Genomic DNA, 144,179 nt, shown 5'->3' on the forward strand with positions numbered 1-144,179 from the left:
GAGTTTGAGGGGTAGAGGAAGATAGAGGTTTTTTGGTAGAGGGGGTTCAGTTGCTTCTTCTAGTAGGTAACTTCTTTCTCATGATGGAAGATGAAGTAGATATAGAGAAGGTGAGGAGTGGTCGAAGAAGATGGAAGGTGGAGAAAGGTTTAATCACATTAAATACTTAGTGGAGAGAATGTCATTTAAAGAGAAGAGCATTTAATGAAAACCGTTTTCAAGGAAAGTTTAAAAATTAAAATAAGTAACTGAAAGATCTTTTCCTTGAGACGTGGGAGAGAATAAGGGAAAAGATTTTGATTTGACATGAACTCCCCCCAAAAAGATATGATGTGATAACCTTCCAAAAAAAATATTTAAAAAATAATTTTAATGAAAACAAAAAATGAAAGTGGGCCATAATCATAGAATGGATCAAAGTAGTTGGGTTGGGCTTAAGTTAGAGGGCACCAAGGTTCAGTCTCCCCCTGTTTCATAGCTTGATCATCACCTGCCCAGATTTGTCTCCCTGCTACCTACGAGACAAAAACCAATAGAAACATAAAAATCACAATTTTTCAACACAGTTTAAATCCATTATTCCCAAACTGCTCCTTAAATCACAAACCTATCTTCACATAGAGGTTTAGTGAATATGTCAGCCAGTTGCTCTTTGGAATTTACAAATTGAATATCAATAGTACCTTTTTGCACATGTTCTCTAATAAAATGATATCTAACTTCTATGTGCTTAGTTCTAAAGTGCAGAACAGAATTTTTAGAAATGTTTATTGCACTCATATTATCACAAAATAAAGGTATACTATTGATTTTCAATTTATAATCCTCCAATTGAGTTTTTAACCAAATTTATTGAGAACAACAAGCTGCGGTAGATATGTATTCAGCTTCAGCCGTGGATAGTGCAACAGTGACTTGCTTCTTGCTTGACCACATGTTGAGTGAGCTGCCAAGGAAGCAACACATTCCGGATGTGCTTCTTCTATCCACTCAATCACCCGCATAATCTACATCACAAAAAACCTACTGCACAAAACTCATCAGATTTAGGATACCATAAGCCAAAATCATAAGTTCCCTTAATGTATCTAATGATACATAAGTGAGCCAATCATTCCTCTATACCGTGTTTCATCCACATTTTTCTCACTTTCATCCTTATCAAGTTTAGTGTTTGGATGCATAGGTGTTCCTATAGGTTTGGAATTTTCAAGGCCAAATTTCTTGATTAATTCTTTTGAATATTTTACCTTGGTGAATGAAAATACCACTAGGAGTTTGTTTGATTTGAAGACCAACAAAAAAGGTTAATTCACCCATCAAACTCATTTCAAACTCACTAGTCATAAGTTTTCCAAACTCTTCACACAAGGTTTCATTGGCCGAACCAAACACTATATCATCCACATAAACTTGAACAAGTAAAATATCATCATTAGATGCTTTTATAAATAAAGTTGTATCGGTGGTTCCCCTTTAAAAATGATTTTCCAACAAGAAGGCACTAAGCCTTTCATACCAAGCTCTTTGAGCTTGCCTAAGGCCATAAAGAGCCTTTGATAGTTTAAAAACATGATTTGGAAATTCTTTACTTTCAAAATCGGGGGGTTGAGCCACAAATACTTCTCTATCTATAAAGCCATTAAGGAAAGCACATTTAACATCCATTTGGAACATCTTAAAACTCTTATGGGCAGCATAGGCAAGAAGCAATCTAATTGCTTCTATTCTTGCTACCAGAGCAAATGACTCATCAAAGTCAATCTCTTCTTCTTGATCGTAACCTTGGGCCACTAATCTAGCCTTGTTACGAACAACACTACCATCCTCACCCAATTTATTTTTGAAAATCTACTTTGTACCGGTTACCTTCTTACCATTGGGATTTGGTACAAGTTTCCAAACCTCATTCTTTTCAAATTGAGCAAGCTCCTCTTCCATGGCTTTAACCCATGAGGGGTCTTCAAGGGCTTGCTTTACATTGAGAGGCTCCAATTGGGACAAGAAAGCAACATTGCTTTGTTCGACTTGCTTCTTGCTTGATGATCTAGTGGTCACGCCTTGGGAAGGATCACCAATGATAAAATCATGGGGGTAACCCTTCAAAAACTTCCATTCTTGTGGCCTTTGAGGGATGGTTCTGCCTTGATGAGTTTCAGTTGACTGCTCTGTTCTGGGTTCTCTGGCTTGGTCAAGAGACAAAACAGAAATGTCTCCTTCATTCTAACGAGATGTTTCTGGATAATCAGGTTCAGCAGATGGGACAGACTTGGGATCAACTTGACTTACATCTTTGTTTACCTCAGTATTACAACCTGCATCATCTTCTATCACAGCACTAGGAATAGAGTTAGAATCACAAAAGGATACATGTATGGATTCCTCTATTGTTCTATGTTCCTTGAGGTAAATCTGAAATACTTTGCTAGTGGTGGAGTATCCAACAAACAGTCCTTCATATGACTTTGGATTAAATTTACCAAGATTTTCTTTATTGTTAAGCACAAAATATTTACACCCAAAAACATGGAAATACTTAAGATTAGGTGGGGTCCCTTTCCATAGCTCATATGGAGTTTTCTTCAAGCCTTTTTGAATGATGGTTCTATTCAAAATATAACATGCTGTATTTACAGCTTCAGCCCACAAAAATTTTGGTACATCATTTTCACAAAGCATTGCCCTAGTCATTTCTTGAAGGCTTCTATTCCTTCTTTTAACTACCCCATTTTTTTAGGAGTTCTAGGACATGAGAAGTTATGTGCAATACCAAAATCATCACAGAATTTTTCAAAATCTTGATTTTCAAATTCTTTTCCATGATCACTTCTCAAATGGGATATTTTCAAATCCTTTTCATTTTGAATCTTTTTGCAAAGAGTGAAAAGAGCATGAAATGCATCATTCTTATGAGCTAGGAAGAGAACCCAACCGAATCTAGAGTAGTCATCTACCACCACCAAACCATAATGTTTACCTCCTAAACTTTGAGTCCTTGTTGGACTAAAAAGATCAACATGCAACATTTCTAATGGCCTCTTAGTGGAAATTCTATCTTTTGGTTTAAAAGAAGATTTTACTTGTTTGCCTAGTTGACAAGCATCACAAGTAATATCTTTATCAAATTTAATGTTGGGAATTCCTCTAACCAATTTTTTATTTACAAGCTTAGAAATTTGGTACATGCTTGCATGACCCAATTTCTTATGCCAAAGCCATTTTTCAGATTCAAGAGAAGTGAAACATGTTACTTTTTGATCTTTTAGATCCTCAAGAGTCAATCCATACACATTATTACATCTTTTTGCTTCAAACAATATATCACCGAATTTTTCACAAATAACTAAGCAATCCAATTTCTAAAAATAACCTCATAACCAAGATCACATAATTGGCTAACAGGGGTGTTCGCGGTGCGGTTTGGTTCGGTTTTAAGGGAAAAAGTCATCCGATCCGAACGCTTAATTTATGTGCGGTGCGGTTTGGATTGGATGAACTTTTTTTGAAAATCCGATCCGATTACAAGCGGTTTGGATCGGTTTGGATTTGCGGTTTTTTAAATAAAAAAATTAAATACATATAACATGTCTTAACATCAAATTTTAAATAATCAACAATGACATAACAAGTCTTAACATATCTTAAAAAGCTAACGATAACATAACAATAGGAATAAAATTATAGGTTAGTTAAAATAAATAAATAAATAATATTTTAAACATAAAATATTTATTAAATAATAATAATACATGAATAATAGAAAAATGTATAACAAATTGAACATGTTATAAATATAATTGTAAATATAATAATAAAATAATAATATTATAGCACATTGTGCGGTTTGGATTGGATTGGATCAGTTATGAAAAGTAGATCCGAAATCCGATCCAATCCAGCGGTTTGCAAAAAATAGAATCCAATTAAATCCGAATTAGTGCGGTTTTAATCGGTTTTCGGTTTAGATTAGATTGGATGAGTGGTTTAATTTGGATCGGTTTGGATTTGAACACCCCTATTGGCTAATGCTTAGTAAGTTGTGTTTCAAACCATCAACAAGTAAAACATCATTTATGAAAGAAGAAAAGCTCTTACCCACTTTATCTATGGCCACTATTTTTCCTTTTCCATTATCACCGACAGTGACAAACCCTCCATCATACTCATCAAGCTTGATGAAGAATGTTGCCTTTCCGGTAATATGCCTAGAGCACCCACTATCCATATACCACATGTTGTCTTTTCTCTTGGATGCTAGGCAAACCTACAAAATAAGCTCAAGTGACCTTAGGTATCCAAATTTTTTTGGATCCTTTGATGTCAAACCATCTTCTTTGTCCCAAGCCATTATAATCACACACAATTTTATAAACCTTGTTTCCAATCATTCTTTCACCAAAAAAACACTAAATAGGAAAATGACCATTCCGATTGCAAAATCTATAAAATCTTTGAGTTGCTATTTTTCTAAAGCTTATTGGGTTTTGAAACCTTATGTTATTAGAAGATGATGCCATGTTGGTACAAGAAAGTTTTTCAACAAATTTTGCAGTTTTACGAAAACCCAAACCAGCTTTATCATAAAGAGGTTTTTGACTAGCCAAGAGTTGGTTTAAATTTTCTGAACTTTGAGCAAAGTTGGCTAAGTCTTCTTTAAGTCTTTTTATCTCTTTATGCAGCCACTCATTTTCTTCAAAATAGTTCACATTTGCAGTCACAGAATGATGGTGTTCACAGCTCTTAAGTTCAGCTTTTAACTGCTTGTTTTCCTCAACAAGATCAACAACAGTTTCTGCCTCCCTTAATTTATCTTTGAGAAAACCATTTTCAGCTTTTAATATAGCAATTTGAGACTCAAGATCTTGGTTTTCACTTAGGAAACATTTGATTTTTTCAGAGAGATGATCAATCATGAGATGAATGTCTTCAGTGTCAGGGTTATGAAATACTACCTGCTCTACGTGATCGGCCATGAAGCAGGTTTGAGACTTGGTTTCAGATTCTTCATCTTCATCAGAGTCATTTTCCAAGTCTTCCCAATAATCCATGAGACCTTTCATCTTTCCCTTTTTCGACTTGTCCTCCTTCTTCAGTTTAGGACAATTAGATTTGAAGTGTCCAGCCTCTTTACAGTTGTAGCAGATTACTTTGTTGAGATCCTTCTTCCTTAAGCTGCTTCCTCTGTTTTTCTCCTTCAGCTTCACCATTTTTCTGAATTTCTTAGCAAATAAAACAAAATTATTTTCAGATGAGTTATCACTGGATTCATCATCCAGAGTTTCAAAAACAGATTTGAGAGCAATTCCTTTCTTTTTTGTATCTTTTTTCAAATAATTGTTTTCAAAAGCAAGCAAATTTCCTCTCAAATCATCATATGTAATATTATCAATATTGCTACTTCAGCTATCACTATTGCTTTTGTTTCCCACTTTTTCGTGAGACATCCCAAAATTTTCCTCACAAGCATAGATTCAGGATATGTGACTCCCATAGCATACAAGCCAGTAACGATGACATTGAATCTTTCGAATAAATCATCTATTGTTTCTCCTTCCTTCATTTAGAACATTTCATACTCTCTGTTTAGAATGTCTATTTTGGTCTTCTTCACAAGGGTTGTGCCTTCATGAGTGATTTGTAGTTTGTCCCAGATTTCCTTTGCTGTTGTGCATCTTGATACCTGTCGGTATTCCTCGAAGCTGACCGCACAGTTGAGCAAGTTGACAACTTTGGCATTGAGCTCTACTTTCTTTCTATCTTCCTCATTCCATTCGGCTTCGCCTTTGAGTGAAACCACACCCTCTGCACTTGTAATTGTTGAAAACTGTGGTCCTTCCAGGATTATCTTCCAGAGTCTGTAGTCTACGGACTGAACAAATATCTTCATCCTCACTTTCTAGTAACTGTAGTTCTTTCCATTGAAGAATGGTGGTCTGTTGCTTGACTACCCTTCTGTCAGAGTGTAGGCAACCAAATTTGAGCCACTGTTATCCGCCATCAGGATCTTTTATCCAAGCTGTAAAGCTTGATCTCTTTGAGACCAAGCTTTGATATCAATTGATAGTAATCAGTGGCTAAGAGAAGGGGGGTTGAATCTTAGCCCCTTTTTCTGAGTATCATTTTCTGCCTTTCAAAATAGCTTCAGGAGATTTTTCTACGTTTTGTCTCATAACCAGACACGAGACATTTTCTTTTTGTCTCGTAACCAGTCAGGAGATATTTTTCAATTTTGTCTCCTTCGTAACAGAAACAAAAATGGAGTAGAAGAGAAAGATAGAGTCACACCAAGAAGTATCCTGTTCAGCCGCTAAGTGCAATGCAGCCTACGTCCAGTCTCCATCACAACAATGATGAAATTTCACTATAATCAACTGATTACAGACACCAATTCTTCGCTAGGAACTACCCTTTCCTATCCGGGACAAGCCCAGAATCTATACCCAAAATTGAACTTGACTTGGTCACCTACCAAGCTTTCAACTGCTAAGTGCTAACCCAACTTGTAAGGAGATTCCCACAGAATCATGATACACAACACATAGATGTACAAAGGACCTCTAAGACACATATGGCTTTTTTTTTAATTTTGTACCCTTTGCCTTTTACCTCTCACTGGATTTTTCTTACAAACCTCACTCTGTTTGCCTTTTTTACCATGAGACTCAGACAGACAAAACTAAAGAAAGGAATACAAAATGGAACACATTGAAGGAGAAGAACTTCCGTTAGATTGGGTAGCTATGAGAACTCTGTGCTTATTCTCCTTGTCTCAACCCTTGGCCGTTCATCCTTATTATAGAAGGAGAAGTTTCCAAGGTTAAAATCAGTTGAACCAAGCCACCTTCTTCTTCTTCAATTGTGAAAACAGGTTCGGATAAAGAGAAGAGAGAGAGAAACCGAAAGCAAAACCAACATGCAATTACCTCTCTCTCATTCCTTCTCATCAAGCTTCATCAATCTGAGCCTTCCATCTTGTCTTGGTCCCCAAGAAGGATTCCTGACCCTTGATAAACTTTTGATCCTTGACAGCTCATTCTATTCCATATTTGCTCCTTCCTCAACGTAGCTCCAGTAGCTACCTTCTGTGATAGATGAACAAAAGTGGAAATGAGCTTCACCTCAGAGATCCTCTACTCTAACCGAAATGGATTGCTACTACTTTAGGCATGGAGATCTTGAAGCTTCTTCATCACATCTTGCCTTAAGTGGAAAAGATCTCAGCCACGCCATGCCTTGGATCTTAAGTGGGTAGAATGTAAAACCCGGCTAATTAACGGATAATTAACCCATAAATGAGAATTTATTCTAGAAAGTCAAAAATGTGATTTTTATAGCTAAATATGATAGAGGAGATTGAGACAAGAATGTCGATACCAATTTTGTAGAAATCGGACCAAAATTGGACCGAACGGGCCAAACTGGGCCAACCGGACCCATAGTGGGCCCTTAGCCCAACATAACTAAACCCTAAAACCCTCATTTCAGCAATCTCTCCCCTCTCTAAGACACTAAACACGCTGAAATGGAGGCACAAGAGGGAAGAACACTCTCTCAAGTTCTTTCTCTCATTTGATCTTCAAACCACCACAACTTTTGATCTAGAGCTCCGATTGCCGCACCGTTTGTGGCCACGCGTTCACTGCGAAGAGCTCTATAAAACCCACTACTTTATTTTTGAGTTAAGCCACGAAATCATTTCAGTTCTTCATCTCTAAATTTTGAGTTTCATGGAGATACGTGTTGAGATTTTGGGCTCTTTGATGTTATAGGACCCAACTCTCTTGAAGAAGAAGGTTAATATTGTCTCCTTGAACATTGGGTGTGGTAAGATTCTCAACTCTAGTATAATTTGTTGTTCTATGATGTTTGGGTATTGAGATATTGTGTATGGATATGATGATTGTGGCTTAGGTTGTGTGTATGTGTATTGGAGCTTGATTAAGACTTTGAAAAGCTTAAAAAAGGATTTTGGTGATAAAAATCTATTCTTGGAGGTGTTGAGAACTTGAGAGTTTGTGGACAAGTGATTTGGAAGTGCTCCGGTTGAGCTTGGGAAATCGGCTAAGGTGTGGTCTCGGTTTCTTGTATCTAAAATGTAATGTGGTGTGAAAACTTAGGTTAGAGGCCCTAAGATAGGTATTGAATTGTTGATATTGTTGAATAGTTGAGATATATGATGTGGTCATATATGTGATTATGAATATTGATGCCTTGATGGTGTGATATATGAGAAAAATGCATGTTGTGATATATGCTTGATGAATGATTTAGGTTGAATCAAAGGTGAAACCATGTTGATGGTGAGTATGATATGGGTTATGTATAATGATGGTTGATTGGGAATGGTGTTATTGGAAATTGGAATGAGGAATGATGTATGCCATGTTAATGTGTTGGTAATTTAGCCATTTGATTGAAGTGGGTAAAATGGTTGGATGGTAGTTTTGTGAATTGTGGTAAAGTGTTAATGTGTGAGTTGAGGAGGCTTAATGTTGAATTTTAGTACATTTTGATTGATTTCAAAAGGGGTTAAAATTGGCATGTTTTGGTTGTTTTAACAAGGGATGAAATTGGTTTGTTTGAAAATGGCACTTTGTGGTTTTGTATGAAAATGTGGTTTTTAGGCATACTTTGATGGGACATAACTTGAATTCCGGATCCCCGTTTTGCACCAAATTTGTTTAAAAATGAAATTGGATCTGGGGCAGTTATGCCGTTTGAAGAATGGGCGAAAAATGTTTTAAAACGATGAAGTTGTGTCCGTTGGGAGATTGGGGGTTTAATCTGTGAATTCTGCAGCTTTTAACTTAGAAAAATTTTCAGCAGAATATTCCCCACGTAAGCGTGCTTGACGCGTGTGCGTCGTTTGTCAAAAACGCGCCATCCACGCGTGCGCGTGGCCCATGCGTGCGTGTGGCCCACGCGTACGCGTCGATGTGTTGAAATGGTTGCCCAGCCAAAATTCTCGAGAGTTGTGCCTGTTTTGTGCCAGATTTGTGCCTGGGGCACAAAAACGCACCCACGCGTTCGCGTGGCTGACGCATAGGCGTCACTTGGCTGTTTTTCCACCCACGCGTGGGCAACGCATACGTGTCAATTAACTTTTTGGCCATCCACGCATGCGCGTGGAGGACGCGTACGCGTGGCCCTGTTTTCATCCCAAAGTTGATTTTTGAGTTTTTAAAGCCAAATTTCACACTTTTAAGCCTCCGATCTCACCCCTTATATCTTAAATCATTATGATATGCCTAGCAATGAGAAATGGGCTAGGGAATGTGGTAACTTGTGAATGAAGAAAGGGGAAACTTATGATCAATGATGATCAAAGATGACTATAAGAGATGTGGAGGATGGAGGTGGAAGTGCTTTATGTGCCATGAGCCGAAGGGCTGTATTTGTTGATAAATTGGCTGGTTCTGGATTGAACCGTGAGCCGGATGGCTGAGTTGATTGCCGGATTTCGGCGAAGCCATTATTGATTATGGCCGAGTATAAATGCATATATGCTATTGAATGAAAATATGAATGTTGCACTTCCACTATCTGAGATACGAGTTTCCTTGGGTGAAAGCAGTGATTAGCCACCACGTGCTCCAGGTAGAGACTCGATACTCTGCTGACCCTATGTCGTAAGTGTGGCCGGACACTGTGAAAGTTCTGGATGAGCTCGCCCCCATGAATATACACTAGTGAGGGTGTTGGATATGGATATGGATTATGATTATGATCATGATTATGTTGAGTATAACTCGAGTTGGGGATGCACGACAGAGGGACAGTCCAATGGTTAGCTACCAGGACTTGTCGGGTTGGCTATATAACTGATAGATGATATCATCAGCCATTAGGGACAGGCATTCATCATATGAATTTTATGTGAATTGTTTGAGATTGCCTATGTGACTGCATATTACTCGCTAATTGTCTAAATGCCTTATCTGTTCCTAATTGTATATCTCTTGTCTGATATAATTGTGTCTGCTATATTATACTCCTGCTGGTGGTTGGGAGGTTTGAAGGATTTGGAAAGGGAAGTATTAGTTAGACTGAAGAATCTTTAGTCAGTTGCCATTTATGGTTCAGCCTGTTTATAAGCTTTGATTTATCTGGAGGAAGTTCTAGGATTGCCTTTGGATTTTCTAGGATATTACATGTTAGATATGTAGGTACTGTTACCATACTGCGGTTCTCACCCATGCGGATTTTGTGGTTTTCAGATGCAGGACGTGAGGCTTCTCGCTGAAGCATGCTGGAGACTTCTGGATTAGCGAAGATCCTTGTTCTCGGGACTCTATTTTGGTTTATATGTTTTGCTTAGCTACTTTTATCTCCACTGAATAATACAAACTGTGATGACTCTTCTTAGAGGGGATTTTGGAGAATAGGTTTTTTGTATTTATGTCCCTTTGGATTTCTTTTGGGGTTTTCTATTTTATTTACTTGTATATATTGCTATGCTCGGACCGGTTATCTTCGCAACCGGATTATGAGTTTTGATATTCATGTTTTTGACACTCCTTTATATATATATATAATCTCGCGTTTATCCTTTGTTCGTTATGTTATCGATCGGAGTGTTGCGCTTTCGAGTTACGAATTTGTTTTACCCCTTTTTTTTCAAAGGCTCCTAGTTAAAAATATTCTTCACACTACTATACATACTAAATTTTAATAGTTAGAGGTCGTAATACCTTACCATCTCTGAATTATGACTTAAGCATAAGACTCTGTATGGTAGGGTGTTACAAGTTTCCTGGCCCAATAAGCATTAGCTTATGCAGTAAACTTAACTCAGCCATTTTGCTTGAAATTTATTTTACAAAGGCTGACCCTTGTCATCATATTGGGCTTAAATTTTCTTTTTGCCCAATAACAAAATCTGCACAATTCAACAAATTTGTTAAATAACCAATTGGTAATTAAGTTAATAATAACCAAAAATTAAATTAACAATTTTGTAAATAATATTTTTAACAATATTTGATCATCACAATAATTTGAAGTTTTCCAAACTCAACATGGGTGTTTGACACTATTTCTCAAAAGGGAAAAATGAAAAATTATTATTCTACGTTCTAAAATGAAATTTATTTTTATTTTAAAATTTTAATACGTTAATAGTTTAATATATCTAAATGTATAAGCCTCATATTTCTTAGAAATTTTCTCAAAAATAATGTTAATAGAATGTTTATACATACGGAAATCTAGAAAATAATTGATACATAGAAAAAAATATTGTTTAAATGTAAACAATAGCTTAGATTTTTTTTTGTCAAATCTATACTATATTACAAGAAACAATATGATTTTTATTATTGTAACAGTCTAACATTTGAGTCCAAACCTAAAAAAGCAAACAAATTAAACAATACAAGTTTGGCCTAAATAAATTTAAAATATAAAAAATAATAATAAACAATGACTTTTGTAACACCCTACCACACAGAGCTTTACACCTAGGATATAAAATAGAGGTGGCGAGGCACTAGGACCTCTAAAATAAAATATCTACATTTTAATAATATTGGAAGGAAATAATAGACGAGGAGCCTTGAGAGATAGGTGAAACAAATCGCAAAACCAAGAAAAAGCGCAACTCTCGAGAAAGAGATTACTTGCGTGCGAAGAAAGCTAGAGTTCATAGGTATAGATAAATAGAAAGTAGGAATAGAGGATCAAGGATACAAGATGGCAAGCTCCTAACTTAGCCTGCGAAGCCAAGGCTGTCCGGAGAATTTTTACATACATATATACATATCCCAAAACCTAAAATACAAGGATAAATCCTGATTCTGCATAAACCTCTAAGAGGTACAAAATAAAGTAGTTGTTTGGAGAGTTAAGTACATAAATAAACATAAACTATACATAAAAAATAAAACCCAGAAACCGCTCCGCTACAGAAGTCCAGACGCCTACCGATGAGCCTCTCGACCTGCATATGAAAAATAACAACACAGTATGGGGTGAGAACCGGAGGTTCTCAGCATGGTAAAGGTGCCACGCACATAAGATATAAGGTCCTGGGAATGCCAGAGGCAATCCTAGAACGCCGACACTCAGATTATGAAGCTTAAAGTACTAAACAGCAACCATAAAAAGGCGGTCTTCTAAAGGTATCTAAGCCAAGCCTAAAACTTATCTTTAACACTAAGCTTTACCACCTTTCCTCCATTTCTCCATCTCCGGTGAAATATGAAAGACATACAAACAGACAAAAGCAAGCACGGGTAGTAAACATGTAAATCAAGTAGTAATTATGACAGTTAACATAATATATTCAATTAGGCACTCCCAAATAAGGCATAGCAAACAAAACAAACATTATGCACATGATGTATACCTATCCTATGGCTGATGATATCATCTATCAATTATATAGCCAACCTGACATGTCCTGGTAGCTAACCATGGACTGAAACACCCATGCAGAGCAAGTGGGTTTGAGCTACAACCCCCTTGCTACTACCCGCTTAACCTAGAGCCAGTGGAATAACCACTACTGCGGCTACTACCCAGGCGGGTGTTTAAAAGCTCAAACTGGAGCAAGCGGGATGAACCACCATCCTTGCTACTACCCAGGTGTCACAAACATACTTTTGTTCAATTTAAATCAAGCATGATCATTATCAATTCTCAAACATTAACCTAGAGCAAGCGGGATGAACCACCATCCTTGCTACTACCCAGGCGCCACAATTACTGACCTGGAGCAAGCGGGACGAACCACCATCCTTGCTACTACCCAAGTATCTCAAACATACATTTATTCATTTCATCTCATTTCAATCATCAAACATCATATCATTCACAGTCATTTATAATCATTTCACAACCATTCATCATTGCTATGTCATCATCAACTTCTCATACCTTCACATCATTCTCATATGATTCATCATATTTACTCTTTACTTCACCCCCAAGCTACCTCAAATTCCTAGCTTCAGCTAATTACTAGGTTTATTATTACATTATATGATTAAAATAATGAAATTAGGGGTTTAAAAGTTTGAAATTCAGTTTAAAACTCAAAATCCAGTTTTGCAGAAAACAGGGGCCACACGTATGGATATGCAAATTTAGCCCATTACGCGTACGCATAGGCTCATTCGCGTATGCATACATGGGAGGCAGTAGCCACCATATGCGAATGAGGGTTCTGCGTACGCAAAAGTCTCATGTCACGCGTACGCGTGGGTGTACGTTTTTCCAAAAATTTTTACTAAGCCTGAAATCTGCAGTTTTGCCATTTTAAACCCCAAACTTACGATGCACATAACTTTTTCGTGTTAAACTTTACGAACCCAATGTTCGTACAAAACAAGTTTGAAATCATTTGGGGGTCTGGAAGCCGAGTTATGGCTCTCCGAAGTTCGGCCAAAAATCAATTTTCATAAAAACCTTCCAACCTCTATTTCATTTATTCATCATTTAAATATCAACCATTCCACACCTAAAATCAGTCCTAAAATATGAATTATCACAGCAACATAATTCTACACCCTGCTGTCATCCATCATACATCAACAATACACAGTTTCACACCTAAATTCTTACTTTAGATAATAAGACTATGAGCAATCCACCAATTATGCACAAACAAACTTACCAACAAACCAATCATTATTCAAATACTACTTTAGCATTCTAATTCCAGCATAACCATAATCATCAACACAAACCTAATCGATGTCACCAACCATTATCACAAATACTAACAATCAACATGCTTAACCGTTCCAACCTATCCTATGGTCCTCTAGCCTAAGGTTTCACAGAATATTATATATTAAATACGCGAAACCTAAACCATACCTTGGCCGATTTTCACGTATAACCCGAGACACCTCCACAAAGCAAGCTTTCAAGCCTTCCTAACCACAATTCAGCTTCTCAAGCTTCCAATCAAGCCTTTAGTATATTCAATTCTTACTCCATCTCACATATATTCATACACCTAACACTAAATTTAAGAATTAACTAGCGTTAATGATCATTACCGTACCCAAGTGCCAAATAAGAAAGAGTGAGCATTTTTCTCAAGCTAATCGGGTCCTATAACACAAAAGGACCAAAATCTCAACACCCACATACATAATTTTCGAAAATCAAGGGAGGTTGAGAAACTGGATTGAGAGAAAAGCTTACTAATGAAATTTATCTGATAGAATCGTAGAGCTCGACGCGGTGAACGCGTAGCCGCAAACGGTGCAGCGATCGGAGCTCGGAACGGAAAGTTATGGAGGTTAGTTTATGCTGTTAGGGTTTGGAAACCTTCTCTTCTCCCCCTTGGCTTGTTTTAGCGTTTCAGCTGAATGGAGGAAAAAGGAGGAGTGTTTTATTAAGTGTGTGTGGCTGAATGGGTTGGGCCCGGTTCGATCCATTCTGTCCAATCTTGGACCAAATTCTTTGAAATTAGTGTCAAAATTCTTATTTTAATTACCTTTATCCAATCAAATTATAAAATTTGCATTTCTAATTTCTTTTATTAAAAATTAATTTACTGATTAATTATTCACTAATTTTTTGGGACTTACATCCTACCCACCTAATTAAGAATTTTGCCCTCGAAATTCAGATTTAGTTATCTGAAAAGAGGTGTGGGTAGTCCTTTCGTATACTCAGTTTCTTGAAGCTGACTTCATTACTCGAAACATCAATTTCCTTTCATTTAAACTAACTTAGGTTATAAGACATGAATTTGTTTTAGAAACGTGTTTCAGAAGTTACGTATTGTGGAGTACGTCGAATAGGTTCGAAAGGTACGGCAAAAAAAACTATTTGGTATGCCATTGACCATCAGCACTTTTCAATAATTGAAATCGACCAACTTAGCAGGGTTTGACTTAGGTTTTTTTTATTGCTCATCCAATTCTAGTTTGTTGAAGTAATCTTCAGAAATATGTATCTTTCTTCTTCAAACTTAAGAAGTCTTATCTTTAAGTTTGCAGAACTCTTTTGTTGGCTTTCTGTAGTGAGAATCTTAACTCGGCTCTTTCGTTGTCTCGGCTATCAAATTTTGGAAGTAGGATATTTGATATTCTAGTTTTAGATCAATACAGAGGCGTCTAGCGCATCGTGAAACCTCACCTTCCTCCTAATGTACAGTCTCGTCGACATCTCTGGTAAATAGTTTGCTCTGATGGATGGATAGATTTGGGTTAATTGACCCACAATTACCTAACAGTATTACCTCCTACCCTAGTCCTCAATAACTCCTTTTCATAACCATTAGCAACCCCTTTGTACTTTCATTATGAATCCTTCCATGGTTACCACATCTCGAATGACTCTTGGTACTCATTCCTTATCTTCAAACGGGTCAGATATTCAGTCACACGCGTCACCACATTATCCATCGCTTCGGGACCCTCAACCCTATCTTATCAAAATTTGGATACATTTTAGCAATCCTCGGTTGAATCGAAGTCCGTTCTTGATGGCTTTGAACAATAGTTTATGTTCCCACTTTCTGCATTAGGCATACTAATTCCTTCTTGTACTTCCGAATTCGTTTCTTCATTTCTCCCGGTCTCATTCTTTGTTTTCTTCGATCTCTTTTTTATTTTCCTTCGGTTTACTTGACTTCGAAATTCTTAGTAGCTCTCTATCGTCTTCTTATGCTTCCTGTGTCTCGTCTTTGCCACATTTTAAGATTGTATTAGATTTAGTTTGACTCCTTCAGCTACACTCTCAATATCCAACTTAGAGCTCTAACTTACCTTGCATTCCTTCCTCCAAAATTCATATCCAAGCATTTCCAGTAATGTCGCAGGCTCATTTTCACGTCCAAAAGTCTTACTCTAAGGAATCAACACCTTGATGGTTATAGCTATGATTCATATGCGATACTAATATAGGCTCGAGTTGATTTTCAGAGAGACATTAAGCTCGAAAGACGAATGAATAATACGAACAATATTCGTGAGGAATCAGAAAGAGTTTTATATACGGTCAATCAGAGTTGTATTGAAATAATAGAATGCACAAGAAGAGAAATTTAGGTGTACCTTAAGAAAGAAAACCAGACCAAAAACATTTGATAGCAAGGATAAGACATATTGAATCAAGTAGTTTCAGCTGACCTTGAGAGATACAAAGTTGTAACGAGAGCACCTAACTTTCAGCAATTTTCCAAGGCTCAAGAATCATTTGTTTATACCAAAACAAGCTCAGGCTCACCTCTTGATGGACAAATTCAAATATAGATATATGCACGTAAAGGTTTAGAAGTTTAGTGGATAAATCATTCATTGTTTGAGGAAAAAAGGAATCCGAAATAGAATTCTATTACAGATACAAAAGGAAAGCTAGACCGAATCGTGAAGATTCGTCGGTACCCTCCCTCTCTCATACAGTCTACTACTATAGTCTTCCTTTTCTACTGACAATATGGGTGTTCTCCATAGGGTAACACTCGGTCGAACATATTTTTCTTTCATTATTTTCTTCAACCAAAACTGAAGCTTAACACTAAGCTTGACGCTTTCAGTCTTACATCCTCATCCCTGACGTAAGCTGTAAATGAACGCGGGGTTTCAAGGTCACATACTATGATTTAAGTTTTTGGATATCAATTTTGCAATTATCTCAATCTTGCGGATTCGATCGTCCTCCATCTTGAGTCTTTTCCTGGGGACAATTCCTGGATACGTGTCCCGGTAGACCACACTTGTAACATACGACCAAGCCAAAGCGGCACGGCCTGTCTGGATGGTAATGACCACACTTCTGACATGTCAACTCCTCCGAAGTATCCCTTGTTTGTTTCCCTCTTTGCTTGAATTTCTGGCCCATTGGTGCCAAATTCTGATTGTGGTCTCTTCAGTGGCATTCACGGCTATCATTCCTCTCCATAGCAGCCTTCTTCAAACAATCTTCCGTGACCCTACTCTTGTTTACCAAGTCTGAGAAAATTCTGATCTCCATCGGACCCACTAAACTCAGTATATCACTCCGAAATCCCCCTTCGTATTTGATGTATTTCCATTCCTCAAAGTCTCCTGGAGCACCCTAAAAAATCTTGGAGAATCGACATAATTTCTTAAACTTGTTTGTGTATTCGGTTACAGACATTTGACCCTACTTCAGTTGCAACAATTCAAGTTCCTTAGCCATCCTGACTGAATTGGGGAAGTACTTTTTGTAGAATTCCAACTAAAAGACATTCCAAGGTATTGCAACATCGTCTTGCTACAGCAGGTGTCGTGTACTCTGCCACCAATACTGGGCTTCACCCATTAACTGATAGGTTGCAAACTCAACACGTTGACTTTCAGGAACTTGTTGTGCTTGTAACGCCTGTTCCATTGCCTGAAACCAGTTATCTACCTCTGTGGGGTTCGTTGTCCCTCTAAACATGGGCGGGTTTATCTTCAAGAAGGTTGCTAAGGTCATTAGCCCATCTCCCCTGTCATCACCATTCCCATTATCGGCTTGATTCCCCAATGCCGCAGTCGTAGCCTGCATAGCAGCAGCCATGTTCTCCAGGGCAATCATAAAGTTCGTAGGATTATTCTTAGTTGTCTCAGATTCCAAGTTACTAGTCCTATCTCTCCCTCGACCGCGACCACGTTCACGAGTCGTCATCTGATCCCTGTTCACACCAAAAAAGTGATATCATGGTGATAAGTCTCAATATCGCAAGTTTAGTGCTTCAAAGTTCCAAATGCATGCTCATGAACATTCATGCCACATATATCGGTTAAATATCCTAATCAGCATGTATAGACACTCAGAGTATGCGCAAAAGCATAGTCAGTCCGTCCCTGAGGCTCTACAGGAACGAACTGCTCTGATACCATAATGTAACACCCTACCACACAGAGCTTTATACCTAGGATGTAAAATAGAGGTGGCGAGGCGCTACGACCTCTAAAATAAAATATCTACATTTTAATAATATTGGAAGTAAATAATAGACGAGGAGCCTTGAGAGATAGGTGAAACAAATCGCAAAACCAAGAAAAAGCACAATGCTCAAGAAAGAGATTACTTGTGTGCAAAGAAAGTTAGAGTTCATAGGTATAGATAAATAGAAAGTAGGAATAGAGGGTCAATGATACAAGATGGCAAGCTCCTAACTCAGCCTGCGAAGCCAAGGCTAGCCGGAGAATTTTCACATACATATATACATATCCCAAAATCCAAAATACAAGGATAAATCTTGATTCTCCATAAACCTCTAAGAGGTACAAAATAAAGTAGTTTTTTGGAGAGTTAAGTACATAAATAAACATAAACTATACATAAAAAATAAAACACAAAAACCGCTCTGCTACAGAAGTCCAGACGCCTATTGAGGAGCCTCCTGACCTGCATCTGAAAAATAACAACACAGTATGGGGTGAGAACCAGAGGTTCTCAGCATGGTAAAGGTGCCACGCACATAAGATATAAGGTCTTGGGAATGCCAGAGGCAATCCTAGAACGCCGACACTCAGATTATGAAGCTTAAAGTACTAAACAGCAACCATAAAAAGGTGGTCTTCTAAAGGTATCTAAGCCTAGCCTAAAACTTATCCTTAACACTAAGCTTTACCACCTTTCCTCCATTCCTCCATCTCTGGTGAAATATCAAAGATAGACAAACATACAAAAGCAAGCACGGGTAGGAAACAAGTAAATCAAGTAGCAATTACGATAGTTAACATAATATATTCAATTAGGCACTCCCAAATAAGGCATAGCAAACAAAACAAATGTTATGCACATGATGTATGCCTGACCTATGGCTGATGATATCATCTGCTGGTTATATAGCCAATCTGACATCTCCTGGTAGCTAACCATGGACTGAAACACCCATGCAGAGCAAGTGAGTTTGAGCTACAACCCCCTTGCTACTACCCGTTTAACCCAGAGCCAGTGGAATAACCATTACTGCGGCTACTACCCAGGTGGGTGTTTAAAAGCTCAACCTGGAGCAAGCGGAAAAAACCACTATCATTGCTACTACCCAGGCGTCACAAACATACTTTTGTTCAATTTAAATCAAGCATGATGATTATCAATTCTCAAACATTAACCTGGAGCAAGCGGGATGAACCACCATCCTTGCTACTACCTAGGCGCCACAATTACTGACCTGGAGCAAGCAGGACGAACCACCATCCTTGTTACTACCCAGGTATCTCAAACATACATTTATTCATTCCATCTCATTTCAATCATCAAACATCATATCATTCACAGTCATTTATAATCATTTCACAACCATTCATCATTGCTATGTCATCATCAACTTCTCATACCTTCACATCATTCTCATATGATTCATCATATTTACTCTTTACTTCACCCCCAAGCTATTTCAAATTCCTAGCTTTAGCTAATTACTAGGTTTATTATTACATTATATGACTAAAAGAATGAAATTAGGGATTTAAAAGTTTGAAATTCGGTTTAAAACTCAAAATCCAGTTTTGCAGAAAACAGGGGCCACGCATATGGATATGCAAATTTATCCCATTACGCGTACGCATAGGCTCATTCGCGTATGCATACATGGGAGGCAGTAGCCGCCATATGCGAATGAGGGTTCCGCGTACGCAAAAGTCTCATGTCACGCGTACGCGTGGGCGTACGTTTTAATAAAAAATTTTACTATGTCAGAAATCTGCAGTTTTTCCATTTTAAACCCCAAACTTACGATGTGCATAACTTTCTCGTCTTAAAACATTTTTCATCCATTTTTCAAATGACATAAACTTCACGAATCCAATTTTCATACAAATTAAGTTTGAAATCATTTGGGAGTTCGGAAGCCGAGTTATAGCTCTCCGAAGTTCGGCCAAAAATCAATTTTCATAAAAACCTTCCAACCTCTATTTCATTGATTCATCATTCAAATATCAACCATTCCACACCTAAAATCAGTCCTAAAATATGCATTATCATAGCAACATAATTCTACACCCTGCTATCATCCATCATACATCAATATTACACAGTTTCACACCTAAATTCTTACTTTAAATAATAAGACTATGAGCAATCCCCCAATTATGCACAAACTAACTTACCAACAAACCAATCATTATTCAAATACAGCATTCTAATTCCAGCATAACCATAACCATAACCATAACCACCAACACAAACCCAATCTATGTCACCAACCATTATCACAAATACTAACAATCAGCATGCTTAACCGTTCCAACTTATCCTATGGTCCTCTAGCCTAAGGTTTCACAGAACATTATATATTAAATACGCCAAACCTAAACCATACCTTGACCAATTTTCACGTATAACCGAGACACCTCCACAAAGCAAGCTTTTAAGCCTTCCTAACCACAATTCAGCTTCTCAAGCTTCTAATCAAGCCTTTGGTATATTCAATTCTTACTCCATCTCACATATATTCATCCACCTAACACAATTGTCATATACCCAATTTAATTCCCAACTCACTAAATCAAAGAATTAACTAGGATTAATGATCATTACCGTACCCAAGTGCCAAATAAGAAAGAGTGAGCATTTTTCTCAAGCTAATCGGGTCCTATAACACGAAAGGACCAAAATCTCAACACCCACATACATAATTTTCAAAAATCAAGGGGGGTAGAAAAACTGGATTGAGAGAGAAGCTTACCAATGAAATTGATCTGATAGAATCGTAGAGCTCGACGCGGAGAACACATAGCCGCAAACAGTGCAGCGATCGGAACTCGGAGCGGAAAGTTATGGAGGCTAGATTATGATATTAGGGTTTGGAAACCTTCTCTTCTCCCCATTGCTTGTTTCAGCGTTTCAGCTGAATGGAGGAAGAAGGAGGAGTGTTTTATTAAGTGTGGTTGAATGGGTTGGGCCTTGGGCTCATTTTGGGTCCGATTTGACTGGTTTAGCTCGTTCGGCCCAATTTTGGGCCAAATTCTTTAAAATTAGTGTCAAAATTCTTATTTTAATTAATTCTAATCAATTAAATTATAAAATTTGTATTTCTAATTTTTTATTAAAAATTAATTTACTAATTAATTATTCGCTAATTTTACAGAATTTACAATTTTTCCTAAAATTTTCATTTGGAGTTTTAGTGCTCCAAAACATATTAGGAACATTGAATAAGGCGCCGTTTAGCAACAATACAAGAAACATAAATTTTGATGAAACATAAACACTTTTTTGATATGTCATGACATAATAGCCACGTATTTATCAATATTTGTTTGATACACAATTTTTTTGTATTTAATTATATTTTAATAAAAAATTTTTAAATATATTTAAATATTATTATATATTAATATATCTAATCTTATTTTTAACATATATTTTTAAAATAAATTTAAAAATAATATATATTATTAATTATTAAAACAAAAAAAACTAAATATTTTATATATTAAAATAGATATTAAAAATAAGAGAAAATATCACTCTTTTTTTCTGTAAAATGCTAAAATAACATTTTCTCCCCTTCTATTTATAAAATGTATATTCCCCTCTCTTATAACTTTTAAAAAACCTTATTTTAATCCATTTTAAATTTTTGTATGTTAACTAATGTTAACTTTATCTATTTTCAAACAAAAATAAATTATTTTTTACAAAAATACTCTTTAGCCAAAATTTTATTTTTTTGTCATTAAATTTTGCTTAACAAAATACTCTTTAATAAATTATTTTTTTATTAATTAAATTATATTTTTACCAAAATATTTTTTTTAAAAATTAATAATTAAATTATTTTTTTCTAAGATATCTTTCAATAATTTTTTAATTATTAAATTATAATTTTACCAAAATTTTTGTTAACAATTATTTTTATATTTTACTATTAATTTTTCGATATCAATATATATTATTTTAACATTAAATAAAGCTAGACTCCCATAAGGTGAAGCTAGGACTTGTGACTCAAGTTGATTACTTTCATTTGACCTTCCTCTATACCTAGGGGATAACTAAATGGAGCAAGGCCTAATTGTTGTCAACATTGAATGGACTATAAGGATAGAATTTCTAATGCCAACCCTAAGCCAAGTCTTTTGATAATTGATTGTTTGTTTTTCATTGCTTTGCTAAAACCTTCAAAGAATTCCAACAAAGCTTACTAAATCAATAAGATGCACACTTTGGTAATTCCAAGGGAGAACGACTCGGGAGACTAGTACTCTCGGATATAGATTGTAGATTTGTTTGATGAAGGATTTTGCGTCGGTTTAGACTATACTACGATTGATCATTTGATAATTTCTATACCGGCAGAAAAATCTATTTGTCAAAATGGCGCCGTTGCTGGGGATCTTGCTTAGTGTGCCATGTTATTGTTTTGGAGCAAGCATGTATATATGTACATAGTTGCACTTCATTGTAAATTGCTCAATTGATTAACTTCTCATCGTTACAATGAATTCCATTTCCCCTTCATTGCATGACGCGTTCACAACCGAATCCGAACTTAGCCCCTTTTGATCCGGAAATAGAACGAACTTTGTTTCATATTAGACAAGCTCAGAGGCGGCTAAGATTTGGAAAAGGTGAAGAGGTTTTCACCACCTCAACCACCTTACTAGAAGTGAACATTGAACCGTCACTCAAAGAAGGCATTAATCATACTTCCATCAATCTCACTAACAACTCATCTTTTGTTTTAGGTACTAATACCATGGATGCTCCAAGGAGAGTTACCATCAAGGAAGCGGATGCACCGGATTATGTCCTTCAACCCCTTCATGTAACTCACCCCAATTTGAATGCAAATTTTGAATTGAAGACCGCTTTGATTAACCTCCTACCCAAGTTTCACGGGCTTCCCGCACAAGACCCTATTCGACATCTCAAGGACTTCCACCGCATATGCTCAACTACTAGACGGGAAGGGTCCGATGAAGTTGCTATATGGTTGTTTGCTTTCCCTTTCTCTCTTGAGGACAAGGCCAAAGAATGGTTCTACACTCTCTCTAGTGAAGTTACCTCCGATTGGGACCTACTTAGAAGGGGATTCTTGGATAAATTCTTGCCCCCGGAAAAGATGGATAGGCTAAGGAAAGAAATGTCTTGTATTGTGCAAGGTGAGACGGAACCACTATATGAGTATTGGGAACGGTTTCGCAAACTACTAGATGCATGCCCTAATCACATGCTCGACACTCAAGTATTGCTCGGATACATATGTCAAGGGATGCGAGAGCAAGATAGAACCCTCTTGGACACTTCTAGCAATGGTTCTTTGTCCAAATATAAAACCGCGGAGGAGGCATGGCAACTCATTATTGACTTAGCCGAATCCAATCAACATATGAGGCGAAGAGTCAACCGTCCAAGGACCGTGAACGAGGTATCAACTAGTAGTGAAGCCACCGCTCTAACTCAATCCTTGAATGAGATGACATCCGTTTTGAGGCAACTCCAATTGAATCAACAACAACCACAACAACCTCAATCATATCAACAACAACCTCCACCATCTCAACAACACAACCAACAACAATTGGTCCCTCAAAGAGTATGTGGTATTTGCTCTTGCTACTCTCACTACACGGATGGGTACCCAAACCTTCAAGAAGACAACACTTTGGCGGCCACCCATAATTTCTATGACCGCCCTAATCAAGGATACTACCAAGGAGGTAATCCTAACCAAGGACACCCTTATCAAGGAGGAGGCTACAACCAAGGTAGTGGACACAATAATCAAAATTGGAAAGACAATCATCAACAAGGGAATAGGGATAACAACAACAATGGAGGAGGTCAAAGATGGAACAACAACTCGCAAAATTTCTCACAAAACCGACCATACAACTTCCAAAATCAACCATACAACCAACAAAACTCACAAAGAAACTACCAAACATACCAACCACCACATCAAAGACCACCACCCAACCAATCACAAACTCCTCAACTCACATATGCAACCACCCCCTCCAACCAAGATGAAACACTCCGGACCATCATCCAAGGCCAAAAGGAACTACAAAACACACTTGCTTCCGGCCTCACCGGCCTCACCTCTACACTACAAGCTCTTCTTGCACGTATGGACACACCATCGACCTCTACTCCTCAACCCCCAATCCAAAGTGTCATTCCCTCTCAACCTCAACCAAATCCAAAAGGGGGCATCAATGCCATTACCCTTAGATCCAGTACACAACTAAAAGAAAAGGAAGCAAAGGACCCAAGTCCTATCACAACCGCCCAAGAGGAAGAGAGAATAGATATAGAAGAGGTAGTGGGAAAGGAGGTAGTGGAAGAGGAGACACCACAAGCCATAGTTGAGGATGAAGCCCAACCAACAAGGGAGACACCCAAGACCAAAAGAACCTTGGAAGAAGGAATTGCTCAACCACTTCCATTTCCAACACTTGCAAAGAAAGCTAAAAAGCGCATAGAACTCGACCCCAAAATGGTAGAAATGTTTAAGAAAGTTGAGGTAACCATTCCCCTCTTTGATGCCATCCATCAAATTCCTAGATATGCTAAATTCCTCAAAGATTTATGCATAAACAAGGATAGAATTCTTGAATTGGAAACCATCCCATTGGGGAGTTCTATTTCCGCTTTGATGGGAACATTACCGGAGAAGTGTGATGACCCGGGCCCTTGTATGGTCACTTGCACCGTCAATGGAGTTCAATTTAGAGATTGTATGTGTGACCTCGGAGCATGTGTTAGCATCATGCCGCTCTCCGTTTATCGGGTATTGAACTTGCCCCCACTAAAAAGGTCGACGGCAAGATTTGTCCTAGCGGATAAAAGCATAATAACCGTAGCGGGTGTTGCGGAAGATGTACTGGTGAATATAAAGGGGTTGGTGTTTCCGATTGACTTCTATGTCCTTGAAATGCCATCAAGCGAAACCGAGAGAGCATCCTCTATCCTACTTGGAAGGCCCTTCTTGAGAACTTCTAGATTTAAACTTGATGCTTACTCGGGGAACTACTCATTTGAAATTGATGGAAGAATTGTAAGCTTTAACCTAGAGGAAGCAATGAAGCATCCACCGGAGAATCATTCTCTATTTCGGTGTGACCCAATCGATAACATAGTAGCCAAAGTGCATCTTGCAAGACTAGATGAGAAGTGCATGGTCGAAGAAGCAATTGAAGAGTCAAGCGAACTAAATACCACACATCATACAAGCCATCCGGAGACTCAAACCTCAAGGAATGACAAGAAGATGGAATTGAAGCCACTACCACCTCACTTAAGGTATTCATACCTTGATGAAGCCCAAAAGCTACCCGTGATAATTGCACAAGAGTTAACTCCTCAACAAGAAGAAAAATTGCTGAATGTATTGAGGAAAAACAAAAGGGCAATTGGGTGGAGTCTGGCGGATCTAGTGGGAATAAGCCCCCAAGTATGCGAGCACCGCATATTTCTTGAAGAAGGAACAAGACCGGTCCGACAACCTCAAAGGAGATTTAACCCAACCATTCTTGAGGTGGTAAAGAAAGAAGTCACTAAGCTACTTGAAGCGGACATCATCTATCCTATCTCGGATAGTGAATGGGTAAGCCCGGTCCAAGTAGTGCCAAAGAAATCCGGAGTGACGACAATCAAAAATGAAAGTGGTGAACTTATAGCAACAAGAGTGCAGAATTCTTGGAGAGTATGCATAGACTACCGAAGATTGAATGCGGCCACAAGAAAAGACCATTTTCCACTACCATTTATCGATCAAATGCTTGATCGGTTAGCCGGTAAATCATACTATTGTTTTCTTGATGGCTACTCCGGATACTTCCAAATTCATATTGCTCTAGAAGACCAAGAAAAAACTACATTTACCTGCCCCTTTGGAACGTATGCTTACAAGCGTATGCCATTTGGCCTATGCAATGCACCGGCAACGTTTCAAAGATGCATGATGAGCCTATTTGCGGACTTTCTAGAGCAATCAATGGAAGTTTTCATGGATGATTTTAGCGTGTATGGTGAGTCATTTGAGCATTGCTTAGGTAACCTTGAAAAAGTCTTAGAAAGATGCACCAAAACAAACCTTGTCTTAAATTTTGAAAAATGTCATTTCATGGTCAAACAAGGCATTGTTTTGGGACACATAGTATCAAAGGAAGGCATCTCCGTAGATCCGGCAAAGATAAATGTCATATCTAGTTTACCTTACCCCTCCTCCGAGAGGGAAGTCCGTTCTTTTCTTGGACATGCAGGATTCTACCGGAGATTCATCAAGGACTTTAGCAAGGTGGCCCTACCTCTTTCTCGATTACTACAAAAAGACACCGAATTTGAGATGAACAAGGAATGTATGGAAGCATATGACAAACTCAAGGTAGCATTGACACAAGCCCCTATTGTACGAGGACCCAATTGGACTCAACCCTTTGAAATCATGTGTGATGCTTCGAATTATGCGATAGGAGCCGCGTTAGCACAACGCGAAGGTAAGATTCCCTATGTCATAGCTTATGCTTCCAAAACATTAGACGGAGCCCAATCCAACTACACCACTACCGAAAAGGAACTTCTAGCTATTGTTTTTGCTTTGGACAAGTTCCGAGCCTATCTTCTTGGTTCCAAGGTAGTAGTGTATTCGGATCACGCGGCACTAAAATACTTGTTGGCAAAAAAGGAATCAAAACCGAGATTAATTCGTTGGGTGCTCTTATTACAAGAATTTGACTTGGAAATCAAAGATAGGAGCGGTTCCCAAAACCTAGTGGCGGACCATTTAAGTCGCCTCGAACACACAAACGGCGACACCACTCCTATCAATGATTCCTTTCCTTTAGATGCCTTGCATGCAATCTCGGAAGTGGTTCCTTGGTATGCCCCAATAGCAAACTATTTGGTTTCACGCACTTTCCCTCCCAATCTCAACAAACACCAAAAGGATAAGCTGAAAAGCGAATCCAAATACTACATTTGGGATGATCCCTATTTGTGGAGGTGTGGAGCAGACCAAATAGTGCGACGATGCATACCTCAAACCGAATTCCAAGCAATCTTGGACGCTTGCCATGCTTCCGAAGGAGGTGGTCACTATGGGCCCCAAAGAACGGCAAGAAAAATCCTTGATTGCGGATTTTGGTGGCCAACTCTTCTCAAAGATGCCTCTCCTCTCTCTATTGCAAATCTTGTCCCCAATGTATTAGGTTTGGAGATATTTCCAAGAAGGACGAAATCCCCCAACAAAATATGCTTTTTTGCGAAATCTTTGACGTATGGGGAATCGACTTCATGGGACCATTTCCAAACTCCAATGGTTTTCTCTACATCTTGTTAGCCGTCGATTATGTGTCAAAATGGGTTGAGGCAATCCCCACCCGAACGGATGACGCTAATGTTGTGTATTCTTTTGTGAGGAACAATATCATTTGTCGCTTTGGCGCCCCAAGAGCAATCATAAGTGACCAAGGATCCCACTTTTGCAACAAAAGAATAGATGGCCTCATGAAAAAATATGGCATCATCCACAAAGTCGCCACGGCTTACCACCCTCAGACAAACGGCCAAGCCGAAGTCTCTAACCGGGAAATCAAGCATGTGTTGGAAAGGATTGTAAAGCCGAATAGGAAAGATTGGAGCACTAAACTCTCTGATGCACTGTGGGCCTATCGAACGGCTTACAAGACACCCATTGGCATAAGCCCCTTCCGGCTTGTATATGGCAAAGCATGTCACCTACCGGTAGAGATTGAACATAAAGCTTATTGGGCCGTAAAGGAGTGTAATATGAGCTTGGGTGGGGCCGGAGTAGAGAGAAAGCTTCAATTGGCTGAATTAGAATGTATGAGATTGGAAGCTTATGACAACTCTCGACTCTATAAGGAAAAGTTGAAAGCCATCCATGACAAGAACATTAGGAGAAGAGAATTCCAACCCGGTGACCTAGTCCTTCTCTACAATTCAAGGTTGAGATTACTACCCGGAAAGCTTAGATCAAGGTGGGATGGGCCCTACCAAGTGGAGAAAGCAGAACCTTATGGGGTCTACCACTTGCGCCACCCATCAAGCCCGGACATCTTCAAGGTAAACGGGCACCGTCTCAAATTGTACCATGGTGAGCAAAGAAAGAACGCCAAGGAATTTGAAGTGTTCCTCTTGAGGGATGCAACTCTTGAATAAACACTATAAGCTGCTGAAAGTCCAACTTAAGGACATTAAACAAAAGTGCTAGGTGGGAGACACCCCACCATGGTAAGATCTTCCTTTGAGACTTGTACATAGACACTTGACTTCATGTTTGTTAGCTAGATTTTAATGCCAACTCCCCTTCATTTGTTGACTTCATTTGCTATAGTGCTTAAGTGGCTGTATGGAAAGGGGGGTTTGAAATGTTGAAAATGGTGTAACCACTTGCAAATTTAGAAAAAACCCACCCCTCTGCGCGTGCGCGCACATGGCGCGTCCGCGCACATGAGCGAAATCTACCAATCGACGCGCAAGCGCATGGCGCGCGTCCGCGCCGATTGCTTTGCTGCCCCCCTAGTACATTCTACAGAGAGTTAAGCCTCTCTCAAGCCTACACTAAGCCACCAGCCCAACACCTTTGCCGCGTGCGCGCACCTGGCGCGCACGCGTCCATCCAGAGCAAGCACGGAATGCGCGTGCGCGCCACAGCCGCGCACGCGCCCTTTCACTCTGCACTCCTCTCTGGGCCATTTCACAGAGAGTTGAGCCCCCTCCAGGCCCCTCTCATGCCTGGGGAACAACCACGAGGACGCGCGCGCACACTGTGCGCACGCGCGCCAAAACGCGCTGAAGCCATCTCTGGTACTTCTTCCAGAGAGTTAGGCCACCCCTATGCCTCTCCTGTGCCCCCAGCCCAAGCGCATGGGCGCGCACGCGACCTGCGCGCGCGCGCGCCCCTAGCCCACCTCGCTCCCTGCGCGAGCACGCAGCGCGCGCGCACGCGCCGGTGATCGACGCCTTAAAAATAAAAGGGACACACTTACCCCTTCATTCTCATTCCACTTCTCTTCTTCTTCCACATCCTTCTCCATCTCACAAGGTATTATACTAAGCTCCCTCTTAGTCCATTAATCTCTTGTAGTTCTCACTCACTTAGTTGCACCACCTTTTAGGTAGACTTCCTTCTTCTTTTCTTCCTCTCTTCCTCCCCTCTCTAGTTACTTCCTTCTTTCTTCTTTGTTCTTCATGGGCATTTAGGTCTCAAACTCACTTACATGAATAGCTGAATGGTGTTTGGTGCATGAAATTATGATCTCCAGGCTTGAACAAATCCTGGTAATGGCTCCAAAGCTTGGTGCTCTGATCTTAATACATAATTGTCACAACTTCGATACAACTAACCAGCAAGTGCACTGGGTCGTCCAAGTAATACCTTACGTGAGTAAGGGTCGAATCCCACGGAGATTGTTGGTATGAAGCAAGCTATGGTCACCTTGTAAATCTCAGTCAGGTAGATATAAAGTGATAATGGTGTTTTCGAATATTATATAGTAAAATAGGGGTAGAGGTACTTATGTAATTCATTAGTGAGAATTTCAGATAAGGGAATGGAGATGCTTTTCGTTCCTCTGAACCTCTGCTTTCCTGCTATCTTCATCCAATCAGTCTTACTCCTTTCCATGGCTGGCTGTATGCAAGGGCATCACCGTTGTCAGTGGCTACATCCCCTCCTCTCAGTGAATAATATGCTCACGCACCCTGTCACGGCACGGCTATTCATCTGTCGGTTCTCGATCATGCTGGAATAGGATTCACCCTCCTTTTGCGTCTGTCACTAACGCCCAGCACTCGCGAGTTTGAAGCTCGTCACAGTCATTCAATCATTGAATCCTACTCGGAATACCACAGACAAGGTTTAGACTTTCCGGATTCTCTTGAATGCCGCCATCATTCTAGCTTACGCCACGAAGATTCTGGTTAGGAGATCTAAGAGATACTCATTCTAGCTTATTTCATGTAGAACAGAAGTGTTTGTCAGGCACGCGTTCATAAGGGAGAAGGATGATGAGCGTCACACATAATCATCACCTTCATCACGTTCTTGGGCGCGAATGGATATCTTAGAAGAGAAATAAGAAGAATTGAATAGAAAACAGTAGTACTTTGCATTAATCTTTGAGGAACAGCAGAGCTCCACACCTTAATCTATGGAGTGTAGAAACTCTACCGTATGAAAATACATAAGTGAAGGTCCAGGCATGGCCGAGATGGCCAGCCCCCTAAAACGTGATCAAAGGATCATAAGGTAATCCAAAGATGTCAAATACAATAGTAAGAGGTCCTATTTATAATAAACTAGCTACTAGGGTTTACATGAGTAAGTATTTGATGTATAAATCCACTTCCGGGGACCACTTGGTGTGTGTTTGGGCTGAGCTTGAGTGTTGCACGTGCAGAGGCCATTTGTGGAGTTGAACGCCAGTTTCTGTGCCAGTTTGGGCGTTCAACTCTGGTTTTGGATCCTTTTCTGGCGCTGGACGCCAGATTTGGGCAGAAGGCTGGCGTTGAACGCCAGTTTACGTCGTCAATTCTTGGCCAAAGTATGGACTATTATATATTGCTGGAAAGCCCTAGATGTCTACTTTCCAACGCAATTGGAAGCGCGCCATTTCGAGTTCTGTAGCTCCAGAAAATCCACTTTGAGTGCAGGGGGGTCAGAATCCAACAGCATCAGCAGTCCTTCTTCAACCTCTGAATCTGATTTTTGCTCAAGTCCCTCAATTTCAGCCAGAAAATACCTGAAATCACAGAAAAACACACAAACTCATAGTAAAGTCCAGAAATGTGAATTTAACACAAAATCTATTAAAAACATCCCTAAAAGTAACTAGATCCTACTAAAAACATACTAAAAACAATGCCAAAAAGCGTATAAATTATCCGCTCATCACAACACCAAACTTAAATTGTTGCTTGTCCCCAAGCAACTGAAAATAAAATAAGATAAAAAGAAGAGAATATACTATAAATTCCAAACTATCAATGAAACAGAGCTTCAATCATATGAGCGGGACTTATAGCTTTTTGCCTCTTGAATAGTTTTGGCATCTCACTTTATCCATTGAAGTTTAGAATGATTGGCATCTATAGGAACTTCAGATTTCGAATAGTGTTATTGACTCTCCTAGTTCAGTATGATGATTCTTGAACACAGCTTCTTTATGAGTCTTGGCCGTGGCCCTAAGCACTTTGTTTTCCAGTATTACCACCGGATACATAAATGCCACAGACACATAATTGGGTGAACCTTTTCAGATTGTGACTCAGCTTTGCTAAAGTCCCCAATTAGAGGTGTCCAGGGTTCTTAAGCACACTCTTTTTTTTTTTTTGCTTTGGACCTTGACTTTAACCGCTCAGTCTCAAGTTTTCACTTGACACCTACACGCCACAAGCACATGGTTAGGGACAGCTTGGTTTAGCCGCTTAGACCAGGATTTTATTCCTTTAGGCCCTCCTATCCACTGATGCTCAAAGCCTTGGGATCCTTTTTATTTGCCCTTGCCTTTTGGTTTTAAGGGTTATTGGCTTTTTCTGCTTGCTTTTTCTTTTTCTTTTTTTTTTCTACATTTTTTTTTCGCCTATTTTTTTTTTTCTGCAAGCTTTGTTTTTTTTTGCTGCTTTTTCTTGCTTCAAGAATCATTTTTATGATTTTTCAGATTATCAAATAACATGTCTCCTAGTCATCATTCTTTCAAGAGCCAACATATTTAACATTCTTAAACAACAACTTCAAAAGGCATATGCACTGTTCAAGCATACATTCAGAAAACAAGAAGCATTGTCACCGCATCAATATAATTAAGCTAAGTTCAAGGATAAATTCGAAACTCATGTACTTCTTGTTCTTTTGAATTAAAACATTTTTCATTTAAGAGAGGTGATGGATTCATAGGACATTTATAACTTTAAGACAAAGTTACTAACTACTAATGATCATGTAATGAAGACACAAACATATATAAGCACATAACATAGAAAACGAAAGACAGAGAAAGTAAGAACAAGGAATGAGTCCACCTTAGTGATGTCCTTGAGCTCTTCTATGTCTCTTCCTTGTCTTTGCTGCTCCTCCTTCATTGCTTTTAGATCTTCTCTGATTTCATGAAGGATGATGGAGTGCTCTTGATGTTCCACCCTTAGTTGCTTCCAATAATTGTGTGGAAGAAAATGTATCCCCTGAGGTATCTCAGGGATCTCTTGATTTGCAGTCAAATGTTCTACCACTGAGCTATAGACCCTTGATGGAAGCTTTTGTCTTCCCTTTCCTCTTTCTAGAGGCTTCTCTGGCCTTAGGTGCCATCAATGGTTATGGAAAAAACAAAAAAAGCTATGCTTCTACCACACCAAACTTAGAATGTTGCTCGCCCTCGAGCAAAAGAAGAAAGAATAGAAGAATAAGAAGAAGATATGGAGGAGATGGATGGGAGTGTGTATTCGGCCATATGGGTGGGATTGGGTGGGAGAGAGATGTTGATGAATTTTGAAGGTAGTGGGTGTATGGATGTGAGTGGTAAATGGAAAACAGAAGGGATGATCATGAATAGAAAGGGAGATGATGAGGTAGGTGGGGATCCTGTGGGGTCCACAGATCCTGAGATGATCCTGTGGGGTCCGCAGATCCTGAGGTGTCAAGGCATTTACATCCCTGCACCAATTTAGGCATGTAAAATGCCCTTGCACACAACTCTGGGCGTTCAGCGCCAGGTTGGTGCCTATTTTGGGCGTTCAACGCCCCTTTGCTGCCATTTCTGGCGTTGAACGCCAGAACCATGCTTGTTCTGGGCGTTCAGCGCCAGGATGCTCCCATTCTGGGCGTTCAGCGCCAGAACTATGCTCTGTTCTGGCGTTTGAACGCCAGACAGATGCTCCTCCAGGGTGTGATTTTTCTTCTGCTGTTTTTGATTCCGTTTTCAATTTTTCTATTTATTTTGTGACTCCACATGATCATGAACCTAAGAAAACATGAAAAATAAGAATTAGATAAACATTGGGTTGCCTCCCAACAAGCGCTTCTTTAATGTCAATAGCTTGACAGTGGGCTCTCATGGAGCCTCACAGATGTGCAGAGCTTTGTTGAGACTCTCCAACACCAAACTTAGAGTTTGGATATGGGAGTTCAACACCAAACTTAGAGTTTGGTTGTGGCCTCCCAACACCAAACTTAGAGTTTGACTGTGGGGGCTCTGATTGACTCTGCTTGGAGAGAAGCTTTTCCTGCTTCCTCCTCATGGTTGCAGAGGGAGATCCTTGAGTTTTGAATACAAGGGAGTTCTCATTCCATTGAAGGACTATTTCACGTCTGTCAACATCAATCACAGCTCTTGCTGTGGCCAGGAAAGGTCTTCCTAGGATGATGGATTCATCCTCTTCCTTTCCAGTATCCAGGACTATGAAATCAGTAGGTATGTAAAGGCCCTCAACCTTTACTAATACATCTTCTACTTGTCCATAAGCCTGTTTTCTTGAGCTGTCTGCCATCTCTAGTGAGATTTTAGCAGCTTGCACCCCATAGATTCCCAGTTTCTCTATTACAGAGAGGGGCATGAGGTTTATTCCTGAACCAAGGTCACACAGAGCCTTAAAGATCATGGTGCCTATGGTACAGGGTATTATGAACTTTCCAGGATCCTGTCTCTTCTGAGGCAATGTCAGTTGATCCAGATCACTTAGTTCATTGATGAACAAGGGAGGTTCAACTTCCCAAGCATCAATGCCAAACAATTTGGCATTCAGCTTCATGATTGCACCAAGAAACTTGGCAGTTTGCTCCTCAGTGAAATCCTCATTCTCTTCAGAAGAGGAATACTCATCAGAGCTCATGAAGGGCATAAGGAGGTTCAATGGAAGCTCTATGGTCTCTAGATGAGCCTCAGAGTCCTTTGATTCCCCAGAGGGAAGCTCCTTATTGATCACTGGACGTCCCAGGAGATCTTCCTCCTTGGGATTCACGTCCTCTCCTTTCCTCACAGGTTCGGCCATGGCGCTTATGTCAATGGCCTTGCACTCTCCTTTTGGATTCTCTTCTGTATTGCTTGGGAGAGTACTAGGAGGGATTTCAGTGATCCTTTTACTCAGCTGGCCCACTTGTGCTTCCAGATTTCTAATGGAAGACCTTGTTTCATTCATGAAACTTACAGTGGCCTTAGATAGATCAGAGACTAGATTTGCTAATTTAGAAGCATTTTGTTCAGAGTTCTCTGTCTGTTGCTGAGTTGATGATGGAAAAGGTTTGCTATTGCTAAACCTGTTTCTTCCACCATTGTTAAAGCCTTGTTGAGGCTTCTGATCCTTCCATGAGAAATTTGGATGATTTCTCCATGTTGAGTTATAGGTGTTTCCATAAGGTTCACCTAAATAATTTACCTCTGCTATTGCAGGGTTCTCAGGATCATAGGCTTCCTCTTCAGAAGATGCCTCTTGAGTACTGTTGGATGCAGCTTGCATTCCATGCAGACTCTGAGAGATCATATTGACTTGCTGAGTCAATATTTTGTTCTGAGCCAATATGGCATTCAGAGTATCAACCTCAAGAACTCCCTTCTTCATAGGCGTCCCATTGATTACAGGATTCCTTTCAGAAGTGTACATGAACTGGTTATTAGCAACCATGTCAATGAGTTCTTGAGCTTCTGCAGGTGTTTTCTTTAGGTGAATGGATCCACCTGCAGAAGTGTCCAGTGACATCTTTGATAGCTCAGATAAACCATCATAGAATATATCTAGGATGGTCCATTCTGAAAGCATGTCAGAAGGACACTTTTTGGTCAACTGTTTGTATCTTTCCCAAGCTTCATAGAGGGATTCACCTTCTTTCTGTCTGAAGGTTTGAACATCAGCTCTAAGCTTGCTCAGCTTTTGAGGAGGAAAGTACTTGGCTAAGAAAGCCGTGACCAGCTTATCCCAAGAGTTCAGGCTGTCTTTAGGTTGAGAATCCAACCATAATCTAGCTCTGTCTCTTACAGCAAAAGGGAAAAGCATGAGCCTGTAGACTTCAGGATTTACGCCATTAGTCTTAACAGTATCACATATCTGCAAGAATTCAGTTAAGAACTGAAAAGGATCTTCAGATGGAAGTCCATGAAACTTGCAGTTCTGCTGCATCAGAGAAACTAACTGAGGTTTCAGCTCAAAGTTGTTTGCTCCAATGGCAGGAATGGAGATGCTTCTTCCATGTAAATTGGAATTAGGTGCAGTAAAGTCACCAAGCATCCTCCTTTCATTATTATTATTTTCGCCTGCCATCTCCTCTGCCTGTTCGAAAATTTCTGAAAGGTTATCTCTGGATTGTTGTATTTTAGCTTCTCTTAATTTTCTCTTCAGAGTCCTTTCAGGTTCTGGATCTGCTTCCACAAGAATGTTCTTATCCTTGCTCCTGCTCATATGACAAGGAAGAATGGCCAGAAAAATGATAATAATAATAGAGATCCTTTATACCACAGTATAGGGATCCCTTTGTAAGTAGAAGAAGAGGGGGAGATAAAGGAAGTGATGTAAAGGAAGAAACACAACTGTGAGGATTGGAATGTGAGATGATATGTTAGGATATGAATGAATAAATAGAATGAGATGGGAGAGAAGGAGGGAATTTTCGAAATTTATTTTTGAAAAGGAGTTAGTGATTTTTGAAAATAGTTTTTGAAAAAGTTTAGTATTTTTTCGAATTTTTTTTTTTAAAATTAAAATAATTAATAAATTAAAAAGAAATTTTGAAAAAGGGGAGAGATATTTTCGAAAAAATGAGAGAGAGAGAGTTAGTTAGGTGGTTTTGAAAAAGATAAGAAACAAACAAAAAGTTAGTTAGTTAGTTGAAACAAATTTTGAAAAGATAAGAAGTTAGGAGGTTAGAGAAGATATTTTGAAAAGATATTTTTGAAAAAGATAAGATAAGAAGATATTTTTGAAAAGATATGATTGGAGTTAGTTTTGAAAAAGATTTGATTGATTTTTTTAAAATCTCAATTAATGACTTGATTCACAAGAAATCACAAGATATGATTCTAGAACTTAAAGTTTGAATCTTTCTTAACAAGCAAGTAACAAACTTCAAATTTTTGAATCAAAACATTAATTGATTAGTTATTTTTCGAAAATTTTATATAAAAATAAGAAAAAGATTTTTGGAATTTTCGAAAATAACTAAGAAATTTGAAAAAGATTTGATTTTTGAAAAAGATAAGATTTTCAATTTGAAAATTTGATTTGACTCATGAGAAACAATTTGATTTTAAAAATTTTTGAAAAAGTCAATCCAAATTTTCGAATTTGATGAGAGAAAAAGGGAAAGATATTTTTTTGATTTTTTGAAATTTTTATGAAAAACATGAAAATTATGCAATGCATGAAATTTTTAGATCAAAACAATGAATGCATGCAAGAATGCTATGAATGTCAAGATGAACACCAAGAACACTATGAAGATCATGATGAACATCAAGAACATATTTTTGAAAAATTTTTAATGCAAAGAAAACATGCAAGACACCAAACTTAGAATTCTTTAATGCTTAAACACTAAGAATTCAAGAATGCATATGATAAACATGAAAAAACACAAAACAAAAAATCATCAAGATCAAACAAGAAGACTTACCAAGAACAACTTGAAGATCATGAAGAACACTATGAATGCATGAAATTTTCGAAAAATGCAAGATGCATATGCAAGTGACACCAAACTTATGATGTGACTCAAGACTCAAACAAGAAACAGAAAATATTTTTGATTTTTATGATTTTCTAATTTTTTTGGATTTTTATTTTATATTTTTCGAAAATTAAAAGGAAAAATAAGGATTCCAAAATTTTTAATATGAATTCCAGGAATCTTGCCATGTTAGTCTAAAGCTTCAGTCCAGGAATTAGACATGGCTCACTAGCCAGCCAAGCTTTCAAAGAAAGCTCCAGTCCAAAACACTAGACATGGCCAATGGCCAGCCAAGCTTCAGCAGGTGATCGTGGATCAACAGCGGGTAGATCAGGAACAGTAGCAGGTGGATTAGCTCCAACTAGCTTGCTCTTGATAACCAATTGCAAGCCTCAGTCCAAATGAATTTAGACATGGCTTTACAGCCAGCCAGGCTGCAACATATAATTACATGGGCTGGAGTGATTAGTTGAATACCAATCCCAAAGTAGTTTGGGTATGGCTTTACAGCCAGATATGATTCAACATATTTCATGAAACACTAGAATTCATTCTTAAAAATTTTGAATAAAATTTTTGAAAATATTTTTATTATTATTTTTTTCGAAAACAAAAGAGAAATTTTTGAAAATATTTTTGAAAAGAAAACGAAAAGAAAATTACCTAATCTGAGCAACAAGATGAACCGTCAGTTGTCCAAACTCAAACAATCCCCGGCAACGGCGCCAAAAACTTGGTGCATGAAATTGTGATCTCCAGGCTCGAACAAATCCTGGTAATGGCTCCAAAGCTTGGTGCTCTGATCTTAATACATAATTGTCACAACTTCGATACAACTAACCAGCAAGTGCACTGGGTCGTCCAAGTAATACCTTACGTGAGTAAGGGTCGAATCCCACGGAGATTGTTGGTATGAAGCAAGCTATGGTCACCTTGTAAATCTCAGTCAGGCAGATATAAAGTGATAATGGTGTTTTCGAATATTATATAGTAAAATAGGGGTAGAGGTACTTATGTAATTCATTAGTGAGAATTTCAGATAAGGGAATGGAGATGCTTTTCGTTCCTCTGAACCTCTGCTTTCCTGCTATCTTCATCCAATCAGTCTTACTCCTTTCCATGGCTGGCTGTATGCAAGGGCATCACTGTTGTCAGTGGCTACATCCCCTCCTCTCAGTGAATAATATGCTCACGCACCCTGTCACGGCACGGCTATTCATCTGTCGGTTCTCGATCATGCTGGAATATGATTCACCCTCCTTTTGCGTCTGTCACTAACGCCCAGCACTCGCGAGTTTGAAGCTCGTCACAGTCATTCAATCATTGAATCCTACTCGAAATACCACAGACAAGGTTTAGACTTTCCGGATTCTCTTGAATGCCGCCATCATTCTAGCTTACGCCACGAAGATTCTGGTTAGGAGATCTAAGAGATACTCATTCTAGCTTATTTCATGTAGAACAGAAGTGTTTGTCAGGCACGCGTTCATAAGGGAGAAGGATGATGAGCGTCACACATAATCATCACCTTCATCACGTTCTTGGGCGCGAATGGATATCTTAGAAGAGAAATAAGAAGAATTGAATAGAAAACAGTAGTACTTTGCATTAATCTTTGAGGAACAGCAGAGCTCCACACCTTAATCTATGGAGTGTAGAAACTCTACCGTATGAAAATACATAAGTGAAGGTCCAGGCATGGCCGAGATGGCCAGCCCCCTAAAACGTGATCAAAGGATCATAAGGTAATCCAAAGATGTCAAATACAATAGTAAGAGGTCCTATTTATAATAAACTAGCTACTAGGGTTTACATGAGTAAGTATTTGATGTATAAATCCACTTCCGGGGACCACTTGGTGTGTGTTTGGGCTGAGCTTGAGTGTTGCACGTGCAGAGGCCATTTGTGGAGTTGAACGCCAGTTTCTGTGCCAGTTTGGGCGTTCAACTCTGGTTTTGGATCCTTTTCTGGCGCTGGACGCCAGATTTGGGCAGAAGGCTGGCGTTGAACGCCAGTTTACGTCGTCAATTCTTGGCCAAAGTATGGACTATTATATATTGCTGGAAAGCCCTAGATGTCTACTTTCCAACGCAATTGGAAGCGCGCCATTTCGAGTTCTGTAGCTCCAGAAAATCCACTTTGAGTGCAGGGGAGTCAGAATCCAACAGCATCAGCAGTCCTTCTTCAACCTCTGAATCTGATTTTTGCTCAAGTCCCTCAATTTCAGCCAGAAAATACCTGAAATCACAGAAAAACACACAAACTCATAGTAAAGTCCAGAAATGTGAATTTAACACAAAATCTATTAAAAACATCCCTAAAAGTAACTAGATCCTACTAAAAACATACTAAAAACAATGCCAAAAAGCGTATAAATTATCCGCTCATCAGTGTTGCTTAATTTTCTTGCAATCAATATGCACTATAATCATTAATAATGGATTGTGGAAAGTTACATTGCTCTCATTTTCACACAATCACATACTACTTGAAGGATGCACACCAAGTGTTCGATGAAAGGCATACTTGAATTTTGGACTCATTGTGACTACCTTGCCTCTCACCAATCACTTTTGAGTGCATCCCCACTTTCCACAAACCATTCTTTCCATTTTCTTGGCTTGCCTCCCATTTATAGTCCCTAAGGGTGTATGCTTCTCATGCTTCTTCCTTGCATGCCTAAACTACCCTTGCACCACATGGAAATTATTTGCCTTGCGCTTCACACATTATCCTAGTTACATGTTGCAGCTGTCATGTAACTAAGATACCCATATTCTATGGCATAACTTTTCATTACATAGAGCTCATGTATCTCCGCTTCTTTGGGTTTGATATTTTCCTTTCTTGCTTCCACAGGATGGTCATCAAAAAGGACAACGGGAAAGGCCCCAAGAAGCCAGCTTCCAATAAAGCCCGCCAAGAACTAACGGCCAGGCCCCTCCTGAAGAAGACCAAGGGCCCCGTTGACGTTCTAGAGAAGGACAACCCTCCAAAGGATTCGAACAAGTTTCCCAACCGCTACTGCGAACTTGTTTACTCCAGAATTATTGAAAGGAATTACCATCCGGAACCCCTCCTAGTCTTACCGGCTCACCTCAGTCTGATTGTGATGCCACACATTGACCGGAGGCATTGGAGATTCCTATTGAGGCAACCAACGGAGGCTAATCTCTCATGGGTGGTGGAATTCTACTCCAACTTCCACTCACCCCATCTCACATCAATATTTGTGCGCTGGAAACAAGTGTCGGTCACCGTGGAAACCATCCGAGAAGTCCTTGGGATTGCACCGTCAACGGATGCGTATGACGCCTACCAAGAAGTCTTGGCTGCATGCGTTGACCGCACATTCGATTGGAGCGCGATCCTCCGCGTCATTGCTTTACCCGACGCATTTTGGATTCGGGGAACCATAAAGCGAAGACCCAAGGGTCTAGATGTCCGCCACCTCACTCAAGAAGCCACGGCATGGGCCCAAATTCTAGCTCATTACGTGCTCCCAAGCACACATGGGTCATCCATCACCGCCGAGCTTGGCCTATTGATATGGTGCATCTTGACCGACAAACCGGTCGACGTTCCGCATACCATCCGCCAATCCATGGGGCGCATTCATGCCAAGGGAAATCTCCCATTCCCCGCTTTAGTGACGGCATTAGTTGCGAAAGCCGGCGTCAACCGGGAGACTAAAGATAGGCGAACCTCAATACCGGTTGACGGTGATATCATTCCAACCAAGAGATGCCTCAAGCCTCCGGAAGTCACCATGGGCATTGAACTGCCCACACCAACTGGCCACGCCACCACTTCATCTACATCACAAAAATCGGCCGCCCAACGCCTCGAGGACCTTCACAACAAATTAGACCGTTATGAGAGGCGTAACCAACGCCGCTATGCTCATGTGAAGGGGCTTCTAAGCATGATCACCCCACCAATGGAGGAACCCGATATCTCCACCTCCACCGCAACTTCAAGCGGAGATAGCAATGGCATTGGAGATGTGGCACACTCGGAGCTCCACCACCCACTGCGCCTAACCTCTAGCACGGAGGACCGTGCTAAGTTTTAAGTGTGGGGAGGTCGGCCGACCGATCTCCGTAGGTAACATCTGAATAAATCTGAATAAAGTAGAATAGGTTGCATGATTAGGTTTTAGTTGGCACCATTCGCATGATAAGCCTGCTCGGTTGGAATAATGAAATTCTCTCTTAGGAAACCAACACTATGGGACGACCATGGCATTGCAAAATTTTAAATGCTTTGATGCCAAAGTTGCATGGAGAATTATATTTTGGAACATGGTTTTGAGTTAAGAACACAAGCTTGTGAGATTTGAGCCTAATGGTGTGGTTACATCTTATAACCACTTATTTTTCCTTCTTGTGTGCATTATTCTCTCTCTATGATTGTGATCTTTGATTTGTTTGATTCTTTATGTCCATTATTTGGTGTATTCATGCATTTATATGATTGAGGCCATCATTTCATTAGCTCACTCACCCAAACGGCCGTACCTTCTATCCTCCGTTGTTAGCCAAACTTGAGCCTACGATTAACCCACTTTGTTCTTAATTTAGCACATTACAAGCCTTAGAGCGGAAAACAATAAAAGTCCTTATTTGGATCTTTGATTAGCTTAGGCTAGTGTGTGTGAGTATCATTCAAGTGTGGGAACCTTGGGGCATTGGGTGAATAGAAGGGTATTTTGTATTATTATTGGAATATTGGGAATTGGGTACATATTCATGAATTGATCGAATGTAAAATCTTATGCATTGACGCTCTTGTATATATAAAAAAAAAATAAGAAAAACAAAAGAACAAAAGAAAACAAAAAAAGAAAAAAAGAAAGAAAACAATATGGAAAAGAAAAGAAAAAAAATATATATAGAAAAAAAAAAGAAAGAAGAGAGAAAAAGAAAAGGGGACAAAATGCCCCAAAGTGCAGCTCAAGAGGAATCAATGCATAAATATTGTGAAACGAAAAGAAAAATGCATGAGTATGTGGAAAAGTGAGGAATGGGTAGTTAGGTTAGTACCTAATTGTATAGGTCATTATATAGGTTAGGTGGGAAAGTTTAAGTTAATCAAAGATTCAAATCCTAAGTCCACTAGCCATATATGACCCTACCTTGACCCTAACCCCATTACAACCTAAGGAAAAGACCCCATGATAAGTGTATGCATGCATTGAATAATTGTTGATTGTTAGATGAAAAACAAATCTTGGAAAGCATGATTAGGGGAGAATTGAGAGAATAAACCCCAAACACCGAGTGATTAGAGTGCAAACACTTCCGGTGAGGGTTCGAAGCTCAATCCTTTGATTCCCGGCTCTCGCGAGCATTCCTCATGCAAGGTTGCACATATTGCATTTGATGCTTAGAAAGTGGCAAGTCCCATGCTTTGACCACCATCGTGCCCCATGTGCTCGCATATGTCCTAAGAAGGCTAATTTGTTCCCAACCAAGTAGATAGTAGCACTAGTCGTAGTTGCATGCATATAAGTAGGTTGCACTTCATGAGTCCTATACTTTTGTGATCCCTCGGTCTTCCGTGCTTCTTTGCATTTCTCTAAGCATGAGGACATGCTAGAATCTAAGTGTGGGGAGGTTGACAAACCCCAATTTGAGGGTCTATCTTGTGCTGATTTCAGGGGTTTTATCAATGATTCCACACACTTTCTATATGAAAATACAAGATTTTGCATTCCTTTCCTAGTTTTGCCTCATGAATGAAAACATGCTTATTTTGCACTAAAATAGATACATTTCTAATCTTCTCTTGATGCCGTTCGATGCCGTGACTTGTGTGTTAAGTGGTTTTAGGATATAGAGTAGGAATGGACCGAAAGAGAGAAGGAAGACGGGTACAAAGGAAGGAAGCATGAGGATTAAGCTTTGGAAATTTCCGCATGGGCGCGTGCGCGCACCTTGCGCGCCCGCGCGGATAGGGCAACGTGAAGCCAAAGCCAAGAGCCAAGCCACGAGCCGGCTTGAGAAGCGGCTAAGCCAGGATCTTCATGGGCGCGCACGCGTACATCACGCCTCCGCGCACATTACAAGACGTCTCAACGGCGCGTGCGCGTACCTTGCGCGTGCGCGCCGATTTGCGAAAATGATTTTTTAGTGAAGTCACGTGACTTAGGTGTGGAGGCAGTTAAGGATCCCACTTTTGGAGAAGCACCTTGGCGGGAAAAGCTTAAGAAGACCAAAGGAGCAAGGGTTAAGGGGACTTTTAGTTCATTTCTTCTAGATCTAGATATTTTTCCTTTTTTTGGAGAGAAGAGAGAGTTAGTTACATTTTTTTTGGGAGAAGAAGAGGGAGATTCCAAGCTTCACTAGGGTTCATCCTCATCTAATTTCTGAATTTTCAATGACTTTTTGGTGAGATCCACTACAATTCTCATTCCACTTTGTTCATGTCATAGATTTTCTTCTCCAATTTCAAGTAGTAGATACAATTGATCAATTCTCATAGATCTAGAATTCAACTTTGTAATTTTGGATTCCATCTCTATTTTGGATTTTCATTGCTACTCTTTGAGACTTGTTGTTAGATCTTTGTGTTGCAATACTTTCAATTTGACTTTTCTTCTCATTTTATTATGCCTTCCCTTCTTGCTCATCACATGTTTGATAAAATGACAACACTAGCTATGGAGTAGAATTCTCACACTTGGCATAGGGTTTGGTCTTTGGAAGAAGTTGAATAGTGTATCAATAGTTGATTTGGAATTAGGGATTGCTAGTTGGCTTGGAGTGCACTAAAGCTAGACTCCCATAAGGTGAAGCTAGGACTTGTGACTCAAGTTGATTACTTTCATTTGACCTTCCTCTATACCTAGGGGATAACTAAATGGAGCAAGGCCTAATTGTTGTCAACATTGAATGGACTATAAGGATAGGATTTCTAATGCCAACCCTAAGCCAAGTCTTTTGATAATTGATTGTTTGTTTTTCATTGCTTTGCTAAAACCTTCAAAGAATTCCAACAAAGCTTACTAAATCAATAAGATGCATACTTTGGCAATTCCAAGGGAGAACGACTCGGGAGACTAGTACTCTCGGATATAGATTGTAGATTTGTTTGATGAAGGATTTTGCGTCGGTTTAGACTATACTACGATTGATCATTTGATAATTTCTATACCGGCAGAAAAATCTATTTGTCACCTGGAAACGACAGTCGCTTGCGACAATGCCAGTCTCTCATTAAGAAAGAAATCTAGGGAAGCATCGGGGGTATTTCTCACCGACATGGATGCCAGAATTGACGACAAGCCCATGCCCAAACCAGAAGGGGACCTGGAAAAGTTTAGGGTCGGGAACACGGAGAACAAGTTCACGTTCGTAAATAGGAACCTCCCCCATGAATTAAAAGAGCCCTTGATGAAAATGATCAGAGCCAATGGCGATTTGTTTGCCTGGACACCCGCCGATATGCCGGAGATAGACTCCAGACTCATGTCACACCGCCTAGCCATCAGGCCGGAAGCCAAACCAGTGGCTCAAAGGAGAAGAAAAATGTCTCAAGAAAGGGTAGAGGAAGTGGTCAGACAAACGGCCGGCCTCCTTGAGGCAGGGTTTATCCGGGAACTGGACTATTCTACCTGGTTGTCAAATGTGGTCCTGGTAAAAAAGCATAATGGGAGGTGGAGGATGTGTGTAGACTACTCTGATCTCAACAAGGCATGTCCCAAGGAATGCTATCCCCTCCCCAACATTGATGCACTCGTTGACGTGGCCATGGGGTACCGGTATCTAAGCTTCATGGACGCCTACTCCGGCTACAACCAGATACCGATGCACCAGCCAGATGAGGATAAAACGGCGTTCATAACGCCAGGAGGGACCTACTGCTACATGGTGATGCCCTTCGGCCTAAAAACCGCGGGGGCGACATACCAGAGGCTGATGAACAAAATATTCAGCGGTCTTATCGACAAAATGGTGGAAGTCTACATGGACGATATCCTTGCGAAAACCACCCGACCCGATGACCTCCTATGCGACCTGGAAAATGTGTTCACATCCCTCCGACAACACGGCATGAGGCTCAACCCGCTTAAGTGTGCCTTTGCCATGGAGGCCGAAAAGTTCCTAGGGTTCATGATAACCCAAAGGGGAGTGGAAGCCAACCCCGAAAAGTGCCAAGCGATACCCCAGATGAGGAGTCCGGGTTGCATCAAAGACGTTCAGCGGCTGGCGGGAATGCTCACCGCGTTGTCCCGATTCCTTGGTGCATCGGCAGCAAAGGCCTTACCCTTCTTCAACCTGATGAAGAAGGGAATAGCGTTTGAATGGACTCCCCCGTGCGAAGAGGCATTCAACCACTTCAAAGAAATCCTAGCAGCACCACCTGTACTCGGGAATCCCAGAGCCGGAGAACCACTCTACCTATACCTAGCCATAACAGAAGCAGCACTTGCAGCGGTGCTGGTGCAAGAAGAAGGAAAGGCCCAGCAACCGATCTACTTCGTGAGTAGAGCACTGCAAGGGGCAGAACTTAGGTACAGCAAACTGGAGAAACTGGCACTAGCGCTCTTGACCTTTTCCCGCAGGCTACGACAATACTTCCAGGGCCATCAGGTGGTCGTGAGAACGAACCAGGGGATCTGTCAAGTGCTCCAAAAACCTGATTTGGCAGGGAGGATGATGACCTAGGCCATCGAGCTATCCCAATACGATCTAAGCTACGAACCCCGACACGCGATTAAGGCTCAAGCGATGGCGGACTTCCTAGTGGAAGTAACCGGAACCGAGGACACGGGCACACAGTGGAAGCTCCATGTGGACAGAGCTTCCAACCAGATGTCCGAAGGCGCCGGGATCATCCTAGAAAGCCCGACCGGAGTTATTTACGAACAATCGGTTAAGTTCGAGTTTCCCGTATCAAACAACCAAGCAGAATACGAAGCCCTTCTGGGAGGCTTGGCTCTAGCTCGGGAAGTCGGGGCCACGAGATTGGAAGTATGCAGCGACTCACAAGTCGTCACCATGCAAGTAAATGGAAGCTACCAAACCAGAGACTCGCTGCTGTAAAAATACTTGGAAAAGGTCAAAGAGCTGAGCAAATAATTTGAGGAGGTCATGGTCCAGCACGTCCCAAGGGAAAGGAACACACGAGCAGACCTCCTATCCAAGCTGGCAAGCACGAAACCTGGAACCGGCAACTGCTCTCTCATCCAAGGCATCACGAAAGAGCCCGCAATTGCTCTACACCTGACCAAGATGAGCCCCTCCTGGATGGACCCCATCGCCGATTTTTTGAAAAACGGCAAACTCCCCGGGGATGGGAAGGAAGCCAAAATATTGAGAAGGGAGGCTGCCAAGTACACAGTCATACAGGACCAGCTATTCAAAAAGGGCCTCAGCCAACCTTTGCTGAAGTGCCTACATCCCGACCAGACGGACTACGTGCTCAGAGAAGTCCATGAGGGATGTTGCGGCCACCATATCGGGGGCAAAGCCCTAGCAAGGAAGCTCATCCGAGCCGAATATTACTGGCCAACAATGATGAATGACTCCAGAGAATTCGTGAAAAAATACGCCAAGTGTCAGCAGAACGCCAACTTCCACAGGACGCCAGCTTCCGAGCTGAGCCTACTGACGTCTTCCCGACCTTTTGCACAATGGGGAGTCGACCTCCTGAGGCCCTTCCTGGTTGGCCCGGGGCAAGTCAAGTACCTCATAGTTGCCGTCGACTACTACACCAAATGGATTGAGGCTGAACCGATGGCCAGCATATCCTCATCCAATTGTAGAAAGTTCATGTGGAGGCAGGTGATAACCCGGTTCGGCATTCCGGAAGTCGTCATTTTGGATAATGGGACGCAATTCACCGACAAGAAATTTGCAGAGTTTTTCACTGGCCTGGGGATAAAACAGATGTTCTCCTCGGTTGAACACCCCCAGACAAATGGACAAGTAAAATCCGCAAATAAAGTTATCCTGCTAGGCCTCAAGAAGCGCTTAAATAGCAAAAAAGGCGCATGGACCGACGAGCTCGCCTCGGTCCTCTGGTCCTACCGAACAACCGAGCAAAGCTCCACAGGGGAAACCCCCTTTCGCCTAACATACGGGGTCGACGCGGTGATACCTGTGGAGATTGGCGAACCGAGCCCACGACTACTTCTGAAGGGAGTAGAAGAAGCGGTGGAGAAAGACCTGGTGGACGAGGCCAGAGAGATGGCCCACTTGTCGGAGGTGGCACTGAAATAAAGAATAGCCCTACGTTACAATACCAAGGTCCTCAGAAGGGAGTTTGAGGAAAGAGACCTCGTCCTACGATAAAACAACGTCGGGCTACCAACCCCAGGAGAAGGAAAGCTGGCGGCAAACTGGGAAGGTCCCTACAGGGTCAGAGAAGTGCTCGGCAAAGGCGCCTACAAACTGGAGAGACTCGATGGCAAAGAAATCCCAAGAACATGGAATGCAGGTAACCTAAGGAGATTCTATTCATAGCTTGGGATACACCGGTTCGACGGCCTGACGAGCTAGACAATCTTTTAATTTCTAGTGATTTACTTTTATTAAATGCCAACCATATTCATGAATTTGTTTAGCTGACGGTTAATGTTTACTTGTCCGTGTTCCCCTATCTACTATTCTCCAATATGTATCCCATACCATTGCAACCTTCAACGGTAACCCGGGACTAATCACCCCGGGAGCCAATCAAATCATAGCCATGACAAATGGCCGCGATAATAAGACCAAGACGGTTTCCACCAAGTTACCAACACAAACGGCGAAACGGACACAAGCAATAAGTCCACACTAAAAAAACGGTAACAAAGCAAAAAATGCTACTAAATAGCAAGATAAAGGCGATAATTATAAGCCGACCAAGCGACCACTAAAGTATAACAAAAGTTAACAGTTTCAACAAGTGTTCTACAAATCCACATAAAAAACGCAAATTACAAGAATTCACTTTCGGGGCATGTCAACAATCTTGCCGTCCTGAATTGTTTTGAAGACTCCGATAGACGACGTGTCGAAGTTTGGGATCACGATCTTCACCTGGGCCTTGAGAGCCTCCTCGGTCGTAAAGATCACGTTCTTTCCCTGCTCCCTGACCACCCTATGTTTCCTTTTCAGCTCTTCGACCTCTGCTCGCGCAGCCTCAGCCGACGAGACGGCCGCGTCACGTTCCTTCTCCATAGCGACCACCCGACCTTGCACGGCGTTAAGCTGGCTCTCTAGAGTCATCTCCCACTCGGTTAAACGGGAGACGGTGGCATCGGAAACCTTCATTTTTTCCTTAAAGGACGCAGCCTTCTCCTCGGCATCTTTGCGCCCATTCTTTGCCGCAGCCAGTTGTTCCTGAAGCTTTTTGACCTAGACCTTGAATTCGTTGTTGGCCTGGGTAGCAGTATCGAGCTTCCTTCGCAGAGCCTGCATGCCCGACAACTCGAACTCGGCCTTCCGAGCTATCACTGCTCCACGGAGAAGGGTGCGGTACATCCACCTCGCCTGCCCCGCGAGTTCGGTAGTAAGAAAGTGATCCTCCGTACCAGGAATCAGCTGATTATCAATAAAGGCCCCAGCATCGAAGTTCCTCTCCATCACGGTGAGAGTACCTTCCGGGCTGGAGGATGCCCTCTGCCTCTTGGGAGTAGGGACAAGCTTCAGATCATCATACTCCCGATGGGTAGAAGACGACTGCCCAACACCGGTCGTTTCCTTGGGAATAGGAGAAGCTTGCATGCCGGCAGAGTTCTTATCGGACATCTCGGTGTCCCGAGGCGAAGGCACAGCTTGATCCTCCTTCTCCTCAGTAGGGCCTTCCGGCTTCTCGGCAACCTTCTCGTCAGCCTTCTCCTCATCGCTATCCTCCAAGAAGGTCTTAACTAAACTTTCGAGCCCGGTTACCGAAGCAGACATCTCCACTGCAACAGACAAACAAATACGTCAGTTGTGAAGTCAGCGATAACAAATTAAAAGATAAACAACACAAAAGTAAGACCAAATAGCTCACAATATAATTTCGGGTGATCTCCCGTTCACCCATAAGGAGGTGGGGGTTCACGGGGTTCTTTCCAAAGACCGCCCACAACACATCGGCAATTCTCTTATTTACGGCAGACATCCCCTTATAGGTCACCTTAATGAAGGTGTTGGACCCCGCCCCGAAGCTCCAATACGTCGGGATGAGGCGTTCCCCCTCCAACGACAACCAAAAGGGATGGCGACCTTTGACGGGACGAACCTTGAAATACTTGCCCTTGAACCCATGATAAGAGTCCTCGAACAAGCCAAATATCCTCCGACCCTGAGCAGATCGGAAAGATAAGAACCCTTTCCTCGCTTTCCCCTCCTTGGAAGGGTTGGTAAGGTTGAAGAAAAAGAGAAAGACGTCCACAGACACCGGCAGCTCGAGATATTCACACACCATCTTGAAACAACGGATAGAAGCCCAACTGTTCGGATAAAGCTGCGACGGTGACACGGATATCCGATTAAGAAGCGCCATCTGGAAGTCGGAGAACGGTATGCGAATGCCCACCTGGGTGAACATGGCTTTGTAAAACCAAATCCAGTCGGCAACCCGGGGGGAGTGGAAATTAATCTCATACAGCCGTTCGTTGGGGGCAGGAATGAAGACGTCATAATTGGCCTCCTCGTCTGTTCCCCCACATAGATACTCGGCTTGCCAGAACTCCGTGAACTCCTCCTCGTCCATCTGATTCGGCGAGTCCTTCACATCCTTAGTCACCCAGGTGTAGGGATCGTAATTCGCAGCAGAAGGAGAAGCCCGGGAAACGATACGAGGCATACCTACAGTGGGGGTACCACTCCGTTAGTTTATGAGGTCGGGAGTCCAGAAAAAGCCCAGAAACTATGTTCATCCTATTCAACAGTTAAGATCAAGCATGGCTAAAAGTCATCTATCACGCAAGCTACCTAAACACCTACCCTAGAATGGTACCCCTCCCCTAACGCATCTACCAGACACTAATGAGCCATCTACCAACAAGAATCAAGCAAAACAGCAAGGATACGGAGCAAATACAAGCAACAAACATACAACAATGATGTGGAAAAGAGAAAGGATGAAAGATTACCTGAATCAGTTGCGAAAACTGAGAAGGAAGAAGGAAAGATGCACGAGGATGCTAGAACGATGCTCTGAGACTTTTGAGTGAAAAAGAGGGAGATAGCAGGGAGATAGTAGGAGCAAGAGTGAAAAGGGAAAAATCAAAGCAAAACTGTTTAAAACTGCCACCCAGGAAGCGCGAAAGACTTGGGGGCAAAATAATCTTTGCACACAGGGTTTTCTAGCCCATTATGAGCATTAAATACCCCGCGCGAAGAACGAGGTGACAAGCGGTCCTTCCAACAACGAACAGACACGCACACAAGAGGCACGTCCCCCCCATGGACGGCCGACCTGGCGACAACGCACGAAAGGAGAGATGACACGCCATCAACGATCCTCACGGTCGTTACCGACGCGTCGGGGGCACTGTTACGGCCTGGCCCAAACTGCTAGCGGGTCAGCCCGACCCGAGCACCATCCGAACCGGACACGCGTCCCTGACAGCTACGCTACAGTTGTGAGGAGAGAGCATCAGGGAAGGTGGGCCTGTCCTTGATGGGCCCACCTCTGACATGGTATATATGGGGAAGATCCTGCCCTTCCCCCAAGGCACGTCACATACCACCCAACCTTTACTCGCATGCACATTTCACTGACTTGAGCGTCGGTGTGTCTTTACAGGTGACACCTCCCTCTACATCCGAAGAGCTCGGGACCTCGCCTACCCTCAGCCCAAAGACGTGCGACCAGACGACTTCCCCTTCTTTGATCAGGATATCAACCCAACCCGTCCGGTATCCGACCTACCGAACAATTTAAATTCTTATATCGCATATCTCACATCATTATATGGGATCGTATATTCCTATGAACATCCGTGCATCATAGCATAAACCAAATAGGCCGGAAGGTCTTTCAGAAAATAATAGCCTACCATCTTTTTTTGTAATGAAAAATGTCAAAATGATATGACTAATGAAAGTCAATTTCTTATTAAAAGAAATCTGTTTAAGAAACGTTCAAGAGTTCTGACCAAAAAGAAATGGTGAAAATGTTACATGTATTTAAATTGCATTCTATAAAAAATATGGCGTGACACCTTAACATAAAGTTTATTCCGTTAGTTTTACTTAGGGCTGGCAATATATACTTTACTTGCGGATACTCAATCCGAACTAACCCATTCGGGTAGAGTTGTTAATTCTATCCGCTGCGGGTAGGGTAAGATAGGGTGCAAATTTGCATGCGGATAGGGTAGGATACGGGTTTAGAATATATCCTACTCGCATTCTTAATATATTCTATAATATATATGTAAAAGTTATGTATGTAGGGAAAAAAGTGAGTTTTGTACTCACAATCTTCTTATAAAAACTTGAAATAATCACTAAACTAGTTTATGATCATATTATTTGTAATTTTATGTTGGATTTTTTAAGATTTTATTGTTTTTAATTTTAATTTAAACTTAGTTTTTTATTTTTTATTTTTTAATATGTATGAAATTTGAAATGGTTAAATTTTATATTTATTTGAATTTTTTTTTTATTTCTGCGGATAAGGTCGGGTATGGTAGGATTTAAAACTTTAGAATGCAGGCAAGTTTAGGGTTGAAAGATTCTCAACCTACAGATAGAGTAGGATAAAATTTTAAAAAAGTTTTCAACTTGCGAGTAGGATTAGGATAAAGTCTAAACTCTACATTACTCTACTCATTGCCAGCCCTTCACTCAATTTATAATCATCGTTTATTTTTAATACAAGCTAATTAGTAGTTGAATTTTACCAACTACTTTAATTTAAAGATGAAAAGGTTCACATTTATTCTCTAATATAGAGTTGTAGATGGGGAGAAATAATAATAATAAAAATAATCCTAACTTGTATTCCAAAAATATAAATTAAAAATATCATAAAAAATATCTTATTAAAATTATTTAAAAATAATTTTTTTTACATTTCTAATACATTAAATACATTCAAATTTTAAAAATTCTATTATTATATATTTAAAATGTGCTTTAGAACAACTATTTTTTATTAAATTTAATTATTCTTTTAGTTTTTATAGTTTCGTCAAATTTGTAATTAAGTCTTTATATATTTTTTTTAATTAGGTTTGATCTGCACACTACTTTTTAATTTTATAATTATATTATTTTTATATCAAAAATATTAAAATTAACAGCATATTTTTTTCAAAAAATTTGTGATCAATGATCTGTTCTTAGTTCTAAATACGTTTAATTTGTGGAGAAATATTCAGTTAATTTTAATATTTTTTACACTAAAAAATATCTGTTATGGCCCAGCCCAGCTAGGCGTGTAGACCGACTCGACCCGAAGACCTACCAACCCGGTTGGGCGAGTCACCGTACCAGCCTATCTAGCGACCCGGGCACCCGGCCACGCACCCTCCTTGCCAACTGCATAACAGCTGGGGAGAAGGAAACTTCCTGGAAGGAGGCCTTCTCCTATGGGGCCCACTTTTCTGACAAGGTATATAAGGGGAGGGTCCTACCCCTCCCCCAAGGTACGTCACATACATCACCTTACCTATTTTTCGCCTGCACACCTGATTGACTAGAGCATCGGAGTGTCTTTGCAGGTGGCACCCCCCTCTCGACACCAAGATCTCGGGACGTCGGCTGCTCCAACTCCAACCCCGCAATCCGGAACCAGGCGATACCCCACCTTACCAACTGAAGGATCTCCCCGAACCGTCCGGTACCCCAGCTACCGTACATTGGCGCCGTCTATGGGGAACCGCCTAAATGGATGTCGTACTGGGTCCTAGAGAACCAGGTCGCGGGGCCGAGCCTAGAGGGGAAGCCTCCGTGGCTTCCTCCCGGGAGCGCACGAGGTCCCCTCCACGATGACCCGAGCCGTCTTCACGATCTCAACAGAGGCGCCCCTTTGGGGGAACAGACAGCAATAGCGCCAGAATAATGCAGAAACTACGTCACAGGATGCAGAATCTGGAACGCCAGCTGGCAGATCAGGAACATCATCAACGAACTCTCGAACCAAGCTATTCCCGTGACACGGAGAAGAACTCCTCAGAGAAGTCACTCCCGGCGAACACGTTGCCCACGATCTGAATCTGAAAGCATCTGGGAGGAACAGGAATGCCCAAGAAGATGTCGTGGCCCGTGATATACACTCGGCCTGAAAGGAGACGCGCCGCAGAGCGGGACCGGGAAGACGGCGGAGAAAGGCCAAGGAGAATGCGGCGACCTGTGATAATGGGCGCAACCCCGTTTCATCGTTCCATCCTCGAAGTCCGGCTACCAAAGCACTTTGATAAGCCGACGGACATTAGGTACGACGGAACCCAAGACCCCCAGGAGCATCTTACGGCCTTCGATGCCAGAATGAACTTGGAGGGAGTAGGTGACGAAGTAAGGTGTCACGTGTTTCCGGTTACTCTGGTGGGACCTGCAATACGGTGGTTTAACAGCCTCCCGTAGGGCTCTGTTGCCAGGTTTTCGGACATTAGCCGCGCTTTCTTGGCCCAATTTCCTACCAGAATCGCGAAGGCGAAACACCCGAGCAACTTACTCGGGGTAACACAAAGGCTCGGCGAACCGACCAGAAAATACTTGGACCAGTTCAACGATGAATGTTTGGAGATCGACGGGCTAACTGATTCAGTGGCTAGTCTGTGTTTGACGAATGGACACCTGAACGAGGATTTTAGGAAGCACCTCACCACAAAACCGGTATGGACGATGCAAGAGATCCAAAGCGTGGCCAGGGAATATATCAACAATGAAGAAGTCAGTCAAGTGGTGGCAGCCAACAAGCGGCAGCCCGCCTACAATCAACCTCGGCAGCACGGTGGAGGGGAAAGGCTGAAGGAGCACGCCAGAGACGGCGGGTTGGGCAAGACATCCAGGCCGTTTCCCCAAGTTGGGAAATTCACCAACTACACCCCCCTTATCGTCCCCATAGTAGAAGTTTATCAGCAGATAGCTGAGAAGAGAATTCGGTCGAAGCCCCGACCTCTAAAGGATAGACCCGGGGGGAACAAGAGCCTCTATTGTGATTACCATAAGGGCTATGGGCACAAGACACAGGATTGTTTCGACCTCAAGAACGCGCTAGAACAAGTGATCCGGGACAGAAAGCTGGCCGAATTCTACCACCTCATCAGGGAGCCGAGGAGACGAGATCGTGATCGCGAGGGAGAGGATAAGACCTGCGAGGTGAAGTGACGTCAAGAGCCAGAGGACAACGAACACGGCCTTACCATAGTAAACATGGTAACAATAAGAGACGAGGCTCCAAGGTCGAGGTCGGCACACAAGAAGGACGCCAAAGTTTTGGCAATCTCCTCGTCTCCAGCGCGAAGCTCCAAAAGGGTCTCGCCCATCTCGTTCGGTCTGGAGGACCAATGGTTCGACGAGGTTGCGGAAAACCCTCCCATGGTCATCAAGGCCAGAGTAGGAACCGGCCTCGTCAAGTGGATCCTCGTAGACGCCGGGACTGACTCGAATACAATGTTCCGTAACGTGTTCGATGCCTTGGGTCTCCGGGATGCCGACTTAAGGACTCACCAGCACGGTGTAGTGGGCTTGGGCGACCACTTTATCAAGCCCGACGAGATAATCTCCCTACCGATATCCGTAGGACTAGGACAGGGAAGGAGGTCGGTAATGGCAGAGTTCGTAGTTCTACGAGACTCCACGGCCTACAATGTCATCCTAGGGAGAAAGACTATCAACGATCTCGGGGCAGTGATTAGTACAAAGATGTTGATAATGACAGATCCGTCGGATCCATAAAGGGAGACTTGGAAACGGCAGTCGCTTGCGACAATGCCAGTCTCTCCTTAAGGAAGAAATCCAAAGAAGCATCGGGAGTATTCCTCGCTGACCTGGATGCTAGAGTCGATGACAAACCCAGACTCGAACCGGAAGGGAACTTAGAAAGGTTCAGGGTTGGCGACATAGAGGAAAAGTTCACTTTTGTGAACAGGAATCTCCCACATGACCTGAAGGAACCTTTAATGGAAATTATCAGGGCTAACGGCGACCTATTTTCCTGGACGCCAGCCGACATGCCGGGGATAGACCCCCAGCTCATGTCGCATCATTTGGCCGTCAGAGCGGGGGCCAAGGCAGTTGCTCAGAAGAGAAAGAAAATGTCACAAGAAAGGGCAGAGGAGGTGGCCAGGCAGACGGCCAGCCTTCTCGAAGCGGGATTTATCCGGGAACTCGACTACTCGACTTGGCTGTCAAATGTAGTTCTGGTTAGAAAGCACAATGGGAAATGGAGGAAGATTACTCCGATCTTAACAAAGCATGTCGCAAAGACTCCTACCCCCTCCCCAATATAGATGCGCTCAACGATGCGGCGGCGGGATATCGGTATCTGAGCTTCATGGATGCTTATTCTGGTTACAATCAGATACCGATGCACTGGCCAGATGAGAAGAAGACGGCGTTCATAATGCCAGGAGGAACATATTGCTACAAGGTAATGCTGTTCGGGCTAAAGAATGCAGGGGCCACCTACCAAAGGTTGTTGAATAAGATATTCAGCGACCTTATAGGCAAAACAGTGGAAGTATATGTAGACGATATCTTAGTAAAGACCACCCGACCTGATGATCTCATAGGTGATCTGGAAAACGTATTTACCTGCCTCCGACAACCCGGCATGAGGCTCAACCCACTTAAATGTGCCTTCACCATGGAAGCGGGGAAATTCTTGGAGTTTATGATAACCCAGAGAGGGGTAGAGACCAACCCGAAAAAGTGTGAAGCAGTACTCCAGATGAAGAGCCCGGGGTGCATAAAAGACGTTCAAAGGTTGACAGGGAGGCTCACCGCACTATCACGATTCCTCGGGGCGTCGGCTGCCAGGGCGCTGCCATTCTTTAACATGATAAAAAAAGGGATAGCATTTGAATGGACCCCGGCGTGCGAAAAAGCATTCAAGCATTTCAAAGAGATTCTTACAACACCACCTGTTCTCGGGAAGCCTAAGGTCGGAGAACCACTATACCTATACTTAGCCATAACGGATGAAGCGATGGCGGCGGTTTTAGTGCGAGAAGAAGAGAAGATCCAACAACCAATTTACTTTGTGAGCAAAGCGCTGTAAGGAGCAGAGTTGAGATACAGCAAATTAAAGAAGTTGGCACTTGCGCTCCTGACCTCTTCCCGTAGATTACGACAATACTTTCAGGGTTATCAAGTGGTCGTAAGGACAGACCAGGGAATCTGCCAAGTACTCCAGAAACCCGACTTAGCGGGAAGAATGATGACTTAGGCTATCGAGCTATCCCAATATGACTTGCAGTATGAACCCAGGCATGCGATTAAGGTGCAGGCCATGGCCAATTTCTTGGTAGAAGTAACGGGGGACCCAACCGAGGCAACGAACATACGGTGGAAGCTCCACGTGGACCGGGCCTCCAACCAAACATTCGGAGGTGCCGACATCATCCTGGAAAGCCCATCCGGAGTCATATATGAACAGTCGATCAAGTTCGAGTTCCCGGTGTCAAACAATCAAGCATAGTACGAGGCCCTTCTGGGCAGCTTAATCCTGGCCAGGGAGGTCGGAGCCACAAGGCTAGAGGTGTGTAGTGACTCGCAGGTCGTTACCTCTCAGGTTAATGGGACCTACCAGGCCAGACATTCACTGTTACAAAAGTATCTGGAGAAAGTCAAAGAGTTGAGCAATCAATTCGAGGAGGTCATGATCTAACACGTTCCGAGGGAAAGGATCACACGGGCAGACCTCCTGTCCAAGCTAGCAAGCACAAAACCAGGGGCCAGCAACCGGTCTCTCATTCAAGGTTTGGTAAAGGAACCATCTGTGGTCCTACAACTGACTCAATCAGAATCCTCTTGGATGGACCCGATCATTGATTTTATGGAGAAGGCAAGGCTCCCCAGCGATGACAAGCTGGCCAAAACGATAAGGCGGGAAGCAGCCAAGTATGCAATCATACAGGGCCAGTTGTTTAAAAAAGGAATCAGCCAACCCTTGTTGAAATGCCTGCATCCCGACCAAACGGATTATGTGCTCAGAGAGGTCCATGAGGGGTGCTGTGGTCACCACATCGGGGGCAAAGCTTTAGCAAGAAAGCTTATCAGAGCAAGGTATTACTGGCCATCGATGATAAAGGACTCCAAAGAATTCGTAAGGAAATGAGTCAAGTGCCAAGAGAACGCCAATTTCCACAAGGCGCCGGCAACCGAGCTAAGCCTATTGACGTCTTCCCGACCTTTCACACATTGGGGAATCGACTTCCTGGGACCTTTCCCGGTCGGTCCGGGGCAAGTCAAGTACCTCATAGTTGCTATCGACTACTATACCAAGGGGATAGAGGCTGAGCCACTGGCCAGCATATCCTCATCCAACTGTCGGAAGTTTTTGTGGAGACAAGTGGTAACTCGATTTGGCATCCCTGAGGTCGTTATCTCTGATAATGGGATGCAGTTCACGGATAAGAATTTCGTAGAGTTCCTCGCCGGTTTGGGCATAAAGCAAAAGTTCTCATATGTGGAACACCCCCAGACGAACGGCCAAGTTGAAGCTGTGAATAAGGTTATCTTGCTAGGCCTCAAGAAGCGGCTTGATAAGAAAAAGGGAGCATGGACTGACGAACTCACCTCCTGGTGCTGAATTTATAACCACAGACTATCCGGCAAGTGCACCGGGTCATACCAAGTAATACCTTACGTGAGTAAGGGTCGATCCCACGAGGATTGATGGATTAAGCAACAATAGTGTTTGATAGGCTTAGTTAGACAAACAGAAAAGAGTAATTGAGAGTTCAAAAGCATTAACAGTAAATTTAGAATATTAAAGATAGGCAGATAAATAAGTTGGGAATAAAATATTGAGAAAGCAATTAAGGCTTCAGAGTTATCTATTTTCTGGATTGAATTTTCTTATTAACTAATTTTAATCATGTAAGATTTAATTCATGGCAAACTATTCGTGACTAGACCCTAATTCCTTAGACCTTCCTAGTCTCCTCTAAAATTCATCAACTACCAATTCCTTGGTCAATTAATTCCAATTAGAGGGTGATGATCAAATTCTAGTTTATATGCCACAAGAATCCTAATTATCCAAAAATAAAGGAATTATATGTCACGTATCCCATTAAATACAAACAATTAAAAATTCAAGATAATATGTTTTCAAGCTATTGTTCAAGTAAAGAGCTTTTCTAAGTTATACAAGAACTCAATCAGAATATGGGTCATACTTCCGTTCCACCCAAATTCATAAAATAAAGAACGAAAACAATTATTGAAATATAAATCAAAACATGAATTAAAATAGAAAAATGGTAATATCAATCCATACAATAGACAGAGCTCCTAACCTTAACAATGGAGGATTAGTTGCTCATGGTAGAATGTTATGGAATACGGAATATAAATTTGGAATAGGATGGGATCCTCCCCCTGGACCTCCTTCAAAAGAGAGGTTTCTTCTCCCTTTTATAACTAATCCTAATAAATTTAAAATCTAATTGATAAAATTAAAATAATATCTTTTCCTAGAATTCAAATTTGAATTTAAATCAAAATTAACTAAATAATCAAGTCTTCAATTGATGGGTGGGGACCACTTGTTTTGTCCATTCTGCAGCTTCTAATCTGTGTTTTCTGGGCTGGAAACTGAGTTAAAACAGCCCAGAAATCGCCCCCAGCATTTTTCTGCGTTTCCTACACGTGGCGCATGTCACGCGTACGCGTCAGTCACGCGTACGCGTCGATGGTCTTTTCTGCAAGTCATGTGGACGCGTCGGTCACGCGCACGCGTTGCTGAGCAAATCTTCAAATCACGCGTACGCGCCAGTCACGCACACGCGTCGCCATGTAAAGCTCCAAATTCACGTGCACGCGTCAAGCACGCGTGCGCGTCGCTCCTCGCTGCCATCTCCTTTGATTCTTGTGCTGCAGAAACTCCATCAAATCCAGCCGAATGCTACCTAAAATAAACAGTATTGCACAAAACTCAAAATAGCATCCATAGTGGCTAAAATATAGTTATTTCTTAATTAAACTCAACAAATTACATGCAAATTCACCAGGAAAAAATAGGAAAGATGCTCACGCATCACAACACCAAACTTAAATTGTTGCTTGTCCTCAAGCAACCAAAGCTAATATAGGCTTAGGGTGTGAATTTGCATGAGAGTGAGAGTTCGATTAAGCTTATGTCTCTTTTTATAGTGGGATTTACAACTGCAATCCTGAATCATTTTGGCATCTCACTTTATCCTTTGAAGTTCAGAATGATTGGCATCCATAGGAACTCAGAATTCAGATAGTGTTATTGACTTTCCTAGTTCAGTATGTTGATTCTTGAACACAGTTACTTTATGAGTCTTGGCTGTGACCCTAAGCATTTTGTTTTCTAGTATTACCACCGGATACATAAATGACACAGACACCTAACTGGGTGAACCTTTTCAGATTGTGACTCAGCTTTGCTAGAGTCCCCAGTTAGAGGTGCCCAGAGCTCTTAAGCACACTCTTTTTTCTTTGGACCACGACTTTAACCGCTCAGTCTCAAGCTTTTCACTTGACACCTTCACGCCAAAAGCACATGGTTAGGGACATCTTGATTTAGCCGCTTAGGCCAGGATTTTATTCCTTTGGGCCCTCCTATCCATTAATGCTCAAAGCCTTGGATCCTTTTTACCCTTGCCTTTTAGTTTAAAGGGTTATTGGCTTTTTCTGCTTGCTTTTTCTTTTTTTTTCCTTTCTTTTTCTTTATTTTATTATTATTAATTTTTTTTTTTTGCAAGCTTTATGTTTTTCACTGCTTTTTCTTGCTTTAAGAATCAATTTTATGATTTTTCAGATTATCAATAACATTTCTCTTTTTCATCATTCTTTCAAGAGCTAACAATTTTAACATTCAGAAACTTCACTATCAAAAATATGCACTGTTCAAGCATTCATTCAAAATCACAGAAAATACCACCACATCTAAGTAAATGAGACTATTGTAAAAATTAAACTCAAATTCTCATGCACTACATCTGTGCTTCTTTCTTTTTGATTTCAAGCTTAGTGGGCAATACATGAGACATCTTTCAGAATTAAAGCACTTAACAGAAAAATTAAACTAGAACCTATGAATCTACTAATAAAGGATCATGCAGCAAACAAAGCAAAATAGAAGAAAACCGGAACATATATAATAAAAGAAGGAGGGAATAAAAATGAAAGAAACTCAACCACCTTAGTTATCTGAGCGGTCATTTTACTCTTCAGGTCGTGCTCCTCAATGAAGATGATTCGCCTCCCTTTTGGTGCCATCGGAATAGACAGAAAACCCTTAAGCGAAGCGTCAACACCAAACTTAAATGTTTGCTTGTCCTCAAGCAAAGAAGAACTGAAAATAAAAACAAATAGTAAGATGAAGGAAGAATAAAAGTATAAAAGAACAAGAGAGAATTAGGATTGGGAGTGAATGATTTGAAATCAGGCGCTGAGGTGATTTAATTGGGCGTTGCATGCGACGCGTACGCGTAAGGCACGCGTACGCGTGGATCGCATGAATTTCAAGTGACGCGTACGCGTCAGGGACGCGTACGCGTGGACGGCCAGGATGGGAAAACGACGCGAACGCGTCAGGGACGCGTACGCGTGGTGGGGCTTGTGCACCCAGCATAGTTCCAGCCCCACACCAGCATAACTCTCTGGTCAAAACACCTTTTACGCCGATTTTACTCATCCACGCGTGCGCGTACTTGACGCGTACACGTGGAGTGCCAAAATTGCAAACAACGCGGACGCGTCATAGACACGTACGCGTGAGCATGTTTGTGCGCAAGGCATCATTCCTGCGCTAGTCCCGCGCAATTCTCTTTTCAATTTTATTTTTTCACGAACACACATATGACGCGTATGCGTCAGTGACGCTAGCGCGTCATGTGTTCATTTTTTTTTTGTCCGGCTCCTGTTCTAAGATAGCTGCATGATCTGAAAAACAGTAAAAACATAGTAAAAATCAAATAAATAAGAAAAATACTACTAATAAAAATAAAACAAAATAAAGCTAAGAATGAAAAGGAATGATCATACCACGGTGGGTTGTCTCCCACCTAGCACTTTTAGTTAAAGTCCTTAAGTTGGACATGTGGTGAGCTCCTTGTCATGGTGGCTTGTGCTTGTACTGATCCAAGAATCTCCACCAATGTTTGTAAATCCAATGGCTACCGGGATTCCAAACTAGGCGCATAACGCCTTCGAGCAAGTTGAAGCAAGTGAAAAGGCCCCAAGAGTGTTGATTGTGAGAATGAATTCAAGGGTCCCAAACCTTGCTTTTATACCCGTCTCCTTGTGGATCACCATTGTTCTCACCGGGTGGCAAGCGATCTGAATTCCCACAGAGACATCCAAACAACCTTCTAGACCCATTCAATTGAGCTCTACACCAATCCTTGCACTTCAATTTGGAGCATGCAACCATATTGAACCTTGCTTGACAACTCTTACCACTAACCATCTTCTTCTTACTTTTAATGCCACAAAGAGCTCTAAGTTGACCATCCGTCTCCAGTAGCCCATATTCAAGTGGAAACGTAAAGGTTAAGGATAGGAATTTCACCCACTTGAATGTTGTATTGGATGGTGATAGCTTTGAGAGAGGTCTTGCAAGCTCCACTCCCTTGTGTTCTTCTTTGAATTCTTCCACTTCTTTGCAAGCTTCATCAATTTCAACCTCTTCTTCATTGCTTACCAAGGGCATGGGAGGTTGTGCATCTTCCTCCTTTGTGGGTGCATCTTCCTCCTTTGTTTTTGCATCTTCCTCTTCTTCCATGTGTGAGGATGGAAAGTTCTTTAGTTCACTGGAGTATGAACTCCTTTGATTAATTTCCTCACTTTCTTTCATAGGCTCTTGCATTGTATCTCTTGGAAAGGAATTTGCTTGTTCCTCTTCCTGGTTCTTGATCATTGACTGCACATGTTTCTCTACATTTTTGACACTCGTCTTTATATCATGTAGGAATTCTTTCATGAGAAGCTTAAAGCCTGATGGTATTTGAAATGAATAAGGAGATGGTGGCTCTTGATATGAATAAGAAGGAAGTGATGGTTCTTGATAAGAGTAAAAAGATGATGGTTCTTGGTATGGATAGGGAGATAGTGGCTCTTGACATGGGTAGAAAGATGATGGTTCTTGATATGGATAGAGAGGTGATGGTTCTTGATATGAATATGGAGATGGTGCTTCTTGATAGTTGAAACATGGAGCATTGAAGTTTTTTTGGTTTTGACTTTGCCAACCAAAATTCTGGTAGTTCCTTCACCCACAATCATATGAATTACTACTTGGGTGTGAGTAGTAACCTATATGATCTCTCTCCATTATTTTTCCTTAGCACAAAACACCAAACAGAATTAAACGCACCATGTGACAAACAGGAGAACAAAGAAGAAAGAACAGAATTCTAAAAATTAAAATAAGAAAAATAAAAATAAAACTAATTAGGAAACACCAAAGTTAATTTCAGAAATTAAGAAAAATATTACTACTATTTATTTATTTAAATTTTTTTAAGACAAAAATAAAATAAAACTAAAAAATATAGAAAGTGAAAAATAATGAAAAGAAAAACAAAATAAAACGAAAATAAAAAAATAAATAAAAAGAAAAATAAAAATAAAAGAAAGAGCGGCGAGATTTAAATAAGAAAAATTTAAAAGGAAGTAAGAAAAAAAAGAAAACAGGGATACGGGGATGGGAAACGAACAAGAAGAGAAAAAAAAATATAAAGGAAACAAAAGAAATAAAAAATAAAAATTAATAATAAATAATATTTTTTTTTAATTAAAAGAAAAATTATCTTATCTAAGCAATCAAACAACGAGTAGTTGTCAATCACAGTCAATCCCCGACAACGGCACCAAAAACTTGGTGCGGAATTTATAACCACAGACAATCCGGCAAGTGCACCGGGTCGTACCAAGTAATACCTTACGTGAGTAAGGGTCGATCCCACGATAATTGATGGATTAAGCAACAATAGTGTTTGATAGGCTTAGTTAGACAAATAGAAAAGAGTAATTGAGAGTTCAAAAGCATTAACAGTAAATTTAGAATATTAAAGATAGGCAGATAAATAAGTTGGGAATAAAATATTGAGAAAGCAGTTAAGGCTTCAGAGTTATCTATTTTCTGGATTGACTTTTCTTATTAACTAATTTTAATCATGTAAGATTTAATTCATGGCAAACTATTTTTGACTAGACCCTAATTCCTTAGTCCTTCCTAGTCTCCTCTAAAATTCATCAACTGCCAATTCCTTGGTCAATTAATTCCAATTAGAGGGTGATGATCAAATTCTAGTTTATATGCCACAAGAATCCTAATTATCCAAAAATAAAGGAATTATATGTCACGTATCCCGTTAAATACAAACAATTAGAAATTCAAGATAATATGTTTTCAAGCTATTGTTCAAGTAAAGAGCTTTTCCAAGTTATATAAAAACTCAATCAGAATATGGGTCATACTTCCGTTCCACCCAAATTCATAAAATAAAGAACGAAAACAATTATTGAAATATAAATCAAAACATGAATTAAAATAGAAAAATGGTAATATCAATCCATACAATAGACAGAGCTCCTAACCTTAACAATGGAGGATTAGTTGCTCATGGTAGAATGTTATGGAATACGGAATATAAATTTGGAATAGGATGGGATCCTCCCCCCGGACCTCCTTCAAAAGAGAGGTTTCTTCTCCCTTTTATAACCAATCCTAATAAATTTAAAATCTAATTGATAAAATTAAAATAATATCTTTTCCTAGAATTCAAATTTGAATTTAAATCAAAATTAACTAAATAATCAAGTCTTCAATTGATGGGTGGGGACCACTTGTTTTGTCCATTCTGCAGCTTCTAATTTGTGTTTTCTGGGCTGGAAAACTGAGTTAAAACAGCCTAGAAATCGCCTCCAGTGTTTTTCTGCGTTTCCTGCACGTGGCGCATGTCACGCGTACGCGTCGATGGTCTTTTCTGCAAGTCACGCGGACGCGTTGGTCACGCGCACGCGTTGCTGAGCAAATCTTCAAATCACGCGTACGCGCCAGTCACGCACACGCGTCGCCATGTAAAGCTCCAAATTCACACGCACGCGTCAAGCACGCGTGCACGTCGCTCCTTGCTGCCATCTCCTTTGATTCTTGTGCTGCAGAAACTCCATCAAATCCAGCCGAATGCTACCTAAAATAAACAGTATTGCACAAAACTCAAAATAACATCCATAGTGGCTAAAATATAGTTAATTCTTAATTAAACTCAACAAATTACATGCAAATTCACTAGGAAAAAATAGGAAAGATGCTCACGCATCACAACACCAAACTTAAATTGTTGCTTGTCCTCAAGCAACCAAAGCTAATATAGGCTTAGGGTGTGAATTTGAATGAGAGTGAGAGTTCGATTAAGCTTATGTCTCTTCTTATAGTGGAGTTTACAACTACAATCCTGAATCGTTTTGACATCTCACATTATCCTTTGAAGTTCAGAATGATTGGCATCCATAGGAACTCAGAATTCAGATAGTGTTATTGACTCTCCTAGTTCAGTATGTTGATTCTTGAACACAGCTACTATATGAGTCTTGGCTGTGACCCTTAGCATTTTGTTTTCCAGTATTACCACCGGATACATAAATGACACAGACACCTAACTGGGTGAACCTTTTCAAATTGTTACTCAGCTTTGCTAGAGTCCCTAGTTAGAGGTGCCCAGAGCTCTTAAGCACACTCTTTTTGCTTTGGACCACGACTTTAACCGCTCAGTCTCAAGCTTTTCACTTGACACCTTCACACCACAAGCACATGGTTAAGGACATCTTGATTTAGCCGCTTAGGTCAGGATTTTATTCCTTTGGGCCCTCCTATCCATTAATGCTCAAAGCCTTGGATCCTTTTTACCCTTGCCATTTAGTTTAAAGGGTTATTGGCTTTTTCTGCTTGCTTTTTCTTTTTTTTTCCTTTCTTTTTCTTTATTTTATTATTATTAATTTTTTTCGCAAGCTTTGTGTTTTTCACTGCTTTTTCTTGCTTCAAGAATCAATTTTATGATTTTTCAGATTATCAATAACATTTCTCTTTTTCATCATTCTTTCAAGAGCCAACAATTTTAACATTCATAAACTTCACTATCAAAAATATGCACTGTTCAAACATTCATTCAGAATCACAGAAAATATCACCACATCTAAGTAAATGAGACTACTCTAAAAATTAAACTCAAATTCTCATGCCCTACATCTGTTCTTCTTTCTTTTTGATTTCAAGCTTAGTGGGCAATACATGAGACATCTTTCAGAATTAAAGTACTTAATAGAAAAATTAAACTAGAACCTATGAATCTACTAATAAAGGATCATGCAGCAAACAAAGCAAAATAGCAGAAAACCGGAACATATATAATAAAAGCGGGAGGGAATAAAAATGAAAGGAACTCAACCTCCTTAGTTATCTGAGCGGTCGTTTTACTCTTCAGGTCATGCTCCTCAATGAAGATGATTCGCCTCCCTTTTGGTGCCATCGGAATAGACAGAAAACCCTTAAGTGAAGCGTCAACACCAAACTTAAATGTTTGCTTGTCCTCAAGCAAAGAAGAACTGAAAATAAAAACAAATAGTAAGATGAAGGAAGAATAAAAGTATAAAAGAACAAGAGAAAATTAGGATTGGGGGTGAATGATTTGAAATCAGGCGCTGAGGTGATTTAATTGGGCGTTGCATGCGACGCGTACGCGTAAGGCACGCGTACGCGTGGATCGCATGAATTTCAAGTGACGCGTACGCGTCAGGGACGCGTACGCGTGGACGGCCAGGATGGAAAAACGACGCGAACGCGTCAGGGACGCGTACGCGTGGTGGGGCTTGTGCGCCCAGCATAGTTCCAGCCCCACACCAGCATAACTCTCTGGCCAAAACACCTTTTACGCCGATTTTACTCATCCACGCGTGCGCGTGCTTGACGCGTATGCGTGGAGTGCCAAAATTGCAAACGATGCAGACGCGTCATAGACGCGTACGCGTGAGCATGTTTGTGCGCAAGGCATCATTCCTGCGCTAGTCCCGCGCAACTCTCTGTTCAATTTTATTTTTTCACGAACACACATATGATGCGTATGCGTCAGCGACGCTAGCGCGTCATGTGTTTGTTTTTTTTTTTTTTTGTTCGGCTCCTTTTCTAAGATAGCTGCATGATCTGAAAAACAGTAAAAATTTAGCAAAAATTAAATAAGTAAGAAAAATACTACTAATAAAAATAAAACAAAATAAAGCTAAGAATGAAAAGGAATGATCATACCACAGTGAGTTGTCTCCCACCTAGCACTTTTAGTTAAAGTCCTTTAGTTGGACATGTGGTGAGCTCCTTGTCATGGTGGCTTGTGCTTGTACTGATCCAGGAATATCCACTAATGTTTGTCAGGGGGAAGGTAAACTGACGGCTAACTGGGAAGGCCCTTACAGGGTCAAAGAGGTGATTGGAAAGGGTGCCTATAAATTGGAAAGACTCGACGGCAAGGAAGTCCCGAGAACGTGGAACGCGGGTAACTTAAAAAGGTTTTATTCTTAGTCCAAACACGCCGAGTAGGCGACCACCAGCTCAGTAAGACCCGGGTTTCGTTTCATCATCAAATAATTTACTTTTGTTAAATACTTATCATTGCAATAGACTTGTTCAACTGCCGATTAATGTTCACTTGTGGTTAAATTTACTTTTTCCCTTTTATACATCCCACGACAACAAACTTCTTATGATACCTGCTAAACGAGGCAATGACACGGTATCCAAGGACTGATCACCCCGGAAACTAACTAAGTTAGCACCGTAACAAACGGCTGTAGCAATAATGAAGCCACGACTTGGTTTCATCAAATTACCAACGCAACGGTAAACAAATGCAAGCGACAAGCCAATACCAACAAAACGGTAATAAAATAGAACGAAAATGCACTACCGAGTGAACGGGGAAAAACAGTAATCATAAGCCGACCAGGCGACTACTAAAGCAGTTCAAAATTACAAGATCCAACATGCACAACAATAAAGTTCATCAAACCGCACGACAAGGTCCACAAGAACAAAAAAAATTACAAAACATACAAGAGTACGGAGATCACTTCTTCGGCATATCGACAATCTTGCCGTCCTTGATGGTCTTAAAGACCCCGATTGCCGACGTGTCGAAGTCAGGAGCCACGAGCTTCACTTGGGCTTTAAGGGCCTCTTCAGTCATCAAAATGGCGCTCTTTCCCTGTTTTACGGTCTCTTTGTACTTCTTCTTAAATTCTTCAGCTTCGGTTTGAGCAGTCTTGGCCAATGAGGTCACCTCGTCGCGTTCCTTTTCCAAAGCAGCCACCCGACCCTGAGCTGCATTAAGCTGGCTCTCCAAAGTCAGCTCCCGCTCAGTTAACCAGGAAACAGCCGCATCTGAAACCTTCAATCTCGGTAGCTTTGAGTTTCTTATCGGCACTGGACAGTTGCTCCCGAAGTGTTTCCACTTCAACCTTGAATTTATTATTAGCTTGAACAGAAGCCTCGAGTTTCCTCTGCACCGACTGCATTCCCGACAGCTCAAACTCGGCCTTCCTTGCGATGGTGGCGCCTCGAAAGAGAGAACGCTACATCCACCTCACCTGCCCAGGGAGGTCGGATCCATAGAAATATTCCTCCGTTCTAGGAAGCAACTGGGAATCTATAAAGTTCCCGGCATCGAAGTTTCTCTCCATCACAGTGAGGACTCCTTCAGGGCTGGAGGACGACTTCCTCCTCTTCGGGTTGCTTATGACCTTCACATCATCCTCCTCGAGTTGTGGACTAGAGGTCGAGTCCCCACCAGTGCCGACCGCCTCGTCTCGGACGGGAGAGACACGCGCCCTGTCAGCATTCCGGGCCGGCACCTCGACGGCATTGGGGGGAGGCACCGCCTGATTCTCGTTATTCTCAGGTGGAGCTTCCTAGTTCTCGTTGGACTGCTCCTCGTTACTGTCATCAGCAAGGAAGGTATTGAATAAATGTTCAAGACCGGTCACTTCGGCAGATATTCTCACTGCAGCAAAATAGTGAAACAGGTTAGTCGTGAAATCGGCATAATAAATCAAAGCAACAATAGCGCAAGGAATGCAAGTTAAAGCTACTCACAAATATAATTTCTAGCGACCTCCCGATCACCCATAAAGAGATGAGGGTTCACATGGTTTTTCCCAAAAACAGCCAACAACACGTCGGCAATCTTTTTGTCCACAGAGGACATTCCTTTGTATGTTACCTTGATAAAGGTATTGGACCCCGCCCCGAAACTCCAATATGTCGGGATGAGGCGCTGCCCCTCCAACGACAGCCAGAAGGGATGGTGACCTTTAACTGGGCGCACCTTGAAATACTTGTCCTTGAACCCGTGGTAAGAGTCCTCAAACAAGCCAAAAATCCTCCGACCCTGGCAGATCGGAAGGACATGAACCCTTTCCTTGCTTTCCCTTCTTTGGAAGGATTCATAAGGTTAAAGAGATAAAGAAAAACGTTGACGGACACCGGCAGCTCTAAATATTCACACACCATCTCGAAACAGCGGATGGAAGCCCAATTGTTCGGATGCAACTGCGACGGCGCTACGGAACACCGGTTAAGGAGCGCCATTTGGAAAGGAGAAAAAGGAAGGCGAACCCCCAATTGGGTAAACATTGCCTTGTAGAACCAGATCCAATCGACAACTCGGGGGGAGTGGGGGTTGAGTTTGTATATCTGTTCCTGAGGAGCGGGGACGAAAACATCGTAATTAGATTCCTCGTCGGTCCCGCCGCACAAGTACTCGGCTTGGCGGAATTCGGTCAGCTCCTCCTCACCCATTTGGTTTGGGAAATCCTTCACGTCAGAAGTCACCCAGGCATAGCGGTCGTAAGCTGCGCTTGAGGCGGAACCTCGTGTAACATGACGGGGGGCCATACCTACAGTGGGGGCACCACTCAGTTAGTCTACGAGGTCGGGAGTTTGAAAAAGGTCCAGAAACTACATTTAGCCTATTCAATAACCGCAACCAAGCATGGCCAAAGCAAATCCTAAGTAAAAGCCTAAAAACTAATACCCTGGAATGGTAACCCCCCTAATGTACCTACCTAACACTAATGTCATCCAACATACAAGTCAAATCAGGAGAGCAGCATGCATACAGGAGCATAGACAATGAAGATAAACCTGAAACAGAGAGCGAGGGATGAGTTCTTACCAGGACAATTGAAGGGATTCGAAAGGAAGTAAGAAGGGGCAAATGCACAAGGAAACAAAAATCGCAGTAGGAAATTCGAGAGGGGAGAAGATGAAGGTAGAAAAGAACCAGGCACTCAAGAGAAAATGGAACACAAAACTGGGGGGGTAGAAAACTAACTCAAGAAGCGCGAAAGGCAAGGACAAAACAGTCTTTACTCGCAGGGTTTGAAACAACCCATTATGAGCATTAAATGCCTAGCGCGAGGAACGAGGCGACAAAGGTTATCCCAACGACAAGGAGCAGACTCACTCGCACAGGAAGCGCGTCCCCTCCACGAGCGGCGGACCAAGCAACAACGCACAAGAGAGAACATAACACGCCACCAAAAACACTCACGATCATTGCTGGCGCGTTGGGGGCACTGTTATGGCCCAGCCCATCTAGGCGTGTAGACCGACCTAGCCTGAAGACCTACCGACCCGGTTGGGCGAGTCACCGTACCCGCCTATCTGGTGACCCGGCCACGCACCCTCCTTGCCAGCTGCATAACAGCTGGGGAGAAGGAAACTTCCTGGAAGGAGGTCTTCTCCTATGGGGCCCACTTTTCTAACAAGGTATATGATGAGCGGATAATTTATACGCTTTTTGACATTGTTTTTAGTATGTTTTTAGTAGGATCTAGTTACTTTTAGGGATGTTTTCATTAGTTTTTATGTTAAATTCACATTTCTGGACTTTACTATGAGTTTGTGTGTTTTTCTGTGATTTCAGGTATTTTCTGGCTGAAATTGAGGGACTTGAGCAGAAATCAGATTCAGAGGTTGAAGAAGGACTGCTGATGCTGTTGGATTCTGACCTCCCTGCACTCAAAGTAGATTTTCTGGAGCTACAGAACTCGAAATGGCGCGCTTCCAATTGCGTTGGAAAGTAGACATCCAGGGCTTTCCAGCAATATATAATAGTCCATACTTTAGCCAAGAATTGACGATGTAAACTGGCGTTCAACGCCAGCCTTCTGCCCAAATCTGGCGTCCAGCGCCAGAAAAGGATCCAAAACCAGAGTTGAACGCCCAAACTGGCACAGAAACTGGCGTTCAACTCCACAAATGGCCTCTGCACGTGCAACACTCAAGCTCAGCCCAAACACACACCAAGTGGGCCCAGGAAGTGGATTTATGCATCAATTACTTACTCATGTAAACCCTAGTGACTAGTTTATTATAAATAGGACCTTTTACTAGTCTTTTTGACCATCTTTTGATCATCTTTGGATCTTTGGATTACCTTATGATCCTTTGATCACGTTTTAGGGGGCTGGCCATCTCGGCCATGCCTGGACCTTCACTTATGTATTTTCAATGGTAGAGTTTCTACACTCCATAGATTAAGGTGTGGAGCTCTGCTGTTCCTCAAAGATTAATGCAAAGTACTACTGTTTTCTATTCAATTCTTCTTATTTCGCTTCTAAGATATCCATTCGCACCCAAGAACGTGATGAAGGTGATGAATATGTGTGACGCTCATCATCCTTCTCCCTTATGAACGCGTGCCTGACAAACACTTCTGTTCTACATGAATTAAGCTAGAATGAATATCTCTTAGATCTCCTAACCAGAATCTTCGTGGTGTAAGCTAGAATGATGGCGGCATTCAAGAGAATCCGGAAGGTCTAAACCTTGTCTGTGGTATTCTGAGTAGGATTCAATGATTGAATGACTGTGACGAGCTTCAAACTCGCGATTGTTGGGCGTTAGTGACAGACGCAAAAGGAGGGTGAATCCTATTCCAGCATGATCGAGAACCGACAGATGAATAGCCGTGCCGTGACAGGGTGCGTGAGTATATTATTCACTGAGAGGAGGGGATGTAGCCACTGACAACGGTGATGCCCTTGCATAAAGCCAGCCATGGAAAGGAGTAAGACTGCTTGGATGAAGATAACAGGAAAGCAGAGGTTCATAGGAACGAAAAGCATCTCCATTCGCTTATCTGAAGTTCCTATCAATGATTTACATAAGTATCTCTATCCCTATTCTATTATATTAAATTCGAAAACACCATTATCACTTTATATCTGCCTGACTGAGATTTACAAGGTGACCATAGCTTGCTTCATACCAACAATCTCCGTGGGATTCGACCCTTACTCACGTAAGGTATTACTTGGACGACCCAGTGCACTTGCTGGTTAGTTGTATCGAAGTTGTGACAATTATGAATTAAGATCAAAGCACCAAGCTTTGGAGCCATTACCAGGGATTGTTCGAGCCTGGACATCACAATTTCGTGCACCAAGTTTTTGGCGCCGTTGCCGGGGATTGTTTGAGTTTTCGGCAAGCTTTTGGTCCGGTAACATCAGTGCCAGATTCCCTTTTGATCCGGCAACAGCACCAAGTTTTTGGCGCCGTTGCCGGGGATTGTTTGAGTTTGGACAACTGACGGTTCATCTTGTTGCTCAGATTAGGTAATTTTCTTTTTATTTTCTTTTCAAAAAAATATTTTTCAAAAATCTTTCAAAAATTTCTCCTTTGTTGTCGAAAAAAAAATTAATAATATAAAAATGTTTTCAAAAATAAATTATTCTATGGCTTCAGAATTTTTAAGAATGAATTCTAGTGTTTCATGAAGCATGTTGAAGCCTGGCTGGCTGTAAAGCCATGTCTAAATTCATTTGGACTGAGGCTTGCAATTTGTTATCAAGAGCAATTTAGTTGTTGCTCATCCACCTGCTGCTGATCCATGATCACCTGCTGAAGCTTGGCTGGCCATTGGCCATGTCTAGTGTTTTGGACTGGAGCTTTCTTTGAAAGCTTGGCTGGCTAGTGAGCCATGTCTAATTCCTGGACTGAAGCTTTAGACTAAGAATGCAAGATTCCTGGAATTCATATTAAAAATTTTGGAATCTTTATTTTTCTTTTTCATATTAATTTTCGAAAAATACAAAAAAATTTAGAAAATCATAAAAAAATCAAAAATATTTTTCTGTTTTTTGTTTGAGTATTGAGTCACATTATAAGTTTAGTGTCACTTGCATATGCATCTTGCATTTTTTTCGAAAATATCATGCATTCATAGTGTTCTTCATGATCTTCAAGTTGTTCTTGGTAAGTCTTCTTGTTTGATCTTGATGAATTTTTGTTTTGTGTCTTTTCATGTTTATCATATGCATTCTTGAATTCTTAGTGCGTAAGCATTAAAGAATTCTAAGTTTGGTGTCTTGCATGTTTTCTTTGCATTAAAAATTTTTCAAAATTATGTTCTTGATGTTCATCTTGACATTCATAGTGTTCTTGGTGTTCATCTTGACATTCATATCATTCATGCATGCATTCATTGTTTTGATCTAAAAATTTCATGCATTGCATAATTTTCATGTTTTTCATAAAAATTTCAAAAAAATCAAAAAAATATCTTTCCCTTTTTCTCCCATCAAATTCGAAAATTGAGTTGACTTTTTCAAAAATTTTTAAAAATCAAAGTTGTTTCTTATGAGTCAAATCAAATTTTCAATTTGAAAATCTTATCTTTTTCAAAATCTTTTTCAAAAATAAAATCTTTTTCAAAATTCTTAGTTATTTTCGAAAATTTCAAAAATCTTTTTCAAAAATCTTTTTCTTACTTTTATATCAAATTTTCGAAAATAACATAATCAATTAATGTTTTGATTCAAAAATTTGAAGTTTGTTACTTGCTTGTTAAGAAAGATTCAAACTTTAAGTTCTAGAATCATATCTTGTGATTTCTTATGAATCAAGTCATTAATTGAGATTTTAAAAATCAAATCTTTTTCAAAAACTAATTCCTATCACATCTTTTCAAAAATATCTTCTTATCTTATCTTTTTCAAAAATATCTTTTCAAAATATCTTTTCTAACTTCCTAACTTCTTATCTTTTCAAAATTGGTTTTCAAAATTTGTTTCAACTAACTAACTAACTTTTTGTTTGTTTCTTAACTTTTTCAAAACTACCTAACTAACTCTCTCTCTCTCATTTTCGAAAATATCTTCCCCCTTTTTCAAAATTTCTTTTTAATTAACTATTATTTTAAATTTTAAATCTTAATTTTCGAAAAACTACTAACATTTTTCAAAAACCATTTTCGAAAATCACTAACTCTTTTTCAAAAATATTTTTCGAAAAAATTCTCTCTCTCCCATCTCATTCTATTTATTCATTCATATCCTAACATCTCATCTCACATCTCTTCCATCCGTACAGTTGTATTTCTTCCTTTACATCACATCCTTTATCTCCCCCTCTTCTTCTACTCACACAGGGATCCCTATACTGTGGTATAAAGGATCTCTATTATTATTATTATTTTTCTGTGCCTTCTTCTTTGTCATATGAGCAGGAGCAAGGATAAGAACATTCTTGTGGAAGCAGATCCAGAACATGAAAGGACTCTGAAGAAAAAATTAAGAGGAGCTAAAATACAACAATCCAGAGATAACCTTTCAGAAATTTTCGAACAGGCAGAGGAGATGGCAGCCGAAAATAATAATAATGAAAGGAGGATGCTTGGTGACTTCACTGCACCTAATTCCAATTTACATGGAAGAAGCATCTCCATTCCTGCCATTGGAGCAAACAACTTTGAGCTGAAACCTCATTTAGTTTCTCTGATGCAGCAGAACTGCAAGTTTCATGGACTTCCATCTGAAGATCCTTTTCAGTTCTTAACTGAATTCTTGCAGATATGTGATACTGTTAAGACTAATGGAGTAGATCCTGAAGTCTACAGGCTCATGCTTTTCCCTTTTGCTGTAAGAGACAGAGCTAGATTATGGTTGGATTCTCAACCCAAAGACAGCCTGAACTCTTGGGATAAGCTGGTCACGGCTTTCTTAGCCAAGTACTTTCCTCCTCAAAAGCTGAGCAAGCTTAGAGCTGATGTTCAAACCTTCAGACAGAAAGAAGGTGAATCCCTCTATGAAGCTTGGGAAAGATACAAACAGTTGACCAAAAAGTGTCCTTCTGACATGCTTTCAGAATGGACCATCCTGGATATATTCTATGATGGTTTATCTGAGCTATCAAAGATGTCACTGGACACTTCTGCAGGTGGATCCATTCACCTAAAGAAAACGCCTGCAAAAGCTCAAGAACTCATTGACATGGTTGCTAATAACCAGTTCATGTACACTTCTGAAAGGAATCCTGTGAGTAATGGGACGCCTATGAAGAAGGGAGTTCTTGAAGTTGATACTCTGAATGCCATATTGGCTCAGAATAAAATATTGACTCAGCAAGTCAATATGATCTCTCAGAGTCTGCATGGAATGCAAGCTGCATCCAACAGTACTCAAAAGGCATCTTCTGAAGAAGAAGCTTATGATCCTGAGAACCCTGCAATAGCAGAGGTAAATTACTTAGGTGAACCTTATGGAAACACCTATAACTCAACATGGAGAAATCATCCAAATTTCTCATGGAAGGATCAAAAGCCCCAACAAGGCTTTAATAATGGTGGAAGAAACAGGTTTAGCAATAGCAAGCCTTTTCCATCATCAACTCAGCAACAGACAGAGAACTCTGAACAAAATGCTTCTAATTTAGCAAATCTAGTCTCTGATCTATCTAAGGCCACTGTAAGTTTCATGAATGAAACAAGGTCTTCCATTAGAAATTTGGAAGCACAAGTGGGCCAGCTGAGTAAAAGGATCACTGAAATCCCTCCTAGTACTCTCCCAAGCAATACAGAAGAGAATCCAAAAGGAGTGTGCAAGGCCATTGACATAAGTGCCATGGCCGAACCTACAAGGGGAGTGGAGGACGTGAATCTCAAGGAGGAAGACCTCCTGGGACGTCCAGTGGTCAATAAGGAGCTTCCCTCTGAGGAACCAAAGGACTCTGAGGCTCATCTAGAGACCATAGAGATTCCATTGAGCCTCCTTATGCCCTTCATGAGCTCTGATGAGTATTCCCCTTCTGAAGAGAATGAGGATGTCACTGAAGAGCAAACTGCCAAGTTTCTTGGTGCAATCATGAAGCTGAATGCCAAATTATTTGGCATTGATGCTTGGGAAGTTGAACCTCCCTTGTTCATCAATGAACTAAGTGATCTGGATCAACTGACATTGCCTCAGAAGAGACAGGATCCTGGAAAGTTCATAATCCCTTGTACCATAGGCACCATGATCTTTAAGGCTCTGTGTGACCTTGGTTCAGGGATAAACCTCATGCCCCTCTCTGTAATAGAGAAACTGGGAATCTATGGGGTGCAAGCTGCTAAAATCTCATTAGAGATGGCAGACAGTTCAAGAAAACAGGCTTATGGACAAATAGAGGACGTTTTAGTAAAGGTTGAGGGCCTTTACATCCCTGCTGATTTCATAGTCCTGGATACTGGAAAGGAAGAGGATGAATCCATCATCCTAGGAAGACCTTTCCTGGCCACAGCAAGAGCTGTGATTGATGTTGACAGAGGTGAAATAGTCCTTCAATGGAATGAGAACTCCCTTGTATTCAAAACTCAAGGATCTCCCTCTGCAACCATGGAGAGGAAGCTTGAAAAGCTTCTCTCAAAGCAGAGTCAACCAGAGCCCCCACAGTCAAACTCTAAGTTTGGTGTTGGGAGGCCACAACCAAACTCTAAGTTTGGTGTTGAACTCCCATATCCAAACTCTAAGTTTGGTGTTGGAGAGTCTCAACAAAGCTCTGCACATCTGTGAGGCTCCATGAGAGCCCACTGTCAAGCTATTGACATTAAAGAAGCGCTTGTTGGGAGGCAACCCAATGTTTATCTAATTCTTATTATTATTATTTTTCATGTTTTCTTAGGTTCATGATCATGTGGAGTCACAAAATAAACAAAAAAAAATCAAAAACGGAATCAAAAACAGCAGAAGAAAAATCACACCCTGAAGGAGCATCTGTCTGGCGTTCAAACGCCAGAACAGAGCATAGTTCTGGCGCTGAACGCCCAGAATGGAAGCATCCTGGCGCTGAACGCCCAGAACAAGCATGGTTCTGGCGTTCAACGCCAGAAATGGCAGCAAATGGGCGTTGAACGCCCAAAATGGGCACCAACCTGGCGCTGAACGCCCAGAGTTGTGTGCAAGGGCATTTTACATGCCTAATTGGTGCAGGGATGTAAATGCCTTGACACCTCAAGATCTGTGGACCTCACAGGATCACCTCAGGATCTGTGGAGCCCACAGGATCCCCACCCACCTCCACTCACTCTCTTCTCTCTTCTCAATCATCCTCTATTCCCAATAAACACTCTTCCCTAATTAACCCTTTACCACTCACATCCAAACACCCACTTTCCTTCAAAATCCAACATCTCTTTCCCACCCAATCCCACCCATATGGCCGAATACACATCTCCCTCCATCTCCTCCATATCTTCTTTTTATTCTTCTATTCTTTCTTCTTTTGCTCGAGGGCGAGCAACATTCTAAGTTTGGTGTGGTAAAAGCATAGCTTTTTTGTTTTTTCCATAACCATTGATGGCACCTAAGGCCAGAGAAACCTCTAGAAAGAGGAAAGGGAAGACAAAAGCTTCCATCAAGGGTCTATAGCTCAGTGGTAGAACATTTGATTGCAAATCAAGAGATCCCTGAGATACCTCAGGGGATACATTTTCTTCCACACAATTATTGGAAGCAACTAAGGGTGGAACATCAAGAGCACTCCATCATCCTTCATGAAATCAGAGAAGATCTAAAAGCAATGAAGGAGGAGCAACAAAGACAAGGAAGAGATATAGAAGAGCTCAAAGACATCATTGGTTCCTCAAGAAGGAAACGCCACCATCACTAAGGTGGATTCATTCCTTGTTCTTATTTCTTCTGTTTTTCGTTTTCTATGTTATGTGCTTATCTGTGTTTGTGTCTTCATTACATGATCATTAGTAGTTAGTAACTATGTCCTAAAGTTATAAATGTCCTATGAATCCATCACCTCTCTTAAATGAAAAATGTTTTAATTCAAAAGAACAAGAAGTACATGAGTTTCGAATTTATCCTTGAACTTAGCTTAATTATATTGATGTGGTGACAATGCTTCTTGTTTTCTGAATGTATGCTTGAACAGTGCATATGTCTTTTGAAGTTGTTGTTTAAGAATGTTAAATATGTTGGCTCTTGAAAGAATGATGACTAGGAGACATGTTATTTGATAATCTGAAAAATTATAAAAATGATTCTTGAAGCAAGAAAAAGCAGCAAAGAACAAAGCTTGCAGAAAAAAAAAAAGGGGCGAAAAAAAAAATATATAGAAAGAAAAAGAAAAAGCAAGCAGAAAAAGCCAAAGCTCTTAAAACCAAGAGGCAAGAGCAAAAAGCCAATAACCCTTAAAACCAAAAGGCAAGGGAAATAAAAAGGATCCCAAGGCTTTGAGCATCAGTGGATAGGAGGGCCTAAAGGAATAAAATCCTGGTCTAAGCGGCTAAACCAAACTGTCCCTAACCATGTGCTTGTGGCGTGTAGGTGTCAAGTGAAAACTTGAGACTGAGCGGTTAAAGTCAAGGTCCAAAGCAAAAAAAGAGTGTGCTTAAGAACCCTGGACACCTCTAATTGGGGACTTTAGCAAAGCTGAGTCACAATCTGAAAAGGTTTACCCAATTATGTGTCTGTGGCATTTATGTATCCGGTGGTAATACTGGAAAACAAAGTGCTTAGGGCCACGGCCAAGACTCATAAAGAAGCTGTGTTCAAGAATCATCATACTGAACTAGGAGAGTCAATAACACTATTCGAAATCTGAAGTTCCTATAGAAGCCAATCATTCTGAACCTCAATGGATAAAGTGAGATGCCAAAACTATTCAAGAGGCAAAAAGCTATAAGTCCCGCTCATATGATTGGAGCTATGTTTCATTGATAGTTTGGAATTTATAGTATATTCTCTTCTTTTTATCCTATTTGATTTTCAGTTGCTTGGGGACAAGCAACAATTTAAGTTTGGTGTTGTGATGAGCGGATAATTTATACGCTTTTTGACATTGTTTTTAGTATGTTTTTAGTAGGATCTAGTTACTTTTAGGGATGTTTTCATTAGTTTTTATGTTAAATTCACATTTCTGGACTTTACTATGAGTTTGTGTGTTTTTCTGTGATTTCAGGTATTTTCTGGCTGAAATTGAGGGACTTGAGCAGAAATCAGATTCAGAGGTTGAAGAAGGACTGCTGATGCTGTTGGATTCTGACCTCCCTGCACTCAAAGTGGATTTTCTGGAGCTACAGAACTCGAAATGGCGCGCTTCCAATTGCGTTGGAAAGTAGACATCCAGGGCTTTCCAGCAATATATAATAGTCCATACTTTGGCCAAGAATTGATGATGTAAACTGGCGTTCAACACCAGCCTTCTGCCCAAATCTGGCGTCCAGCGCCAGAAAAGGATCCAAAACCAGAGTTGAACGCCCAAACTGGCACAGAAACTGGCGTTCAACTCCACAAATGGCCTCTGCACGTGCAACACTCAAGCTCAGCCCAAACACACACCAAATGGGCCCAGGAAGTGGATTTATGCATCAATTACTTACTCATGTAAACCCTAGTGACTAGTTTATTATAAATAGGACCTTTTACTAGTCTTTTTGACCATCTTTTGATCATCTTTGGATCTTTGGATTACCTTATGATCCTTTGATCACGTTTTAGGGGGCTGGCCATCTCGGCCATGCCTGGACCTTCACTTATGTATTTTCAACGGTAGAGTTTCTACACTCCATAGATTAAGGTGTGGAGCTCTGCTGTTCCTCAAAGATTAATGCAAAGTACTACTGTTTTCTATTCAATTCTTCTTATTTCACTTCTAAGATATCCATTCACACCCAAGAACGTGATGAAGGTGATGAATATGTGTGACGCTCATCATCCTTCTCCCTTATGAACGCGTGCCTGACAAACACTTCTGTTCTACATGAATTAAGCTAGAATGAATATCTCTTAGATCTCCTAACCAGAATCTTCGTGGCGTAAGCTAGAATGATGGCGGCATTCAAGAGAATCCGGAAGGTCTAAACCTTGTCTGTGGTATTCTGAGTAGGATTCAATGATTGAATGACTGTGACGAGCTTCAAACTCGCGATTGTTGGGCGTTAGTGACAGACGCAAAAGGAGGGTGAATCCTATTCCAGCATGATCGAGAACCGACAGATGAATAGCCGTGCCGTGACAGGGTGCGTGAGCATATTATTCACTGAGAGGAGGGGATGTAGCCACTGACAACGGTGATGCCCTTGCATAAAGCCAGCCATGGAAAGGAGTAAGACTGCTTGGATGAAGATAGCAGGAAAGCAGAGGTTCAGAGGAACGAAAAGCATCTCCATTCGCTTATCTGAAGTTCCTATCAATGATTTACATAAGTATCTCTATCCCTATTCTATTATATTAAATTTGAAAACACCATTATCACTTTATATCTGCCTGACTGAGATTTACAAGGTGACCATAGCTTGCTTCATACCAACAATCTCCGTGGGATTCGACCCTTACTCACGTAAGGTATTACTTGGACGACCCAGTGCACTTGCTGGTTAGTTGTATCGAAGTTGTGACAATTATGAATTAAGATCAAAGCACCAAGCTTTGGAGCCATTACCAGGGATTGTTCGAGCCTGGACATCACAATTTCGTGCACCAGTATATAAGGGGAGAGTCCTACCCCTCCCCCAAGGTACGTCACATACATCACCTTACCTATTTTTTGCCTGCACACCTGACTGACTAGAGCGTCAGAGTGTCTTTGCAAGTGGCACCCCCTCTCCACACCAAGATCTCGGGACGTCGGCTGCTTTAGCTCCAACCCTGCAACCCGAAACCAGGCGATACCCCACCTTACCAATCGAAGGATCTCCCCGAACCGTCCGATACCCGAGCTACCGTACAATATCTAATTATAAAATTAAAAACAATATAAATATCTAATTAAAAAAATATAAAGACTTAATTAAAAATTTATTAAAATTATAAAAACTAATAGAATAATTAAACTTTTTTATTATAATACTAACGGCATTGCTTAAAACTTTGTTGTCATCTATCTCTGAATGATAGTATTTTATTGGTTTATTAATATATATATCCGTGTGCTATACGGAATAATATACAAAAATATATAAAATATTTTTAAAAATTTTTAAATAAAAATATACACAATAACTTTTGTTATATAAAATTTATAAAGTTAATTAAATTTAAAATTTAACTATTTTTAATATTAAAAATAATAAAATCAATGAATAATAATTTAATTTATTTTTAAAATATAACAATTATTCATTAATAGTAATATATAATTTGTGATTAAATTAAAATATTTATACTGAAATCATATCTTTTTAAAGATTTTTCTTTAAATAATATTAATGGTAGACTTTGTAGTATTTTTTATAATTTATGAGGAAAAATTTAGAACTTTATATTTTTATGTTAAAATCGATTTGAATAAGTACAATCTAACATTAAATAAATTTTTTCATTAAATTATCTTTTTTATTATCATAAAAATAAAGTTATTTGCAAAGAACTGTTTTTGTTAAAATTTATCTAAAACTATTTTATATTTTAGTATCATATTTATTATTGAAATTAAAATAATATGACCAACGTTATTACATGTTAAAATTTATCAATATATTTTATCTATTCTTAAGTTGAAGTAACTGTATTTTTACCTATAACCAATTTTATATTTTTGTTAGTTTAAAGATCTACAAAAACTACTAATAAAGATAAGATGAATACATAATTAAATATACAATATCTTATTTTAACTCTTGTAGAATGATAGGAAGAATTTGTATCTAAAATCTTAAATTCTTTATACTTAAAATAATTATTATTAATACATGCCTTTTCTAAAAAAAAAAAATCTTTTCTTATAATATAAATAAAAATGATATTAATTATTTAAGAATTGAAGTCGATTTGACCGTCAAGTCGTATAATAAATTAATAACTTATTTTTCAAAATATAAATTTTTGTTATGTGTAAAAAAAAAATCAAAATATCACTCAAGCATTTATCAAGTATTTTATAACAATACTTATTATCCAAGGAGTAGTAGTCTTTTTTTTAAATTGAGTTTGGTTCTCATTAACAATATTCTTTAGGAGTGATTGAGTTAGATCATGAATATAGAATTCTTAATTACATTTAATAGTATTTTGAATCTTAAGTATATCTCATTCTTCTAATATAAAGGAATAAAGATATAATACCACTTTTTATGTTGCATCTCATGACACAAAGCCAAAATCCCTTTTCTATGTATATAACCGTAATAACTTTATTAAATGTATATTTTTTTTTTCTTTTTGGCCAATATAATTGAGGTTATTTATTTTAACTCATCTTTTTTAAAGTTTAGTTCTCTTATAGCTATTCTTTTAACTAATAAAAAAATATCTACTTCAATAATTGTTAAAGACATAAAAAAAAATAGTTTTTTAAGATTTTATCACAAAATTATAAAATTTTATTTAAATTAAATAAGTACAATTACACAATTTCATTATCTTATATAGTTAATTCTATACATAATATATAATAATATTAAAATTCAATCAATTTAAAATGATTAATAATTAAAATTTATATTATTGTAGCTAATAAAACTCATGCTTCATGTTTGATATTATTCTTTATTGATACAAAATATCATTAAGAGGTCATGTCAATAATTATTCTATACATATTTTGGTCTTGAGATATTATTAGAAAGTAGTAAAATAACAAATAACTTCCTCACATGTAATATTGAGGCCAATGTACTTGCTTTTACAATGGTGTCATTAAATTTTATATTCTCTTGTATCAATCCAAAAATAAAATATGCATCCATATAAATAAGTTAAATAAATATATTTGAATTAATTAAATTAAGTATTGATATAATAAATTAAGGGTTTTATTTATAGGGTATATGTTAAATTTATAAATTAAAAATTTTTTATTAAAAATATAAAAAATTTAAATTTTTAATATATTTATTTTATATTTATTAAATAAAAAATATTTAAATTTTTTTACTAATAATAAACTTATCATATAACCTAAAAACACATGTTAACTAAATTCATAAATTAATTATCATTGTTTGGTTTAATAAAGTAAGTTATATAAATAAAAAATATCTTATAAATATGTCATATAAAAATTATAACATTTTTAAAAATTATTAATTAAAATACACAAAACAAAAAAATAATACAAATTAAAACTAAATTAATTTATTTATTTTAGTCAAATTAAATAATTAATATGGGTAAATAAAATATTAAATAGTTTGATATTTATTTTAATCAAATAAAATAAACAATTAATTATGATATTTTAAAATTATTAATTAAAATATATAAGATAAATAATTAATGTAAATTAAAATAAAATAAATTTATTTATGTTTATCAAATTAAATAATTAATATAATCGATTAATTATAATGAATATAATCAAAAAAATATTATATAATTTAATATTTATCTAAATTAAAATTAATTAATTAGTTAGTTAAATAAAATAAATAAAAATACTTTTAGAAACATCAAACGTCAACTGTACCATTAATTAAAAAAATTCGATTTTAATAATATATAACATATTCCCATGCAGCAACACACAAAAGAAAGAATTTTAAAAAAGAGAAAAGAGGTTGAAATTGTGGGTTGATTGATGAATGATGATAAATGCTTGGCGAAGGCACAGAAAGTCAACGCCTTGGCTTATGGGCCCCACAAGTTGAGTGGCACCGCTTTATAGTACGAGATGCGTCTGTGTATGTGTAGTCCAATTATATTTTTTCATATTGGATGGATTCATCGGCTAATTATTAGTATTTTTATCATACTAGATAAAAATATTTTAATTTTGTTATATTTATATTGTAAATATCTAACATATTTATTTAATGAAAATTATATAATTTTGTTTTTGAAAAATTATTTATGTGGTAGAAAGTATTTTTATAATAATGTAACGATAAGTAATTAAATATATGTATAATAAAGTATTTAATATTAATGTAAAATTAAATAATTAAATAAAATATAAACTTCTTTTCAATAAAGATTCACACAACTTAATAATAATAATAATAATAATAATAATAATAATAATAATAATAATAATAATAATGAGATACAAGTATCATACTTAATATTTAAACATACTAATTTTGAAAATATGATTGAGTAAAAAATGTTATTTAATTTTCTTTTAACTAAATGTCTAAAATTTGATAACGGGGAAATCGAAGTATTTAGAAAGGGCTAGAGCGGATATCTATGTTTAGGAACACTGATTTTGTGTATTAGTTCTCCTAGATTCTTTTAGTTATAATTAACCGTGTGTTAAATTATCAAAGACATCGTTTTTAATCTTATTTTATCATATTTAATTTATTAAGTGCGTTAATAATAATTTTTTGTGTATATTTAATATTAGCCATTATTTTATGTAATTAGCTTTAAAAAAAAGTATATTTAACAAGGTTCTGCTTTTTGTATAACAAACAATATACTATATATAATTCATGTATTTTTAAGGTTTTATATATTATATCTTATATTTTATATTTTAATTTGGTCACTAAAAAAACCAGAATATTGAAACATTATTCATTCAAAATAAATTTTTTAAAACTCAAACACTTTAATATTCAGCTTTTTTTGTTAATAGATTTTAATAAAGAACTAACAATAATAATATCCTAATTAATTTATTAATAAATATTTTTTTATGAATGAACTTATCTTTTTGATGATCATGAATGAACTTATTATAGTATTAAAAAACTATAATACTTTCTTAAAGTTAAACTCTTAATACTTTAGTATTTTATGAGCTAGAAGTTAAAACAATTTTTTTTCCTAATTTGACTCTCAAAATTGTGTAAATATGTGAAGTGGGGGAGGCGGAGTGCGCAGGATAAGAATCGCAAATAAAAAAAAAATTGAAAAAGTGTAGAGCTAGCAACTTTATTAAATTTTGACCATTATGTAATTAGCAAAAAAAAATAAGCTATTAAATAAAATTTCACATCAATCTCACATCATTAAAATTATTATTAATAACTATTTGATAACTACAGATGACAAAAACTATTGGCCCTCTAGCGCTTCTAAAAAAAAATTAAAAACTCAACTCCACAAATTCTGTCCTCGAGAGTCAGCGCTTCCCACTCAAAAACACACACACCACTTTCTCTTTTTCTCTCTCTCTCTCTCTCTTTCTCTTTCTCTTTCCTTTTTCCTCTGCCTTTTGGATTCGGGAACTCATATTCTGACACCTCCAACAACAAGAAGTTATCATCTCTCTCTCTCTCTCTGTAGTCTGTACAGTGTGTTATTATCATCCGAATCCATCAACCTCACCACCTTCATCTCCCATATCCAATAATGGAGGATCTTCCACAAGGTTATCGTCCCAACGTTGGAGTCTGTCTCATCAACTCCCATAATCAGGTCCTCATCTGTCATCTCCCACTTCACTCCTTTTTTCTTTAACAATTCATGATAAATGCAGTGTTTTCTTATTTCCCTACCTTATTTTTAGTATTTGATTTTTTATTTTGGTGTTTTAGATATTCTGGTTTTTAAGTCTTATATTCAGCTGGAATTTTTTTCTTCTTATTTTTAGTTTATTGGATGTTCACTTGTTGTAATTTTTTTTTTCTTATAAGGAAAATTCTGATGCTATTTTGTGTATTATGCCTCACTCGTAAAGCATTCTTATATATCAATACTGTCTCAAATCCGAAACTTAGATATGTTCGCCGACAAAAATAAATATGCAACACAAGCGGGAATTTTTTTTATATTTTTTATTTTTCTTAGGCGTGCAGCATATTTGTCGTTTAGATATGGAAAATTTGGCTAACATTTTATTTTATTTTAATTTAATTCACTCCCTTGCTACTTTGTCATAATTGATTGGTATTTTGGACCACTGATTCAAAAGAAGGGAAAAAATGCAATAATTTAATGAACTATACTGAGATCTCTGTTCTGTTTTGCAATTCGTTCAGACTTTTGGTGATTGTGACGTGTGGTATTTATCTAAGGTTATTTGAGCTTAACCGAAATGTTGCAGAATAACCGTCTGATAGCTTAGATTTGAGATTATATGCTATGATTTTTAGTTTGAATTTGTGTGTATAATTTAGAAATTTTATGAGTATGTTCTACAATTTTCAGTGTGCAAGTTTTTGAATTGGAGAAAAAGTATTGTTCTAAAGTATAATCATATTTTGCTCTGTGTGAGCAACATGACTAACAATTATCTCAAATGAATGGACTGAGAGTGTCTCTTTTGGTGGTTGATGGCGTTGCGGGAAGCTATAGGGATTTTATGTTTTTACGAAATTCTTGTTGTTTCCTTTGTTGCTCCACATTAGTGTGTTGAGCTTATGTTGTTTCAAAAAAAAATGACTAACAATTATCCCACTTTTTTTTTCAATCAGATATTCGTAGCTTCAAGATTGAATGTTCCAGGAGCATGGCAAATGCCTCAGGTGAATTTACAAGTTCACTTTACGTGCTCAATTGTTTTGCCATTTTCCTCCTTTTCTTAGCATAAGTTTGAATTATTTACAAAGAATAAAGCCAAAAATTTAGATCAAGGAATTATATGGAAGGGATCCATTTGTTATGTTCACTGATTGAGTGTTAGAATTATTTATTTGTTTTTTAATTTTTGTCTTTCCTGCGAGATATCTACTTTGAAGTTAGAGATACATCAACAGTAAAGGCTTGTTCAGAGTGCAGAAGCTGAATTAATTTTGATGCCTGTTATATTATTAATTGTGCATTGTTCCAAGTCATTGCAGAAAAATGGATATATTAATTTTGTTGCCTGTTATATTATAGTTATTTCCTAGGTCTAGTATAGTATTAAAAGTTTCAGCTAAATCGATTGCTCGTCTCTTTGGGATCTTAAATATCAGGGGGGAATTGAAGACGGTGAAGAGCCCAAATTGGCTGCCATTAGGGAGCTTCGAGAAGAAACTGGAATAGCTTCTGCTGAGATAATTGCTGAGGTTTGTGCAGAACATCATTAATTTTGTTCCTGAAGTGAAAACTGCAAATGTGTATGCTTACATTCTAAGCTCTACAAAAGAGTGATATACTGATAAGTTACAAGATTCAGATGTATGTAAATTATGAACAATTTTATCATTTTGCATAAAAGAAACCAAGCTCAGAGAAGTAAGAAACTGGGGCAATGTTAATCATATTTAACAGAAGGATTTTACATCTTTGTAGATACATTATTTCAGAACTCTTGATCATATCTGAGAGATGAGTGGATGTTAATCTTTTCATACATTAGACTGAGCTTGCGCTTTACATTTTCAGGTTCCGAAATGGTTGACTTATGATTTCCCTCCTCCTGTGAAGACTAAAGTCAACCGTCTCTGGGGTGGTGAATGGCATGGACAGGCACAAAAATGGTGTGTACTTGTGTGTTGATGCGTTTCTATCTACTTATTGAAGTTTGTTTATTTGTGTATATAAAATACATTTCTATATGCTACTTTGATGCATTCAAGTTTGGTAATTTGGTATAAAAAGTGTTTGGGAGACAATAGAAATCAGCCTAAATCAGTCCAAAAGTACTTTATTTTGTAATTATTAGTTACCGCTGAAATAAATGAGTAATATTAGATGTGATTATATATATTACAGGTATGAAATTATAAATGTTAACTAAGTTAACTTTGAATTATTATCTCTCTAGTATTACCGATTCGGTATCTATCTAGAGAAGACATTGTAATACACAATAGACAGATAAGGTTACCCATGGTAATCAATTTGTCAAATTATGATTTAGACTAAGCTATTAAAGAAAGAGGTTTGTTATTGTTGCTAGTTTTGTTCACTTATGAGAAGCCTTGGTATTATAAATATGGACATAACTTCTATTTGCTATAATGCATTTTTCTTCATTATTCATTTTGTGAGTTCAATTTCAAACTAATTAGCATGGGTCTTTTCTCATTGATGCTTATTACTTTTGAGAAAGCACACCAAAATTATGCTTCTTCTAACCTTGAAATGAACATTTGATAGGTTTCTCATGCAACTAAGAGATGATGATATTGAAGTCAACTTAGCTACCGGGGAAGCAGACCCGGAATTTGCAGAGTGGAAATGGGCAAGCCCTGAAGAAGTGATCGAGGAGGCTAGTTTCCTTTTTTTTTTTTTTGAAATGAAATAGTGAGAATTTATTATCTCTCTCTCCAAGGATCTAATTTTTCTGCTAAATGATTAACAGGCAGTAGACTACAAGAGACCAACCTATGAAGAAGTTATGAGAACCTTCAAGCCTTACTTCCAAGGGAGTGCAATATCTGCCAAGTGCAAATCGGCAAAATGGTGAACGTTATGGATTCAAAATGTAGTTCAATCCATTTTCTTCACTAATTTTCACTTACTACTGAGTTTGGAATACCACTGCCACTATTTGTAAATGGATGCTAGGTAGAAAGCTGCTCATTAGGTGCTACTACTTTTTGTAATAATAAAGATAAATAGATGTATAAGGTGTATGTGGCTATGTGCAAAAAATTTACCTAGTTTTCTTTATTGAGAAGTTGATTGTGGTTTGTGGATGTGTATAGAAGTGTCAACTAAGTGGGAGGGGAAGCATATATGGTGCTGCAGAATAGATGAACAATATGGTTAGTGAATGTTAAAGCGTTTTTTGGGAGCCTTTGTTTTGTAAGACTGACTGCAGCTATTTGCTACTGAAAGAGATAATAGTTCTGCTAGATAACATTTGGCCAAAATTGGGAGCCAGATGAAATTAATGAAACTAGGAAAATTCTGTGGTGCCATGAGAGGCTCTCAGTTCTTGAGATTTGGTTTGGAATTTATCAAATGGTATTTTCAAAGTTTGTTATTGTTTTTTGCCAGGCTGGGAATATCCTGTCAAGTATTTTTGGATAATTAGAATAGATTAGTCATAGGCTAATAAATAATTACGATGGACCTCTATAATGAAATTTTTTTTTTTTAAATTTGGCTAGGTAAATTATAACGACTGAGTTTTTTTTATGACGCATGATTTTTCTTTCTATGATGCATATAATACTGATACGGTATACAACACAATACAGAATAAATAGATATATAAATTTTAATTTCTTATAAGATATCGGGATACAATATAATATTTAGACCTATAAATTTTAATTTCTTATAAGATATCGGGATACAATATAATATTTAGACCTAGTTAGAGTAAATAGTTTAATTAAGTTCTTTTTAAAAAAAAAAATAAACAATAAATATTTATATTAAAAATAGTATATAAATAAGTTATTTTGTGTTTACTTTTTTAGTCTTAAAAGGGTTTATTTTAGAAAAGTGATAAAAAAAAATTTATTATAAGAGAAGTTTTTTTTAACTTCTCTATAAATACCTAAATAGTTTTTTAAAATGTTACAATTTGGTTTTAAAAATTGTACCAAATATTAATTCTATAACTTTTCATAAGTTAAAAGTTAAAAAAAGTTACTTATGGAGTGGATATAGAAGTTTGGTTCTTATTTTTTCTTCTCATTTTACCTCTACTACTATAATCTCTATAACAATATATAAAGCGGATATGAGAATTTAGTATCTAATTTTTTATCATTTTACTCTTATTATTATAATCTAAAATGGTGCAGTTACTCATATTATACAAAATTCACATTCCGTATTAGTTAAGACTAATTTGTATATAAATATTTATGTATATATTTTTAAGACTCTAATTTTTTTATTTTAAAAGTGTTGGATATTTTTTTATTTAATTTATGTTGTAAATAGTATTATTTTATTTTATTTAATACCTAATAAATTTAGATTCTATTTTTTTTTATTCTTTTCGATATAGTTGAATTAACATAATATTATTGTATGATTGATAATTTTAATTTTTATTGTAATAACTGTTGGGTTTTTTCTCTCCTTTGTGAGACCCAAACCCAACATTTTGAGGGTGTCTCTTGGTATCCATTGTGCCACAACCTTATTCAGATTTTTGGGGTCAATTTGAGAAAAAGAGAATAGCCACCAAAAGAGAGAGAAGAGGGAAAAACAGAATTCCCGTTTTTTTTGTAAAGTAGCAAATTTCAAATGACAGTTTTTCATTTGTTCACCGTTGGATCGGCTTGAAATTTGAACTGCGTGTTCCTCTCATCTTGTTCTTCATTCTGGTCGGTGAAAATGTTGATTGGAGGTTTACAGTAGGAGAAATTGGCTTCGCAAGAGAGAAATTAGGTTTCCCATTTTTACACAGAGCAGCAATCTTTGAACGACAGTTTCTCATTCTTTCACCGTTGGATCGATGTGAAATTTGAACTGTAGATTCTTCACATTTTGTTCTTCATTCTAGACTGTGGAGATTTTAATTGGAGGTCTACAGAGGGAGAAATTGGCTTCGACAACAGCTCTGTTTTTTGGGTATATTTCATCTTCTTGCTTTTCATTTGTAAGCTTTGGTAATTTGATGTTTTGGCTGGTTATATGCACGTTTTTGTGCTTTGTTTGAGACTCTCTTGTACCTCATTTGATTATAGTGGAGTTATTTCATTGGTCTGGACGACCCGTGGTTTTTACCTCTCACATTGAGGGGGTTTTCCACATTAAAATCTCGGTGTGTTCTTGTTATTGCTTTACTTGCTATATCTGCTTGTTATAGTTGCTGATATATTGTATTGTGAGTACTTCCATAATGTTCTTGTGTTGTACATTTGTGTCGTTTCCACTGCTAGGCTCTTTCATACTCAGAGCTTGTTGGTATTTTTCTGGACTTGTGATTTTGTGAACAATGGAAGCTAATACTAATACTAGTAGGATGATCACTCTTAATGGTCCTAATTATGATTTGTGGAAGTCAAACATGGAAGATTTGCTTTATGTCAAGAATTTTCATCAACTAATTTTTGGTACAGAGAAGCCTAATGATAAATCTGATGATGTGACTCTGTTGCATAGACAAGTCTATGGATATATTAGGCAGTGGGTTGACGATAATGTGTTGAACCATATTATTGGAGAGACACATGCTCGGACCCTTTGGATTAAGCTTGAACAGTTGTATGCTCGAAAAACTGGGAGTAATAAGATGTTTTTGATCAAGCAGTTGTTGGCTTTGAAGTATACAGATGGGACATCAATGACAGATCACTTGAATAACTTCCAAGGAATTATGAATCAGTTATCTTCCATGGGTATCAAGTTTGATGAAGAGGTTCAAAGATTTTTACTTCTTGGCTCCTTACCAAACTAGTGGGAAATTCTCAGAATGTCATTGTCCAATTTTGCTCCTGATGGTGTAATTTCTATGGATCTTGCCAAGAGCAGTGTTTTGAATGAAGAGATGAGAAGAAAGTCACAAGGTACATCGACTACACATTCAGATGTTCTTGTTTCTGAGTCTAGGGGAGAAACAAAAGTCGAGGTCCTAAAAGTAGAGATCAAAGCAAAAGCAAGACTCGAGGAAAGTATAAGAATATTGAGTGTCATCATTGTGGTCAAAAGGGACATGTGAAGAAATTTTGTTGGCAGCTAAAGAAGGAGAAAGCTAAGGCAAGTAAAGGCAAGAGCACAAATAAAGATGATGGTAGCAATGAAGACAAGGTTAATGTAACTCATGATGATTTTCTTCTTGTTGAGGAGTTTGAATATGTTAACCTTGTTGATAATAGCACTAGTTGGGTGATTGATAGTGGTGCTTCTATTCATGTTACATCTAGGAGGGATTTGTTTACATCTTATACTTCTGGTGATTTTGGTGATGTGAAAATGGCTCATCAAGGTGTTGCAAAATGTGCCGGTATTGGACAAGTTTGCTTAGAAACCTACAACGGTACTAAGTTGACTTTGAAGCGTGTGAAGCATGTTCCAGATATTCGGTTGAACTTACTTTCTGTTGGTAAGTTGTGTGATGAAGACTTGGATAGCTCATTTTCTCGTGATAGCTGGAAGCTCACCAAGGGTTCCGTGGTTGTTGCTAGAGGTACTCGACACTCTACTCTTTATTTAACTCAAGCAAAGATTGTGAAAGATGTTATTAATGCTGCTGAGTTTGTTGATAAAACTGATTTATGGCATAAGAGATTATGTCATATGAGTGAGAAAGGCATGAATATGTTATCCAAGAGGAATCTTTTATCTGGTTGCAAGGTTTCTTTGCAAAAGTGCAACCATTGCTTTGCTGGAAAACAAAACAGGATTTCTTTCAAGAGCCATCCACCTTCAAGGAAGCCGGAGATACTTGACTTGGTGCATTCTGATGTATGTGGGCCGATGAAGACAAGAACACTTGGAGGGTCTATTTATTTTATAACCTTTATTGATGATCATTCTAGGAAATTATGGGTTTACACTTTGAAGACCAAAGATCAAGTTTTGAATGTATTTAAGCAATTTCAAGCTTCTGTTGAAAGAGAAACTGGGAAGAAGTTGAAATGTATTTGTACTGACAATGGTGGTGAGTACTCAGGTCCATTTGATGCTTATTGTAAAGAGCATGGTATAAGACATCAGAAGACTCCTCCAAAGACTCCTCAATTGAATGGCTTGGCTGAAAGGATGAACAGAACATTGGTTGAAAGAGTTAGGTGCTTATTGTCACAGTCTGGATTGGCAAAATCCTTTTGGGGTGAAGCTTTGAGCACCGTTGTTCATGTCTTGAATTGGACACCATGTGTTCCCTTGCAATTTGAAGTGCCAGAGAAGGTATGGTCAAGTAAAGATGTTTCTTATGATCATTTAAGAGTCTTTGGATGTAAAGCTTTTGTTCATATTCCCAAAGATGAGAGATCTAAACTTGATGTAAAGACTAGGCAGTGTATTTTTATTGGCTATGGCATGGATGAGTTTGGTTACAAGTTTTATGATCCTGTTAGCAAGAAGGTGATTCGGAGTAGAGATAATATCTTTGTTGAAAACCAAACACTGAAGGATGTTGATAATGCAGAGAAGCCAATGGTTCAGTCTAGTGATGATTTTTCTGACTTTGATATTACTCCTTCTATGCCTATGGTGGAAGCTGGTAGAGTTGAAGTTCAAAATAATGAGCATGATACAAGTGCAGGTGAAGATGGAACAGTTGATCCGATACTTGATGAAGTTGGTGATGATGATCAAGATGAAGAACCAGCTTTGGAAATTCCTGCAAATGCACTCAGAAGGTCTACAAGAGAGAGGAAGTCTTCGTCAAAGTATTCTCCACATGAGTTTGTTTTGTTGACTGATGGGGGAGAACCTGAATGCTTTGGAGAGGCTGTTGAAGATGAAAGCAAAGCTCAATGGCTCGAAGTTATGCAAGAAGAAATGAAGTCCTTACTTGAGAATGATACCTATGATTTGTTGAAGCTACCGAAGGGTATGCGAGTTTTGAAGAACAAATGGGTATTAAGAATCAAGAATGAAGAACACAATTCTAAGCCTCGATATAAGGCTAGATTGGTTGTTAGAGGTTTTAGCCAGAGAAAAGGTGTTGATTATGAGGAGATCTTTTCTCATGTTGTGAGGATGTCATCCATTCATGCTGTGCTTGGATTAGCAGCGTCTCTTGATTTGGAGATTGAGCAAATGGATGTGAAAACAGCTTTTCTTCATGGTAATTTAGACAAGGAGATCTACATGGAGCAACCGGAGGGCTTTGTTGTTAAAGGAAAGGAAGATTTTGTGTGCAAGCTTAAGAAGAGTCTTTATGGGTTGAAGCAAGCTCCAAGACAGTGGTACAAGAAATTTGAATCTGTTATAGAGGAGCATGGTTACCGTAAGACAACTTCAGATCATTGTGTATTTGTGCAAAATTTTCCTGATGATGATTTTATCATTCTTTTACTTTATGTGGATGATATTTTGATTGTGGGCAAGAATGCTTTGAGGATTAATGAGTTGAAGAAACAGTTGAGCAAGTTCTTTGCTATGAAGGACTTGGGTTCTGCCAAACAGATTTTGGACATGACTATTACTCGTTATAGATATTCCAAGAAGCTTTATTTGTCACAGGAGAAGTACATAAAGAAGGTGCTTCAAAGGTTTGGTATGAATGATGCCAAATGTGTTACTAGTTCTTTTGCTCCTCATTTTAAGTTGAGCACCAAGCAGTGTCCAACCACTGATGAGGAGAAACAAGCAATGGATGAAATTCCTTATGCCTAAGCTGTTGGAAGCTTGATGTATGCTATGGTGTGTACTAGACCAGACATTGCTCATGTGGTTGGTACTGTGAGTCATTTTCTCTCTAATCCACGTAAAAAACATTGGAATGCTATTAAATGGATTATGAGATATCTCAAAGGTACAACTAACTTAAGTTTGAGTTTTGGTGGTGAGAAACCTTTGCTAGTTGGCTTTACTGATGCAGACATGGCAGGAGATATTGATTCTCGAAAGTCTACTTCAGGTTATTTGGTCAAGTTTGCAGGGGGAGCTATTTCATGGCAGTCAAGGCTACAGAAGTGTGTTACACTTTCTACCACAGAGGCAGAGTATATTGCAGCAACTGAAGCATGTAAAGAGTTATTGTGGATGAAGAAGTTTCTTGCAGCACTTGGTTTCAAGCAAGACTGTTATGTGTTGTTGTGTGATAGCCAAAGTGCTATTCATCTTGCCAAAAATTCTACTTTTCATGCAAGATCTAAACATATTGATGTTAGGTATCACTGGATACGGGATATGTTAGATTCCAAGTTGTTGAAACTTGAGAAAGTTCACACCAATGACAATGGTGCTGATATGATGACAAAAGCATTGTCAAGAGAAAAGTTTGAAACATGTTTGATCGCCGGAATGGCGAGAGCCTCTACCTAGTTGAGAAGGGGGAGATTTGTTGGGTTTTTTCTCTCCTGTGTGAGGCCCAAGCCCAACATTTTGAGGGTGTCTCTTTGCATCCATTGTGCTATAACCTTATTCAGATTTTTGTGGTCAATTTGAGAAAAAGAGAGTAGCCACCAAAAGAGAGAGAAGAGGGAAAAATAGAATTCCTGTTTTTTGTAAAGTAGCAAATTTCAAATGACAGTTCTCATTTGTTCACTGTTGGATCGACTTAAAATTTGAACTGCGTGTTCCTCTCATCTTGTTCTTCATTCTGGTTGGTGGAGATGTTGATTAGAGGTTTTCAGTAGGAGAAATTGGTTTCGCAAGAGAGAAATTAGGTTTCCCGTTTTTACACAGAGCAGCAATCTTTGAACGGTAGTTTCTCATTCTTTCACCGTTGGATCGATGGGAAATTTGAACTGTAAATTATTCACATTTTTTTCTTCATTCTGGACGGTGGAGATTTTAATTGGAGGTCTATAGAGGGAGAAATTAGCTTCGACAGCAGCTCTGTTTTTTTGGTATATTTCATCTTCTTGCTTTTCATTTGTAAGCTTTGGTAATTTGATGTTTTAGCTGGTTATATGCACGTTTTTGTGCTTTGTTTGAGACTTTCTTGTACCTCATTTGATTATAGTGGAACTATTTCATTGGTCTGGACGACCCGTGGGTTTTACCTCTCACATTGAGGGATTTTCTACGTTAAAATCTCGGTGTATTCTTGTTATTGCTTTACTTGCTATATCTGCTTGTTATAGTTACTGCTATATTGTGTTGTGAGTGTTTCTATATTATTTTTGTGTTGGACATTTGTGTTGTTTCCGCTGTTAGGCTCTTTCAATAACTATTTTTTTTCTATTATATTACTGAGTATTGCACATTTTTATTTAATTTATGCTGCAAATAGTGATATTTTATTTTACTTAATACCTAATAAATTAGAGAGAGTATAAGAATTTGATGTCTAATTCTTTCTTTTTATTTTACCTATTACTATAATCCAAAACAACCTGTGAAGTTACTCCTTGAAGTTATATAGAAATCTTTGTGGTAGTTATTGAACCACTTTCCTTCTTACCTCTATATAAACCTATTAACAATCCTACCATAGTTAAATAATATTACGCCATAACCTCTATCAAAATTGTTATCTTCTCTTCAATCTTGTGATACATTCCAAACTTTCATCCAATGAATTACATTAGTTCTTTTTGGCAGCACCTTCTTATACTCTTCTCTCCCCCCCCCCCTATTCGAAAGCATCAAATGCATGCAGCCTCCTCTCTCCAACAATGCCTCCTTTGAGCAACTGCCTCACTAGTCTTTGTCTGAGTTTTTGTACTGTGTATCTTACACGATGAATAAACGTGTGTAAATATCTTTCTTAAAAAGTATTCGATATTTTTTATTTAATTTATGCTCCAACTTATAAATAATACCTAAATAAATTTAGATTCTATTTTTTGTATTCTCTTCGACATGCTTGAACTGAAATAATTCAATTGTATGATTAGCAACCTTAATTTCTGTTATAATAACTATTTGCTCCTATTATAATACTATTCCGCGCAACATAATTGTCGACACTGCCTCATCTTTGTGTCTGCTCTAATTTCTTTTTGAAAAAGTATTGAGAGACAATGACATTAGTGTACAATGTGTACAATGAATTAAAAAAAATTAAAATTAAATATTAGATTCCTAATTAATTATTTAATTTTAAAATTTAAAATTTGAAAATTTAGGATTAGCATTTAAACTCATTCACACTACATATGGTTATTCCTAATCTCACCATAACCTCCAATACAAATCCAAAACTTACCATCATCTTCTCCGGTCCTCACCTCGCGCCGCTCTCGCCAGCCATATTGACACTGCCACTGCCTCCCGCCGACACCGCCTCCACCTCCGCCGGTCAACCCGCGCCTCGCCCTCTGACGTTCAGCCTAATACTGCTGCCGTTGTTTTCGCGCCACTCTTCCCCTACGGCATTGCTGCGGTGTTGCACAACTCTCTCGTGGAGTTGTTGATGTTGACCGCGCGAGCATCAAGAACATATCCCACTAAGAAGTTGATATGGGCAATGTTTCCAAAAATAGATACTTGTTTTGATTGCAAAATTGCCAAGCACACCACACCATCTGCAATCTCTACGAAAGTATTGATTTGGCGTAGCACCATATGAGCCCCCTTAAAATTTGCAGTAATATTCGATAATTCACTCTCCCCTCAACAATGTAACAAAGGCTTAATTGTTTGGTAGGGTCAGTCGTCCTGGGAAGGCTTATGGCTTATTCCAAAGCTGAAGTCAATTGAAGAACTCTCTCTTGTGGTAGGAATGTGAGCACGGTGCCGAAATCAATGACGATATTCCTCTCTTGACGTCTTTGATCCTCTCAACCATTTAATATTAATTCAATAGCCAGATGGTTATTTTAGATAATTTGTGGAGTGTTTTTTATTTTTGATATGTATTTGGGCCAAATTCAAAGCTATTGTATACATGGTCAAGATTTTTCATTGTTTTCCTAGCGAAGTTTTTTTCTTTTATTCTCTTTGACATGGTTGAATTAAAATAGTCTCATTGTATGATTGGCAATTTTAATTTCTATCCTAATAACTATTTTCTCCTACTATAATACTAAGTGTTGAATTTTTTTATTTAATTTATGCTATCATTTTATTTTATATAATACCTAATAAATTTAGACTCTCATTTTCTTTTCTTTTCAACATGATTAAATTAAAATAATTTCATTGTATGATTGACAATTTTAATTTTTATCATAATAAATATTTTTACCTATTATAACTACCTTGCTGATAAGAGTATAACAGCTAGTAATATAAAAAAAAAAAGGGAATAATGGTCTATAACCGCTTTTTTTTTCTTGGTAGTGCTATGCTATATAAGATGTTTTCACCAATGTAAAGTCAATTGAATACATTTTCACATTGAATACAATTTTCTTCTCTGTGATCTCATCAATCTTATTCTCTCTTTACTAATCTCATATAGTATCAAGAGTTTTGGTGAGGATCCATGGCAAATCAACTAGTCATAGTCTCAAACCGTCTCACCACCACAAAAGTCCTCTCTGTTTATACCGGTCATAGACAAACCTGACAAAATTTCGTTCAAAACCTAGGAGCAGCTTGCTCTTTACTCCATTGGAGTTAGCTGCCTGGAAGATCATCTTCAGAAGAAATTTTTTTTTTTTTCCAAAATTCTCCACTGATATTGAGAAACAAGCTGGAACTAAATCTGAAAAATACAAAGAATGGAAACAAAAGGACCACTCTCTCATGATATGGTTGCTTACATCCATAGATGATTATTCCTTAAAGAATCATATTCTTGATTGTACATTTACATGTATCGGGTATGGGAATGCATTCAACAGCATTTTTCGAACCTCTAAGGTTCAGATTAAGCAAATAAAGGCACAATTAAAATCCATAAAGAAAAAAGATTTGTTTGCTACAAATTATCTTAACAAGATTCAAAAGATAGTTCATTTTCTAGCTTTTCTTGGTCATGTTTTTTCTGTTGATGATCATATTAAAGCAAATATCTAACAGATTAAATGAGGAATATGCACCTTTTTTTTATAGTGATGTCTAAATCTGAATCAATTAGTCTGGTAGAAGCTGAATCCTTGTAGCTAGGTCATGAAGCCATGGTTGAAAAATTTCGAAAACATAAAATTGGGATCATTCAATTCAATTTTACTCAATATGGTAGAGGAGGTAATTGTGATTTTGTACAAAGGAGAGAAAAAGAGCTGGCAGAGGTGATAAGAAAATAAAAAGATAGATAAGGGGTTTTTTCTACTAGACCTCTAAGATACCTGTTCTTAGCAACCTAGGTCACCGGAAGGGATTCGCTACTAGACCTTCAAAGAATCTGTCCTTGACAACCTAGATCAGAGGGACGAAAACTGAAAGAAACAACCACGGAGATCACCTTAGTGTTGGATCCTCCAATCTTCCTCATGCAACAAGTGAAGCAAATCACTCACCTCACTTCTCACACAATAAAAAGTGCTTAAAAGCAACTGAAATTTATTCATCAAAGTTATGTAAATTGTCTCACCAAAGGTGTTTAAATAGGCACCTAATAACTAACTAAAAGATAAGATAACTAATTTAAATCAGATTTGATCTTATTGGATTAGATCAGATTTGATTTAATTTTAAAATCCTAAAGATATGATAACTAATTTAAATCAGATTTGATCTTATTAGATTATATCAGATTTGATTTAAATTTAAAATTCCTAAAAATACTACTAAGCAAATCAGGAGTAATTCAAATCTTTCAACAAACTCTAACAACAAAACAAACTAACATAAATGCCTAAAAATTCGAAAATTAATAATAAATTATACCTCTCATTGAATTTGAAAAGCATTATTGGGTTTCTTGCTGTCCTGACTTAGCCCAATGGGCTTTATGAGTTGTCGCCCTTTCAGCACCACTGTTTTTGAGACGGACTCTTGGTCTTTTTGATGTCCAAGACTGGCATCGTACAATTCTTCTAGTATTCAGATCCTTGAATATGACAAGATTACCATTCCGTCTCTTAGCTCTAAGATGACGAAAATGCCCTCCTGACCACGTATCATTCTCTCCCTCTTCAAAAAGATTCGTCCTCAAATCTTGCATGAGATGCTCTTCGTCCCTCCAAGGAATCCAAACCCAATCTCCAAGTTTAAATACCATGGTTTGATGACTTTTCTCTACCCACTGAATTGTGGCTATGTCCTTCATGTGTAGGGGTGGCAACACTACCCGAACCCGCGGGTACCCACCCCGCCCCTACCCGCTCGGGGCGGGTAACCGGGGCGGGTTTTAACGGGGCGGGGCGGGGTCGGGTTTAGGTTAAACCCGCCCCGGTATATATAATATATATATAAATATATATATTTTTAATATATAATATATGTTACATATATAAAATAATTAGTAAAATGATTAATAATATTATATCATATATAAATTTTTACTTTAATTTATGTTATGTATGTAAATGGTGGTTATATAATTTTTAAAATTTTATTTTATTTGTTGAATTTAATAATTATAGAGGCGGGTAGGGGCGGGCAGGTATCCGCAGGGGCGGGTTAGGGTTTTACATTTTACTACCCGCGGGTAGGGCGGGGCGGGTTTCATGCGGGTTTTTTGTAGGGCGGGGCGGGGTCGGGTAGAGCAAAAACCCGCCCCTACCCGCCCCGTTGCCACCCCTATTCATGTGTGCCAGTTCAATCTTTTCAACCATACGTTCACCATCTTGTCCAAAGTGTACAATTTGTCTTCCTTTCTTTTCATCCATATTAATGCTTTCATAATTGATCAGTGAATCTACAAAGCCTGTAAAAGTTGATATAAAAACACTAGGAATTTCATGGTTAGATGTATGAGAAACTAAGGATTCCGTGAAATTCAATGATACTAATGCACTGTTGTCTAAGCTAGAACTTTCTAGATCTCTCTCACAAGTGTGTTTATTACTTTCAGTTTCTTTGTCACTCATTGACTCTTCTCTTTCACTATTCTCATCTTTTCTCTCAAAACTCTCGCTTTCAAACAAACATGGATTCTTTTCACTCAAACACTCACTCTCTTTTTCAATTTTTTTTCTCTCATATTTTTCAAATTGCTCATATCCCAAGGACTCAGTTGAGAAATTCTGCACGTTTGAATCTTCCAAGAATACATCACCATCTACAGCATACTCAACAGATTTTTCCATCTCTGGCTTTGAAGAAGAATGAAAGATAGCTGTAGAAGAAATTCTCTTGTTATGGCGATCTCTCATTTGTTGCACATGCTCCCAGCCAATGGCCAATTTGACCAAATCCTCAATGGTTGCGTAACGGTAACGTTGGACTGTATCTACAAGTTCTTCACGTAATCCAAACAAAAATTGTTCCATAAGAACCTCAGGACTCCTTTTAATATTAGCTTTGCCCATTAAATATAAAAATTACGTGTGGTACTCCATTACTGATTGTGAACCTTGTTGCAACTTACAAAATCTTTCAAAAAATTCATTGTGGTATGATGATGGCACAACTCGATTCCTCATGTGGTATGATGATGGCACAAACTGCCTCCTCATGATTTTCTTCATCTTCTCCCAGCTGCAAATTGGGCTCTTTCCGTACCGTCTTTTAGATCTTCCTAATTCAGTCCACCATATACGGGCAGCATCAAAAAAATTGGCTTGTACCAGTTGAACCTTCTTTTCCTCTGAAAGGATGCAATTTGCAAAAATTGATTCTACCTTCCTTTCCTATCTAAAATACGCTTCCGGATCATTCCTCCCTTTGAATGCAGGGATTTGCAACTGAGAACCCTTTTTCGCATATGAGCTTCCTTCATCATCACTATCGTAATACGCAAACATTTTTTTTGCGACTCTTTTTTTTTTGGGAACTCTAAGGTGAATTAAAGAAAAAAACAAAGAGATTAAACAAGACCCATGGAACGTGTAGATAAATAAGAATTTACCTACGACCTGTAACTGATACCAGATGATAAGAAAATAAAAAGATAGAGAAGGGATTTTTCCTACTAGACCTCTAAGATACCTGTCTTAGCAACCTAGGTCACTGGAAGGGATTCCCTACTAGACCTTCAAAGAACCTGTCCTTGACAACCTAGATCAGAGGGACGAAAACTGAAAGAAACCACCACCCAGATCACCTTAGTGTTGGATCCTCCAATCTTCCTCATGCAACAAGTGAAGCAAATCACTCACCTCACTTCTCACACAATAAAAAGTGCTTAAAAGCAACTGAAATTTATTCATCAAAGTTATGTAAATTGTCTCACAAAAGGTGTTTAAATAGGCACCTAATAACTAACTAAAAGATAAGATAACTAATTTAAATTAGATTTGATCTTATTGGATTAGATCAGATTTGATTTAAATTTAAAATCCCTAAAAATACTACTAAACAAATCAGGAGTAATTCAAATCTTTCAACAAACTCTAACAACAAAACAAACTAACATAAATGCCTAAAATTTCGAAAATTAATAATAAATTATGCCTCTCATTGAATTTGAAAAGCATTATTGGGATTCTTGCTGTCCTGACTTAGCCCAATGGGCTTTATGAGTTGTCGCCCTTTCAGCACCATTGTTTTTGAGACGAACTCTTGGTCTTTTTGATGTCCAAGACTGGCATGGTACAATTCTTCTAGTATTCAGATCCTTGAATATGACAAGATTACCATTCCGTCTCTTAGCTCTAAGATGACGAAAATGCCCTCCTGACCACGTATCAAGAGGGTAGTAGATTTGGTCAGAATCAATCTATGCACCAACAATACCAAGTGTGTGGGAAATTTGGACATTCCGCATTCTCATGTTTTTATCGTTTTGACCAATCTTTTCAACCACAACCTATTTCTTCCATACCTTCTCAAAAATCAATCATCTCTGCCAGCACCGCCTCCTCCTTCTTTTCATAATCCAAGGGCATATGTAGCTACTGTTGGGAAACTCAACAAAGGTTCAAATAAGAACCTGTCTAACAGCGGAAGCACCAAAAATAATTTTTCCACAACCTGTGCAATTAAATAGGCAATACCAAAGATACTCCAATCAGCAAATACAATGGCAGAAATTAAATAATCAGACACCAGAATTTTTCCAAAAGAGGGACAAAAAACTCATGGGACCTAGTCCAGTAAAATCTTCCACTATCAAAATAACGGGTACACAGTCAGTCTTCCTAGTGACACTAGGGCATCTCAACAATCAACAAAATACATCATCAAAACTGATGGAATTAACATAAACCTCCACAAAGTGGATATCTCAAATCAGGCAAAAGAGAAGACAATACAACTAGCAAGTTATATCCTAATGTTCATCTCTAAACCAGGAATAACATACTAAAATTTCATAAGAAATTGAGCAAATTTACCAAATCAATCGGATCAAGATAGCTTGCCCTTTTCCCCCAAACTTTCTCTTCTCCCTCGATGCCATTTTTCTTTTCATTCAAAGAATGAAGCTTCATGCTTCCTCTCTCTCTCTCTCTCTCTCTCTCTTTCTCGTGGCTTAAAGCCACTTTATTTATTTTTTTAAAATTGTGGGCCCCACTTAGTTGGGGATCCACCAACAAATCTCCCTCTCACCAACTCAGGTGGGGATAGGCTGCTCCACCAAGCCCGCCTTCTCTTTGCAGGAATCAAACTTCACTGCATGTAAACTCTTAGTCATCATATCTGAACCATTATCATCAGTATGGATCTTCTCAAGTGCATATGACTTTATCTCAAGCGCTTGACGTATCCAATGATACCTCACCTCTATGTGCTTTGATCTGGAATGAAACGTCAGATTCTTGCTGAGATGGATAGTACTTTGACTGTCACAAAATAGCACAAACTTCTCTTGATTGATGCATAACTCTTGTAGAAATTTCTTCATCCACAAGAGTTTCTTAGAGGCTTCAACAACAGCAATGTATTCTGCCTCTGTAGTAGACAAAGCAACACATTTCTGAAGTCGAGATTGCTACGACACAGCTCCCCCTGCAAAAGTCATCATATAACCAGAAGTAAACTTTCTTGAATCAAGATCCCAGCCATATCCGCATCTGTGTAACCATCCAACACAGGTTGGCCACTCCCAAAGCATAAACAAACTCTAGAAGTACCATTAAGGTATCTGAGAATCCACTTTACTGCTTGCCAGTGTTTCTTGCCAGGATTAGAGAGAAACCGGCTAACAACTCTAACGGCATGAGCAATATCCGGTTTGGTGCAAACCATAGCATACATCAAACTGCCAACTGCAGATGCATATGGAATCTTCTTCATTTCTGCTTTCTCTTTCTCACTTGTAGGACATTGCCGCGAACTCAGCTTGAAATGACTAATGGGTGGAGTACTAACAGGTTTGGAATTACTCATACTAAATCTCTTGAAAACCTTCTCAATGTACTTCTACTGCGACAACCACAGTTTTTCATTTTTCCTGTCACAAGTGATACTCATGCCAAGGATTTTCTTTGTAGGACCCAAATTCTTCATAGCAAAGGATCTGTTCAAGTCTTTCTTAAGACTTTCAATCTTCTTAGTGTCATGACCAACAATTAACATGTCATCAACATAAAGCAAGAGAATTATAAAATCACCATCAGAGAATTTCTTAACATATACACAATGATCAGAAAAAGTTTTACTATACCCATGACCTTCCATGAAGGAATCAAACTTCGTGTACCACTGCCTTGGTGCTTGCTTCAGCCCATATAAGCTCTTCTTCAACTTGCATACAAGGTGCTCGTTTCCTTTAACCTCGAAACCTTCAGGTTGCTCCATATAAATTTCTTTATCTATGTCACCGTGAAGGAATGCAGTCTTCACATCAAGCTGCTCAACCTCTAAATTCAAGCTAGCCGCCAACCCAAGCACAACTTGAATAGAGGACATCTTCACAACTGGAGAGAAAATCTCCTCAAAATCAATACCTTTCTTTTGCTCAAAGCCTTTCACAACCAATCGATCTTTGTACCTTGGCCGTGAGAAATTTTCATCCACTTTCAATTTGAACACCCATTTATTTTTGAATGCTCTCTTACCCTTCGGCAACTTCACAAATTCAAAAGTATGATTCTCATGCAAGGATTTCATTTTTTCTGGCATGGCCTTTAACCAATCTTCCTTATGCTCCTCAGACATAGCTTCCTGGTAGCTCTCTGCCTCCCCAGTCTCAATGTTCATCACATACTCATGAGGAGAGTATTTTTTAGAAGGATGTTATAGTTCTCTTTTTCCTTGATTTAACAGCATTTAGTAAAATGTCACAATAGATCTTCTATAGTAATATTATGAGAAATATTACAATAGACCTTTTTTGGTAACACATAAAGAAATATTACAATAGATATATTTTGTAACACTTAAAAAAATGTTATGATAGATATTTTATGTAACATTTAGAAAAATATTACCATAGATATTTTTTTGTAACACTTAGAAAAATATTACAAAAGATCTTTAGTAACATTTTTTTAGTTATATTATACTATTTTTTATTTTATATTATACACAATATAAATATAGTAAAATTAATTACTACAACATGAAATATTTCATTAAATTCACAAATTCACAAAATGAAATTTTTATAGCCTCTTTCATTAATCAATAATTATTGTACAAGTTTGTTTCGTGATGCAAATAAAATAAGAAAAGAAAAAAAATACTTATAACACTTAAACTCTATGAACATTCCATATAAAAAAGAAAAAGAAAAGTGATACATAGTACATAAAAAACTTGGTCCTTATACTAATCCTAGAAAAATGTATTTATCAACATGTCTTGGTTCACTCCTCATTCAATATCAACATACAAATCACAAAATAAAACAATGAAAAAAATTAATAAAAACTTGAAGACTCGACAAGAACAGAACTTGCTTCCCTCTATGCAGATCCATTTTCATGTGCAGAGCTTTATGTGACATAGAAGATGTTGAGTCACTGACTTTATGTGACAATCTCAGACGTGGATAGGAAATTGGTGACCAGTTGTTAAGCAACGCCTGAAAATAATTTGAGAAACAATCATAAACTGCAAGAGCAAAAATCAGAAACAAATCACATCCTAGACTTTAAATTATTCTTCTATTTTTTAAATAAAAAACTTCTAAATTATTTCTAAGAGATTTTCTGTTGTATAATGCACACTATAATACTCCATAGACTATATATGCAACTAAACTATTTCACTTCATCTTCCCCTATAAATAGAGCATAAAAGAAAGAGTGTGTTTGCTCATTTGGTTATTGCATCTTTGTGAGTAGTCACAAGTTGTTCGAATGCTGTCCTGGCTGTTAGAATATCATCATAACTACCTGACTGAGTAATTTTTCCTCCCTCCATCACCTGGAATATGTTTTGTGACATTTGACATGAATTAGTCTTTAATGTGTAATGGAATATAACACCAAAATTGTATCAAGTGGTCAAGAGAAAGCTAAAGAGTTTAACAAAAATGCTACATCTTGACCCAAAACATTTAAATGAATAGCCTATGCTTTGTTTCAAATTTATATCATTCACTTAAGTCAAACTTAACCAATGTGAGATTAAATGACTCACGCTTGAAATCTCAACAAAATTGAGATACTTTACCAGGATTTTATCAACTTCTAAGAGAAACTCCACTTGATGAGTCACTAGAATAACTTTTTTTCCCTGAGAGATGTCATGACACATTCCTGTAATTTCATAAATGTAAAAAACATTAGTTTATTTCAAATATATTAGGGCTATAGTTTTGTTGTGATTGAGAATCCAAAGTGAAATCTTTCTTACATTGAATAAATGAGCAGCAGTGTGCGCATCAACTGCACTGAAAGGATCATAAAAAAGATAAATGTCAACATCATTGTACACTGCTCTAGCTAGTTGAATCCTTTGTTTTTGTCCTCCACTCATGCTGATCCTTCTCTGACTGATTTCTATCAGATTTCCATGGCTGAAATCATTGATGTCCTTATCCAAGGCCAGGCCTTAATGGTATTCTGATATCTTTTCTTGTTCATTGGCTTGCCAAAGAGTATGTTATCTCTAACGGTCCCACTTTGGATCCAAGAAATTTGAGAAACATATGCTATGGTGCCATATACATTAATCTGTTTTGCATTATTATGAAATGCCATTTAAGTATAAGAAAAATGTGTAAGATACTAAAATGATAAGGTAAATAATCAAAATAGTTGGGTACACTGATCCCTGATCCCAAGTAAAGTTTCCACCTTCAATTTCTACAGCATTGTTGTCACCATCTGAACTTTGCTTGACACTCCTTACAATTTCATTACTGCCTAACTCTTCAGCAAGCAAAAAGGTATTGAGCCGATCGAAAGATACCATAACTTGGATAAGAACAGAGAGAGCCTCAGGGATCATCCTAACTGGTTCTGACATGATCCTCAATGTTGCAAGAACTGTGAAAATTGTCCCTGCATGCAATGGAGCACTATGGAACAGAACACATCCTAGGAAGACAACAACAGAAACAATTGTAGGAGCTATCCAATAAAGAATTGAGCCATAACACTTCATGATCTATGTCTTAGATAACCATATAAATTCTTTCGCGCGAAGCAACTCAACCAAGCTCTTGAATTTTTCCTCCTATGATTATAACTTGATGATCTTCATGCTGTTAAGTATCTCTGAAGTTGATCTTAAGCACTCATCTTGTGCTAACAAGAAACTGAGACTTTTGTATCACCTTTGCAAATGGTATATTGAGTAGTCCACAAATTATGAAAGGAATTAGGCCAGGCAGAGCACCAAGACCTATTTTGATCAGAATATGCATTATATTGATCAGAATCTCTGACTGTAAAATCATGATAGTAATATTGTACTATACTTTGATCTTAAATCTTAAGGTGAAATAGACTCTTTTAAATTGTACTATGTCTAAGTTCTTCTAAGATATATAGTAACAAAGTTTTTTGAGACATTTCTTCATATAATGATACTAAACTTGCTTTTAAATTTAATTTTTGGCTATGCTCCTAACATAAAGGCTATAAATGCCTATTGAAAATTGGTATAATTCTCATCACTAGACATGTAGTCTTTGATGAATCTATTTTTTCCTATTTTGGATGTTTATGTCACTACAAGAAATATTAGCTATAGCGACTAATTTTTAGCGGCAATAGCTTAATGGCTACTGTTTGTTTTATTTAAGTTATATTTTTATGGCAATTATATATTTACCACTAAAACTATATATTATAATGAAAATTATTATTATTGCCACTAAAAAATATATGAAAAAAACTTTTAGTTAAAAGCTTTTAGTGGCAATAGTGTTATGGCTAGTAGTATTCTTACTAAAATAATATTTTCATAACAATTGACCAATTAACTGATAGAAGGAGAGTGCGTGAAACAGAGATAGAAGAGAGCGCTCACCCCCGAAACTCTAAAAGGGTGTGTGTGGTTCAAAGATTAAATTTTATTACTAGGAATGTTATTCCTAGGAATATAATACCTAGGAATAAGATTACTTGGAATAGAAGATACCTATGTTTGTTTATAAAATTTAATGTCTTGGAATGTTATGTAATAATCCTAGGAATAAATAAATTTTTGTTTGGTTGAGTTTAAATTTCTTAGTCATATTATGTAATATGTCAAAATTACCCTTACTCATTCAAATTAAATTATTAATGACTAAAAATTAAATATAAAGCTAATTAAATATTATTTTTTACATTGTTTTTTTTTAATTTACAAAATATCTCTAATAATAAATTTACTAAAATACCCCTAATAATAAATATGTTTAGCTAAAATTATTATTGATTCTAATTTTTTTTAGAATTTACTAAAATACCCCTAATATCAAATACCTTTAGCTAAATTGTTTATTGATTCTAATTTTTTTAAATTTACTAAAATACCCTTAATATTAAATATGTTCAAATAAAATTATTATTGATTCTATTTTTTTAAATTTACTTAAATACCTCCAATATCAAATATGTTTAACTAAAATTATTATTGATTCTATTTTTTTTAAATTTATCAAAATACCCCCAATATCAAATATCTTTACTTAAATTATTATTGATTCTAAATTTCACTTAATAATATGTTTAATTAAAATTATTACTTTTTTTACATTTTGAATTTACAAAAATACTTCTAATAAAAAATTTACTAAAATACCCTTAATAAAAATATGTTTAATTAAAATTATTATCGATTCTAATCTTTTCAAATTTACTAAAATACCCCTAATAACAAATATATTTAATTAAAATTAACATTATCACAATTAAATTCACTAAAGAAACATTACTATTATCCAAATGAAAGTTACAAAGAAGTCTCAAAAGTAAAAAATTACTTGCACTAATAAGCATACATGCACAACTCTTATACAAGAACACAAACACATAAACAAAATGAAATCAATGTTACGACAGACAACCTTACACATAGAAAAATTATTACAATTATCGAGCGTGATGTCTTCTCCTCCATTGGTTCCACATTTCTTGTGCAAGTTGATCTCTCCATCTACCCCAAGCATCACTCGTTTCAATATGGTGGATCGTCTCACCATCTACTCCAAGTATATTTTGATCTTCTGTCTCATCAATAGGATCCACAACCATCACTCTTCTAATATGATTATGCAAAAGGCAACAAGCAGTTATAATTCTTCCTTGAGTCTTAATAGGATAAAATGATCTTCCCCTTAAAATTCCCCATCTTGCTTTCAATACTCCAAATGCCCTTTCAATGACATTCCTAGCTTGTGAGTGTTTCATATTAAAAAACTCTTGAGCTGTACTGGGTTGATTATGTGGATTAAACTCACTCAAATGATATTTTTGTCCTCTATAAGGTGTCAAAAATCCTTCACAATTCATATATCCAGCATCACATAAGTAATAATGACCTAGTGTGACATACACAATTGAACAAAATTAATGAAAGATCAAATGGTTACTTTAATAACATATTAAAGTCTCAATAAAATACCTTGGGGAACACTAAACCCATTGCGAAATAGTGCATCTCGCAATACCCTAGAATCCGCAGCTGAACCCTCCCAACCCGCCAGTACGTAGATAAATTGCATATCGGGAGCAACCACTCCAAGCACATTGGTTGTTATGTCACCTTTTCTGTTTCGATATCTAGGCTTATCAGCCTCAAGGACATTGACTTTGATATGAGTACCATCTAAGGCTCCTAGGCAATCCTAAAATCCAAAACAAAGATCAATTAACTCAATTCTAAAGAACACCAACCATATGAGATTTAACAACATTAGCAAAATAAATTACCTTAAACCATTTCCATCGTTCATCCATTTTATCCTGGCTAAATGGTTGAGGTTTCTTCAGTAAGAGATTATGACATCTCAAAATAGCAAGCAATACATCATTAAACCGCCTACTAATTGTTTCTTCAGATCTCACAAATTGTCTCTTTATTACTCTAATTTTGATGTCATGTGCTATAATATGTAAAAACATGGCAACCATTTCTTCCACACCCATATTCCTACTTGGTTCTAACCTTCCAACCCTTTTAAGCATGTTACACAATGCATGAAAGGCACATCTATCCATTCTTGTGTTTTCTATACATGCTAGATCACTAAAATAAATAATCCTATCAACACTAACATCTCTTATTACTTGCCTACTATAACTATCATTCCATTTTCTTTTCTTTTTTTTCAATTGCAATATAATCAAAACATAGCAAATTATCAACAACTTAATCATAAGGTCATTCATTAATTCGAAATGTAAAATCAAGCAGGCAATAACTTTCATCTTCTGTTTGGAATCCATTCTGCAAAAAAAATCAAGCAGGGCCAGTTTAGGAATATAAATAACTTTTCTTTTCTTTTCTTTCTGGTAGCAATGTCAATGCAGTAGGAAACAACAAGAAAAGACAAGTTTAGGAATATATATATAATATAAGAATATGATATATATAAATATTTTTTATTTCAAAGTTTAATTTTGTCCAAACAGATGGTGCACACAAGCTACATAAGAAAACCATGCTCAATCTATGTGAGTAATGAAGAAGTACCAGCAACTCCTGTAGTAAGACACAAAAAGATAAATATCTTACTTTTTATATTGATTCAAAAAAGAGAACCCGGTCTTAACCATGCTTTATACAAATTAGAGAACTTCAATTCTAATCCAAAACACAAGCAGCCAGAGGCACTGGTATACTACTAATACTAGTCTAATGAACCCACTCAAATAATAACCATAACCTCATTGAACTCCCATGTCATCATAAGCCTAGCATTTTTGTATACTCGTATAAAGTTCACATACATATTAATAAAGTTCACACAAGAAAATATGTTCTGCCTAAGAAGTAACTACAACAGTAACTATTTGAATTTGTGCAATGAAGACATTGAGAATAAACTGAAACATCAGAACAATGCATTTTTGAATATTTTAAATTTAGCATGTTTAATCCAATAAAAAAGGAAAAACTTTTATATTAAATTTCCAGAAATACCCAAAAAGAATTGTAAGTTAAAAGCTTAAGTTGAGGTCTATTGAATTTATAATTTAGTATACGAGTATGAGGTAATTTAAAAATAAAGGAAATGAATTTTGATTAAAATTCATAATATATATCAAGAAAGATAATGTTAACAATTTTTTAACAATTCAATATTGAAACATGAGCAATGAAGTAAAAAACAGAACCCTACTTTCTTAACGATTAGTGACTCCTACACATCAAAAAGCATACACATTATGCCATATAGCTATAAGCTAAGCTATAGGGAAACAATCGCAATAATAACAATCCATGTGCTAAATGCCATGGTATTCAGAAAAAGTAAAGCTGTTTTATCAATTTTTATAAACTTGAAGCAAGGAATCACACAAGTATGAAAAGAACAGTAAGTAAAGGCCAATCACAGAATCACTGCAATCCCATTTTCATCATCTTGAAGCAAGGAATCACACAACTATGAGATATATTGCAACAAACCAACCCTCACTTGAATGGCATTTGTTCGTTCCCATCGTAAATAGTAAAAACTAGTCATAAAATTAGTAATGAGTTTTATCCAAATTTTCACAGAAATATTTTTCAGTGGATTGAAAACCAGATCGCGAATTCAAGATAGACAGATAAGTTTCTCTCAATCCATTTTTATATTTGTAGTGTGAATTTTATAATTACTTTTTCTATTTTCTATCAACAACAGGACAGTGGCACTCAACATCAATGAGAATGCTGTTCAGCTAATACAGTAAAGTGTTACTATCTAGTATCTAATACAATTGGTATAGGAAACTACAATTTGATATCAGGAAGTTCTCAATTGAAGCATATTTTATTGCTTGTTTGGTTTTATGGTATCAATCATAAACTCCCATTTAGAGTAGGTGACATGATTCTTAAACTAATTTTGTTTTGATTAATTTTAATCAAACATTTGCATCTAAACCCCTGCTTGAGAAGTGTAAAGAGGCCATAAAATGTAGCTCTATTTTGGAAAACTAGTTTTATAGTAAGTTTCAAATGCATGATACTTATTAACCAAAATCAATTGCAAGTTTCTTAACATAAAATCTAATACAAAACAAGCTTTTGCTCCAGCTCATGTTCACAAAATCAATTCCAAACAAAACAATATTTTACAAAAGAAACTACAAAGATATACTATATAACATGCAATATGGCCTTCATGTCAAGTTGTCAACACTAAGTTAAAAGAGGTTTTTGAGAAGAAGCCTACCTCAGAACCCTCAAATTTGATATACTTCACTTGATTTAATTGTTTGAGAAGTAGAAAAGCATGAAGTCCTGTTTGTGTGTCCTTCTCACATTTTCACAGAGTGATATCAGCAAAAGCATTATGAGCAGACAGTGGATCTACCAGTGTAATACACTGTGATATAAAACCATAAGCACAGTATCTGAATCTTTTCAAATGTGAAGCAAAAACATAGATCAGACAGCTACTTGGCTTATAAGATGCAGATTCAGCTTCTTGTTTCATGAAAAAACTAAAGAATACCACAACCAATAACCTTTTACACCATGATTTTACTACCAATCTCTCCGTTAAGATGGAACTTTTCCTTTTAAGTGGAACCTCAGATTTAAACTATGAATCTGTTTGTTCTTTAGTTCACTTTAAAAAAGAGAAAGAGAAAGCTTGACATAAAACTCCAACCAATCTAAAATTCTCACATATCAAATCATCAAAGCAAAACTGAAAAGAGAGAAAAAGAAGGAAACATCAACATACCAAAAAGAAAAAAATGCTCAATTAGAAGCAGCAACAGCTATAAGTTCTTGTTGAAAGATGGTATTGGTGCGAATTGTGAAAACAAAAAAACTTCTGTTCATAGGAAAGAAATGTTAATACGAAATAAAAGAAGTGAAAGATGGTATTGGTGCGAATTATGGTTTATATTAAATCTATGGCTTGACTTGAGTAGTGAGTCATTTATATGATGATGCAATAACAATGACTTGGAACCAACTAAACTAAAATGCAAACTCTGACTCAAATTAAGGAAGAGTACTTATTAGAGATACAAATTGCAAATTGGACAGTCAAGTCAAAATTTAATGAGATAGTTATATTACATTGATGATTCATCATTTCATTTCACTCATAATTATGTTTACTTGTTGAAGCTCTCATGATATCAAGAGCAGGATTAATAATTCTTTTGCCTAATAAAAAATCTTCTTTTGCTTCACAACTGGAAATCAAATGCATACAACACAAGTCCAAAGAAATCCCTCAATCAAGCATGGTCCAAAAAAATAACAACCATAGTAGCAAACTCTCAAACACAACATTGGAGAAAATCTCCATCATGCAACTCAATGCACATACTCCTGACAAAAACATAACTAATATTTATAAAAAAAAAACTTGTTTCACATAACAAAATATCACAGCCAGTAGAATCATATAACTTATTCACAAAAAATTGATGTTTTTTTTTCTAAAAATCCTTTCAAACATGAATCATTATCATAAAAACAGGAATGAGTATACAGAAAGAAGTATTAGACCTAATCAAAGCAAGATATTAATCACTATTAAATACTATAATCAATGAGCTCAGAACTGAAACTGAAATCACATTCCAATTCCAAACAAATTAAGTTAATAATATTTCAAACCTAGAACAAACCTGTTCTTGAAAAAGATGAACAGGAACAGGAAGATGCGAGGAGGGAGAGAGGCGAGGGAGACAACACGAATACGAAGCACAACTCGAGCAGACGCAGAGGCAAGAGACGCGCGAGCAACCGAGCTCAGACGGAGGAGAGAGGCCACGCACAACCACACAACGCAGAGGATCTGAACAGAGTCGCGATGATGGCGGCGAAAACGCAGTGGCGGTGAACCGAGATGAGCTGTGATGACGAACACAAACGAGAACGATTTCCTTCTAGAATAAGAAGCGTGGTGGCCATGCAAATCCAAATCGGCGGCGAGGCGGTGCCGACGCCGGTGGAACCTCCGTGAATTTGAAGAAAAGCCTCGTTAGGGATTGGTTTTCATGGAGGAGGGGCTCTCTACTAGGGTTTCATTTTGTTTGAAATGAATTGGAAAAAATCTGAAAAGAAGGGTTGGAGTGAAATTAACAAGGGTATTTTGGTCTTTTTACTTTGTTATACACATTTCCTTCCCATTGGAATCAAAGATAACCAGGGGGGAGATGGGAATTAAATCAGTGGGATTTTGATTCCAAGGAATAAAACTTGCCTGGGAATATATTTTAAAACTTTGAAACAAACATGGGAATAAGATATTCCCATCTAAACATTCCTGGGAATGCTTTCGTCGGTATCGCCACTGCATTCCAAAGGCTTCTGGAATCGAGTAAAGGCTCCTCTTCTGCCTCTGAGATCGAGAGTAAGCGCCTTTTTCGTCAACATATCTCCTCCACGAATGACTCCTTGGACTTCATTTTCATCTGATCTGCCTCAGATCCGCCTTGCTGTCATCGTTTGTTCGTCTCAGATCTACGTTGCCAAGGTCTTCCAGCCACCGTTGCTGCTCTTGTCGCAACACCACACCTCTGCCGCTTGTACCGCCGCCGTTCTTACGCGTAGACGCACAAGATTATTGCTGCTGGTAGGTCTTCTTCCTTTATTTTTTCGATTTTGGTTTGAATATTTAGAAGCATGTGATTCTCTCTGTGTTATTACTTTTGTCCTGTTTGCTTGCTTTGTTTATGCTTAGTTTTCTAATTTTTTGAGTTTATGTTGCTTGCTTCGTTTGAATTTGCTTTCTGATTTTGCATGTTGCTTGTTAGGTTCATTTTAGCTTCATAGTTATATAAGTAATCATTGTTTCATACTAGTATATAAGCCTTGTACTCAATTATTTCACATCATCAATGATTCCAATCCTCATCTATTCTCTTAATTGTAATATTTCAATACTTCACTGTTGTTGAAATTCTCTGCTCTTCTAGTTCATGTTTCTATGAATGTAATGTGCTTATATCAGAAAGGAAAATATTTATCTGAGACGTTTGAGACGTCAAATCTGCTAAATCAATATGCTTACTACTTCTAGTATTAACCCTTAGACTTTCTGCTTGATTGATAGTAAAGATGTAGCGTGAAGGGATTGTGAGGAAGGAATGTTTTTGTATAATGAAGGTGTTTGATGAAATGCCTCAAAGGAATATGAGTTCTTTGAATTTTATAGTTTTCTCCTTGTTTATGTTTACTAGGTTTAATTTTTGGAAAATGGAACTTTGTAAATGAGGCAGGTTCAATTGATGAATTAAATTTAATAGCATTTAAAAATTCTCTCAAATTTTAAAATTTTTTATTTATCCAAACACATTTATAGTGATCAGTTCATAAGGAACCATTGCTACACTTGAACCCAGATGCCATTTTTAGGGAAAATCATGGCTACTATTTCTTTCATTAATGTTTTTTGTCCATCACTAACATAATTTATGGTTTTTTTCCCTTATAAATGTGCTTACTAATATCATAAATGTGCATACTAAAGCATTTGGCCAACAACTTTCTGATTGGACATGGCGGATTTTCTGACCTCTACCCACAGTGCCAAGTGGATCTTCACTCCTCGACAGTTGGTACTTGTTTCTTTTTATCATTTCTATTCATCTATGTTTCTTTTCCGGCTGTAAGGACTTCTTTGAAAAAGAAACCATAAATCATGACTCATGAGGCATAGTCCTTTATGTTCTTGTGAATTTTTGTATTGAGTACTGTGGTGATCAACAATCTTCAATTTCAGGTCCCCATGATGTTAAAATTAGAATCAAAGCTATTGGTATTTGTGGAAGTGATGTTCATTACGATAAGGTAAGAGCCTGAAAGTTCTTATTATCACTAATTATTAGTACTCTAGCGTTTGCTTAATTCTGTTCTTTGAACACTACTAAACTTTGTTGCTAGACTATGAGAAACCTATGGTACTAGGGCATGAATGTGCTGTAATCATTCAAGAACTTGGCACTCAAGTTCAATCTCTTGCAGTAGGGGACATGGTAGCCTTAGAGCCTGGAATCAGTTGCCAAACATACCCATATATGAGAAGATATTCATAAATCAAAGTTATTTTTTGGATACAAATTTGATACATGAGAAGATTTGTAATTAAAAGAAGCAACACAGTCGAAGTTGGAGGCAGTAAGAAAAATAGAAGGCAATAAAGAGGCAGCAAAAATGAAAAGAAAGTCAAAGTTGCAATAAAATATAATGAGTGAGTGAAAGACACGTGGATCAAAAAAATATGAAGAAAGTTGGTATCTCAAAGGTTAAGGCTCTTACCAAGTCTACATAGAAATCAAATTTAATGCAGAGATGAGAATGAGTAATGATGACAAAAGCCACCGCGCTTTTGCATATTATATATATTGCTCAATCAATATAACAGTGCAAAATAGATTACAAAAAATAAATAAATAGAGGAATAAAAACTATAAGAACTTGGCACTCAAGTTCAATCTATTGAATGTTCCATTATGTTTTCAGGTGGTGCATGATCCGTGAGCATCTATTCTGTTTTTTTCTAGTGAATTTGTACTTGAATTACTAAGTTTAATCAAGATTTAATATATTTTAGCCATTTTGAATGCTACTTTGAGTCGTGTGCAATTTTACTTATTTCAAGTAACATTTTGGATGAATTTTGCAAAGTTTAAGCCAAGACTAGAGAATGGAAAAAACGAAGAATTGATGTTGTCCACTCCACGCTGAACTTGGAATCAACGTGGAGCACTAACCCTCCATCCAGTCAATTCGGCCTTGTCCACGCTGAACTTGGAATTTTCTAAGTTCAGCGTGGAATCCACGCACTAAAGGAGAACCATGTACTATCCCACGCTGAACTTGGAATTTTCCAAGTTCAGCGTGGATTCAAAGGAAAAGCGTGAATCAATACTGCCTCCTCCACGCTGAACTTGAGGTTTCCCAAGTTCAGCGTGGACCCTCAACACGCATGTGGTCCCCAGGCTTTCATACAAAGCTGCGCATGAAGACAAATTTATTCTGATTGAATTTGTATTTTATTTTAAAATAGGAAAAGATATTATTTTAGTTTTAGAAAAATAATTTACATTAATTAGGATTAGATATAAAAAGGGAAAAGAATCAGTCCTTCGGGGTTCTTCTTCTCTCTTAGACCTCATTCCAAAATTTACAATTTTTCAAAATCCTAATTTTCTCTCTGAACCATGAGCATCTAAACCTCTACTGTTAAGGTTAGGAGCTCTATCTATTGTATGTATTGATACTATTATTTTTCTATTTTAATTCATATACTGATTTATAATTCAAGAATTGTTTTCGTTCTTTATTTTATGAATTCGGGTGGAACAGAAGTATGACCCTTGTTCTAATTGAGTTTTTGTATAACTTGGAAAAGCTCTTTACTTGAACAACAGTTTGAAAACAATTTCTCCTAAATTTCTAATTATCTGGACTTAACGGGATACGTGACATATAATCCTCTTATATTTGGGTAATTAGGGTTTTTGTGGCATATAAACTACAATTGAACTTCACCTTCTAATTGGAATTAAGTGACCAAGAAATTGGCGGTTGATGAATTTTAGAGGAGACTAAAAAGGTCTAAGGAATTAGGGTTTAGTCACATATAGTTTGCCATGAATTAAATCTTGCATGATTAAAATAGTTAGTAAGAAAAGTCAATTCGGAAAATAGATAACTCTGAAGCATTAACTGTTTCTCTATATATTATTCACAACTTGTTTACTGCTTGCTTTCTGATATTCTGAATTTACTGTTAATGCTTTTGAACCTTCAACACCATTTTCTGTTTGTCTGACTAAGCCAATCACTTAACCATTGTTGCTTGATCCATCAATTCTCGTGGGATCGACCCTCACTCACTTGAGGTATTACTTGGTACAACCCGGTGCACTTGTCGGTTAGTTTGTGGGTTATAAATTCCGCACCAAATTTTTGGCGCCGTTGCCGGAGATTGATTGTGATTAACAACTACTCGTTATTTGATTCCTTAGATTAGATAATTTTTTTTTTAATTAGTTTTATTTTAATATTATTAATTTTTATTTTTTATTTTTTGTTCCTTTAATTCTTTTCCTCTTTTTCGTTAGTATCTCCCTCCCTGTTTCTTTCTTTTTCTTTTCTTTTATTATTTAGTTTTAAAAAAAATAAAAACAAAAAAATAAAAAAAACCTAAGAATTTTTTTAAAAATAAGAAGACTTTCGTTCTCTTTCTGTTATTTATTTCTCTTTTAATATTTTATTTTTTTTCTTCAATAGGCGTTTTAGCTTTGAATTTATTTTAATTTGCACCTTACATTTTCAAATTTTTCTGGCTTTATTTTTTCTTAATTTCTGATTTTAAGTTTGGTGTTCTCTAGTTATTTTTATTTTAATTTTTCTTAATTATTTGGGTTAATAATTTCAAAATTTTTTTGTCTTATTTTAATAGTAATTTTCAAATTTTAGTGTTTAATTTATTTAGTATTTTTTTTATTTCTTTACACAGGTTACCTCATTGGGAATTCTCTATACTCTGACGTAGAGAATTTCATCTTTTCTTGTCTTTTGTCTGTTTATGAGCAAGAACAGGGACAAGGAACCTCTGTTAGACTTTGATCCTGAACCTGAAAGGACTTTCAGGCGGCGTTTACAACAAGCAAGACTCTACATGGCTGCAGAGTCCACTATGGATCACAATCATGCTGCTAATGCCAAAATGGCAAATCTGAATGGGAATGAGCAACCCAGAAGAGTGCTTGGCTCATACACTGCTCATAATGCAGATCTTTATGGAAAAAGCATTGTGGTGCCTCCTATAGCTGCAAACAACTTTGAGCTGAAGCCACAGCTAGTCACTCTTGTGCAACAAAATTGTCAGTATCATGGACTCCATCAGGAAGACCCAAATCAGTTTATTTCTGATTTTCTGCAGATTTGTGATACTGTGAAGACCAATGGAGTGAATCCTGAGGTGTACAAACTCATGCTCTTCCTATTTGCTGTGAAGGATAGAGCAAAGTTGTGGTTAGATTCTCAACCCAAGGAGAGTCTGGATACTTGGGACAAGGTTATCACTGGCTTTCTGACTAAATTTTTTCCAACTCAAAAGCTGATTAAGCTAAGGATGGAGGTTCAGACTTTCAGACAAAAAGATGGTGAGACCCTTTATGAAGCTTGGGAGAGATTCAAGCTACTGACTAGGCAATACCCTCCGGACATGTTCTCTAGATGGACTCAGCTGGATATCTTTTATGAGGGCTTATGTGAAATGTCCAAGATGCGCTTAGATAATTCTGCAAGTGGTTCTTTGCACATGAAGAAGACACCAGAGGAGAGTACTGAGCTTATTGAGTTGGTTGCTAACAACCAATACTTATATTCCTCCAACAGGAACCCTGTAAACTCTGAGACCTCTCAGAAGAGAGGCGTTTTGGAAGTGGAAGCTATTGATGCTCTTCTTGCTTAGAACAAGCTTTTGTCTCAGCAAATAAATCTGATTACTCAACGATTGAGTAGAATGCAAGTTTCAGCTGTCAACACTCAGAATGCACCCCAAGAAGCCTCTTATGACATGACAGGTAATTTTATGCAAAATAAAAAGTATGATTATGCTCAATTTTCTTCTGAACAGGTCAATTACATGGGGAGTGCTCCTAGAAATCCCAATAATGATCCCTATTCTAAGACCTACAATCAAGGGTGGAGAAATCACATAAATTTTGGGTGGAGAGAGCAACCTCAGAGGCCACAGAATTTTAATAATAATTCTCAGAGTGGTTTTCAACAGAATAATTTTAATAACCACCAGTTTCAGTCATCTCAGCAAGCAACTTCTCAGCCCCAACAGAACAATAATTTGGAAGCAATATTGGCAAGTTTTAGACAGGAAACCAAAGCATCAATCAAGAACTTGGAGATTCAGATGGGTCAATTAGCCACAAAAGTTAATGAAATTGATCAGAGGACCACTAATAGCCTTCCTGGTAACACAATTCCAAATTCAAGAGAGGAATGCAAGGCTATCACCTTGATAAGTGGACAAGTGACAAGTACGGAAGTACAAGTTAATGAGGAGCCAGTTGAAAAAGAAGCTCCAGAGGAGAAGAAGGAAGAAGTAGAGCACGTCCCTCCAAAGCGTACGGACAACCCATTCCCAGACTCTCTTGACACTTATCTTACATTGCCAAAGGCTCCTGAGTACAAGCCTAAAATGCCATATCCTCAGAGACTTCAAAAGGAGACCAAGGACAAGCAGTTTTCAAAGTTCTTGGAAGTCTTCAGAAAGTTACAAATCAATATTCCTTTTGTTGAGGTTTTGGAGCAAATGCCTCTCTATGTCAAATTCGTGAAGGAGTTGTTGTCAAAGAAGAAGCCTTTAAAGGGAGATGAGACAGTGGTCCTGACTAAGGAATGTAGTGTCATCATTCAGAATAACTTGCCAAGGAAGATGCCAGATCCAGGAAGCTTTCAAATTTCATGCACCATTGGGAGCACAACCTTTGAGAAAGCCCTATGTGATTTGGGGGCAAGCATAAATCTAATGCCCTTATCTGTGATGAAGAAGTTGGAAATCCAAGAGGCACAACCCACAAGGATAGCATTACAAATGGCAAACAAATCTATAAAACCTGCATACGGATTAGTGGAGAATATCTTGGTCAAAGTGGGTAAGTTCTTCTTCCCAGTAGATTTTGTGATTCTTGACACAGGGGAGGATGAGAATGCCTCTATAATTCTGGGAAGACCATTCCTAGCCACTGGAAGAGCTCTGATTGATGTGGAAGAATGTGAATTAATACTTAGAGTGCATAATGAGCAACTAGTCTTTCATGTCTTCAAAGATATACATTCAGCAGGTGACGAAGAGAGGTGCATGCAGACTGAGCTTATTGATCCAAACCTTCAAAAACCTCCTGATGATGCACAGCAGAATCTGCAGCTCAAACCTCCTTTGGTGACAATCAATAAAATTCCTCTTGACATCAAACCTAAGTTTGGTGTCGGAAATGCATCATCCACCAAGAAGGAGGTTTCCAAAAAGAAGAAAGTACCCAGGAGATGGAGAAACAAAAAGATCCCCACTGAAGGTTTTTCCCCAAGAATGAAGGTGGTGTTGACTAGCAATCCAGTGTGGACTTATACAGTAAACAGAATCCTCTCTCTGGAGCATGTTGAGCTACGTTATGAGGACAGAGGGAGAAGATTCATAGTGAGGAGAAAAGAGCTGAGCTCCTATGATCCTCCTCCTTAGAGGAGCTGACCGTCAAGCTAATGACGTTAAAGAAGCTCTTGTCGGGAGGCAACCCGATAATTTTGTATCCTTAGTTATTTTTTCCGTAGCGTTGATTATATTATTTGTTTAATTTTTACCGAGTTTTTACTGTTTTCCTTTGTTTTACTTGTATTTTGATCATGCAGAATTTTTACAATAGGAACCAGACACTTAGAAAAATTTTGGAACACTCTAGAGAAAATTGGGTCAGCCAGTTCCATGCTGAACTTGGATGGCATATGCGTGGAAATTGGAAGGGAGCCTCTGCCAAGTCCACGCTGAACTTGGAAAATTTTAAATTCAGCGTGGCATACGACGTAAAATGGATAAAAATGCTTGAAGACCCATGCTGAATTTGGGAAATTCCAAGTTTAGCAAGGAGAACGATGTAATTGAAATAAATTTGATGAAGACCCATGCTGAACTTGGAATCCAAGTTCAGTATGAAAAACAACATAAAAATGAGCGCAGAAGTCTAGAATCCACACTGAACTTAGAAAACCTCAAATTCAGCATAGAATTCTCCAAAAAATAAAAATTACAAGGGCTCACGATAAACTTGGGCTGCACCAAGTTCAACGTGGATAGGGAATCCCACACTTGGAGGCGTCGACGCTGAACTTCACGATCAGCAAATTCGGCATAGAATCAAAATTTCACCAAATCTCTAATTTTCATTCCCTTTATTTATTTATTATTATTATTATTTTTTCTTCCTTGGTCCCCACCCCTAACAGTAACCCATGCCTTCCCCTCCTCCCATACTATATATATAACCCCACCCCCTGATTAGATTCACTTTATATATATAAACATATCCCCCCTATATACATATATATAAAAATAAATAAATAACTCTATAACTATATATACATATATTAAAAAAAAACAAAAATAAATAAATAAAAATACAAAAAATATATATTTTTTAATTACTTTAATTTCTCTTATCCTTTTATCATTTTCTCCTTCTTTTGTAATAATATTTGTTTTTTTTCCTCCGTGCACTTTTTATGTCTTTTCCTGTTTTCAGATTTTTTTTACTTGAGGACAAGTAAATTTTTAAGTTTGGTGTTGTCGCTTCGCTTATGACTTTTCTGTTTATTTTTATGGCATCAAAGGGAGACGAATCATCTTCACGGAGGAACACAGCCTGAAGAATGAAACAGCCACTAGGATAACTGAGGTGGTTAAGTTCCTTTCATTCTATATTTTCTCCCGTTCTTATTATGATTAGGTTCCTGTTTTCTGCTATTTTTGTTATTGTATGATCAGTTGTTATTTCAATTTCTAGGTTCTAGTTTAATTTACTGTTTGTTTTGTTATTTGATTTTATTCTGAAAGAGTGTCTCATGTATTGCTCACTAAGCTTGAAATCAAAAAGAAAAGAAAGAAGAAAAAGATGTAATGCATGAGAAAGTGAGTTTATATTTAAGATTAGTCTTGTTACTTAAATGTGGTGGGATTGTTGTGGTTCTGAATGCATGACATGAACAGTGCATATTTGAATTTGAATCAAAGAATGTTGGTGTATGAGGAATAAGAATTTAGAGAACTATTATGAATTCTCTGAAGTAACCAAACATTTAATCCTTGAAGCAAAAGAAACAGCAAAAGAAAAATAAGAGCAAGGTCCAAGGCTCTGAGCATCAATGACTAGGGAGGTCAGACATGATTAAAAACTCAAAGAGTTGTTTCTCTAGTCATATGCTTGTAGTGTTCTTGTGTCAAGTAATCCTTGAGACAGAACATTTAGAGTCAAGATCAATTGCATTCAGTAGAGTATGCCAAAGGCTTTGAGCACCACTGTCTGGGAGTAGCTGAAAGAAAAATCAGAACTTCAAGAGAGTTCCCCAGTTAAGTGTCTGTGGTGTTTTTGTGTCAAGTAACCCTTGAGACAGAACATTTAAAGTCACGGCTAGGCTCAAGGTGCAAAGCACCGATTAAAAGAGAATTAAAAGATATCTGCTGTGTTCAAGAATTAACTGAAGTATAAAGATCAGAGAATTCATAATATTATCCAAATTCTAATTCTGAATAACAATGACATTCCTCTAATTCAAAGGAGAGTGAGATGCCAAAACTATTCAGAGTTACAATGAATAAATCCCATTTTAAGAATAGACTTGAGCATAATTGAACTCTCACTTCTCATTCAAATTCACATCTTAATCAAGTACTAATTTTGGTTGCTTGAGGACAAGCAACAATTCAAGTTTGGTGTTGTGATGTGTGAGCATCTACTCTGTCTTTTCCTAGTGAATTTTTACTTGAATTGCTAAGTTTAATCAAGATTTAATATATTTTAGCCACTTTGAATGCTACTTTGAGTCGTATGCAATTCTGTTTATTTCAGGTAGCATTTGGGACGAATTTCGCAGAGATTAAGCCAAGACTAGAGAATGGAGAAAACGAAGAATTGATGCTGTCCACTCCACGCTGAACTTGAAATTTTCCAAGTTCAACGTGGAGCACTAACCCTCCATCCAGTCAATTCGGCCTTGTCCACGCTGAACTTGGGATTTTCCAAGTTCAGCGTGGAATCCACGCACTAAAGGAGAACCATGTACTATCCCACGCTGAACTTGGAATTTTCCAAGTTCAGCGTGAATTCAAAGGAAAAGCGTGAATCAATACTGCCTCCTTCACGCTGAACTTGAGGTTTCCCAAGTTCAGCGTGGACCCTCAACACGCATGTGGTCCCCAGGCTTTCATACAAAGCTGCACATGAAGACAAATTTATTCTGATTGAATTTGTATTTTATTTTAAAATAGGAAAAGATATTATTTTAGTTTTAGAAAAATAATTCACATTAATTAGGATTAGATATAAAAAGGAAAAAGAATCAGCCCTTCAGGTTCTTCTCCTCTCTTAGACCTCATTCCAAAATTTACAGTTTTTCAAAATCCTAGTTTTCTCTCTGAACCATGAGCAACTAAACATCCACTGTTAAGGTTAGGAGCTTTGTCTATTGTATGGATTGGTACTATTATTTTTCTATTTTAATTCATGTACTGATTTATAATTCAGGAATTATTTTTGTTCTTTATTTTATGAATTTGGGTGGAACGGAAGTATGACCCTTGTTCTAATTGAGTTCTTGTATAACTTGGAAAAGCTCTTTACTTGAACAACAGCTTGAAAACAATTTCTCCTAAATTTCTAATTATCTGGACTTAACGGGATGCGTGACATATAATCCTCTTATATTTCGGTAATTAGGATTTTTGTGTCATATAAACTACAATTGAACTTCACGCTCTAATTGGAATTAAGTGACCAAGGAATTGGCGGTTGATGAATTTTAGAGGAGACTAAAAAGGTCTAAGGAATTAGGGTTTAGTCACATATAGTCTTCCATGAATTAAATCTTGCATGATTAAAATAGTAAGTAAGAAAATTCAATCTGGAAAATAGATAACTCTGAAACCTTAACTGCTTCTCCATATATTTTTCACAACTTGTTTACTGCTTGCTTTCTGATATTCTGAATTTACTATTAATGCTTTTGAACCTTCAATACCCTTTTCTGTTTGTCTGACTAAGCCAATCACTTAACCATTGTTGCTTGATCCATCAATTCTCGTGGGATCGACCCTCACTCACCTGAGGTATTACTTGGTACGACCCGGTGCACTTGCCGGTTAGTTTGTGGGTTATAAATTCCGCACCAGTGCATCCTACCAATCTATGTTTCAAGCTACCTGACAATGTGAGCTTGGAGGAAGGAGCCATGATTGAGCCACTCAGTATAGGAGTGCATGCGTGTTGTCGCAAATATCAGTCCAGACAGAAATGTACTGAAATTGAAACCACAAATTTTAGAGAAGGTATGTATACTTCTATAATGTTCTTATGAATCTTCTCGCCCCCTCCTTTTTCTTTTCTTTTTCGCTTTTTTTGTTCTTATAAATATATTTTTAATTTGCAACATTTTCAATCAGAAAGCAAGGGGGCTACATTTTTCATTTTTGGATATTTGTGGTCTAATCATACGGGGATTATTGCTTTTTGTTTTATTTTCTTTCCTACATAAATAACGTTTTTTTGAACATTTTTTAGTTTATATCTAGTTAATGATGGCTATTAAATTTTCTTTATAGTGTAGAGCAACTCTGACTGAAGTAGATAGTGATGAAAAAATGTCATATCCTGAACCTTAGAATTCTGCGAATAGTGTGTTCGGTGGCATTATGGTTCTATTTCTCTACTTTCTGTGAGGTGTTCTATGGTTGATTCCCAATAACCCTGCAACTGGAAAATTTATGAAAAAGGTTTAGCATTTCTAGTTTTCATCAGTAGCCCCAGGTTTGAGACTTTGAGTTGAGCCATGGATTCAACTTGTGCAGCACTGAGTGCCACCAATCTAGTTTAACTTAGTAACAAAGTTGGAAGAAACAGAGCAACTCTGTTCTGGGGTGAATCTAACATAGCACCTCAAATAAGAACAACAACAACGTTCTTGAGTGTTTAATCATCCAAGCCTGCAACTGCATACACTATTTTCACATCAGATGTGAATCAAGAGTCCACGGTAAATTACTATTACAACTGCATTGTAACAAAAATTGATCCTTTTTCTGCAGTCAAGTTTGATGGTTATGCCAAAGCAGTTACCTTTTTTTCTTGGTATTTTGATGAATGGATTTTGATTTGGGTGCATAATAATTTAAGGCATTCCAGGAGGAACATAATTTTGAAACCCCTAAAGGTGTAGCTTCTATCATTTTTGGTGGAGGTGCTGGAACTACCTCTTTCCTCTTACTGGCAGAAGAGCCAAACCTGCGGTACAAATATTAGTTTATCTTTTTCTGAGAATGGTTTTAGTTTTAATTGTTGAGGACACTCATGATGAATATGAATAGCTGCAAATTATTCATGCAAGCTTTCTGAAATTTTGAATGGACTTTGCAGGTTCCAATAGGAGGGTGTTATAGACTTATTAAAATCCATGATGCATGTACTAACCCTTGCTAATGTCATAATATAGTTTTTGGTGATCTTATTTGGTTACTGATTGTGTAATTCTCATGTGTAAATTACATAATACTTATATTAGCAGGTGGCGGTTAGAATTGAGATTCTCCTTATATTCCCCTTATTTTTGCAGAGGCTTAGGGAAAAAGCAGCAAACAGAAATGAAGATAAATTTTACTGTTTGCTGTCACAATTATTTTGATTCTCATATATGCTTTGGATGATGCAGTTAAATTGTAACTATAGTATAATGGTTAATGGACTGGTTGTATGTAGATTGTAACTATAGTATAAATTTGTATTATGCTTTATTACTTTTTAAGAGAAATTTGTGTATAAATATTTTGAATTCAATAAAATATTTTATTTTGTAGTAATTAATTTTAGTATATTTGTATTATGTACAATAATAATAATTGTTTGTAAAAATAATTTGAAATTTTAGAAAAAAGATAGGTTGTTATTTCTAAAAGAGTGAGTATAATAAAAAAAATTCTTAAGATTTTAACGGCAATAGTAATAGCAACTAAAAGTGAATAATAGTATAATTTTAGAATTTTTTAGTGGCCATATAAATTACCGGTAAAATAGATTTTAGCGGCAATAGTAATGGCAACTAAAAGTGAACAATGTTTCCATCTTAGAATTACTTTTAGTGGCCATATAAATTGCCAAGAAAATTGCCCCTAAAAGTTATATACTTTTTGCGGCCATTAAAATGGTCTTTACCGACAAATGTTATAATGGCCACTAAAACCTTTTAGCGGCGAAGCATAAAACGGCTAATGTCTAATTGCCGGTAAATATATTAGCGGCTATTTTTATTGCCGCTAAAAGTAAAATAAATGGCCGCTAAAAGTGATTATTTTTGTAGTGTGTCTACGAATGCTCCTCATGTCTTTATATAATCTCCTGCTACTCATCTCACCTTGTCTGTTTTGACTCTTTAGGATACATACTCCAAAAATAATTCTCATAATAAATCTACTACTTTAGATACACAAACTCAACCCATTGAAGTTAGTGCATCTTCACCCTCTACTACTTCATATAATATAAAACCTGATGCATTAGATACTACTAATATAACTAATGCAAATACAACTAATTCTTATCCTATAATTATTAGATCCAAGTCAGGGATCTCTAGGCCACAAATATTGCATACTGTAATGTCCCAAATTTTAGTACGTCATGATCATACTAAAAATCAAGCGTCACTAACTTGCTTTCCTAAAAATTAACCAAGTATTTATTATTAAGCCTGTAATCGTATTAGCGCGCGATCGAATTTTCGGAAAAACTGAAATTATCAAGTAAGTACGATAAAATAACACAACCATCAGAGATAAAGATAATATACATCATACATACGATTTACACATATACACACACACACATATACTGTCATACAAATCATAAGTTAGCGTACAACCCTTCAAATCTTGTTACTATATACATAGTCAACACTCTGGGCCCTGGTTCATATAGGAAGCCCCTAAGCTGGCGCCTGAAAACTAGCCTAGTCAACTATATACATCATACTCTCTCAGTGAGTCTAATCAAAAGTGAGAGGCTAAACAAAAAAAAAAACTCCCAAAAGCCACATCCTTATCTTCCAAGCATCAACTGTCGTCGTCAAAAGAAATCTCAACAATCTCAGGAGGGGTCCTAGCACTCGTACTACTACCCTGGCCCACATTTGTCGGTCCACTAATGGAGGTGGTGTGCAGCTCCTCAGATGAGGGCTCAGAAGAAGACACTGAGATATGCTCTATAGGAATATCCCACTCAGGTATAGGCTTTAGTACATGCTCCTCCATAAGCTCAGGCTCAGGGACCACCTAATCCTTAGGCAGATCAGGGTACTGATGAGGTACAGGTCCATCATAGAACGGGTGAAACAGAGAATCAGGATGAAGCCAATGCAACGGGAACTCATAAGGCATATCAGGATTAAAGAGCGGAGTGTTAATTAGATGACAGAAAGGGTGTCACATAGAATGTACATACGGGTCCTAATCTCTGCAGCTACTACATAAAATTTATGTTGTACAAGATCCTCATATATGTAGGGAGGATCCATCTCATAGAACAGGATGCCCTCATCTGATGGGGAAGGAAGGAAGGGGTAAGAACAGGGGGTTCTTAGTAGGGTCGGGAATAGTTAGTTAAGTCAGAATTATCATAGTTAAATTAATTCACAATCAAATATACAATAATCACAGAGAAAATAGCCAGTCACAACAATTCAAAATACCATTAGGGAATGCATAAACACATGAAGACAATCACAACAGTTTTACATTATCAAGTAAAATGCAAATGCACAACAAAGATGAAAACCAAACAATGTTAATCAGGACCATACATAATAGAAAGTACAATTAGAGGCAATCACCTAAAATTCAAATAACCCCTTACTCAATCTAGGCACATAAATTGATTCCTAAAAACCAGTAGCTGCTGAATATACTCCCTAATTTGTTGTCATCATTTCAAAAGCCTTAATATATTCATTCAAGTATCATATATCTCTTAAAAATCTCTTGAAATAACTAATTTCTTTCACAAGCATCACATTCTGCAGAAATCATCAGAATTCAGCAACAATAGAAAAATCATAGAACAACATAATCACAATAATTTTGTGACAGAAAAGCCATGTCTAGCAACACAATACCATAATAGAACTAGATCATCAAATTAGAAAAATTAAAACAAACTTCTAGATCAGAAAGACCTTTGATCCATCTAACTAAGTAGATAAAATCACTAATTCGACAAACAATAATAACACTTCATTCATATGTTCATCGCATAGTTCTTCTCCTTGAGCAATTGAATAACGGTTTTCAAAATTTTTTATTTGAAAGAAAGAATTACGAGTGGTTCAAAATTATGTTAGTTTCAAAGATTATCAACATAAGAACAAACTTGTTTTATCGAAATCCAGAAGAAAGCATCTCAATCAGCAGCTAAGCAAATCCACAAATCCGAATACAGTTCTATAAAAGGAACCAGATTGTAATTCACAAAAAAAAATCAAATCTTGTAGATCATGGATGAAATATTAAAATCGGAAACCATAGAGAATAACATGAAGATGAAGAAGGTTAAAGCAAATATTCACAAAAGTGGGAAAGAGTAGAATTAGCTAAAAGATAAAGAGTCAAAACCGAAACCATTGCACCAATGCGTTCAAAATAACCTACCAAAGGATAAGTCCAGATTGGGTATAAGAAAAGGATGGGAGTAGCAAGAAACGGCAAAGGATGCATGATCACAATAATCAAAAGACAACAATGACACAGAGGACAAAGATGACAATCCTATAGGCCTCTGATAGTGCCACAATTTGTACAAATAGGCGTGCTTCTATTTATAGAATTGTGATCCTACCATAGGACACTTGCTTCATGTTACACAGATTAAACCTAAGTTTAGATACCACTTTGTCACGGCCCAAAATGAGCCATGACCGGCGCTCAAGAAAATAATCCCTTAGCAAGCCTAACCGACTTAAATATAAGTTGAATAAGAAAGTTACAAATATTTTACAAGTTCTAAAATAGTTAGTTATACATTTTTAACAAATAAAATAAAATAATTATGAATGGTTAAATCCTGCCTGTGACATATGGAGCATATACATCTAGGAACTCGACAAAGAATAGGTACTCATTGCAGATCGTTACTCTTGAATAGAAAGTCTCACATAGTCAAGTATTTGTTCCTGAAAAATATTTTTAAAAAAACAGGGTGAGTTTTGTAACTCAGTGACTTGACAATACATCTATAATCGACATGAGACCATATAAACATTATTATCAAAATAATTTTAATTAGAAAATAATAGTTGATAATAATGAGTGAATCAATAAGGGAGTTCTCATACAGAATCAAATCAAAAGTCCACACTTGGGCGGCTCCACCTCTATGGGTAGCCCTTTCCTCTAGTGTGTCTGTATGAAATAACAGATCCAACGTGTGGCCTACACGTTAGGCTAGCAATGCCTCTGCTAGCTGAGGTCTGAGCCATATGCATCTAAGTTAACGTCATAACTGCCGTTAACTACGGTTTTCTAATATGAATCTTCCAAACCAATTCAAAACATATAATTTCAAATACAACAAATCTTTGATCTTTCAAATATATAAGGTATCGAATCAAATCAAATCAGATAATACTTTCTCATTAGAAATTTTTCCAATCATACTTTTTCAATCATAAAAAAATTCATATATATTTCATAATCTTTAAAGTAAGTGAGTACCAACAAATACTTCAATGCTTCAAAAATAGATTTTTAAGTAAAATTAAACATTTTGGAATAATGTAAAACTTCATAAAAAATATATATAGTCTCATGTATAGTTCCAAAAGTATAAACTTCATAAAAATGAATTATTTAATTCTAATAAATCAATTATTATAATCAATTTAAAATTGTTCAAGGAAAATATAGTGAGTATAATTCAAAGATCATAATAGATATATGTCAAAATAATTATAGATGCACAATAAGATAATTAAATAATTATAGATGCACAATAAGATAATTATAAATGTAAAGTCTACTCACAACTTGGTCCCAAAGGATCAAAGAGAGTGAATCTGAAGTGTCAAATTAAAGATTGAAATATGGTGTTTGAAGGGGTCGAAGGAAACACCAAACAAAAGAGATAACGATGATGATGGAAGGCAACGACAGCAGCTTCAACATTAGCATTAAGACCATGAACATCTTCGGTGGTAACATCGACATCAATTTCGACATTCACCCACCTGGAAATCAACAGTGGGATAAGCAAGGAAAAATAAAGAGGGCATTAACAGCTTTTCGGTGCACTAAACGGGATCAATACAACAGCAGCAGTGGCCTCCTTTGAGTTCAATGGCGGCAACCATGGCAGCAACCACAACTTCAACGACTCTAATAACAGCAACAACACCAGATCTGGCAGCTCACAATGGAGATAGAAGATCGACGACAGCATTGTAAAAAAAATCTTGCATAAGCTTCAGCAACTTTAACGGCGGCAGCAACTCCATACAACACCAACGGCAGCGGGAGGGTTTCCTCCTCCCTTGCATTCTTCTGCCTGGCGCCCATTCTCTCTCCTTTTTTCTCTTGTACCCAGTGGCTGCAGTGGCTACCACAACAATAATGTCAGCGGCGGTGGCCTCCATCATCACCATCGCCGACTCTTTCCTTTCTCTTCTCATCAGTTTGTTGGTTTCTGTCTCTCTCTTCCTTACTTCAATTTTGTTTTCTTTTTTTCTTTTTTTTGTGGGTTAATGAAATTTTGTAAGGGAGGGTGGAAGTGTGTGAGAGGTGAGAGAGTGTTTGAAATTAGAATTAGGGTTAGGTTTGGGAAAAGGAATAAGGGTAGTGTAGGAATTTTGATAAAATTAGAGGGTAGGATAGTAATAAAAGAAATCAAATGTAAAATGTTTCAGAAAAAGCATGGGACGTTACTGGGTCCATCTCATAGAACAGGATGCTCGTTTCCATCTGATGGGGATAGAAGGAAGGGGTAAGAATTGGGCGGTTCTTAGTAGGGTCGGGGATAGTTAGTTAAGTCAGGATTATCACAGTTTAATTAATTCACAATCAAATATACAATAATCACAGAGAAATAGCCAATCATAACAATTCAGAATACCATTAGGGAATGCACAAACACAAAAAGACAATCACAATAATTTCACATTATCAAGTAAAATGCAAATGCGCAGCAAGGATGATGCATGTCTAGTCCTATCGTAGGTAATGAGCTCATTTATCGGTTTTGACCCGCACCCGACGCAATCCAACTCACAATTTGGATAAGGCATTCCTGCGACATAACCTCTGCAAGTTTCTACTTCTTGCAAGCGCTGATTTTCCAGCTAAAGTATGTTGAATATGACCTCTGCAAGTACTTGCAGGTGCTGATTCTCCAACTGAAGCATGTGACTCCTTTTCCTAAAATCCATACCATATTTGCGGGCGTCCTCACACAATCATTTACAAACAAAACCCACTGCTTATTAACATTTATCCTTCGACACCATAACCATACTATTGTCACCCTCTCGTGACCTTCCCAAAATCACACGTGCTGATTTATCTTCTCTCTTTCTTCAGTCTTTTATTTATTTATCTTTAATAGTTCAAACTATTTTCACACTGTTTTCTCACCATTCACTAAGTCATAAAATTCTTAAGTTAACTTTGTGACTCTAAATCTTTTAAAAAGGGTATTCTCTTTTTTATTCTGTTCTATCTTACCACTAATAATATCGATAATAATAATATCTTTATTAAATAATATTCTTAATAAATTAATAAAAATAATAATAGTTTTCTTTTAATAGAGATAAAATAATTTAAATAATAAATAATATTTATAATTTTCTTGAAAACTTAACTCTTTTAAGCTTTACTTGTAGACTTTTATTAATGATGTTTTAAATCGCAAATTTTTAATTATTTTACTTGTAACCCAATATTTTTAGAAAACTACTAAATATCTTTGTTTATTAATATTTACAAAAATAACTATGAGTTTTTATAAAAATACTCGCTCATTTTCAAACACTTACTTTTTACTCAAAATAACTCTAAATTTATTTATTTATAAAATCAATCTCAATTTTCATCAAAACACAATTTTATTTTCAAATTAATAATATTGTAATGGTAACAAATACAGTTTTTTAAACCCAAAAAAAAATTTTTATAATCAGTTCAAAAATATATATAACTTTAAATCCGTTCTCGAGTTTTACGACTACCAATTCTTCATCGTTTTTAATTTAATCTATCGGCCTCTTAATCACACAAATTTTTCTTGATTTCCAAAACAATTTTAGTCCGGAATTCATCAAAATAATCCGGTTCTTGGCTGTACTTAAACTGATCGAACCTCAAGCTTATCACAAATATTAATATATCACAAAAATTCAATATAAATTCAATTAAATCCAATCAATAATCAATCACAACATCAATTCACTTGTTCAATATAAATTTAACCGGTGAGAAATTATCAAAATCCTACCTCTGTACGAAATCAAGGTAACGGAAATTTTAGAAAAGTTTTTTGATTGAGTTGCTGAAGAAGAAAACGTCAGAAATCGTCTGTGCCTCCTAGAACTCCAATTGGCCGAACTCAAGAGAAAGGGGAGCTACGTCACCGTCAACTTCTACCGAACAAAAGTAACGCCAAGATACAGAAAAAAAAGATATGAACAGTTTAATCGAATTAGATTTTTTATTGGAGTTACAAATCACAAAAAATCGAAGCCAAAAATTTGGTTTTCATGAAAAACACGTTCTGCTCACTCTCGGCCTTCTTTCTTTATTTCCTTTCCAAGAGCAATTCGGTGATGAATGAAGAGAAATGATGGTGATGAATGATGATTTATGGTGGTAAAGCTTTATTAGGTGTCATGGTTATATATATATATATATATATATGTACATAAGCCACGTTTTCATTTTCTTTCCTTTTCTTCCCTTAATGGCTTCTGCCAATTTCTTTTCCTTTTGTTCCCTTAATATTCTCGTGCTTCCTTTCTTCTCTTTTGTTTTCCTTTTTCGATCACTTAAAGAAAAAGTTTAATAGATGTGATGATGATTAAGGATTATTATTGGTTAGGTGTCAAGTTTTGGAGTTGCTGAGTCAGCGATTCAAATTATAAATATTTTAAACGAATAATTATAAAAAATGAATATATTAAAACACAAATAATATATATATATATATGACTAAATATATATGAATTACTAATATAAATGACATTAGTAACTTAAAGATGAAAAATATTTGATGAAGCATTAGCAACTCTAAGCTCATCAAGAAATACCAATAATTATTTATATCGACAAATATTGGACTTGATAATAATAATAATAATAATAATAATAATAATAATAATAATAATAATAATAATAATAATAATAATAATAATCATATTATCTAGGCTCTATTATAATGATAGCATGTAAAATAAATTAATGACATAATAATAAAATTATATTATCATTTATTTTACTTCAAAACTTGGAATTGACTCATCGAAATAAAACTAATTGCTGAAAATAACATTTTTCGAAAAACATCGTGTTGGCATAAAAATTTGAGTTGTTACATTCTCCCCTCTTAAAAGAAAATTTTGCCCTCAAATTTTTCTTTACCTGTAAACAAGTGCGGATAATCGGCCCTTATTTTATCTTCTAGTTCTCAGATGTATTATGTTTCCTCGTCTCATCCACAAGCTACTTTGACTAAAGAAACTATTTTGCCTTGTAGATATTTGTCGCTCTTGACTACTTTTTCAAATCGGTTTAGCAAGATGAGTCAAGTTGCTTCGAAATTGCACCGTTTTCGGTTGCAAAACATAGCTTTCGTCAGGATTATACCTCTTTAGTTGTGAGATATGAAAGACATGATGAAGATTTGACAAAAAATGAGGAAGAGCTATCTGGTAAGCTATTGGACCCACTCTTTTGAGTATCTGAAAATGTCCTATATATCGAGGATGGTTCTAGGAGCTCAACCTATTCCTGCGGTAAGGGTTACTTTTAGAAAAACATGGTCACTCTCCTTAAACCCTAAAGATTTACTTCTAGTATCGACATAGCTCTACTGTCGGCTATGCATTGGTTGAATCCTCCTATGGATCTTCTTAATATGCTCAGTTGTTCCTGTACCAAGTCTGGTCCAAATATACTAGCTTCCCCTCCGTCGTACCAACTTAATGGTGATTAACACCTTCGTCCGTAATGAGCTTCATATGACGCCATTCCAATGCTTTGCTGAAAGATGTTGTTGTAGACGAACTCAATCAAGGCAGATACTTGTTCCAGTTTTCTTGATGATCCATCAAGCAAGATCTCAACATATCTTCTAAGATTTAGATTGTCTGCTCTAACTGTCCATCTGTTTGAGAATGATACGTTGCACTCATGTGCAGCTCTGTTCCAAATGCTTCCTAAAGAGCTCCCCATGGTGACACACTTGGACGAATAAAATTCCCCTCAAGTAGCTCATTTAACAACTTTTTCAGTTCTGCTAGTTCTAATGGTAACATCTGATAAGGTGTCATCGAAATCGATTCAACTCTAGGTATTGAATCAATGCACAACTTTATCTCTCGCTGAGGAGGAAACTCTGGTACATCTTCAGGGAAAATGTCAGGAAGTTCCTTCACTACTCGGATCCATTCTAAATTTTGATCACTGCCACTTGAGCTAGCCGATAACAGAGCATACCCCTCACACTCACTTCTATTATAAATAGCTCTCACAGAATTTGAGTAAAAAGAACGGGATGACACAGGTCTAGTATGCAAATTATTAGACAAAATAATAGCAGTTTTCTCAAAACAGTCAAGAAAACCATGGTTCTACTGCCTATATCAAACTCTACTTGTCGGCACTCTAGGCTAGTCAGAATATTTTGGGATGTAGGTGTATGAACAAGCAAATCAAAATTCAACTTTGAAAAATCTAATCCCAACTCACGCACAACAGTTAAAGAAACAAAAGAATGCAATGCATCAGAATCGTAAAGTGCATTTAGGAAACAAGTCTTGACACAACACTGACCTTGGGTCAGGGAGTCCTAAATATGAGCATCTTCAACAATCATTGTAAATACTCTTCTTGGTTTGTTGCGGTCTAGCTACTCCTTGTACTGACTTCTTCAGACAATTACTCACTATATGCCCCGGTTCACCGCAGTTGTAGCAGACTTTCATTCCAAAATAACAAGGACTACTAGTGTGATCATTTCCATACTGCTTACACATCGGACCTTCCTGAATCTTCTAAGGTTGCTTACTAGCGTTCTGTCTTGGCCTGTTTCTATTTCCAGCAGTAGAGTACATAGGAAAGTTTCTAACTTGTTGATTTCCTCGCATAGGTACTCCCAGTGCCTTAAAATTAACCTTTCGTTGTACCGCATGCCTATGAAAATTATTAAAGTTTCTTAGTGGTAAGCTCGGATGACTCATCCTTGATGCTGCCATCTTATTTTCACAGTCTTCCACCAGCTGAGTCTTATTGACAAGCTCCGCAAAATTTTGTATTTCCAGTGGTACAAACAAATGCATTAGCTCATCGCGAAGTCCTCCTTCGTACTTCAAACACTTCCATTCTTCAAAATCATATGGATTTCCTTGACAGATCTTAGAGAATTGGCACAGATGTTCAAATTTTTGCGTATACTCTGTCACTGACGTATTCCCTTGTTTCAACTGCATCAATTCCATCTCTTTAGTATCACAAATGGATCTAGAGAAATACTTTTTGTAAAATTCCTCCTTAACAGTATCCTAGACAATCTCTTCTACCTCCTGTCTCAACAAGCATTGCATTCCATGCCATCAGTATTCAGCTTCTCCCTCCAGTATATAGGTTGTAAATTACACATGTCCTTTTGGTACATGTTGTGTTCGTAGTGACTTTTCGATACCACGAAACCAGTTATCAGCTTCAGTAGCCACCAACATTCTTCTAAACTTAGGCGGATTTACTTTAAAAAAAATTACTAACATCATAAGGTTATCATGATTTCCAACGCCTTCATTATCATTACAGTCTCTAGCTTATGACCTACAAAAAAAAAAAAAGATAGGATAATCCTGTGAATATATTAAATAGATAAAGATTGAAATTTAACATTCATATTTGCAAGATTACTTTTATTGGATGAGTATGTATGTTTGTAAAATTCTTTAAATGAAGAAAAATAACGGATGAAAACTTATGTATGCACTTGACATATTTGACAATTTACACATACATTGGATCGTATTACAAATTTTATACGTATTGACACAAAATCAAAGAGCGGCATAAACTTTTTCTTTTGTATATAAAGAATTTATCAATGAATTTTTTTAAACAATGAACATTTAAAAATGAGGGTAATTTGCGTTGATAAAATAATAGAATTTTAAATTACGTAAATATCTTAAACCAAAATTGGTTAAATGCCATATGCTGAACATTTTTATATAAATCGAATCAAATTGACTCGATTTACGTTATTTACATATAAATTGAATTAACTTGATTCGATTTACTATGTATATTTAGTAAATCGAATAAAGTTAATTCGGCTTACTACTTGTACAACATAGTCGATTTATTATGTATATATTATATCAATAGTAAATCAAATCAAGTTGATTCGAATTTATTACTTGTACAACATATATATAGTAAATCAAATTAAATTAATTCGATTTACTGCTTGTATAGATTATTGATATTTGTCACTTTTAAATTAATCTCATTAACTTTAAAACAAACATGTTAATAAGCAAATACCTCCATTATTTCGATTCAAATAAAATATAAAAAAAAAATCAAAACAAATAAGAATAGAAATTCAACTTTTATGTTTTAGTTCAAATTTTAGAAAAATTACATTTTTACAAATTTATGAATTCAAAACAGAACAATAAACTATTTCTAAAAATTCATTAAAAATCATCGTTTTACTCATTAGCATCTAAAAAAATCATTACCAGAACTTTTGATATTGAAAAAATTATTATAAAGTATAGCCCTCCAAGGTGGCATATGAGTTAAAACTTGAATTTTTCTAGAATAAAAAATAACAAATAGTTTTACAATATAAAATAACCAACTATATTTATACAATATGTAATTTGAGAAATAATTAAAATATTATATCAATTAAATTGTCATTTAATTAATTTTTGAAATGAAGTGTAGAACTTATGCTTTAATGACGTTACTTCTAACTCAAACTTAAATTTTTCAGAGGATAACATACTCAAAGTGTAAGTTCTACACTTAATTTTACAAATTAAATAAAAATTTAATTAATATAATACTTTAATTATGACTTAAATTACCTATTGTATAAATATAGTTGGTTATTTTATATTGTATAACTATCTGTTATTTCTTATTCTAAAAAAAATTCAAATTTTAACTCTTATGCTACCTTGAAGGGCTATACTTTATAATAATTTTTTTAACATAAAAAATTCTGATAATAATTTTTTAGATGCTAACGAGTCAAATAATGATTTTTAATGAAGTTTTAGAAATAGTTTATTGTTCTATTTTGAATTTATAAGTTTGTAAAAATGTAGATTTTCTAGAATTTGAACTAAAACACAAAAGTTGAATTTTTATTGTTATTTATTTTAATTTTTTGATATTTTATTTGAATTCAAATGTGGGTATTTTCTTATTGACATTTAAGTTTTGAAGTTAATGAGATTAACTTAAAAGTAAGAAATATCAATAATTTATACAAATAGTAAATCGAATGAAGATAGTGCTTGTAACCAATTCTAGTTTAGAATATTTACGTAATTTTAAACTCCATTCATTTTATCCAGGTAAATTACCTTAAAAATTAAGAATTACTAGAAAAAAATTCTTATCATTTATTTTATATCATTTTATTGATAGCAAATAAATAAAGATAAAGGAACGAGATAATTAAATCAGTTTGAAGCATTTATATAATTATTTTTATAGTCAATAAATTTGACAAATTTTTTAAGGTTCAAGAAGTTATTAACAAAAAGATATACGATGAATCAAAAAGGATTTTTTTTGTACACAATTTTTGTAATCTCCTATTTTGTTTATTAATTATTTTTACAGTTTGATATTTAGCAAAAAAATAGGAATATTCATTTTTCTATTTGTAGGAAAACGAAGGCCTTTTTAAATTCAGGTCTATATTTTAGTCTACTGGTGTACGAAATTGTGATGTCCAGGCTCGAATAATCCCTGGCAACGTGAGCAACTTGGTACGCGTAATCGTGATTACACATTCATAATTTGTCACAACTTCGATACAACTAACCAGCAAGTGCACTGGGTCGTCCAAGTAATACCTTACGTGAGTAAGGGTCGAATCCCACGGAGATTGTTGGTATGAAGCAAGCTATGGTCACCTTGCAAATCTCAGTCAGGCGGATATAAAGCGATAATGGTGTTTTCGAATATTATATAATAAAATAGGGATAGAGATACTTATGTAAATCATTGGTAGGAATTTCAGATAAGCGAATGGAGATGCTTTTCGTTCCTCTGAACCTCTGCTTTCCTGCTATCTTCATCCAATCAGTCTTACTCCTTTCCATGGCTGGCTTTATGTGATACATCACCACTGTCAATGGCTACTTTCGGTCATCTCTCGGGAAAATGATCCAATGCCCTGTCACGGCACGGCTAATCGTCTGGAGGCATCACCCTTGCCAATGGCTTCATCTTATCCTCTCAGTGAATAATATGCTCACGCACCCTGTCACGGCACGGCTATTCATCTGTCGGTTCTCGATCATGCTGGAATAGGATTTACTATCCTTTTGCGTCTGTCACTAACGCCCTGCAATCGTGAGTTAGGAGCTCGTCACAGTCATTCAATCATTGAATCCTACTCGGAATACCACAAACAAGGTTTAGACCTTCCGGATACTCTTGAATGCCGCCATCATTCTAGCTTACGCCACGAAGATTCTGGTTGGGAGATCTAAGAGATATTCATTCTAGCTTATTTCATGTAGAACGGAAGTGTTTGTCAGGCACGCGTTCATAAGGGAGAAGGATGATGAGTGTCACACATAATCATCACCTTCATCACGTTCTTGGGTGCGAATGGATATCTTAGAAGCGAAATAAGAAGAATTGAATAGAAAACAGTAGTACTTTGCATTAATCTTTGAGGAACAGCAGAGCTCCACACCTTAATCTATGGAGTGTAGAAACTCTACCGTATGAAAATACATAAGTGAAGGTCCAGGCATGGCCGAGATGGCCAGCCCCCTATTGTGATCTAAGATAGCATACAACTGATCAAAGATACCTAATACAATAGTAAAAGGTCCTATTTATAATAAACTAGTCACTAGGGTTTACATGAGTAAGTAATTGATGCATAAATCCACTTCCGGGGCCCACTTGGTGTGTGGTTGGGCTGAGCTTAAGTGTTGCACGTGCAGAGGCCATTTGTGGAGTTGAACGCCAGTATTTGTGCCAGTTTGGGCGTTCAACTCTGGTTTTGGCTCCTTTTCTGGCGCTGGACGCCAGATTTGGGCAGAAAGCTGGCGTTGAACGCCAGTTTGCGTCGTCTATTCTTGGCCAAAGTATGGACTATTATATATTGCTGGAAAGCCCTAGATGTCTACTTTTCAACGCAATTGGGAGCGCGCCATTTCGAGTTCTGTAGCTCCAGAAAATCCACTTTGAGTGCAGGGAGGTCAGAATCCAACAGCATCAGCAGTCCTTCTTCAACCTCTGAATCTGATTTCTGCTCAAGTCCCTCAATTTCAGCCAGAAAATACCTGAAATCACAGAAAAACACACAAACTCATAGTAAAGTCCAGAAATGTGAATTTAACATAAAAACTAATGAAAACATCCCTAAAAGTGACTAGATCCTACTAAAAACAATGCCAAAAAGCGTATAAATTATCCGCTCATCACAACACCAAACTTAAATTGTTGCTTGTCCCCAAGCAACTGAAAATCAAATAGGATAAAAAGAAGAGAATATACTATAAATTCCAAACTATCAATGAAACATAGCTTCAATCATATGAGCGGGACTTATAGCTTTTTGCCTCTTGAATAGTTTTGGCATCTCACTTTATCCATTGAGGTTCAGAATGATTGGCATCTATAGGAACTTCAGATTTCGAATAGTGTTATTGACTCTCCTAGTTCAGTATGATGATTCTTGAACACAGCTTCTTTATGAGTCTTGGTCGTGGCCCTAAGCACTTTGTTTTCCAGTATTACCACCGGATACATAAATGCCACAGACACATAATTGGGTGAACCTTTTCAGATTGTGACTCAGCTTTGCTAAAGTCTCCAATTAGAGGTGTCCAGGGTTCTTAAGCACACTCTTCTTTTGCTTTGGACCTTGACTTTAACCGCTTAGTCTCAAGTTTTCACTTGACACCTACACGCCACAAGCACATGGTTAGGGACAGCTTGGTTTAGCCGCTTAGACCAGGATTTTATTCCTTTAGGCCCTCCTATCCACTGATGCTCAAAGCCTTGGGATCCTTTTTATTTGCCCTTGCCTTTTGGTTTTAAGGGTTATTGGCTTTTTCTGCTTGCTTTTTCTTTTTCTTTCTATTTTTTTTTTCTATTTTTTTCGCCCCCCTTTTTTTTTCTGCAAGCTTTGTTCTTTGCTGCTTTTTCTTGCTTCAAGAATCATTTTTATGATTTTTCAGATTATCAAATAACATGTCTCCTAGTCATCATTCTTTCAAGAGCCAACATATTTAACATTCTTAAACAACAACTTCAAAAGACATATGCATTGTTCAAGCATACATTCAGAAAACAAGAAGCATTGTCACCACATCAATATAATTAAGCTAAGTTCAAGGATAAATTCGAAACTCATGTACTTCTTGTTCTTTTGAATTAAAACATTTTTCATTTAAGAGAGGTGATGGATTCATAGGACATTTATAACTTTAGGACAAAGTCACTACTACTAATGATCATGTAATGAAGACACAAACATAGATAAGCACATAACATAGAAAACGAAAAACAGAGAAAGTAAGAACAAGGAATGAATCCACCTTAGTGATGTCCTTGAGCTCTTCTATGTCTCTTCCTTGTCTTTGCTGCTCCTCCTTCATTGCTTTTAGATCTTCTCTGATTTCATGAAGGATGATGGAGTGCTCTTGATGTTCCACCCTTAGTTGCTTCCAATAATTGTGTGGAAGAAAATGTATCCCCTGAGGTATCTCAGGGATCTCTTGATTTGCAGTCAAATGTTCTACCACTGAGCTATAGACCCTTGATGGAAGCTTTTGTCTTTCCTTTCCTCTTTCTAGAGGCCTCTCTGGCCTTAGGTGCCATCAATGGTTATGGAGAAAAACAAAAAAGCTATGCTTTTTACCACACCAAACTTAGAATGTTGCTCGCCCTCGAGCAAAAGAAGAAAGAATAGAAGAAGAAGAAGAAGATATGGAGGAGATGGATGGATGTGTGTATTCGGCCATATGGGTGGGATTGGGTGGGAGAGAGATGTTGAATTTTGAAGGTAGTGGTTGTATGGATGTGAGTGGTAAATGGAAAACAGAAGGGATGATCATGAATGGGAAGAGAGATGATGAGGTAGGTGGGGATCCTGTGGGGTCCACAGATCCTGGGATGATCCTGTGGGGTCCACAGATCCTGAGGTGTCAAGGCATTTACATCCCTGCACCAAATTAGGCATGTAAAATGCCTTTGCACGCAACTCTGGGCGTTCAACGCCCATTTGCTGCCATTTCTGGCGTTGAACGCCAGAACCATGCTTGTTCTGGGCGTTCAGTGCCAGGATGTTGCCCATTTTGGGCGTTCAGCGCCAGAACCATGCTCTGTTTTGGCGTTTGAACGCCAGGCAGATGCTCCTCCAGGGTGTGATTTTTCTTCTGCTGTTTTTGATTCCGTTTTCAATTTTTATATTTATTTTGTAACTCCACATGATCATGAACCTAAGAAAACATGAAAAACAATAAAAATAAGAATTAGATAAACATTGGGTTGCCTCCCAACAAGCGCTTCTTTAATGTCAATAGCTTGACAGTGGGCTCTCATGGAGCCTCACAGATGTGCAGAGCTTTGTTGAGACTCTCCAACACCAAACTTAGAGTTTGGATATGGGAGTTCAACACCAAACTTAGAGTTTGGTTGTGGCCTCCCAACACCAAACTTAGAGTTTGACTGTGGGGGCTCTGGTTGACTCTGCTTGGAGAGAAGCTTTTTCTGCTTCCTCTCCATGGTTGCAGAGGGAGATCCTTGAGTTTTAAACACAAGGGAGTTCTCATTCCATTGAAGGACTATTTCACCTCTATCAACATCAATCACAGCTCTTGCTGTGGCCAGGAAAGGTCTTCCTAGGATGATGGATTCATCCTCTTCCTTTCCAGTATCCAGGACTATGAAATCAGTAGGTATGTAAAGGCCTTCAACCTTTACTAACACGTCCTCTACTTGTCCATAAGCCTGTTTTCTTGAAGTGTCTGCCATCTCTAATGAGATGTTAGCAGCTTGCACCCCATAGATTCCCAGTTTCTCTATTACAGAGAGGGACATGAGGTTTATTCCTGAACCAAGGTCACACAGAGCCTTAAAGATCATGGTGCCTATGGTGCAGGGTATTATGAACTTTCCAGGATCCTGTCTCTTCTGAGGCAATGCCAGTTGATCCAGATCACTTAGTTCATTGATGAACAAGGGAGGTTCAACTTCCCAAGTATCAATGCCAAATAATTTGGCATTCAGCTTCATGATTGCACCAAGAAACTTGGCAGTTTGCTCTTCAGTAACATCCTCATTCTCTTCAGAAGAGGAATACTCATCAGAGCTCATGAAGGGCATAAGGAGGTTCAATGGAATCTCTATGGTCTCTAGATGAGCCTCAGAGTCCTTTGGTTCCTCAGAGGGAAGCTTCTTATTGATCACTGGACGTCCCAAGAGGTCTTCCTCCTTGGGATTCACGTCCTCTCCTTCTCTTACAGGTTCGGGCATGGTGCTTATGTCAATGGCCTTGCACTTTCCTTTTGGGTTCTCTTCTGTATTGCTTGGGAGAGTACTAGGAGGGATTTCAGTGATCCTTTTACTCAGCTGGCCCACTTGTGCTTCCAGATTTCTAATGAAAGACCTTGTTTCATTCATGAAATTTACAGTGGCCTTAGATAGATCAGAGACTAGATTTGCTAAATTAGAAGCATTTTGTTCAGAGTTCTCTGTCTGTTGCTGAGTTGATGATGGAAAAGGCTTGCTATTGCTAAACCTGTTTCTTCCACCATTATTAAAGCCTTGTTGGGGCTTTTGATCCTTCCATGAGAAATTTGGATGATTTCTCCATGTTGAGTTATAGGTGTTTCCATAAGGTTCACCTAAGTAATTTACCTCTGCTATTGCAGGGTTCTCAGGATCATAAGCTTCTTCTTCAGAAGATGCCTCTTGAGTACTGTTGGATGCAGCTTGCATTCGATGCAGACTCTGAGAGATCATATTGACTTGCTGAGTCAATATTTTATTCTGAGCCAATATGGCATTCAGAGTATCAACTTCAAGAACTCCCTTCTTCATAGGTGTCCCATTATTCACAGGATTCCTTTCAAAAGTGTACATGAACTGGTTATTAGCAACCATGTCAATGAGTTCTTGAGCTTCTGCAGGCGTTTTCTTTAGGTGAATGGATCCACCTGCAGAAGTGTCCAGTGACATCTTTGATAGCTCAGATAAACCATCATAGAATATATCCAGGATGGTCCATTCTGAAAGCATGTCAGAAGGACACTTTTTGGTCAACTGTTTGTATCTTTCCCAAGCTTCATAGAGGGATTCACCTTCTTTCTGTCTGAAGGTTTGAACATCAGCTCTAAGCTTGCTCAGCTTTTGAGGAGGAAAGTACTTGGCTAAGAAAGCCGTGACTAGCTTATCCCAAGAGTTCAGGCTGTCTTTGGGTTGAGAATCCAACCATAATCTAGCTCTGTCTCTTACAGCAAAAGGGAAAAGCATGAGCCTGTAGACTTCAGGATCTACTCCATTAGTCTTAACAGTATCACATATCTGCAAGAATTTAGTTAAGAACTGAAAAGGATCTTCAGATGGAAGTCCATGAAACTTGCAGTTCTGCTGCATCAGAGAAACTAATTGAGGTTTCAGCTCAAAATTGTTTGCTCCAATGGCAGGAATGGAGATGCTTCTTCCATGTAAATTGGAATTAAGTGCAGTAAAGTCACCAAGCATCTTCCTTACATTATTATTATTTTCGGCTGCCATCTCCTTTTCCTGTTCGAAAATTTTTGAAAGGTTATCTCTGGATTGTTGTATTTTAGCTTCTCTTAATTTTCTCTTCAGAGTCCTTTCAGGTTCTGGATCTGCTTCCACAAGAATGTTCTTATCCTTGCTCCTGCTCATATGACGAAGAAGAAGGCACAGAATAATAATAATAATAATGGAGATCCTTTATACCACAGTATAGGGATTCCTGTGTGAGTGGAAGAAGAGGGGGAGACAAAGAATGTAATATAATGGAAGAAACACAACTGTGAGGATGGAAGAGAGGTGAGATGAGATGTTAGGATATGAATGAATAAATAGAATAAGATGGGGGAGGGATAATTTTCGAAAATTATTTTGAAAAAGAGTTAGTGATTTTCGAAAATGGTTTTTGAAAAATGTTAGTAATTTTCGAAAATTTTTGAAATCA

General features: G+C 37.6%; 5 protein-coding genes and 4 non-coding genes across 10 annotated transcripts; 6 read left to right on the forward strand and 3 right to left on the reverse strand.

The window, feature by feature from the left end:
• Positions 1-434: 434 nt before the first annotated feature.
• Positions 435-5,207, reverse strand: LOC148566751 (uncharacterized). Its single transcript, XM_088484417.1, has 5 exons — positions 4,492-5,207; positions 4,096-4,205; positions 2,302-2,489; positions 1,870-2,223; positions 435-515 (listed from the first exon to the last, which is right to left on the reverse strand). Exons 1-5 carry the CDS (start codon positions 5,205-5,207, stop codon positions 435-437), a joined length of 1,449 nt encoding a protein of 482 aa, XP_088340543.1.
• Positions 5,208-34,641: 29,434 nt separating this feature from the next.
• Positions 34,642-34,749, forward strand: LOC148566752 (small nucleolar RNA R71). The gene has a single exon (XR_015881770.1). It is a non-coding gene; the product is annotated as a small nucleolar RNA R71 (small nucleolar RNA).
• Positions 34,750-52,728: 17,979 nt separating this feature from the next.
• LOC107636120 (uncharacterized) lies at positions 52,729-53,817 on the forward strand. Its single transcript, XM_016339653.2, has 2 exons — positions 52,729-53,006; positions 53,085-53,817. The coding sequence occupies exons 1-2, from the start codon at positions 52,729-52,731 to the stop codon at positions 53,815-53,817; spliced, it is 1,011 nt and encodes a 336-aa protein (XP_016195139.2).
• A 2,671-nt stretch (positions 53,818-56,488) lies between these two features.
• LOC148566753 (uncharacterized) lies at positions 56,489-57,244 on the forward strand. Its single transcript, XM_088484418.1, has 2 exons — positions 56,489-56,758; positions 57,059-57,244. The coding sequence occupies exons 1-2, from the start codon at positions 56,489-56,491 to the stop codon at positions 57,242-57,244; spliced, it is 456 nt and encodes a 151-aa protein (XP_088340544.1).
• A 16,475-nt stretch (positions 57,245-73,719) lies between these two features.
• On the reverse strand, positions 73,720-73,827 carry LOC148566754 (small nucleolar RNA R71). Its single transcript, XR_015881771.1, has one exon. It is a non-coding gene; the product is annotated as a small nucleolar RNA R71 (small nucleolar RNA).
• A 10,090-nt stretch (positions 73,828-83,917) lies between these two features.
• LOC107638983 (nudix hydrolase 25) lies at positions 83,918-87,692 on the forward strand. 2 transcript variants are annotated; one of them, XM_016342384.3, is made up of 6 exons: positions 83,918-84,258; positions 85,257-85,307; positions 85,740-85,832; positions 86,152-86,246; positions 86,869-86,980; positions 87,074-87,692. In XM_016342384.3, the coding sequence occupies exons 1-6, from the start codon at positions 84,193-84,195 to the stop codon at positions 87,176-87,178; spliced, it is 522 nt and encodes a 173-aa protein (XP_016197870.1). In that variant the 5' UTR covers positions 83,918-84,192; the 3' UTR covers positions 87,179-87,692. The 2 variants fall into 2 exon arrangements, with proteins under 2 accessions (XP_016197870.1, XP_088339177.1); XM_088483051.1 differs by having other exon boundaries at positions 83,959-84,258; positions 86,869-86,984; positions 87,078-87,391.
• A 25,319-nt stretch (positions 87,693-113,011) lies between these two features.
• LOC107637614 (uncharacterized) lies at positions 113,012-114,648 on the forward strand. The gene is made up of 4 exons (XM_088483353.1): positions 113,012-113,314; positions 114,212-114,299; positions 114,464-114,531; positions 114,625-114,648. The coding sequence occupies exons 1-4, from the start codon at positions 113,012-113,014 to the stop codon at positions 114,646-114,648; spliced, it is 483 nt and encodes a 160-aa protein (XP_088339479.1).
• A 3,170-nt stretch (positions 114,649-117,818) lies between these two features.
• On the reverse strand, positions 117,819-117,924 carry LOC148566755 (small nucleolar RNA R71). The gene has a single exon (XR_015881957.1). It is a non-coding gene; the product is annotated as a small nucleolar RNA R71 (small nucleolar RNA).
• A 25,321-nt stretch (positions 117,925-143,245) lies between these two features.
• On the forward strand, positions 143,246-143,353 carry LOC148566756 (small nucleolar RNA R71). Its single transcript, XR_015881772.1, has one exon. It is a non-coding gene; the product is annotated as a small nucleolar RNA R71 (small nucleolar RNA).
• Positions 143,354-144,179: the final 826 nt, after the last annotated feature.

Source organism: Arachis ipaensis, chromosome B4 (genome assembly GCF_059453495.1).
Source record: "Arachis ipaensis isolate K30076 ecotype BB chromosome B4, ASM5945349v1, whole genome shotgun sequence".
Classification (NCBI taxonomy): Eukaryota; Viridiplantae; Streptophyta; class Magnoliopsida; order Fabales; family Fabaceae; genus Arachis; species Arachis ipaensis.

What these genes read in the sequence shown, in the direction of transcription:
- LOC148566751 (XM_088484417.1), bottom strand. Translation starts at nt 5,207, where the DNA reads ATGGTGAAGCTGAAGGAGAAAAACAGAGGAAGCAGCTTAAGGAAGAAG. An exon ending in ATGCAGGTTGTAATACTGAG is followed by an intron (nt 2,224 to 2,301) that starts GTAAACAAAGAT and finishes ACATCTCGTTAG; the next exon opens with AATGAAGGAGACATTTCTGT. An exon ending in CAAATCCCAATGGTAAGAAG is followed by an intron (nt 516 to 1,869) that starts GTAACCGGTACA and finishes TTTGTCTCGTAG; the next exon opens with GTAGCAGGGAGACAAATCTG.
- LOC107636120 (XM_016339653.2), top strand. Translation starts at nt 52,729, where the DNA reads ATGCCCAAGAAGATGTCGTGGCCCGTGATATACACTCGGCCTGAAAGG. An exon ending in GGAGTAGGTGACGAAGTAAG is followed by an intron (nt 53,007 to 53,084) that starts GTGTCACGTGTT and finishes CTCTGTTGCCAG; the next exon opens with GTTTTCGGACATTAGCCGCG.
- LOC148566753 (XM_088484418.1), top strand. Translation starts at nt 56,489, where the DNA reads ATGGAGAAGGCAAGGCTCCCCAGCGATGACAAGCTGGCCAAAACGATA. An exon ending in TAAAGGACTCCAAAGAATTC is followed by an intron (nt 56,759 to 57,058) that starts GTAAGGAAATGA and finishes AATGGGATGCAG; the next exon opens with TTCACGGATAAGAATTTCGT.
- LOC107638983 (XM_016342384.3), top strand. Translation starts at nt 84,193, where the DNA reads ATGGAGGATCTTCCACAAGGTTATCGTCCCAACGTTGGAGTCTGTCTC. An exon ending in TCATCAACTCCCATAATCAG is followed by an intron (nt 84,259 to 85,256) that starts GTCCTCATCTGT and finishes TTTTTCAATCAG; the next exon opens with ATATTCGTAGCTTCAAGATT. An exon ending in CATGGACAGGCACAAAAATG is followed by an intron (nt 86,247 to 86,868) that starts GTGTGTACTTGT and finishes AACATTTGATAG; the next exon opens with GTTTCTCATGCAACTAAGAG.
- LOC107637614 (XM_088483353.1), top strand. Translation starts at nt 113,012, where the DNA reads ATGCTTTCGTCGGTATCGCCACTGCATTCCAAAGGCTTCTGGAATCGA. An exon ending in GCACAAGATTATTGCTGCTG is followed by an intron (nt 113,315 to 114,211) that starts GTAGGTCTTCTT and finishes TGCATACTAAAG; the next exon opens with CATTTGGCCAACAACTTTCT. An exon ending in GTGATGTTCATTACGATAAG is followed by an intron (nt 114,532 to 114,624) that starts GTAAGAGCCTGA and finishes CTTTGTTGCTAG; the next exon opens with ACTATGAGAAACCTATGGTA.